The sequence below is a fragment of the Medicago sativa genome, chromosome 2 (genome assembly GCF_051527215.1).
Source record: "Medicago sativa cultivar Bolivia chromosome 2, Bolivia_mono, whole genome shotgun sequence".
Lineage (NCBI taxonomy): Eukaryota > Viridiplantae > Streptophyta > Magnoliopsida > Fabales > Fabaceae > Medicago > Medicago sativa.
In genome coordinates this window covers 67257108-67401286 of record NC_140750.1, presented here as the reverse complement: position 1 = coordinate 67401286, position 144179 = coordinate 67257108, and the positions used below count along the sequence as shown (strand labels likewise).

Below are 144179 nucleotides of genomic sequence, written 5' to 3'. Positions count from 1 at the left end.
GATCCAAAACCAAATTCTAAGACGACATGATTAAAGTCCATCCAAAGCTCATTGAGTCACCTGTTATCAAATTACCACTATCAGCCCACTTATCACGTTTTAGATACTCTGTCTTTAATGTGATGTAATAAAAATCTAATATTAGATGAGATAATGTTTGAAATTAACTTTATAAGTGTGACATTTCTCATCTTACAAGCTTATTGAGAAATGTTTGAACTAAATCTCAACCCGAAATTCTAATAACTAGTAATAAGTTTTTTATAAAATAATAACTAGTAATAAGTACTTGGGAGGAGGAGTTGGTGGGGAGTGTGTTGAACTTCTAACCACAGTTGTATTGCAGGTCGTTGTGGCGGGTCGGTGGATTTGGAAGCTCAATTCTTCCAACCATTACACTATGAGCAATGCATATCACAAATTGACAGAGGCGGCTAGTCAGGAATGTTATGATAATGATATAATTGCTAATAGCCATATTTTGTGGTTAAAAGCATTTTCTTTAAAGATAAATTTGTTTGCTTGGCGGTTGATTCTTAATAGAATTCCAACGAGAGATAATTTAGTTCGAGGAGGGTGCTCTCTCCTAATGATCAAATTTGTACGGGAGGTTGTGGATTCAACGAGGACAGGGATCATCTTTCTTTACATGTGATTTTTACGGTAAAATTTGGATGGCGGTTTCTTGTTGGTTAGACTTTTCAACGGGGCTCAAGGAAATTTATCAGACCATCTTCTTCAGTTTACGGGTCTAGGTGGATTTTCAAAAAAAAAAAAAATCGAAAGGCATTTAACATAATATGACTCTTAGGAGTGTGGGTAATTTTGAAAGAAAGAAGTAGGCGCATAGTTCAGCAAAAGGAGAAAGATATTCGATCTTTAGACGAAAAGGTTAAGTTGCATGCTTTATGGTGGTTTAAATCGACATATGCTATGTTTAATTTCGACTACAATTATTGGAAGTTTCATCTTGTGCTAAAGACCTTTTAGTTTAGTTATATAATTCATTTTATCGTGTTAAAAAAAGTAACTAGTAATAAGTAAACTAAGACAAGTCCTTAAAAAATAAAAGTAACAAAAAAGTTAAAAAAAAAACAAAAGATATGACCACACTCTTACAGGTATAGCAGAGAAAAAAGAACTCCTGCAACCTGCATGCCATACTGTAAAACTAACAAATAAATGAATAAAAAAAGAAGTTATTTTAGTCACCAAGAAAAATGGTGTACGTTTTTTTTTTTTCTTTCTTTTTTGTACAAAATGGTGTACGCTTTTATTTGATGAAATTGATCTTCAAAATAATACAACTCACATGAAAATCGTTAGTAAAATGTGTTGAAGTGCAATAGATATTTATAATCAGCGGTTCTCTCTGCGTGCAATTATTCTCGTTTAATAGATGTTTGTTTGAGAATGAATTTTGAAGTGTGGTTGGAGGGATCAAATTAATTAAGCTGGAAAAATGTGGTCCCCTGATGGCCTTACAGTCATACTTTATGATATTTAAATGTGCACTTGATCTTGATTCTTGACCAAGAACCATAAAGGAGGCCTTTGTTACTTTTGTTTGTTTTCTGTATAGATATTTTATTTGATTTTTTATGATTTTTTTTTTTTTTAAAGATTGATTTTTTTATGTTGAATCGGATAGATTGTTATATGGCATGGCAAAGCGCTCTTTGTCAAAATGTTTAACACTTTTATTTGATTTTGATATCCTGGGTTATTTGTTGAGAAGAAAGAACTGAATGTAAATGTATATTTCTTTTATAAAAAAAAAAATTATGATGAAGGGAAGGTGCTTCAATTTAAGATATAGAAAACCTTAGAAATATTAATTCAGAAAGATGTTTTTTCACATTTAATTATCATTTTACAGTATTAATAAAATATTAATTATTTTTTCTATTGTGACTTGACCTATTTTAAAAAAAAAATTTAACAAGTCAAAATGGAATATATTAAATCACCAAGAGTGGTTCATCTCACACAAGTAAAAGAGAACCACTCAACAAAAATACAATGTTAATTGTCTAATGCCATAAAAAAAAACACTACGAAAGAATAACAAAAAGAAAGCTACGTCATAACATCCATACAATGTAAAAGGTGCTGCCCCCGGTCGTTATAACTGAAAGCGAAAGTGAGCATATTGGCATTTAGCCATAAAAAAGACAAACACTTGACATTGTCTCTGTCAAATGATCCAAATCCAAAGCTTTATGCTAAAAAATCATGTTGTTCCTTTTCATCCAAATAACCCATACACAAGCATGTCAGATTACTTTTAAAAAAAAAATGTGTAAATCGCGGTAACCTCAACATAAGACCAAACTGCCATATGACCTGTTTTAAATTTATTGTTTTCTTAATAAAAAAGGATTTTAAATTTATTGTTAATTTCCCTGCTTTCTTTTCCATTGTCTACAGTTCACCTGCCAAAAATACTTAATAAATAAAAGTAAATAAATTGATGTTTCCTTTGCTTTCTTTTCCACTGTGTTGAAGTGTGTGTGAAGGCAACTCGACATGTAGAAACATTGACAGACACATGGCCTAAAGTTTTGATTGTAATCCCTGGTATTTATTTGGATTAAATATTCATCCACAAATACATCACTCCCTCCAGCCATAATAATAAACTTTTTGGATGTGATTGATATACTAAAAATTGAGAGGAGGAGAAGGAGGAGAGGTACTTCCTAGTAAAATTGTTGTTTTTGTTTTAGTTGAGAAATAAATGGGGGATTAACAGAGCAACAAAGTTTCTAATATGGGTATGATTAGTCCTTGAAATCAGGGGTGGCCCTGAGGGCGGGAGCCCAAGGCACCATTTTTATAGGGGCACCAAAATCTCATGGAGTGGTCTAAATCTGTGACTGCATCTTGGAGTGGTATCACTTCTCATGGTGTCATTATCTTTGACGAGGTCATAAATCTCAATGTTGATCATGACTTGGAGATTTTGAGGAAGTATGCTTGGAAGTGAAATAATGCTCTCAAGCATAGGGTTTACATTGACAAGGAAGAGAGAGCAACAACTATTAATTATTTGAATAAATGTTATATTGCTAAAAAAAAAAAAAAAAACCTTTTACGTAGGTGGTGACTAAGTCTAAGAAAATATCTATGCAAAAGGGAGTCTACATAATAACCGCTATAGGGGTAGGTTACCAAACTATTTGTAGAACGTCTACTTTGTTTTGCTTAATTTTGTACTCATTTTACTTTTCATTTTGTCTTGTTTTGTTTTGGTGGAACGCAATAACCACTTGAGCTCAATCAATTGATTAAGGATAGATGTAGTATAATATAAGATATTATATCAAAAAATAAATATATAAGAGATCAAATTGCACCTGAAATATCAATTATACTCATTTGATAACATTCAACTAGATAAATATTTTTCAAAATGAATCGTTGGATTGGAAGTTACTATCATATTCATCGGTTGATTTTGAATCAGATTTATCTAACAAAATGTTAATGAATGTGTCGAAATTGCTAAATTGAACGCCATGATTTAAGTTCAAATATGAGATCCTCCAGGGACGGAACCCTTCATGGGAAAAAAAATTAAAAATTACAATTATAAGTCCATTTTGAGATATTTTAAACAATTTTGCGACGTGTTTTGTTTTCGGCACATCCAAATCCCCGTAAAGTGGTGTAACGCCCACCCAGAAAAAGAAAAAAAATAAAATATTTTGACGCTTCCACATGTGGCATGTGTGATTTTTGTTATGCATATGCTTGTCTGGTTAGCGAAGGTTTACAGACCTTCTAATTTGTGGGGGTTTCAAACCTCCCTGACAATGTCTGTCAGCTGAAAATTGTTCCAATTAACATTTGTACTATAGAAAAAGTTTCACAATTTAGTGGCTCACTCAAGCCTTTTTTTTTTTGGCTCCGCCACATAGATCTTCCACTTGTGTATGTGAGTTTTTCAATGGTAATTGGCACTCTATCTATCTAAACAGACTAATTGACAGGTTATAATTACAAATATGTTAACATGGGTAAAATTCACAAACTGTTGTTATAACTCGCTAATTTACACTCCCATAGGTAAAAGTCCGATAGTAAAAGGTTGCGTAGATGTTTGATATGTTGGAATGTAAACCCGAATCCACAATGCATTTTTTCTCCGCACATAGTGCGTGTATTTTATCGATATAGTCTTTAACAGTTCCATTAATATATATTCTACGGCTATATTATCCATAAACAGATCGAAGCAATTAGTGTACGGTAGGTGAAAGCCCATTTTTAATTAAATAGGATAGGATATGATGTATAATTGTATGGGGTATCTCTTAAACTTGGTTAAAATGCAACTCTATAAGTATAACATTTTGTTTAGGCGAATCGAAGTCATGGAAATTATATTGTTATGTAAACTAGAGTTAACAATTTGAGTATTAATTTTCAAAACGTATCCCAAAATAAAGAAAACGATATGCATAGAGAGAAGTTGGTTGATTTTGGAGGATAATAGGTATGGGGAAAGCGAGAACAGAAGACCTAACACACCTAAATGACCTAATATGACATGAATAAAGGTAATTGATGAGTCCAAGCAAGATGGAAAATATGGGATGAAAGCAATATGAAGCACACGTCTGAACTTTATGAAAACGACTTTTAATTACTCTCTTTGATGAACGACATATCTATTTTATTTTATTTTTTAATAAAAGAAGAATATATCAATTGATGCTGGTTATTCCCCTATAACAGAAAATTGAAGCTGCTTATTTGTACTTCCTTTATTATTACTGCTACCGGAGAGACAGACAGAGTGTCATTTTATCCGTATTTTTATGTTGTTTTTTGTCGGGTTTGTATGAAAAATGTTAGAATTTTGCTCTCCGCCCAGCACTTTTCACTCGCGCCCTGCAGCCATTCCGAAAATACTCCTGCGCTAGTTAACTAGCGCAAGTGTAAAAAAAAGGGACTTAAATTTTACACTTGCGTGACTTAAGTCACACTGCGTGAGTTAACTCACGCAGAAATTAACACTTACGTGAGTTAACTCACATAGGTATTTAGCATATTCACATAGTAACCATCATCTTCTTCATCTTGTTTTATTTGTTTTTCTTCATCTTCTTCCCTCATATCTTCTTTATCTTCTTCCCTCATATCTATTTAGCAAATATCCACACAAAAGAGAAAGAAAGCAATCAACAAATATTTATCTCAAAAAAGAAAGTCAGTAGAGTATTAGAATTGAATCGTCACAAAAAAAGGAGTTGAAATGTTTATTTACTAAATAGTTCTGAAATGTTAAGCATGGGCTTTTACATAGTTACTTTTGGATACCAGAAAGAAAAAGTAAATTCATACATTTTCCTTAAAGATACGTATGTGAGCATGTGGAAATTTTATTTTATTTTTCCAATTTAGAAGTACCTGGAGGCACCTCATGTTTCAGCCCTCCATTCATTGATTGAGCAGTTGGTTCATGAAGAAGATAAAGAAGATATGAGGGAAGAAGATGAAGAAAAATAAATAAAACAAGATGAAGAAGATGATGGTTACTGAATATGAAAAACAATACCTACGTGAGTTAACTTCTGCGTGAGTTAATTTCTGCGTGAGTTAACTCACGTAAGTGTTAATTTCTGCGTGAGTTAACTCACGCAGCGTGACTTAAGTCACGCAAGTGTAAAATTTAAGTCCCTTTTTTTTACACTTGCGCTAGTTAACTAGCGTAGGGGTATTTTTGGAATGGCTGCAGGGCGCGAGTGAAAAGTGCTGGGCGGAGAGCAAAATTCAAAATGTTAGGGACGATCTCATTTCAACACTCTCTCTAAAATTTACTCTTTCATTGGATGAGATTAATGTATGTTCTCACACCACTTTAAGTGAGATCAATTCCAAAGTGTCGAACACACATTTAGCTAATAAGAAAGTGATTTTAGAGAAAACATTGAAAAGTGATTGTTGCTAGCACTACTTCTATTTTTTTTTTTTTTTGTGGTGGCCGGAGTTCAAACTCCGGACCTTGTATATTTTATACACCTCCTACTTCTATATATATATATATATATATATATATATATTTAATTAAAGTAATTCATTTTGTGTTTTCTTAATTTGAAAGAATATATTAGATTTTTTTTGTAGGAGGTGTATATGGTAATACGTTTTATATAATGGGGGTGTGTATAACAAATGTACTAAAGTGGCCTAAATGTCAACAGTACCAAGGAAATTTTACCCTATACACTTACAAATGCTCTTTCACCCCTACAAATCATTGAAAATTCCAATTTTACCCTTATCATTTAACCTTTTACACATTAATTTCTCACCCCCCCACTTTCAACATTTTCCAATTCAATGAGTTTACCCCCACATTTTATAAACATTCTGACTTGTATATTTGTTTCTTTCGGAAATCATTGTTATAAAACATTTCCAAATTCAAGCAAATTTTTGGAACACTCACGTTTACGTTACCGGAGTCTATACTAGAAGCCTAAACAAATCCTTTCCCGATAGCAGCCATGGCTTGATTATAAAATGATAAAATCATGGGGATACATGGCAAAGCGTAAAACTAGTTTCTCCCTGTACAAATCCCTATAGGAATAATAATTTTCAGGGAGTCGTAATTGTTATCGTTTTATAAAACAATTACTGTTGTTGTCCTCGTGAGCTTAGCTCAGTTGGTTGGGACAACGCATAAAGTATGCAAGGTCTGCGGTTCAAACCCTGGCCACTACCAAAAAAACAATTACTGCTATTAATCAACCCTGGCTCAGGATTTGATTAAAAACCAACACCGTAAAACTATTTTCGGATTTCTAAGTAACCACGGCAAACGCAAAAACCTCAATCAATGATTCAGAGAACAAATAAAACCACCGGAAACTTGCAATTCACAATAATTCGTAATAATCCGGTTGCAAGAGTTGATTCTGGAGACAATGATTGGGCTAACAATTCTGTTGCAAGAGTTATTCCGGTAAAAGAAAATAACATATGAAGGCAAAGAAGGGTACAAAACGTTTCCCATAGAGAGTGGGGTGAACAAGTGAAAAAGTAACCGGGTTTTATTTTATAGGGTAAATTAGGTAGTTTGAGTGAAATGTTGGGGTCAAGGTATAAATGTAGGGGTGTGGAGTAAAAAACTTCCCAGTACCAAAGCTTAAACCGAGCAGCCCTTAAACTGTTTTGTTCTTTTTTCATCACAAAGGTGAAAGGCCCATACAAATGCAAAATGGGGTGGTGTGGGGTTTGTATAGCAACACAGAGCTTCAACAAACCATTTCCCTCTTTCTTCTATCTTTTATTACTTCTATTTTCTTTACTTTAGTGTTTAGTGTTAATTAGAAGTTAGAACCAACTTGATAACTCTTATTGGTGCACATCAACGTTATTCGATATTTTCTATCCCGGCCTTGAAATGATATGGGTTTAATTTAAGACCAACAACAACAAGTGCGTTTATTCAATTTTGTTATGAATTAATATTGATTCATCGATTCGAAGTCAATGTTAAACAATTCTTCTTCTTTTTAGTTAAAAAATGTCATTCGGGATACATTTTAAATTTTTTGAACTGATTTAAAAAATGATTCATCTAATCTAAAAAATATCTAAGAACACATAACTATCGTTAGAGAGACGAACGACAATTAGTTGTCGCTCGACCAGGTATTGTAAAAATGAGAAAAGCAAGAAGAGTCGTTTTCAAACAAGAGGAGTGTTATTTGAACAACCATTCGGGGTGACAACTTATGTGACAACCAAAATTTACAAAGAAAAAGTAGTATTTGCACGAAAACCAAAGTAATAGAGAGATAAATTACAAAATAATGTGAGTATGAGAGATAAAGTTATCACAAAAATTGTTAAAAAATGGATGTTCAAATTCATTTCTCTTCAAACAAATACATAGAAGTCGAAAACGAATATCTGCGGAAAACGACACAAGGTGATTTGTATAATCTTTGGGGGGGCCATATACAAAACCATGGAAAGCTTAATTCAGCGCACATGGTTAAAAGATTCACATTATCGACGAATGGATTCACAAAGTACAATATTATTTTGATTTTGTGACGGTGGATCATATGATATTGATGGTTATGCATGTCATTCATTATTTAAAAACAACACAAATTAATTGCGTGTGTTTATTTAATTATTTTTGTAGGTGGATAATCATTTAATTTATTTTACAGAAAGAAAGTGAGAACAAATATATTTATTTCAAAATTATAAAATTGAACAGATAATTTTGAGAACATTGATCCCAAAAGCTCCTCTGAAAGTGGATTAACTATTTTGTTTACAATCGTTTTAATATAAGAGTAGATATTTAACTTTTTTTAGTTTGAAACTTCTCATTTAATATGGTATAAAGAGGCTCCTCTGAAAGTAAGTCTTTTTGTGTGACGACTTCTTCGTAATCGTATTTCAACGAACGACAATCTATTCAGAAGGGGTCGATTTCAGCAAACAATCAACTTTGTGTGAGTGGGTGTGACAACCTAGAGAATTCGGATCATATTTTTCTTCACTGCAATTTTTAGCGTCAAATTTGGAATGTTTTTATAATTGGTTAGCCTTCATCATGGTCAACTCGTATCATATTTCGGATCATATTATTCAGTTTGTTGCCTTCGGAGGTTATTAAAAAAAAAAACTTGAGATACTTTTCATCTGATTTAGTTTTCTACTGTTTGGATTATCCGGAGAGAACAAAACACTCGAATCTTTCATCAAAAGGAAGACTTTATTCACCACCTTCTTGACAATATTAAGATTTTATCTTATAGGTGGCTGAAGACAAATCATGTCCATTTTACTTTTAACTATAATATGTGGTGGCTTATTACTCTTATGATTTTGAGATGTTTTGTTTTGTTTTTTCTCACCATTTTTCTTGGTGATCTTCTCCTTTTCCTAGTGACATTCCTGGACTAAAGCCTTAAATTAAGAAAAGAAAAATTCTAAAAAGCTCTGAAGGCATTTTTAAAGAAGACAAAAAAAAATGAAATTTTATATTAAAAATGATACTTTTTAAACTTTTATAGAAATTTACTACACAACTTTTAATGGAGTATCCCTCAAAAAAAAAAAAAAACTTTTAATGGAGTAGTACTGTATTTGATTTCCAAAGAAGTAGTATTTTATCAAAACTCATATATTTTGAGTCATCACTCAATTTCCTAAACCCTAGTTTCCTCACATTTGCTTGGATCACCTATCTCAATTTTTTTTCTCTTTTCTTTTTATTTAAATAAGTGACTTTCATATATATTAGTTTTTCTTTAATGATTTCTTCGTCTTAGTGCAACTTTGTTTTGTTTGTTGTCATTGTCCGACGTTGTTTTGCATTCCCTTCTTCTTACGGTATTTGTTCGATTCAGATTGTCAAATCAATTTCAATGTGATGCATATCCAATCAATAACTTTGATGTTATAAATGTTACAAATTTAAAGAAATGACTATTCCATATACTTGAATATAGTATTATTTTTAAATTTAGGTACCTCGTTAATAACATTGATATTGTGGGTTTAATCAAATTTAAGTTAAAATGACCTTAAAGCATATGTACCGTACCGTACCGACTCAACAGAATCTTGAGTGAGATAAATTGAAAGGCTGCGGAAAACCAAACGTGTCTTGTGCCATACTATTACTAGGCACGTTGATTAAGGATTCACATTATCAACAAAAAACGATCCTTTCTTGTTCTTTTATCTTACACATTCTCTTTGTTTCAAATCTTTATTTTCAATAATACTCCCTCCGTCTCTACATGTAAACATCATTTTATTAGAGGAAAAGATTAATTACATATAAGGACGGAGGGAGTAGATCAATATTGTATGAAGAGAATATCTCGATCATTGATAAAAAGAATTTGAAAAAGTTTTGCACTACACCTCTAGTCCAGCTCAGCTTCAATCTTTAATTTCTCCTAGCTCATCATTAGGTTAATTTTTTTTTTTTTTCGAGGGAGGTTAATTTATTCTGTGTACGCATTAGCAATAGCAAGTCGATTAAGACCATAAAGTTTTGAGTATACACGTTAACTAGTGTCTATGGAGCATTAATTAAAGACTTTAAATGATGACTTTTTTATCGAAGTTTATGTAATCTAGTATATAAAAAATTGAAAACTTTGACATGTTTAAATAATATCTACTAGTATTTAATTTAAAATGTTTAAAGAGTATTTTGGGGCATTCATTAGCAAAACCGTACTTTTATTTTAAAGATTATAAAATTAAGGGTCTTACTAACCATTGCCCTCAAGGTAATGGTTAAAGAAACCAAAAATAATAGTTTTACATTAAAAACTACAATTTTTAAACTTTTAAAAAGTTGAATCCATCATTTTTTACCACTTTCCAACACAATATTTATATTATTGTTTTTTTTAACCAATGCCCTAAGGGCAATATTTAGCATTTCCCTAAAAGTTAAATACTGTATAGGATGATATTCTCAAACTTTTTTAGCTGCCGTACAATAGATCCTCTAATGATAACTTCTAAATAAAGTTATGATCTTTTCACTGTTTAACTGGATAAGGACAGAAATGGGTGCCTCTTTTTAATCTAGCTAGTTTCAATGTATACCACAAAAATGGTTTCAAGCTAATCTAGTTTTTATTTTTATCTTCCTGGAAAATCATTGTCAAATCAAATATTCTTGTCATGGTCTCGTTTCAGCTTTCAATTGGATGGATTCGATTGGATAATGATGAAAGGATTGACTATTTTGTTTATACACTTATTAAAAAATGACTTATCTTTGCAAATTAGAAAGAATATTATTGGGAATCAGATGTTGAAGCATATTGATAATTGTAATTATGCAGGGACTAATGACAATTAAATTAGTCATTGAGATGACATCAATTTCATAGACAAATCAATTTTTGATGGCGTGGTGTTGATATGAGATCAATGTAGACAATCTTATATCTATCTGATTTGTCACATTAGAAACTCTTGCAACAAATGTTCATGTGATGCTAAATAAAGATTATTAAAAATTGTTAGCTACTAGTATTTTATTGCAATTTAAAAATTATTATTACGAACAATTAGTGGCCAAAGTGTCCTCCCGTTTTGCGCTATCAATACCTCTCTTGTTATATGGAATGACTTTCTCATTGACAGTTAGTTCATTTTGTCATAGAATCACCACCTTGAAAAATTGATGTCTGGCCCAATATGGCTTGTACAATGCAGTATAAATTAGGCATTGAATTATCACAAAATAATGATAAATAAAATAGAGCATGAGAAACTTATGGAATTTGGTTGGACGCGGCTCTATCAAAATCTTCTCAAATCAAATAAGAGAAAATCTGCAACACAATACATTATTATGTATCCCAAGGTGTGACATTGTCACTATCCTTAATGATTTATCCACCTTATAAGCAGAGACAGATGTATGTAGGTCTATGTGTGGGCTTGTGCCTACACTAAATTTTTATAAACTATTTTTTTTAGTAGTATAATGTATCAATAATTGACATTTTGACCACATGACCCACACTTATCTAAAATTATTTCTCATTTGCCCCACACATATCATCATATATCTCAAATTCTTCCTTGATAGTATGAATATTATCAAGAATCGGATGCGAAATCGAATGAGAGATGATCGGTTAAATGATTGTTTAGTTATTTATATAGAGAAATATATTTTTATTGATTTTCAAAATAAGAAAACCATTCAAAGTTTCCATAATATGAAAAATTGTAGAGGACAATTATTAATTAATGCTACAAAAAATTTTATATGGTGCCCCCACTATTAGAAAATCCTGGATCTGTCACTGCTCATAAGCGCGCATATTCTCCAAGGATACAACATATTCTTCTTTGATATGAATCATAACATAAATGACATAATAGCTTGAATTTGATAAACATGTGAGATGTAACCAGAAAACATAAACTCAATTCTATAAAGGCGAAGAAAATGAATGTTTTGTGGAAGGAGGAATGATTGAAATAAGAAGATCCAATTTACAATATTTTTACATTATGCACGAAATTAGTTGCAGATCCCTTGCAAGCAGTGGCGGATCTTGAAATTTTTGGTTGGGGTTGCCAAATACTTGTGAAATATATATCAAACAGTTTCAAAAACTTTGCAAAGTTTTCAACAGGTGCAGTGGTTCATCTATTCGAATACAACATAGGGTATGATGGTTCAAGTCCTGCTGAGAACATCTTTATTGGTAGGGAGGATCGATCACGCGTCCACAGTTAGAAAAGCATGTTGTCTTTCCACCACGCCAAGAACACATTATGTGTAAAAACATGCTTAATATAGTACTTATAGGAATATTGGGGGGGGGTGCAGTGGCATCTGTGAGTCTCTGAAGAGATCCGCCACTGCTTGCAAGATATTGTCGAGGTCGACTGTCAATGTTATGAACAACTTTTTTGGTTGTTCATAAGTGAGAGAGAAATTAAGCTATGAGACTTAAAACTATAACTAACTACATTAATTTCATTCATTTTATTTAATAATGACTACAATGACCGTTCCAATATTTATATCATTTACATTCTAACAACTTAACCAATAATTCACCATAATGGATTTCTCTAAATCCTTATAGAATATCATGACTCATCACTTAATATAAATTGAACTACTATATTAATTCTAATGGATCTACCTTAATTCATTACAGTCAACTCAGTTGAAAGTCTTCATTGAATGGTATCAAATTTTAAGATTGTGATGCCTAGGCATAATAAGAAGGGCATATAGTTACAGGTTCAACAATAATCTGGAGTTGTTGATGTCGAGGTAGTTAAAATGGAGTTTAGAATTTACATCAACTAGTTATAGACACGTGTAATGTACGGGTCAACATTAGATTATCTTTTATTTTTGAAAGGACATTAGAATTTAATAAATTTAAGGAAATGGTTTTTGCATATACATCATCACATTGACATCTTGTTTGAAAAAGAAATAGAAATTCTGATTTGATAAATATGATAGGTTGGTGATGCGATGAAAAGAAAGAGATAAAAAAAATGAAGTATAAATTTATAGCATAAAAATATATACATAACTATGATGTCTTGGGTGCGATTTTTTTTGACGTAAAATATATACATAACTATGATGTCTTGGGTTCGATTTTTTTTTTGACGTTAAAAATAATTTCACTAACGAAAGTCTAAAAATAATTTCACTAACGAAAGTCTGGCAATAAATCAAATGCCAAGACTGTAGAAATACAAGGCGGAGTTTCTTCAACCGAACATATTTACTGTAACAAAATCGGTATTTTTGGCTAATACATAACTATGATGTCTTGGGTTCGATTTTTTTTTTTGACGTTAAAAATAATTTCACTAACGAAAGTCTAAAAATAATTTCACTAACGAAAGTCTGGCAATAAATCAAATGCCAAGACTGTAGAAATACAAGGCGGAGTTTCTTCAACCGAACATATTTACTGTAACAAAATCGGTATTTTTGGCTAAGTAAAATGTTAGTCCGAATATATTTCACTAACGAAACTAACGAAAGTCTGGCAATAAATCAAATGCCAAGACTGTAGAAATACAAGGCGGAGTTTCTTCAACCGAACATATTTACTGTAACAAAATCGGTATTTTTGGCTAAGTAAAATGTTAGTCCGAATATTTTTTTTTGGTAGTGGCCGGGTTTGAACCCCGCACCTTGCATATTTTATGCATTGTCCCAACCAACTGAGCTAAGCTCACGAATATGCAATTCTTTAATATATATATATATATATATATATATATATATATATATATATATTTTACAAGTAGTTTTTTTTACAAGATATTTTACAAGTAGTTAATCTTTGATATTTTGTAGATAACGAATCAGATACATAAAAAAGTTTTCATTACCAGCGTGTAAGCATCAATTATTTTCTTGAATACAAAATATCTCATGTGAACCCTCCATAAACATGATTCATGCTTGCCTCTAATTTAATTAACTATCGTTATCATAAAATCATACTAAGCATGTGTTAGTACGACCAGGATAATTTCCTTTGACCGTATATTGGACTTGAGACAATGACATGCATGTAGTACTTCTTTTTGTTGACAAAACTATAGACATGTACTAGGGCTGGGCAAATACGGGTCAACCCGAATTTACCCGACGAACCCAACCCTAATTTACACATTCGGTTCGGGTTAAAACGGGTTACGGGTTCTACGGGTAAATTTTACGGGTTAATATGGGTATATTCGGTTCGGTTCGGTTTGATGTTTTAGGCCCGTCGGAACCCGACCAAACCGAATTATTATTATTATTATTATTATTATTATTATTATTATTATTATTATTATTATCCATATTATTAGTTTTTTCTAGTTTTTTTTGACAGATTCTAGCATTTTTCCAACTTGTTTCTTATTAAGCCCAAAACAAAATAGGCTGTTTTTTTACCCGGCCCAAACCAATCTCTCACAGCCCAAAATACTACTTAATACTACTAACATCTCTCACATAATGTTGCTTACTTATCTAGATTGTGTATCAAATCAAAGCACATGATATATGTGATTATAATTCTCCAATGGTTAAATGCTATTCACGACATAGACATGATACTTTAGGCTTGAGGGACAAAAACAATTGATAATAACGGGAAGGTGGGTGAAGAAATACAAGAAAATTGAAGAAAACGAACTTTCTGCCATCCAAACCTGCTGCAATGGTAGGTCTGTTTCTTTCTATCTCTCTTTGTATTCCAGCTGTTCCTTCTTCTCCTTCTTCACCCAACCTAGCAAATCTTTATATCATCATTGTTCATCACTAAACAACCACACCAGCCTATATAATAGTACTGATTTTGCGTTTTGTACTTGTGAGTTGGCTAGATCTATGCTTTTTTTTTTGTTGCTAATGCTAGATCCATGTCTTCTATTAACAGGCAAATCTGTTCACTTGACTCATGGATTTTTGTCTTCTTGATTCCATATCTTCCAATTCTTTGTCATTCTTAAAACTGAGTTTTTTCATTACTTTGTTGAACAATCATGTAACGATTTAGACAAAAAAAATGAGAAGAAAATAAAAAAATTGATCTGCACCAGATGAAAAAAAAAAAAGAAAGTAATGCTTAACCCGTAAAACCGAACCGATTAACCCGGACCCGAATGAACCGAACCCGGGAAACCCGAATTAAAAAATACTCTCAATTAGGGTCTATACATATAACCCGTCGGTTTGGTCGGTTTGGGGGTTTGGACCCGAACCCGAACCGAACCGAACCGATGCCCAGCCCTAACATGTACTAATATAATAAATCAAACGAGATTGTATGTTTTTATTTTATAAAATAAAATAAAAAAAGAATCTAAAGAGAGAATTTAACAGGTGGGTAATATAAGTTACGTGGGGTACCCATAGAGTTTTGAGATTAATGTGGTCTGTCTAGGACCATGAAAACCGTTGGAGACAGCGTGTCATTGGTTGCCACGTAAGGTCAAATGAGTCAAATAGGTGTTTCATGGACATACACGTGTGTTACTAGAAGGAAAGATTAGTGTCATAGCTGTCGACTGTCGTCGTTGCATTTGTTCTCACGCGATTGTTTCGACAGTAAGTTTAAGTTATACTCGGACTGATTATACTTACAGCATGTGAAAAACTCATTTTAACTCACATATAAAGTATAATATTTGTTCTCACGCGCTTTTTCTTTTCCTTTCTTTCAATCTTAATAAGTGAGTTTTCATATATAAGTTTTTTCCTTGTGTTGTTCGTCGTCTTATGCGGTGTTGTTTGATTTAACGTCTTGTTGTACTGTTCGTTTGGTTTTTATTGAAAGATCAACCTTAGTCAATTACTAATTCAATCAATGATTCGAGCGTCAACATTGTAGATTCGGAAGCATGGTAATTTGATGATTTAGATTTTATCATATTATTTGTACGCATTTTGCCGTTGTATGCTATTATCTTGGATGTTATGAGTTTGTTCACAGATGTCTTTCACGTTTTTAGTGATGTTGATCATGTTATTGTGTCTTTTTTTTTTGAATTGGCAAATATTATTCAACGTCGAGAGGGTGAGAAAAACACCAACAACTCGCAGAAAGAACCAGAGAACACAAAAACCGCCAAAGGCGACAAGCCTAACACCAAAAATCATGAGGCCAGAATATACACTAGGCTAAGCCAAAAGAATACCCTTGCCTCACAACCTATTACAACAATAAGGAAGGAAAAACCAAAAAACCAGCAGCTGCCCAGCCACACAGAGGCGTGACAGCAGACACCTACAAACCCAAAAACCCCCCAACCGTGAGGTCCAAACACCAGAGGCACACCCAAGAAGCTGATGCATTCTATCACTAATATATTTTGCTTATTATATACTCCCTCTAGTCACTATTATAAGCAAAAGTTCACATTTTAGATTCATTCAATAAATGATGTATGTGGTCTATATGTAGACCACATACATCATTTATTGAATGAACCTAAAAAGACACTTTTGCTTATAATAGTGACCGGAGGAAGTATATATTTAAAATAGTGATATATATATATCGTGGTAATTTATTTTTGTCAATATTAGCAAATGCAAATATTGCAATAAAGTCAACCATACAATTTATATCTTAGAGAAACAACAATATCATCTTATATTTGAAAATGTTAGCACTACCTCAAAGAAATGGATAATACTCTTTATTAAGGACTATGATTTTACACATGAAAAAAATTGCGATTTTATAAGGAGACTCTTTCAACAACTCAATATGAAGAGAATATCTCGAAGAAATGCTAATTTGGAGAAGAGTATGAAGATTGATCACATCTTTCTACATAGTCACTGTCAAATAAAGATTTTGGGTAACTAGTATAACAATTATCTGACTTTCTTTGTCTCATATATAATTGTACTTATGAAGGGGAGAAAAAAAAAATATGTTATGCACTCTTTTTCTCTTAACTATGGTTTTATCCCATTGAGTTTTTCCGGTAAGATTTTTAACAAGGCAGATTATGACACAAAATAATATTGTACTCTTTTTCATTCACAATATTTTTTTCCCACCAAATTTTTCTCTAGTAAGGTATTAATGGAGCATATCCTCAATGGACTTCAAAGGGGAGTATTATGAATATTATAAGTGGATGTCCATATAACAATTTGGTATTAGGCCATACTACTAGCTCATGCATTCTATTATGCTTGTTTCTCAAGTCATTAATACTTGTTTCCCAAGTCATTGTATTTCTCTATAAATAGAGCTGACATGTAATCTAATCGTAGATCACAAGATAGTAATATAATACTTCTCTCTCTTCTCTCTCTTCCTTTTCTATTCTTGTTCTTGTTTCTTTAGTTTCATAGCATACATATATACACATATAAGTTTCCAATGGTGGCGTCATTCATTGAAACAATTATTATTACACTCTCTCAAAGTAAAGGTAGTGGACCTTTTCTCTTCTAAGGGGAATTGTAGAGAATTTTCTCAAAATCTCAAGGTTGAAGAAAACTGAAGGACGATTCATGACATTGAAAGGTTCTTGGTGAAGAATGCTCATGGAATGCTTGAATTTTTGAAGACCTTGGTGATCCAATTTCAAGAAGAGCTTGAAGTTTGAGTATCTTGGAGTTTTGAAAAGGATTCAGGGCTTTAGAGCTAGTAGAATTTAGTATCTCAAGGAATTCTTGTATAAACTCTATAAATTCACATCAACTTAGTGGAAGACAACAAATATTCAGTGAATTCATTCACTTAGAGTGGATGTGCTACATAACAAGGACGATTGGGTAAACCACTATAAATAAATATATAAAAACTTATTTACTTACATAAGTTTAAAATAAGAGTAATGAAATTTTGACATCCATTTGATGACAACTTTGTTGACAACCTTGTTTTTCTCATTTCTTATTGGTCAAAAACAATGGAGAGAGAAAAAGGAAGAGAGAGGATAACAACATCATGTGAGTATGAGAGAGAAAGTTGTCCAAAAGTTGTCAAAAAGTGGTTGTCAAAATATCATTTCTCCACTTAGGATAATACTTAGGTGACATTGTGGTTGGTGACATTGGTGACATTGGCCAACCACAATGTCACAAGTGTACAAAGAAACAATAGAATATTGTAAAAGAGAAAGAAGAGAGACACTTATGACATTGTGGTTGGCCAATGTTACAATGTCACCAACTACAATGTCACCCAAGTGCTGCCCCAAGAGGTAATGGGTAAAGAGAAAAATAATCTTAAAGATTTACTTATTGGAGTTTTTTTTAGGGAAAAAAAATATAAATTATGATTGAGAGTTGAATCTAGCAAAAATGAATAGTCTTTCACATCATAATGAACTATAAATTATGATTGAGAGAGTCATAGGTATTTAATATTCCACATGTCTCAAACAATCTCATATAGAAAATCTATTAGGAAAAGAAAAATAACAAAAACATGACAAAAGTTGAGGAAATTCATATTAAAGTTTACTACAGTGCAACCCAATGATCTTGAAAAAAAAAAAGAAAGAATTAATTTTGTAAATTTTGTTTAATATTTTGTATTTATTTATCACTACTATCTTTTAGTCATGTCATGGTCAACACTTATGTTAGATATCCTCTCCAAAAAAATATCGTGTTAGATAGTTTTTTCAAAATAAAAAATATCGTGTTAGGTGTATTTTTATTGAGTATTGAATTTGTGATGTTGAAATAATAAGATTAATGATCATGTGTATTTTTATTGAGGGTTGAATTCGTGATGTTGAAATAAGATTGATCATTAATTATGTCAAAAAAAAAAAAGATTGATCATTAATGAATTAAAACGTCACGGATGAGTCATGCTTCCTAAAGTTCAATCCCAGCTGTGGGTGTGAAGTGTGAACTCATCAGTCATCACTTTCCACCCTCTTCACGAGTCAATTGTTAGACTTAGACCTAGTCTTTACTCATTCTAAAACAGCTTTATTCTGAGTTACAATGAACTTATTACGTACTTACTTCCATCATTATTATAAACAAAAATCAATTTTTTAGATTCATTTATTAAATGATATATTTAGTCTATATTATTGACCAAATACATTATTTAATAAATGAACCTAAAATTTTGATTTTTGCTTATAATAGTAATTGGAGGGAGTATTACAAAAGTAATTTAATTTAATTTTATCTTTTCTTATCAAAATAATTTATGCAAGCTTATCCATCCATAATGCTATAAACTATAAATAAATTTTCGAATAATGCTCTCCACCCAGCAACTTTTACTCGCACCCTGCAGCCATGCCGAAAATGCACATGCGCTAGTTAACTTGCGCAAGTGTAAGTTACTGCGCAAGTTAAGTCACGTCGCGCAAGTTAAGTGGCGCAAGGATACTTTTTCAAATTATTTTTATTAACTTATTCAAAATTATTTTGTTTATATTAACTTTATTCAAATTATGTTTTTTTCTTAACTTTATTCAAAATTATTTTATTAACTTTATTTTGAAATTATTTTGTTTACATTAATCTAAATTATTTTCTTAATTTTATTCTAAATTATTAATTCGATATTATTCTTTAAATTAATACAAATATAAATAAAGGTAAATACAATACAAATATAAATAAAGTTAAATACAACAAATATAAAACAAAGGAACAAAATTGAGGCATAAATAATCTCTCATTTTATTAATAATTCATAAATTACATTACAATAATTCATATGATAAAAAGTAATCTACTTATTCACTAAATCTACTTATTTTCTCCTTGGGGTAAAAAGTAATCAATCTTCGTGGGGTAAAATAGTGAGCAGCCTTCTTGGAAAAATACATCATCAACCCTTGGGCTAAATTTAAAACTGTTTTTTTTACCACACGAAGTTCTTTTTACCCACGGTAAAAAGTTTCTGCGGTTAAAAAAACAGGTTTAAAATTATCCCAAGGGTCGATCATTTCCCCAAGTCGGCTACTCACTACTTTACCCCGACGAAAATTGATCACCTTTTACCCCAAAGAGAATATTGAAAAGAAAAAAAAAGAAAGAAGAGAAATAGAGGGAGAGAGTGATGAGGGGGAGAAAGTAGTATGGTGTGAGGAATTAGGGAAGTATGGAGGGGTATTTATAGGTGGGAATGGTAGTATAGGTGGTAAATACCATTAATGTGGTCAAAAAACGTGTAAAATTTGGTAGAAAACGTGTGGATTGAATGTTGAAACATTGACCACAGACCAAGAAAACGTTTGTTCTTCAGTTCTGACCACCGGCCAACGTGCGTGAGTTAACTCGCGCATAGGCCAGTGGTGCGTGACTTAAGTCACGCATTGCTTACAACTTGCGTGACTTAAGTCGCGCATGGCTTACAACGTGCGTTAGTTAAGTCACGCTGCGTGACTTAACTAACGCAAGGGTATATTTGGAAGCAGTGCAGGGTGCGAGTAAAAGTTGCTGGGTGGAGAGCAAAAATCTAAAATTTCTATTCAAGCATACCCTTATGGCCTTATTCTGATTTGGGGCAGGCCAACTATTTTTGTCTAGCCTCTAATGAATGGATATAAAGGGGGTGTTGGTAATGCATACATATTTTAACGATCAGGTTAATTTGTGGTCAAAAAATGGGGAACCAATTACATTTTTAATGTTATATTTTATGGTAGTGTGTAGGGCGTAACATTTTATATATTTGCACATGATAATTTATTAGTAGTTTCTTTTAATAACTTAAAATTTAGACACCTTCTGATGGCTAGCTAGCTGTTTGTTTTAGATTGTTTCAACCACAAATTGAAGTTTTTTACAGTCCTAACCAATTTTTGTTTATAAAATAAGCATATTGCTCCTTATTATTCCATCCCATAATAATTAATCCTAAAGCCTTGGCTGCAATTGGTTACTAATGTACATTTGTACCTAACTTATCCAAATCCAGAACACCATATTTTTCGCTTTTTTCTAATGTTTAATTATTACTCCAAACATGACCACATCTTTTGACGGTCATCCCAATTTAATATTATCATTTCACACTTTAGAATTTAGATGCTCCAATTGACACATATCTGGCCAATGAGAAATAATGTTTGGACAAATATTCATGAGATAATTTTTTAGACTAACATTTCCCCTTTCCTTTAGGCCAACAAAAATAGAAAAAGAGAAAGAGTAAAAATACAACATTTGTGAGAGTGAAAAAAGTTGTTTAAATATAATTGTAATTTCTTACATTCAATTGATAAATACTATAATTCATTGTGTCCAGAGATGTGTGTTTAATTTTCGGTGTCAATGCCATCTCTGAACTTTGAGGTATCTATCCTGATTTCAATGAATCTCGAAGGCTTCAGCTAACTATAAGAATTTAAAGTCTGCTCTTCTCAAAGTTTTATGTTCAAATCTTCACGATATCAATTTTTATGATTTAGTCCATGCATAATTTTGTTTTGGGTTTAAGTAAAACTACTCTGATAAACAATAAGATTGATCCATCGAATTAGTCGATAGTTAGGTTAAAATTTCTCATTGCAAGTCTCTAGTGGTTGACGACGTGAATAATTAGTCCACACTCAGAAAAGAGCGAGTGATTTCACAGCCCGCGTTGAGGAAAAGCCACGAATGTTCACGGTTCACCATCCAAACGTGTGGTCGGCTCCGTTAACCCATTTCAACAAAATATCTTACCCACGTCACGTTTTCCGTTACCGTTATCTTAGTCGGTCTATATATACACTCTCACACAACACAACATCATTGAAAAAATTCAATGTTATAAAAACACCAAAACTCAACCTAACTTTCTTCCCAAAACAGAAACAAAAATAACATTATTATAACCTTAGTTTCAACAAACTTACTCAATTTATTCGCCGCTCAATTTTGTTTTTTCATTTTCCTAAGGTAACATCATTTTCCTTTTCTTAACATTTTCTTAACATATATGTCCATGTTTATGTTTTCTCATATTGTTTTGTTTTTTTTATCATTTTAATTAGCTTAATAAATACTTTTTTTTTAATAAACTAAGTTTTTTAATTTTTTAGTTTTGATGATTTGGTGTGTATGTTGATTGATTGGTAGGTTTGGAATGAAATGATTTCTGGATTTGTTTTTATAAAAAAAAAAAAAAAGATTTCTGGGGTTGGAAGAAATTTTCAGCTTTCAAAGATTACGTTTCAATATGAAACATTGAAATTCACCTACCAACTTGTTGGTCAAAAGAACCGACAGAGAATGTTAAGTGTGAACTTGTGTCATTGAAGTGTTCAAACCTTTGAGTTTTTTAGTTAATGTTTTATGGATGTGATTTGGAACTACTATGATTTAAGTTCTATTGATATTTTAAGGCTATAAAGTTTTTGTATTGTTTGCAAAAGTTGTTGCTACTAATTTGAGATGATTTTTACTTGTTTTCCATTGAGAACAAATGGTTGGAACCTATTTGGATCGACTTATTTGAGTTTATCTGCCGGATAAATACTGGTGAGATTGTTTGGAAAAGCTTTTGTGAACAACATTTGATATGTCCATAAGTTGTTTTCAACTTATTTGCATGAGATCTTCAGGATAGCTGAAAACAACTTATGATTTATGTGAAAACAACTATTTTTATATAACTAGCTTATTGATAAGTGCTTATGTTATACGTACCTAAAATTCTCTTTTCAGGCTTAAGAACAGAGTTGAATTTAATTTTTAAAATTATCATCTTGAAATTTCTTGTGTTTACCTAGTTTCTTTATATTTATGCATATCTACTAGTTGCAGTTGGACCAGAAGATATCTAATGTGAATTTTTCATTTTACTTTTATGAAAATACTTTATTCATATTCATGTATGTCTTTATTATCATTTCAGGTTTATATGCTTTTGTTGAAATTATTGGGATAAATTTTCCTGAGGCTGATGCTTGATTTCTGATTCGCTAGGTCGATTATTACAACCTCCTCTGGCATAAGATATCTTATTCATCATCGTAGTATGGACTCGCAGCAACTTTATAGTTACAGTATGAGTAATGCAGGATTACCTTACATGTCATCTTTTCCATCACTGCCAAATGGTTTGCTTGGATCCTTGAAAGTTGGCTTTGGAAACTCACCCGATTCACCGTTTTCCTCTCATTTTGATTCTGATACTCTTTCTGCATTTAGCGATAGCCACGAGCAACACAACTCAGGAGAAATTCTCTCTGGTATAAGCCCCTCTTATAACTCATCACTTGAAACCAACCATTATACGCAAAGATCATTCTCTTCGATCAACAGTCTCAAAGACAGTTTGCAACTATATTCTGCTAGAAATTCTTTTCTACCAAGTAACCAGAAAATCCGACACGCCTTGTTGGAACTAGAAACTGCTCTGATGGCCCCCGATGATAACGAAGTTACCACATCTAATTCTTCATTGGGTGAGAGCATCAAGGAAACAGCATCCGGCCCAAGATATAGATCATGGAGCAATGAGCACCAAGGGTCACAATATATTCAAAGTCAACCGTCGCATGTTACCAGCAGTAGCAGGCAATCAAATGAAGCTGTGCATGTAGAGAAACGGCGGAAGTTGGAAGAGGATTCATCGCTACAAGGGTTTCCATCGGGCGATTTGAAGCAATTACTGATTGCATGTGCCAAAGCCATGGCTGAAAACAACACAGAAGATTTTGACCGATTGATAGAAACGGCTAGAAATGCTGTGTCTATCAATGGGGAACCAATCCAGAGGCTAGGTGCTTATATGGTAGAAGGTCTTGTTGCAAGGACGGAAGCGTCAGGGAATAGTATCTATCACGCCCTTAAGTGCAGAGAGCCTGAAGGCGAAGAATTACTCACTTACATGCAACTGCTTTTTGAAATTTGTCCCTACTTAAAATTTGGTTACATGGCTGCCAATGGAGCCATTGCCGAAGCATGCAGGAATGAGGATCACATACACATCATAGACTTTCAGATTGCTCAAGGAACTCAATGGATGACACTTCTTCAAGCTCTTGCCGCAAGACCTGGTGGGGCACCCCACGTGCGGATCACAGGAATCGACGATCCAGTCTCTAAATATGCCCGTGGCAAGGGACTAGAAGTAGTTGGAGAGCGATTGGCCTTGATGTCTAAGAAATTCGGCATCCCGGTTGAGTTTCATGGGATTCCTGTTTTTGGTCCAGACGTGACAAGAGACATGCTTGATATCAGACACGGAGAAGCTTTGGCGGTGAATTTCCCACTGCAACTCCATCACACAGCCGATGAGAGTGTTGATGTGAATAATCCAAGGGATGGACTTTTGAGATTGGTGAAGTCTCTTTCTCCTAAAGTGGTCACCCTTGTGGAACAAGAATCAAACACAAACACAACACCTTTCTTCAACAGGTTCATAGAAACTTTAGATTACTACTTGGCAATCTTCGAGTCCATCGATGTCACCCTCTCAAGAAATAGCAAGGAGAGGATTAATGTGGAGCAGCATTGTTTGGCTCGGGATATCGTCAATGTCATTGCATGCGAAGGTACGGAAAGGGTCGAGCGACACGAACTACTTGGTAAGTGGAAGTCTAGGTTGACAATGGCTGGATTTCGTCAATGTCCTTTGAGTTCTTATGTGAATTCTGTTATAAGAAGCCTTCTGAGATGCTATTCAGAGCACTATACACTAGTTGAGAAAGATGGGGCAATGCTCTTAGGGTGGAAGAACAGAAATTTGATATCTGCTTCAGCTTGGCATTGATGAAACATATATAGATAAGAAATAGTATATAGTAATTGTAGAAATAACATGATGATGAAAGCAACAAGGTTTGTGTTGATTTCCAATGCTATGTCTTTCATCATCTTTGTTTTGTAGGTTTATGTTCTTTAAATTTGTCCATAAAGAGTATGTTGTAGTAGTTATGTAGTATACTGATTCTTTTATAATATGTTTTGGTTAATTAATGTTCACTTTTGTTTTGTAGATGTTGATATATGAAAAATGCTACTTTTCTTCCATTCTATTCTAGTGTAAATTACGTGAATCATAAATTTTTGAACTGACTAGCATATATCAACTGATAAGATTCCTTCCATAATCTAGTAAAAAATTTTGATTACTTAAAAATATATGATAGTTTATTCATCTAGATTTTTTGACCAAGGAATTGTTATGTACGGTTACCGTGTCTGTTTGATCATAAGATTTCGTTGTTTGATTCTTCTGACTATATTTGTGCGTTTTGTCACCTAGTAATTGCTCACATCACCTTAAATCATCCAAAATACTTCCAACAACAATTAATTACTTCTTTAAAAAAAAAAACAACAATTAATTACTGTTTACATCACTTTTTAAATTGGTTTATTCACGTTTTAAATTGGTTAAATTGATTTAAAAAGTAATGAACAATAGTTATCTACCATTCAATAGAAAACGACAATTAACTACCGTTTGATAGGTGTATGTAAGCAATTGCTAGTTGCCTAAAGAACGATCTTCAAAACCAATTGAAAATTATGACCCAATAGGGGTTTACACACAAAAAATCCCCATATGAGAATTACAACCCGCTCGGTTGAGCAATTTGAAGGGTCTGTTAAGCAACCATCCTTTCCTATTTCACACAATTGATACAAAGTCTGCTAGGATCATTTCAGATTATGCTGTTACGCCTATGAGCTATGTTGTATTTTGGATTTTCGAGCCCTTCATCAAAGTTGTCTTAGCAGCCAGAAACATACCTACCTGATTCCTCAAGATGATACCTAAACTCCAACATACGTCATTTGAAAGGTGAGTATACATGTTGAACTTCAGGTGATCGATTGGAGGCGAGACTTATCTATGATATACTACCTCCGTTCCTTTTTAATTGTCACTTTTTGACATTTCACACAAACCAATACAATCAATAAATATTACTACTTTTGATACAATACTTCATACTTTTACTACAATAACCTTATTCATTTAATATCTCATTTTATATATTTCTCTCCACAATAAATAACCAAGGGTAATATTGGTAAAACAACATTTAATGTTGCATTGAACTTTGAAAGTGACAGTTAAATTGAAACAAAAATTTTATTCAAAAGTGACATTTAAAAAGGAACAGAGGGAGTACTAATTTACTTCGATAATTTGAGTTTTTAATGTTCGGTTATTACGTTGGATTAATTGTTTAATTAATCATTTATAGATTGAGAATAATGAAATTATCAAAAGTAAATTAGCATAAATGATTATTTATGTAATCTTCAATATGAAAGGATTTTTCTCTTAAAAGAAAAATATGAAAGGATTTTCACTAATAATTAATGAATATGCGTTGGATTTTGTTTTTGAATGATGAAAAATCATTTCAATGATGGTAGAGAGTTGTTGTCGACGATTACAAACGGCAGTGCCTATAACCGTCAAGCAATACATATTGAAGATTGTGACGAAGTTGTTGTGATTCTCATTGAATCTGATGAGAATCTTCAATATTTTGACACTGTTTTGACAAGAATTATATTTTGACTGATAATTTCATTTTATGTATTCAATAACCAGATAGTCTTATACCCGTTGTGTGTAGGCAAACATTATTCAGCTCAAATCAAGCATCATAACTCTTACTATGTATCATGCTTATGTATGTTATAAAAGACATCATATGTGCTTATTTAATGAGTGAACTTTCGAGATGGTAGAAACATGTAAGGCTTTGTTTGCGAGTTTGGAGGGGAAGGGAGGGGAAGGCTTGGGAAAAAAGGAATGAGCAAGTGGAAGTAATAGAGGAAAATGGGAGGGGAGGGTTTTGGGGGGTTAATATGAATTCTTCAAATTTAATCTATGTTGTTATATTATTTTTAAAATTTAAAATATAGTAATCATATGTAATAATTTATCATTCTCTAAAAAACTACTCTTTTAAATTTTTTGAAAGATTTCTCCATTTTCCCTCATATTTTCCACCCCTCAAAGCCTTCCCTTCCACTCCCCTCCAAACTCGCAAACAAAGCCTAAGAGTATTGTGACTAATATCAGAAAGTTCATTATGACTACTATCACAAGATTCATTATGACTAATATCAAGATGAGTTGCATCCCACAAAAGGAATAAAAAAGATGCACATCAATGAGGTGATATATCTGATCCAACCTTGTGGTCTGATGGTTATATATTTTCAAAAATATTATGTCTAAACTTAGTATGAATTTGCATATAATTATGTAAAAATAAAATTACATGTAATCATTTTAGATGTTGCATCAAATAGTTGAATGGAAAGATGTGGTTTGAGAGAAGATATGTTGCAGTTGAATTATTTTTTTCCTTCAAAATATATGCAAATAGCCGCTATGACGTGGCATGATTCAGATACCCCCTGTAATATGATACTAACATTCAGAGCACGTGGCGCTTCCAGATGGGTAGTGAACAGTGAAGGTGAGAAAATCGGGTGTGGTTATGGTGCATAAGGAGATCCTTATGCACCGTGCATAATTGCTTTCTACACCCAACATAATTGCTTTCTACATCCCAAGTGAAAAGAATTATTTGGGGTCAAGCCCACTATAAAATCTATTTATTTGTGGGCCTAATAAAGCCTCATATTATAATTTTTTTAAAACCGCTTTCTACACCCAACTTATTAGGATCACTTTTTTAAAACCGCTTATTCAAAACAGCTTATTTATGCAAAACAGCTTATTTGTTCAAAACAGCATATTCAAAACAGCTTATTTATACAAAACAGCTTATTCCGATATCATTTTAAAAAACAACTTATTCAAAACAACTTATTTATGCAAAACAATATATTTATGCAAAACAACTTATTCAAAACAGCTTACTTATGCAAAACAGGTTATTCGAAACAACTTATTTATACAAAATAGCTTATTTGTGCAAAACAACTTATTCAAAACAACTTATTTATACAAAACAGCTTATTTGTGCAAAACAGCTTATTCAAAACAGCTTATTTATACAAAACAACTTATTCCGATTTCATTTTAAAAAACAACTTATCCCAAACAACTTATTTATGCAAAACAACATATTTATGCAAAAAAAACTTATTCAAAACAGCTTATTTATGCAAAACAGCTTATTCGAAACAACTTATTTATACAAAATAGCTTATTTGTGCAAAACAGCTTATTCAAAACAATTTATTTATACAAAACAGCTTATTTGTGCAAAACAACTTATTCAAAACAGCTTATTTATACAAAACAGCTTATTCCGATTTCATTTTAAAAAACAACTTATTCAAAACAACTTATTTATGCAAACCAACATATTTATGCAAAACAACTTATTCAAAACAGTTTATTTATGCAAAACAGCTTATTCGAAACAACTTATTTATACAAAATAGCTTATTTGTGCAAAACAGCTTATTCAAAACAACTTATTTATACAAAACAGCTTATTTGTGCAAAACAGCTTATTCAAAACAGCTTATTTATACAAAACAGCTTATTCCGATTTCATTTTAAAAAACAACTTATTCAAAACAACTTATTTATGCAAAACAACATATTTATGCAAAACAACTTATTCAAAACAATTTATTTATGCATAACAGCTTATTCAAAACAACTTATTTATACAAAATAGCTTATTTGTGCAAAACAGCTTATTCAAAACAACTTATTTATACAAAACAGCTTATTTGTACAAAACAGCTTATTCAAAACAGCTTATTTATACAAAACAGCTTATTCGAAACAACTTATTTATACAAAATAGCTTATTTGTGCAAAACATCTTATTCAAAACAACTTATTTATACAAAACAACTTATTTGTGCAAAACAACTATTTTGCACAAAATAAGCTGTTTTGAATAAGCTTTTTATGAGTTAGAGAGAGAAATGAGTATGGATTATGAGTTTCTTTACTGGAACGTTGTTTAACACTGAAATTATTACTGAAACCATAATTATGGTTTAATGGTTTTGATAATCATGTATGTGAAACCAAGATAATTGTGTAATGGTTTTTAATGAAATTATTATTGTTAGATGGTTTTGAATAATGATTAAGATGTTATACACTGAAATTATTACTGAAACCATAATTATGGTTTAATGGTTTTGATAGTCTTCTATGAGAAACCAAAATAATTGTCTAATGGTTTTGTTATGGCTATGGTTTCTGTGAGTTGGTTTCAAAACCATTTTGCTGTGGAAATGGTTTCTGTGAGTTGTACTCCAAAACCATTTTGCAGTGAAAATGGTTTCTGTGGTCTCCAAAACCATTTTACTGTCGAAATGGTTTCTGTGAGTTGTACTCCAAAACCATTAGATGTACTTAATGGTTTTGAATTTTCTTTTTCATCAATTCACAGCAAGAAACCTTCGCCGGAAAAGACAGAGGAGACGAATCCATCGCAAACACAAAGTCCATTTTCGAAAATCACTCTCCCTAATCATATTCTCCTCATTAAGACCAACCTTTTTCCTCAAATAAACATGTTGAGATTTAAGTCTCTTATACGCTCCATTCAAACGATTCCTCTTCAATTTCTCATCCTTAACCTCACACTTCAACAATTCAACTTCTTCAACCAATTTCCTACACAAACCCTCATTCTCATCACACAAATTGAGATTTCCACTATAAACCATACTTAATATAAAACAATAAGTTAGGTATTTGAAAGGGAATATTTCCATCTTGTAAAGAAAATTCAACAAATCAGTCATCAAACATTCTAAAATTGACAAAGACTATTGAGAGAAAGAGACACAGGGAGAAAGACACAAAGATATGAAAGTTTCTGCAAATTAATTAAAAACCTAGAAATGAAAATCATGTTCCTGAGACAATCACAGCGAATTCTAACTGTACAGAAACAAATTGGTACCCAGAAAGGGGAACCCAAGAACATGTCTAAAACAATGTTGAGATATGAAAATTTCTGCAAATTAATTAAAAACCTAGAAATGAAAAACATGTCTAAAACAATGTTGAGAAATTAACAAGCTCACAACACTGTGATTCGTCCAGGGTCAAACAACAACGAATTGGATATTGCCATAACCACAGATCAAAATCACGTGAAGAAAAAACAAGAGGAAACCGAATCTAGTGCTTCTTCTAGGAGCAAAACCGAAGTGAAGTTTACTGAGTTTATGTGTTTCTGTGACGGAGAAGGTGTTGAAACTACTAGAAACGGTGTCGTCGACAAAGGAAGGGAGGTCGGAGATATGCGAAGCGCCGTCGTGTGTGGCAGCGATAGTGAACAAGAAGTTGTTACGACGGAGCACGCGGTTACAATACTGTGGAGTGTGTGTTATAAGGAAGCACAAGATTATAACACCTGTCCTTGATCTAATGGTTCTGATTTGCTTATGCACCATGCATAAGGAAATCCTTATGCATAATAACTTTTGCCGAGAAAAACATAGGAGGGTTGAATTGGGTCGGTCTCTTTTCGTGGTTTGGTATATTTTCTTAAGGTAAATTGTAACACCCCGTTTTCCCAACTTAAAAATTTTCATAAATAAAATCAGAGTTTTTCATCATAAAACGAAATGTCACATTTCTTAAAAATCATAAATGGAATAAATAATAATTTATCCTTCAAAACGTTCAACAACATAATATTTAAAACTTCGCAGCGGAATAGTTTGACAACTTAAATAATCTTTGGCACAAGGGCCTCAATATAAAATCTCATAAAACTTAGTTCAACATCAATTCTTGAAAGATTCATAAAGTAATACGCAAGGAACAGAAAGTAAAGACATAATCCCATCCCGTTACGTATCAGAGCACCTAAGACTCACACACTTGTGAGAAGTCCACTTACGACCGCAACTAATCTTGGTTACCTGCAAGTTACCCATACGAAGAGCAACATTTTCAAGCAAAGGGGTGAGATTTCACCAAACAACAATATTAAGCATATAATTCATCAATCACATTTAACAACTTAAACTTCATCAACTAGTATCATTAATTTTCCTACATTAGTCATAAACTTCATCTTATATTATCATAATAAATAATCATAAACATCATATATCATCTTAATCATAACATCATATATCACCTTAATCATAACATCATCACATATCATCATTAGTAAACATGTAGCATCTTATCATAAATCACATAGCATCATATCATAAATCACATATCATCTTATCATAAACAACTTCATAATCAATCTTCATAAGCAACTTCATAATCAATCATCATAAACATCATAATCATTCATCATCTTAAGCATCATAATCATTCATAAAGCACTTCATTAATAGCTCATCAACTTGACATCTTAACATCTTAAGAACTCGACAACTTGACATCTTAACATCTTAACAACTCGATAACTTTGAAGTGGAAGAAATAGTCACAAGAAAGGGGGGGTTTGAATTGTGACCCTTTTTAATTTTAATTCTGAAAGAAAATAGTTACTCAAGAAAATTCTTGGTAAGGGTTAAGCAGGTAATAATATAATTTAAATAAATAATTAAGTAATAAATAAACAGGACCAGAGAACTCTGGATTATATAACTGAAATGAATAAAGTAATACAAGGACCAGAAGATTCTGGAATGAGTAAATGAAATAAATAAAGCAGTAAAGTGACCAGAGTACTCTGGATATATAACTGAAATAAATAAAGCAATAAAGTGACCAGAGAACTCTGGATATATAACTGAAATAAATAAAGCGATAAAGTGACCAGAGAACTTTGGATATATAACTGAAATAAATAAAGCGATAAAGTGATCAGAGAACTCTGGATATATGACTGGAATAAATAAAACAATAGAAGGACCAGAGAACTCTAGAAAGTTAGTTAGAAGTGATAGTGTGTGTGTATATATGGTGTAAAAATAAAAGAGAAAGAGAGAGAGAAAGAAGAATAACACAGGAGAGTTATCCTGGTTCACCAAACCCGGCTACTTCCAGTCCCCACACTTCGTGTGAGATTATCCACTATAGTATACAGTTGGTAGAAACTTCTATAAGGTCTTGATCACACCAAATCAGTCCAGTACACCTGTATTATCAACCTCAGCAGGCTTCTACAATTCTTGATAACACAAGAAAGGTTGGAACTTTCCTATCTCAAACTATTAAGCCCAATAGACTTGAGATCTAGGTTATCACTTTGTAGGATGATTTTTTGGATCTAATGTCTCAAACAAGAATAAGAAAGATGTTGTTTGGATCTAGCGTCTCAAACAAAAATATGTAGGATGTTGTTTGGATCTTTGTGTCTCAAACAAACTATCCTTTTACAAATACAAACTCAAAAAGATGTTCTCAATGAATGAGATAGAGATGATAAATATAGTGAAAGATTATGGAGTTTGCTTTGTGTTTGTTTAAAGAGATTGATGAAGAGATTGATTTCTTTAGCTTTGAGAGAGAGAGAGATATCAAAGCTTTTATCAAAACTCTTGCTTTTAACCTTCATAGCCTTCCTCTATTTATAGGAATGAGAGACTTGCTGCCCACTGCATAAAAGAGCTGTTGGGACACGTTTTTCTATGTAGAATGTGCTTCCTTTAGTTGCTTGGAGAGAAAGCATGAAATTTTGCACTTGCAGAACGTTCTCCAGAACGTTCTCTGCATGCAGATAGACTTGAGAAATTTTTGACACGCTTTTGCTAGCTGTAATGAGTTGTAAAAGTGCAACCAGCTGTTCTCTTGATTGTAGAAGCTTGGAGGCCACTTATGATGATGTCATCTTGATGTCATTGCATGATGTCATAAGATGATGTCTTTGATGATGTCATATGGTAGTAACTTTGGAGACATATTCCTTAATGGGCTTTGCTTCAAATGGATCAAAAATCATTAAGGCCCAAGACAAATTCTTGTATTGGATTTATGTCATGCTTTCCATTTTGATGACTTGTCTTTTGATGAAAATTATTTATTTGCTTTGTGAACAGTGACCAGAACGTTCTCCAGAACATTCTCACTGAAACATTCTCACAAAACACATTAGTGAATAACAAAATAATAATTGTAATATTTTTGTTATCTTTTAAAACATCAAATGAGGATGTTTTCTTCACTTTGTATGACAAGAATGATATTTGTAGGAACATGAGAAACCTTTCTCAAAGTCAAAATTCCTTTGATTGATTTATATTCTTCAAATCATATCTTGAATAGTGATGTAAGATTCTTGGATCATCATAAGTCTTTTATGATATCCAAGCGTATGATCATGAATTTTCTTCTTTGATATCAATATCATTAATGAATGACTTGATAAATAATTTATTTATGAATTGGTTTCTCTTCAAAGTTGATTCCAATCATTTTGATGAAATGATGAGAATAATTTCAAGTGTAATATGAATCCTCATCATGAGAACATTCTTTCATCAGAGTTGTTAATGTTCTCTTCTATATGAGATGACAATACATTCTCAGTTAATTAACCTTGAATTAGTTTGTTGATGAAGTGATTTATCTCAATGTTTCTTCTCCATTGAGTATCTTTGAGATGTTTTAGTTTTAGGCATGCATGTAATCATGAAGGTACATTCAATCATTCTCTTGAATGAAACTTTTGTGTCTTTTCCTTAAACTCTTTTAGAAGCTATTTGAAGATCATTCCTTTCAAATAGTAACCCTTTATTCCTCGAATCTTTAAGGCTTTGTTGAAAACAATGTGGTGATGAGGATGAGTCAATTGATCATAAAATTCATCTTCTTGTTCAATCTTCAATCAACACTCATTTGATTCAAACAATATTCTTTTTATATCTTCTTTGAGATTGTGATACTACTGTTTTGGTATTCTTTCAATGAGTATATACATGCACTTGTAAGAGACTTCTTTCTTGTCAACTTCTGTGAAAAGACTCAAGTGCAAACATCAGTAGATCACCATTCATAAAACTTAGTGTTTATTCCATAAGGTTTGTTATCATTAAAACATTCATCAAAAAGATTTTTGTTTCAACAAACTTGACATCTTAACATCTTAACAACTTCGACTCGACTATGCAACTTCAACTTCTCAAATCATCTTGACAAATGCAAATGCATGTGGTACCATTCTAGGGCATAAGCCCTCATCGTCGTTGAGCATAAATATATTCATAGGGCATAAGCCCTCATCATCGTGGTTGAGCAAAAGCTCCAGGGCATGAGTCCTCATCTTTAAATGAGTATGCATGGACTCAACATCTTACGTCTTAGAAACTTCATGAACATCTATGACATCTTAACAACTTGACGACTTCATAACGACTCGACGACTTAACAACTTCATATCATCTTAACGTCCTAACATCTTAACATCTTAGCATCTTAAAACATCATATATAATTCACATTAATACTCATATAACAATATCACATTGATAATATTAACAACAACATGACAACACACAATTAATTCATCATATATCATCGTATTCAAGTATCAACAATTCATCATGCATCTTTGTAAGAACATAAATAATCATGCACACCATATTTTCATGTCAAACCCAGGCTACTGGAAAGATATCAAAATTATCAACAACTTTCATGTTTACAACAAAGATCAATTCAAAACAGAAACATATGAACAAAATGCAAAAACATGAAACAGAGAATGCTGTCACCGTACAATTTTGCTAAGACCTCCTTGGAGTATTTTCATCATAACTCAAAAACTAAAAATCATATTCACCACTGGAAAGCTAACAAAATTATCTAAAACTTTCATTTTTACGCCTAAGACCAATTCTGTACCGATCAATACCAATTTTCATTTTAAATTCGGAAAAGTTGTGCTGAAAGTCCGTAAAAATTCACTGTGACCTACGTGCAGTAATTTGACCATAACTCAAGTTCTTTAAATCCTTTTGAAGTCAAACCAACGACATTAGAAAACTAACATCCATAACTACAACTTTCGTGTTTACATCTAAAGCCAATTCAAAACTGAAATGTGTGAAAAAGATGCAAAAATATTAAACAGAGAATGCTGTCAGAGATAGCTCTCGGGAAAACTCCAATTTTCATCCCAAAATCCCAATTTTGAATCCCCTAAGCCCAAATTTGGCCCCAAAGTTTGTTTAAACGTTTCTAAACATGAAAAGACTCCCAAATCCATATAAAACTTGAACTAAAACACTCTTTCAACAAAAATCACCATTTGACCCATTTTTCATGAAAACCTTCAAGAACAACATAAATTCACTTCAAGTTCTATGATTATGATTACCCATTACATCAATCATTAATAAAAACTGTCATACCCCAAATTTTGACCAGTAGATCCTACATTCATACACCGACACGTGTCATTTGACCCTGATCAGTATTTGACTTTTCAGTAAAAAATTTCGACAGAGAGGTATTTTAAAATACCTCATTTTTAGTTTCGAGTCGGGCCCTCTTCTCTCAAATTTTCATTTTTTATTTAAATTTTAGTTTCCATCTTTTATTAACTTTAAAGTTTTTTTTAATCTTTATTTTAATCTCATTTTTGTTTTTTATTTTAGTCCTTCTATATTTTTATTTTTTAATTTTTTTATGTCCAAAACAAATCCAAAAGTGACATAAAGCATGACATCATGGCATGACATTATCATATTACTTCATGAAAAGCAAATTGCACAATTGCAGCTTGCACTCACGCGTGAAGCTTCTCCATATGCTAGCTGGATTTTTTTCGGCATGTGCTAAAATCAATTGCTTACTCTCTACACAATATTTTGGAGCGCAAATCATTTTGAAACAAAAGCAAGGCAGCTGTTCTTTGAAGTGGGCAGCAAGCATATCACCTCTATAAATAGAGGAAAGCCATGAAGCATCGAAGGGGAGAAAGGAACACAACAAAAGCAATTATCTCTCAAATACAAATATCATTCACTTACAAAATCCTTTCAAACCAAACAAACACATAAACCCTCACAAAATAATCGATCCAAACACCCACAACAAAAGGTAGTTTTAGATCTAGGGTTTATAGTTTTTGTATATAAATATAAAAAAAAAAAAAAAAAAAGAGAAGTGAGTAGGAGAAGGGCAAGATTCGAAACAAAAAAAATATAAAAAAAATAGGTTTCCGGCGGCGGCGCCGCCACCTAAGGTGGCCGGCCACCGCGCCGAAAACCCATCCGACCACCATCTCCCATCGGAGAAGAAGAGAGAAGTGAGAGCTTCTCTCACTAGAAATAGAGAAGAAAGAGAAAGAAAATGGGAAATGAGGGTCTTTGAAGCAAAAACAGAATTTATACTAATCCCTTAGGCCCATTTTCGCAATTCTCACCCAAGCCCAGTGCTCTTTTCTGCTCTTTTTCCAGTTCTCTACAGTTTTGCTATTTTAATCCCCCATTGCTGTTATTGCACCCCCTCCCTGCATCGCATTTTATTTTATTCGTGCATTTCAATTCCGTTTATCGTTTTATTTTCTTCCAATGCATTTTTAATATGGTTAATCTCTTTTATTTTCCTCTCATGCATTTTTATTTTTGCATTACATTTTATTGTCTACTATGATCATATGCATATTTTTTTCATTAAATACACACCTCAATCCAGAGTGCTCGGGTGCATTTTAGTTTTCATGCATTTTTATTTTATTTTCGCATTACATTCTATTATCTACTATTATCATATGCATATTTAAATTTTGTCATTAAATACACACCTCAATCCAGAGTGCTCTGATCCCAAATCAACTGTTAATATTATATTATTCTCCAGAGCACTCTGGTCCTTGTTAATTAAATCAATCCAGAGTGCTCTGGTCCTAAATCAACTGTTAATGTTATATTTCTGCTTATTAATCATTCTCCAGAGTATTCTGGTTCGTGCTAAAATAACCTCATATTTCAGCTTAATATCATTTTTCTCATTCTGCTTATATAATTTTCATATCATTATTCAAAATAACAAAAACATTCAAATGATCAAAAATCACAAAAAATATTTTCATAAACAAACCTTGATCCTAAATCAAGTGATCGTGCATTTTTATTTTCTTTCTTAATCAAATCATCAATCAATTTAATTCTAATTTGAGTCATCTTTCTTTCAATATAAAAAAAATACAATCAAATTCCAATTTGCCATTTGGCTTTTCATTTTAAAACCTTTTTTCAAAACTCATAAAAAACACAAAACAAATCAAACGTCAATTTCTATCCCGAACTACGAGGTTTTGATCCCTCACGGGTACGTAGGCAAAGGACATGCGTCCTTCCAAATCAATAAAAAATGTAGATAAATTAGGTCTCTATTTTCTTTCATCATTGCAAATTTCATTTTTTAAAGCAAGCAAGTTTATAGCACAAAAGTTAAATAAAATCAAGAGGTTCTCGTAGAGTACTACGAATATTTAGGGTGCTTAACACCTTCCCTAAATATAACCAACCCCCGAACCCTTAATCCCTAAAAATGTGGTATTTGAACCTTTTTCCACTTTCTCTTGAAAAGAATTAAATGTTCAGTCGTGAAATCAAAAGTGGGTCGAACGCCAAACAAATGGCATTTCGACCAGTCCGAAAAATGACGCGACAGAAATGGCGACTTCACTGGGGATGAAAAGTAAGAGGGTTGAGCCTAACTTGCCTTTATTTAAAATTTTTGCTATAAACTTGGTAAAAAAAAATTATTATAAAAGATGGAAATTACGTGTATATTTGTTCTCCTTTTTTCTTTATCATTTCTTAACGTGAGTGGTGAGATAAGTCCTACACCCGGGCTTGAGTGAAATATAAGATAGGACGGGGTACACTCATAGTGCCATACCAGGAGCAGTCATGTGCTATGTGTGCATGTGATATGACCCCACTCAATGGAGGTCTTTCAAAGTAATATTATGTCACCATGAGCATTCGTGATTGACATTATTATTTTTGAATGACTGTCGAAGTTGAGAACCTTAGAGTTACCCTTAACCCATCTTGGCCTTTTTAGGACGTAGTGCGGTGGCTGAACCAAGAGCATTCTTGACTTTAGTTGTCACGCGATACTACACTCAAACTAGACTTCCTTATGGATGACATTGGACTAGGAGCATTCCTATACACCGATACATTCATAAGGGTAGTTGTAATTTGGGAACTTGGTAGAACCTGTGATACAAGTGCAAATTAAACCATAGTCCTTACCAAATGGCGTTGTTATCCTTGGCTCCAACATATGGACTTAAATCTCACCTTGTTTTCACTGTTTGTATAGCATAATCATGCATACATGCATACATTCATAAAAAAAAAATTCCATCAAAACATCAAAGGACTTAGATAAGTCGTCTTGTAAACATCAGAGGTATAGACCTTGTAAAGGAGGAACACCAAGAAATACAAACTAAAAAAAATTCTTAACTAAGCTTTTGCTTTTGTTAAGAACTTCCTTGGTTTCTTACCTTTTGAAAATAGAACAGATTGCAATATCTTTACAAATTTTCAAAGGAAATCATGTTCATTTGCGGTGTTTAAAATTCACCTTGACAAATCCTTCAATAAACAATTTTTTTTACATATTCTGCATAAGCATTTCATACATCATGTGCATTTTATAAATTCAAAGTCTCACACAATTTTCTTTTCTATAGAAGGTCAACTCATTTCAAACAAAGTGGCCCGACATACTCAGAAAAGACCTACTCGCATTCATCGCACTCGAGCTTACATCAGAAGAAAGATGTCATCCACAAAACAAGAAAATGTTGAGCTTAGAGGGGAAGTTGATCGTCTAAAGCTTGAGTTGGAAAAGCTGTCAATCATGATGGACGTTATAATGACTGAAAGGGAACAAGCAGTAGCCTCCGAGCCAATTCCTAACGGGGTCATTTCCGCTACGGCTGAGGGTATTTCACAGCCAATCGCTACTGCTGCGGCATCTACTGGAATTTTGCAATCTCTTGAGGTGGGATGCTCATCAGGTAACATGTACAATGAGGGTTTCCATCCTCCGGGTCCTGAAAGATTTACTTTTAACCCTCTGTATGACATGCCAAAAGGTTATCCATGGGGTATGCCACGTATGCCTAACGAAGGTCTTCGTCCCGGGGCTAATGAAATCCCATTTCCTTACGGTCAACAGTTTCCCCATGCCACTATAACACAAGCAGGACCTGCTATCCATGCAACTCAGCAAGAGGAAGGACAAATTTATCATTCGGGTAGTGTACTGGGTAATGATCGAATGGGCAACATGGAAGAGAAATTGGAAGCAGTACAGAAAGAGTTGAGGAACGTTCGTGGTAAAGAGGTGTTTAATCAGAATGTGCATGACCTCTGTTTGGTCTCAGACGTGGTAATACCACATAAGTTCAAGACACCGACTTTCGAGAAGTACACGGGAGAAACTTGCCCGCAAATGCACTTAACCATGTACGTAAGGAAGATGACGACTCACAAGAAAAACGAGCCCCTGCTTATCCATTGTTTCCAGGACAGTCTGGCTGGTCCTGCACATACTTGGTACATGAATTTGAAGAGTGTTACTTCTTTTGAGGAACTGGCAGACGCTTTCCTCCAGCAGTACAAATACAACTCATTTATGGCACCTAATAGGAAGGAGCTGCAATCAATGACACAGGGCCATAAAGAGTCCTTCAAAGAATATGTTCAACGCTTTATCCAAAAGTCTGCTCAAATCCGCCCATCTCTGGATGAAAAGGAAATATCTGATTTATTCTATGAAACTCTGAGCCCTTTTTACTCAGAGAAGATGCTTGCATCTGCTTCGCAAAAGTTTACTGACATGGTAGACATGGGGGTGCGCATTGAAGATTGGGCCCAGAAGGGACATATGGCTAAAGAAAGTGGCCCATCGAGTGGTTTATCAGGTGACTCATCAGGTGGTTTATCCAGTGGTAATAGGAAATTTGGAAATGGATATCCGAGGAAGAATGCTCAAGATGTAGGCATGGTGGCTTATGGAGGATATTAGCCTGTGTATTCAATCTATCCCTATATTGCCAACATCGCACCACAAAGACCACCAAGGCCTCAGGGACCTCCACAATATTATCCACCATTGTACCAACCGAATCATCAACCACGTAACCCTCAACAATTCCACCAGCAACCATATTACTATCCACCACCTCAACAACAGCATCGTCCTCAAGCTCAACAACAACCTCGCCCTCCTAGAAACCAATTCCTTCCTATACCTATGTTGTATAAGGATTTGTTGCCCTCCCTACTTACAAGAAATCTAGTACAAACCAGGCCTCCACCTCGCATGCAAAATCCTTTACCTGCATGGTATCGTGCCGACCGCAACTGCAAATTCCATCAAGGGGCACCAGGACACGACATTGAACATTGTTTGGCTCTTAAGGATGAGGTCCAGAAACTAATTCAGAGCAAGGATTTATCATTCACGGACCCGGATCCAAATGTGCAAGTCAATCCGCTACCAAATCATAATATCTAGTGTTTGTGACACATGGAATGTCCAGCCGCAGTCGGATCATCATCGATACTTCCTTCCGCTACTCAATTGTTCAAGAAATATGTTTACTTGTTTTATGTTTTTTTTCAAGAAAAAAAATCCTTTCGTCCTGCCCGAACTTAAGTGAACTTGTGTAGGGCTTTCTGCTTCATGTATTTTTCATCATTAATAAAAAGGCGCTTTGATTCCGACTTTGCTTTTGTTTTATGCTTTTTCTGGAAAAATGGTAATACAAGAAAAAAAAAACCAAAAAAAAATATTTTCCTTTAAGTCACTTCTGCATATCAGTATAATCGTATATATCAATAATCAAATCATGCATTAATAAACCCGTTGAACACTTTAACCCGGTACTCTCTCTCGACTTTGAGTTCTTTGTATTCGAGGCTGAAGAGAAGGATGATGAAGGAGTTTCCAATAAGATATACTGCCTGCTGGGGCATCTTGGCCATCGAAGCTGCAAATATCAAGAAAGATTGTCCTGAAGAGGACTTTCATGCACAAGAACTGGCACGAGATGCTACAATTTGCCTTGCATGGGTATTGTACTTCAGTACACACGTCAATAGGGGCAATCCCCCTCCATCCCTCAGTATACAACGTAAAGGAAATGTTTCTCATGGAGATCAAAGTCCCGTCAACGGAAGTTCCAATAAAAGATTTAAAAGTGTTACCGCCGTATGTCTTGGACAGTTATATCAAAAGGATAAAGCAAGTATGCGACAAAGAAGGTTTGTCCCCGCGAATGTCAAGAAAGTGGCTTCGTGCTCAAAATATATTACTCGATTCCAGGGGCAAATGGATGCCAATTCACAATGGATGGTAGCAAGTGAATACCGATGCAGTCAAGAAATACTCTGTTAAAATGAAAAAGCTTGATAAGTCGCAAACCTGAAAGGGCGACTTAATAAAAAAAGAGTGTCTCGATGGACTGTAAACCTGAAAGGGCGGTCTATGCAAAAGTTAGAGACATGAACAAAAATAAATATCCTGATAGGTTGAAACCCGCAAGGGCGATCTATGCAAAAGTTAAGGATCATAACAAAGTAACTGCATCAGGTCGGACATGACTCACTTGGGGCATTTCAACTGTCAAAAGGATCTCCAATATGAAGCATCTGCAAATCAATGACTCGGAACAGGGGAATTCAAAGTTATTAGGGAGAACAGTGATTATTGTGTTCAATGTACCTTCCCCATATAATTACCATTTTCCAAACCTTTTAATCCGTGGAGCCACGCCTTTGGCAGGTCACCACTCTTTTTACGTTAATTTGAGCATGTGCCCATTTATTTGAAATTCTCATTTATTCTGTTTGCAAAATTTTCTTCCATTTTTGATGTTAATACTTAAAGCAAAAAAAAATTAAAAATTATTATTTTCAAAATTTTTCATGCCTTTTGAAATGCATAAACAACAGTTACATTTTCTTTTAACTCATGAGCAGTAGAAACATACATCAACATTCGTCTCAAGGGCAGTTAAACTCTGCAAGTTAAGCATGACCAAAAGTTGTGGGATGTCCTCGGTCAAAAAAAAAAAAAAGAGCTCGCTAAGTCGAAAGCCCGAAAGGACGGCTTAGGCAAAAAATGAGCGTCCCGGTGGATTGAAAACCTGAAAAGGCGATCCCCGCAAAAGTTAGGGATTTTAAGAAGAAAAAAAAAAGAGAAAAAAAAAACAAGGACAGGGGCATCACATTTCGAGTGGGCCAAACGAAAGAATGCACTTTATACTGGTTGGATTAATGGCGACTTCAGCTAGTGATTTGTTTGAAGGGCTGTACCCCGACAGTGGTTGATTCATCCCCAAGTGATGTTATTCCCCAATAAAGAGTGTCGATTGCTTGTAACGTGATGTCAGGCCGCTTTCTTAGGACCTGCCCAATCTTGTCTCAACAGTCTTACCATTATACTGTCATACGAGTCTCATACGCATACATTCATTCATGCATACATAGCACGCATGCAAATATCATTCATACTTAGTTGCATTATTTGTCTATGTCTTACTACAATGCATAAAAAAAACGTCATCCCCAAAGTGTCTAATTCATAAATGTCACCAATCAGTTTGTATTCAAGTGGCAGGTCCCATCCCGTCAAATAATCACTTTACCAATGCTCTATTTGCTGTATTTTCGTCTTTTACCACGGGCTGTTGGTAATAGACAAGCTTTATTTTCTGTATTTCCGTCTTTTTACCATGGGCAGCTTGTAATAGACAAGCTTTATTCTCTGTATTTCCGTCTTTTTACCACGGGCAGCTGGTAATAGACAAGCTTTGTTTTCCGTATTTTCGTCTTTTACCACGGGCAGCTGGTAATAGACAAGCTTTATCTTCTGTATTTTCGTCTTTATCGCGGGCAGTTGGTAACAGACAACTTTATTCCTCCCCAGTGATACCTATCAGTTCGTTCCTCAATCAGTTTATTTTCGTTGTCATACATTCATAATTGCATCGCATGCATTCATATCATTATATTCATAAGCATTGCATTCTCAGCATTTCAACTGGTTAAAATTGGTGTACTTAGTATTTAAGTCTCTTCGACCCGTTGATTTAAAAACTTCATATTTTTAAATCCCGTGACGAAGAAACTTAAATAGGGGCATCTGTCATACCCCAAATTTTGACCAGTAGATCCTACATTCATACACCGACACGTGTCTTTTGACCCTGATCAGTATTTGACTTTTCAGTAAAAAATTTCGACAAAGAGGTATTTTAAAATACCTCATTTTTAGTTCCGAGTCGGGCCCTCTTCTCTCAAATTTTCATTTTTTATTTAAATTTTAGTTTCCATCTTTTATTAACTTTAAAGTTTTTTTTAATCTTTATTTGAATCTCATTTTTGTTTTTTATTTTAGTCCTTCTATATTTTTATTTTTTAATTTTTTTATGTCCAAAACAAATCCAAAAGTGACATAAAGCATGACATCATGGCATGACATTATCATATTACTTCATGAAAAGCAAATTGCACAATTGCAGCTTGCACTCACGCGTGAAGCTTCTCCATATGCTAGCTGGATTTTTTTGGCATGTGCTAAAATCAATTGCTTACTCTCTACACAATATTTTGGAGCGCAAATCATTTTGAAACAAAAGCAAGGCAGCAGTTCTTTGAAGTGGGCAGTAAGCATATCACCTCTATAAATAGAGGAAAGCCATGAAGCATCGAAGGGGAGAAAGGAACACAACAAAAGCAATTATCTCTCAAATACAATTATCATTCACTTACAAAATCCTTTCAAACCAAACAAACACATAAACCCTCACAAAATAATCGATCCAAACTCCCACAACAAAAGGTAGTTTTAGATCTAGGGTTTATAGTTTTTGTATATAAATATAAAAAAAATAAAAAAAAAGAGAAGTGAGTAGGAGAAGGGCAAGATTCGAAACAAAAAAAATTTAAAAAATAGGTTTTCGGCGGCGGCGCCACCACCTAAGGTGGCCGGCCACCGCGCCGGAAACCCATCCAACCACCATCTCCCATCGGAGAAGAAGAGAGAAGTGAGAGCCTCTCTCACTAGAAATAGAGAAGAAAGAGAAAGAAAATGGGAAATGAGGGTCTTTGAAGCAAAAACAGAATTTATACTAATCCCTTATGCCCATTTTCGCAATTCTCACCCAAGTCCAGTGCTCTTTTCTGCTCTTTTTCCAGTTCTCTACAGTTTTGCTATTTTAAACCCCCAGTGCTGTTATTGCACCCCCTCCCTGCATCGCATTTTATTTTATTCGTGCATTTCAATTCCGTTTATCGTTTTATTTTCTTCCAGTGCATTTTTAATTTGGTTAATCTCTTTTATTTTCCTCTCATGCATTTTTATTTTTGCATTACATTTTATTGTCTACTATGATCATATGCATATTTTTTTTCATTAAATACACACCTCAATCCAGAGTGTTCGGGTCCATTTTAGTTTTCATGCATTTTTATTTTATTTTCGCATTACATTCTATTATCTACTATTATCATATGCATATTTAAATTTTGTCATTAAATACACACCTCAATCCAGAGTGCTCTGGTCCCAAATCAACTGTTAATATTATATTATTCTCCAGAACAATCCGGTCCTTGTTAATTAAATCAATCCAGAGTGCTCTGGTCCTAAATCAACTGTTATTGTTATATTTCTGCTTATCAATCATTCTCCAGAGTATTCTGGTCCGTGCTAAAATAACCTCATATTTCAGCTTAATATCATTTTTCTCATTCTGCTTATATAATTTTCATATCATTATTCAAAATAACAAAAACATTCAAATGATCAAAAATCACAAAAAATATTTTCATAAACAAACCTTGATCTAAATCAAGTGATCGTGCATTTTTATTTTCTTTCTTAATCAAATCATCAATCAATTTAATTCTAATTTGAGTCATCTTTCTTTCAATATAAAAAAAATACAATCAAATTCCAATTTGCCATTTGGCTTTTCATTTTAAAACCTTTTTTCAAAACTCATAAAAAACACAAAACAAATCAAACGTCAATTTCTACCCCGAACTACGAGGTTTTGATCCCTCACGGGTACGTAGGCAAAGGACATGCGTCCTTCCAAATCAATAAAAAATGTAAATAAATTAGGTCTCTATTTTCTTTCATCATTGCAAATTTCATTTTTTTAAAGCAAGCAAGTTTATAGCACAAAAGTTAAATAAAATCAAGAGGTTCTCGTAGAGTACTACGAATATTTAGGGTGCTTAACACCTTCCCTAAATATAACCAACCCCCGAACCCTTAATCCCTAAAAATGTGGTATTTGAACCTTTTTCCACTTTCTCTTGAAAAGAATTAAATGTTCAGTCGTGAAATCAAAAGTGGGTCGAACGCCAAACAAATGGCATTTCGACCGGTCCGAAAAATGACGCGACAAAAACATATCATAACAATAACAACAACAAGCAACCATGAATTCATCAACAACAACATTATATTTCATCAATTTTGAGTGAAACCTAATTTCTCTAATCATCAAAATCAAACAACAACAACCATTAATTCTCAATTATTCACTTAAACCCTAATTCTCGATCTCTCAAAAACTCTTCCTACAACTCGTTAAATCTAATCGTTAGAATCATACACATAATAAGATTGAATGTTAGTCTCACCCTTACCTTAGAATTATCGATGCAACCTCTTCTCTCTTCTCTTTGTCTTCTCTTCTTTTCTCTTCTCTTCTCTTCTCTCTAAACCTTGTTTTCTCCAAAAACTGATCGTACGTTCTATGTCTTTCTAAATCTAACTTCTATTACACCTCAAAATTACTCTTTTCCTCATAATCTTATTTATTTCTAAATTAAATATGTATCTCTCCCACTTAATAATATTAATACACCAAATAACACATAATAACATATTTCATCAAAATATATATGTATATAATATTTTAACACCAAATAACAAATATACCTCTTCACTGAATAATAAATATATTTCTACACCAGATGACATATATATATATATATATATATTTTTTTTTGACAAGAAGAAACTTATTGCATTTCATTCATGATAATAGTAGAGATACAAGATGGAATCCTAATATGAATATGGAAACTAGCATGGCGCAAAGCCACTCTAGCAAAGCTATGAGCGACTTCGTTGGCTTGCCTCCGAATGAACCTAACATCAGAGGTTACTAAATCAGAAGCTAACAGACGTCTACAATCATTAATTACTGCACTAAAATTAGAGACGCCACTTTTACTACCATAAATACTGTCTACCACGGTTTTGGAGTCAAGCTCAAAATCCACAATACCCAGCTGCAGATCGCGAACCCAGTACATTGCTGATAATAAACCCAAAGCCTCACCCAAATTCACATCAAGGAGCGGAGTCATCCATTCAGTCTTGGCTAACACAAAGCGACCTTCATCATCTCGTATGCAAACACCAATACCGACCCGATTCCGGGTTTGAGAGAAGGACGCATCAACATTACAAGTAAACCTGCCGGGACTTGGTTTGATCCACTTCAAATCAGTTGGAGTATTAGGACTCTGAGGAGTAGGATGTCGAATATTCTGAGCATTCCTCCAACTAGTAAGAAGAGAACTTGCACGAGCACAGATAGCTTCAGTTGTTTCAGTAATGTTGTTCCATACCTTATTGTTTCGATGCTTCCAAATACTCCAGAGGGTCACACTGAAAATTTGCTTTTGTTGCTGATCCAGGTGTTGTAGGATAGCAAACAGATTGGTTGGAAAACTGACATTAATATCAAAAACAGCCATCAAAGGGCTCCAAAGGCCAATACGTTGCCAACAAAGCATACTCTTACTACACATAAAGAACAAATGAGTACTATCCTCGCTAAAATCATCACACACTGCACACCTATCAGTACACTGAACTCCTTTGGATTGCAAACGGATTCTCGTGGGCAAGCAATTACGGCAAGCTCGCCAAAGGAAATTCTTGACTTTCGGGGGTAATTTTAAACTCCAAATACAATTCCAGTTACCCGGCACACGGTGTTGAATAACTGCCACATCATGATTCAGAATATCCTTATAAGCACTTTTAACTGAATAACTACCATCCCTCTCGAACTTCCAAACAGGGACATCATGAGTTACCGAAGGAAGCAGCAGAGTGTTAAAAATATTTCTAGCAGTATCATTGTCAAAAAAAGTATTAATGAGCTCCATATTCCACTGTTTCTGGGATGTAGTCAACAAGTTAGAAACTGTGATAGATGGCCACTCCAAGTGATGATGAGTTGATGGTAAAATTCGTGCACCATTACTGATCCAAGGGTGATCCCAAACTGGTATGTGTTCGCCTGTACCTATACTCCACTGAAAACCACGCCGAATCACATCTTTAGCACTCCAGATACTACGCCAAACATAACTAGGATTATGGCCTATACTAGCTCCAAAATAATCACTTTGAGGAAAATATTTAGCTTTGAGTAAACGAGTGATTAGAGACTCTGGAGAAGAAACCAACTTCCAAGCCTGCTTACCAACCATAGCCATATTAAATGCCTTAAGGCCCTTAACTCCCATACCTCCAAACACCTTTGGAACTGAAAGACGCTCCCAAGATAGCCAGTGCAATCCTCGAGAGTTTGCTGAATTATGACCCCACCAGAAGGAATTTAACATTTTCTCTATCTCATTTATGAGGGTTCCCGGAAGAAGGAAAATACTCATCACATAGGAAGGAATAGATTGCAAAACAGACTTAATGAGAACCTCCCTACCAGCCTGCGAGAGACATCTACTACTCCAGGAGTTTATTTTATTCCAGATACGATCCTTAATAAACTTAAAAGTTGCATTCTTGCTGCGGCCAATCATAGATGGGAGTCCAAGATATTTACCTGTACCCAACACTTGACGCACACCTAGAGTAGTAGCAATGAGATTCTTTAAATCATCTGAAGTATTGCGACTACAAAATAATTCTGACTTCTGGAGATTAATGGCTTGCCCCGAAGCTTCTTCATAAGTAGTCAAAATATTTTTCATGCAAACAGCCTCACTTTCACAAGCTCTAAAGAAAAGAAAGCAATCATCTGCAAAGAGAAGATGAGAGATAACTGGTGCATTTGTGCATATCGAAGTACCTCTAATATTATTGCAACGTTCAGCTTCACGGATGAGGGAGGACAGTCCTTCAGCACAAATGATGAATAAATAAGGTGAGAGGGGATCCCCCTGTCGGAGGCCGCGTCCTGGCACAATAGGACCCACTGATGCTCCATTAACCAAGACCGAGTAATCAACCGTCTCAACACAGAGCATAATCCAACTAACCCACTGAGATGAAAACCCATATGAAGCATGATTTCTCGTAGGTAATCCCAATCTAACCTATCATATGCTTTACTGATGTCCAACTTAAGTGCAACATCTCCACTCTTTCCTTTTGCCTTTGCCTTCATATAATGAACAATTTCAATAGCCACCATTGCATTGTCTAAGATAGATCGACCAGGTACAAAAGCTGACTGATTAATAGAGATACATTTATCGAGCACCTGTTTGAGCCTGTTAGCAAGCACCTTGGCTACTATTTTATACACAACATTACAGAGAGCAATAGGCCGCCAATCCTTCATTGAAGTCTGAGAATCAACTTTAGGAATAAGAGTGATATTAGTAGAATTGACATGTGGTGGGAAAGCGCCACTTGCTAGCCAATGACACCCTGCCTGATAGACTTCATACCCACAAGTGTCCCAAAAATGTTGATAGAAACCTGGGTTGAAGCCATCTGGTCCTGGACATTTATCTGCTTGCATGGAGAAAGCTGCTTGTTTGAACTCCTCTAAAGTGAAATTCGCAGTCAACATATCATTATCATCTTCGGTGATTGAAGTTGGAACCAAATTAATGACACTTGCACGCGAACTTGGTGATTTTTGAAAAATATGCATGAAATAATCACATGCAATATGCTTCAGACCATCTTCTGAGCGACATTCAAAACCATACTCATCTTCAAGATGCTCAATTCTATTCAACTTTCTTCTGGTGCTTGCTGCCGCATGGAAAAACTTCGTATTAAGGTCCCCCTCACGATACCAAAATGTCTTAGCACGTTGTTTCCAAAAAATATCATCTTTGATCAACAATTTATCCAACCTATGTCTTAACATATTAAAGTAACTCACATTGGAGGCATCCACATGGGAACAGATAGCTTCAAGCTTACGTTGAGTCTTGCGAATCTCTTGTCTGATGTTTTGGTTAGTATTCATGCTCCATTTAGATAGATCTATAGCACATTGATTGAGTTTATTCACAAGAGGACGATCACCGTAACCTTGCCATCTTTGAGAAACAAAAGGCCCAAACTCGGGTTCAACAAGCCATGCATTCTCAAAACGAAATCGACGTTGACCGGAAGTAGACGCAGGCTGCGGAGCACAATCTAACAAAAGGGGGTAGTGATCAGAGGATGTGGTAGTAAGACACTCAAGCTTCGCATTCTGAAATTTATCAAACTAACTATCATTTGCCATAGCTCTATCCAACTTCTCCTCCACAGCGCGAGCAGTTCCAAGACTTTTGAACCAAGTGAAAGCATAACCATCCATATGAATATCAGCAAGTCCTGCATCCAAAACCGCTTGCCGGAATCCTTGAATAAGCCACGGTTGACGTTCAGACCTTCCTTTCTTTTCATCGGCTGATAGAATATCATTAAAATCACCAATGATACACCAAGGAAGTTGAGAAATATTGGATAATTGCCGAAGTAAGTTCCAAGACTCTCTTCTCCCCCCTCCTTCTGGCATACCATAAAATCCAGTTAACCTCCATCTTCCCCTCAAAGAGTCATTTACCTCCATATCAATATGATTTTGGGAGAAATTCGTGATATTACAATTAAAGTTCTTATTCCATAAACATGCCAAACCACCTCCTCTACCAATACGATCAACAGAAAAACAGTAATCAAAAGCCAGCATATATTTCAAATCTTCAATTTTATTAGACGTTGTCATTGTTTCAAACAGGATTATTGCATCCGGTTTATAGGTCCGGACTAGGTACTTTAAATTAGGAACTGTGCTCGGGCTACCTAAACCCCGACAGTTCCACCATATAAGACTCATTTACCCTGGCAGGCCTGGTGTCCAGGTCCCGCCATTACATTATTAATCCCACCTAATCCCATGTCCCTCATAACAACATCCTTGTGAGCTGTATCTTGACCACCATCAGAATGATTAGAGCCTTTCATCTCAACACCTTCCTTAGTCTTCTCAACAGTGTCTTTGAGTTCTTCCATGCGAAGCCTTTTGAGCTGCTTAGGTCCTTTGGAAGCAAACTTAACTGTACCATCATCACTAACTTTCGGAGTAGGTATCCCACTTAGGCCAACCTTCAGCATGTGCGCCAATGATACCGTTAATTGTGATATAGGAGGCTGGGCAGCGGCATTAGAAGCAAAATCGAATGGAGCACTCTCAATTGAGATAGGATTCTTGAGCCTAGCTTCTTGAACCAATCGGGCAATGCGTTCCTCATCACTTTCAGCTGCACAAATACTTTGTGGATCATGATTTTTTGCAAGCTGCAGAACTGGAGCAGTGTTACGAGGTGTTGGAACCACTTGAGGCACACTTTCTTCAAATAAACACCTTGCTGGATCAAAAGACACCCAAGTACCATTCACAAGTTTGAAAAACAGCAGCACTTTTGTAACCAAATCCCTCCCAATCTTCACCCGACCAATCTTAGCATGAATGCACCTCAGGACCCATACCATCATGCACCGCACCATTGTTCTCACCACCACTTTTCCTACTATCATGAAGCCATTGATTGTCAACCCCTCCGTTACTGCTGCCCTTGAATTCAGCACGAAGAATAGGTCCCTAACGCTTGCCTTCTTCAACAAAATCATCCTCATAACGATCTGGACAGTAGCTATCATTATGACCCAATCTGCCGCAAACATAACAAAAGTTACCGAGTTTTTCATAGCGAAAAAACACAGTAACAGCATCAACACCCTCTCTTTCGAATGCCCAACTCGCCATAAGAGGTTCTCCGACCTTCAGAGCAACACGGAGACGCATGTACCTCCTCCAAGAACCAAAGTTATTCTCTGCATCATACTTAACAAGACCACCAACGTGACTGCCGAGAAGAATACCCATTGATTCCGTCATGAAACCAAAGGGAAGGTTGTGAGCTTGAACCCACATCTCAATTGTGTCCAAAGGAGTAGTTGTTGGGTCGTCACCGAAGGAGACTTTCTGCATCACTAGAGGGAAGTTATCGAAAAGCCAAGGACCAGTACGAATCACACGTTCCATGTCCTTATGATGAAAGAACTGAGACATGAAGCGATTGTTGTCAATTCTTGATATTTCAACCTTTCGTTCAGGTTTCCAAACTTGAGCCATGCGATCACGAAATGAGTTAAAGTGAACTGGTTTGGAAATCAGCAGCCTGCCCACCAAACAGTAGTCCATCAAATCAGAGTTGGAATTTGCTGGAGCAGACCGGTTGGCAGCAGTGTTGTCAGCAGAGCAATTGGATGTCATTGTGAGGTAATCGCAATTGGTATGAAGGCAAAAGAAGAAAAAACGTTGATAATTGCAATGCGATTGAGTGTGGAGAATTCCTTGGTACTGAGTGATATTTATAGAATCATGAAACATAGATACTAGAACCTTCTGTTGAACCAAAAAGCCCATATCCAGCAATAGAAACCAAATAAATCTTGCTTTACGAAACATAATTTGAAACTGAATATCCAATATAATTTGGGACCAAATAAATATATTTTTGCAATCAATTTCCATGTATAAACCGCCACAAGCCAAGATATGAGAAGAAAATATAAGCATGCATCCTCCAATCATGAGCTGACAGTAAAGTAATGACTTTTCTAACCAAGTATATCCTCTCAAAAATATACACCAAATATAATTGAATCCAATAAACATATTTAGGGTAGAAATAAATTTATTATGGGAAACAATAACCTGAAGGTTGCTTCCAGAAACATGTAGAGATATATTTTTGGATTCAATATTAAAAAACTTGTAGCAATCTGCCAGAAAGAGTCCTATGCAAGGAACTGAAGTGTAACATGCCAAAAATACCCTACCATGCATCACGGTTCTAGATTGCGCCTTCTGATGCAAAGCAGTCACCATACCACATGAGGCCGTAATCAACTGATGATTAAGAGTGCAAAGCATGCTCCTGAAACCTGAAGAAAGAATAGCCATATCCTTAAGTGCAAGAGTACTGCGAGGGCTCACGAAGAGCCTCCTTCTTCCCCAAACTGCCATCCCTCCTTGCTCATCGTGTTCTTTTATAAGATCTACACTCCTACCGGCTGGTATAGCGTCACAGATGTGAAAAGAACGGAAAGGAACAAACCAAACTGAGAACATGACACCACCAATCATTCGAAACAATCACTAACACATCCCGCACCAGATATAGTAAAAAACAAAGACACAACAATCAGTTTGAAGCACAAACGATTGAAAAACAAAGCTCTCACAAGGGTATAATAGAGATGGAAGTTGAGAAACTAATAGGAAGATGGTGGAAACCCTAGGAGAGAAACATAGCGATTAATTTTTCTTTGAGTCCAGATGACATATATATTTCCACACAAAATAACAAATATATCTCTACACTAAATAACATATATATTTCTACACAAAATAACAAATATATTTCTATACCAAATAACATATATATTTCTACACAAAATAACAAATATATCTCTACATCAAATAACAAATATTATTTCTACACAAAATAACATCACAACTTAATATTTATTTTATTTTCGAATCTTATTTTATTAAACAATAAAATAAGTCACAACGTCTCATAAATTTCTCTAAAATCATATAAATCACATAAATCTTATAAATCACACTAATCATATAAATATATTCTAAAACTCATTAAAATAATTAAATAATCGAAACAGGCATTACATAAATCAACAATTGAAAGTAAAGAGATAAGAGAGAAAAGATAACACAGATATTTATCGTGGTTCATCCCACAACCTGGGATTATGTCCAGTCCCCTTGAACTTCCAAAGTGTTTTTCTACTACAATCAAATCCTGATTACAACAACACTAAGATCCCTATCCTTAAATTTTCTTGCCTTAACCTACAGAATTTCCTAATCTCAATCCAGATATTTACAACAATAAGTTGATTACAAAAAATTGTGTTTACACAAACTTTAGGAGTGGTAAATACTATAAACAAGTATGTATATACAGTAGTATATGAACATGTTGGACTTGTATATGTATATGCGTGATTATGTTCAGGTGTAGTATACATTAATAACCTTCTTCTAACAAATCTTGTCCTTTATACAGAAATGAAGTTTGATGATCATTGTTGAAGAGAAACCTTGTCTTTGAAGCCTAATTAAATGCTGATATTCCCAAATGATTATAGGCAGCGTATCAACCATTCATTTCCATAAATAATGCTCTTAATGAATTTACTCTTTTGCAGAAGTCAGAACAAAGTTTTTTTTCTTAGCAAAGAGTTGTTGCATGCATCATTAACAAATTTTTGAGCCAATGCTAGTACGGAGGATCTCAGCACTCCTTCGAATGTAAGAGGTCTAGTGAAAAAGGAATTATTCTCGGAATCACTTTTGAGGTTGACACACAGGAATACATGTTTTTCTCGGGATCTTTTCTCTAGCACAATGAAGTGTTTCCTCAAAGACCTTACTCTGATGCCAACCGAAGGCGAGAAAAACGCATGAAATGAGGGGTTTGAATTGCGTCGATCTCTTTTTGCGGTTTAAACTATTTTCTTAAGGTAAATTAACACCCAAATGTGAATAGATAAGGGAGAAAAGATAACACATATATTTATCCTGGTTCACCCGAGAACCCGCGATTAGGTCCAATTCTCTTGCACTTTCAAGAGATTAAATTTTCCAATTTAATCAAATCTGATTACAACAACACTAAGACACATTGCCTTAGATTTCCTGACCTCAGTGCCTGATTAAATGTTGAGATATCCTGAATGATTGTAGTTAGTGTAACAATCATTCATTTTCCATCAATGATGCTCTTAATGAATTTTACTTCTTTGCATGAGTAAGAACAAAGTTTCCTTTCTTAGCAAAGATCCGTTGCATGCATCATTAACGAAATCTTGAGTCATGTTGGTATAGAAGATCTTAATTTAGAGGCTTGAACCACAATGCTGACTTCCATAGAGTTGACCTTAATCTTGATACAGAGCCTCGTCTGTATCTATGACATAACTTCATCAAGGTCCAGAGTGTTGACCGGTAGTCCAGAGCATTGACCGAAGTCTAGAGCTTTGACTTGGTCTGGAGGCAGAATTTCTCTTATACTTAGAATTTCCTGCACACTTTAACACACATTAGAGTATCTTAAATGTTCTCATATATGCATTGTATATTCTGTTATCATCAAAACTTTAAGAGCTTTGTTCTTTTAACCAATTTTTGTCTAACAAACAAATATGTCATGTTCACAAACCGAGAAAATTAATAGAGGGACTAACTTTGGCGAAGACAGTGGTACCCATCTAGTTTATTTACGTATGTATCCTTCACCCAATTATTAAATGCCGTGTCATATTTTCAAATTAGTTTATTTTAAAATAAATACAAATGTTAAACACATTTCGTCTAGCTACAAGGTACCGGTACCCAACCAAACTTCAAGGTACCTAAAAATTTAGCACTAACTTGCCATACAAATCCGAGGGAGCATTTGCATGAAGTTATAACTTTAGGGGGTATTTAGCTATTCACTCATTTATCGACATGTAAAAGCACTTTACATTAACAATGTATAAATTTAGGGTCATACGAACAAGTGTCTAACAATATTGTTTATCCCTAAAAAAAACAATATTGCTTACAAAATCTATAAATAAAATATTGATTAAGAAACATAAGTAAAGCAACCTAGTGATTAATTGTGCTGAGTGGTTAGTGAGATTCATCAAAGACCGAATTCGTTCGGGAGAATCGGAGTTTGATTCTCGGATGAAACAAATCTTGATACTTACATTCCAACCGAACCCTGAATTACTAAGGCTTATTTTTCGTAGGAACCCGAGTATCAATACGAAAAAGTCAAATAAAAGTAAAAATAATAAATGCACAACTTTTCTATGCAAAAGTTAGTACTTTTGATTACTTAAACAATACTATAAAGACATTTGTTATCATTTTTCATAAAATAAATCTATAAAATTTATCATTCAAATCTTTCGCCTTTTCAATTTTTTCTTTTGAAATGCTGACTTGTGCTCTAAGAGCACAAGTTAACAAAGCTAAAGATAAAAATATTTTCTTAAAAATTGTTTATTCAAATTTTTCAAAGTTTAAATATTTATCTTTTCTACTTTTTAATTATTTTTTTTAACTCTTTAACTTGTACCTTAGGTTTTTTTTAATAAAAATTATTCTCCCTCCGGTCCTATTTACAAGAGAAAGTTGGGTCAACAAAAGTTGATGTATCTGGTTAAAAATTCAGTCCAGATACATCAACTTTTATTGACCCAACTTTCTCTTCTAAATAGGACCGGAGGGAGTACCCTTAAATCACAAGTTAGTATGATCTTTATTCTTTTATGGGTCATGTTAACTTGTGCCCTTAGGGCACAAGATAAGAAACCTAAAAGTAGAAATATTCCCTCAAATTTTGTGCATTCTATTTATTATAAATTCAAAAATTAAATTGAATGCACACATTCCAACAAAAAGTTACTATATTTGGTTCCTTATCTTGTGCCTTAAGGGCACAAGTTAACATTTCCCTTCTTTTATATACTGTTGAATATTTTAAAACACGCCATATAATGAAAGGAAATGCGTAAACTACTTGGTTTCTCTAAGTGGCAGACAATAAGCATTATAGTAGCAATTGTTTAAAATCTGAGTAAGTGGGTGCGGTTCAATAATTTAAAAAAATTATTGAATGTTTCTTTTTTAAATTTAAATGTGTCAAAGAATTATGCATTGAGTAAAATCATCGAGGGCTCACACTAAAGCATGGGCGTAACATTATGCATTGGGAGTAATTATTTTTATTTTGTTTACAAAACCGACATTATTCATTCAAGTTGTTTGGGTACATCCAATACAACCACACATTCAACAATACTACAAACAAAAAGATGAATATGCAAATAAATTCACCACATTTAAGTTTTTTAAGACTCGGTATCCGATCCAAGAACCGATTAATTCAACGAGGATCAATCCAACACCCACTTGTGGGACCCATTTAAAGCCAAAATATAGTTCTGTATGGACTTAGCCATCGAAATTGATATAATTGAAAATCGAACCTGAGACCTTGAAAAGAACATACTCCAAGATCACAATCCAACCACTAAACCAACCCCAAATGAGTTTCATCACCTTCAAGTTAATAACATACGAAACTAAAATGCTTAAAAATAATATGATAATAGCTAAGTGACAAAATGTTATTTTTTGAATAATAATAATTTTTTTGACAAGATTTTTTTTACTAATAATGTTATTTACAAAATGGGCAGAATGAAAAAAGTTATCCTTCAAAATTTCCTAAAAAAACAAAGTTCTCCTTCAAAATCTATTCAAAGTTCTCCATAAAAAAGCTCTCAAAGTTGGATAGTTTGATTGAATTAAGAGAAAACGATTTTACAAGTACAATGCCATAAAATGCACATTTGTAACCAATTTAGTGGGATTGATTTGGTATGGTGCAGTCTAATTGAATCAAATTACACTTTAGTTGAACCAATTTAATTGTGGTTGATTTAACCGGTTTTATATTTTTAAATTTTTTATTGACATTTGTAATATTTTTTACTTATCTATATGTCATCCGTTTTAACTATAGATTGAATCGATGGAACTAATTAAACCATAATTTAGAGGTTTCACTTATTCAATTGAAACATTGCTATTTATCCTTCACTTCAAAACGGTATGCCTTGCATAATCACTTTCATCTCAATGTCATGCTTTGCAAAAATATTTTGACCACATCAACAACCTTACATGGTCAAAAAGTTGGATGAAAAAATAATCTAAATTTCCAACTATATGTACAAGTTCTGTTTTCCTAATCAAATACAAACTCCTACAATTCCACGTTTGAAAATTGAAATTCTTTTGAATTGTTACCTACACCTCCAAAAACAACATCCTTAAAAAATTTCACACGTGCCATTGCTGCTCCACACACAATTTCATCACCAATCCTGGCACGTGCTTTACACCCTATGGCCTATGTATGCATCTTATTTATAGTCCAAACCTACCATATATTGATCCTCCCTACCATCAACTTATTTCCCTACATACAACAAAGCCCTTGAAAATTCTTTTCCTTTAGTTTTATATCTAGATATCTCATCAAACCAATAAAGCCATCCTCATTTTGATAAAAGGAATCTCAAACCATGTTTGTTGTAGCTCCCACACATGCAGTACCTGACATCACACGACCCATTGTGAATTTTCGTCCTAGCATCTGGGGGGATCTTTTTCTTCAATATGATTCACAATCATCGGTACTATATTTATATATGCAATTTACGTACATATGTTTTTATGGGTGTTGTTTAGGGATGTTTGCAGTGCAATTTAGTTCGATTTTGAAGCGCAAAGTCATTTGAACCGTAAAACATGAAGTTTAGTTTGATTATGTTGACTTTTAAAATGAAAATCGAATCAAACCAATTCGTTTGGGTTGGTTTGGTTGTTGCGATTTTCTTTCTTTGCGACAATACAATTTTTTGTTTCCAATATTAAAATCAAGTTAAAAGTTAAAAACAACTTAATTTTAACAATGTTTCAAATTTGTTCTAATATTACAATTTTATTTTCCACCAACAATGTTACGATCAACATAGAACAAATTAAAAACATGGACCGAAAAACGGTTTTCTTCGATAAGAAATGCAAATTACTATGATTTTATCATTTTTTAAAAGGTCTCATTGAGTTTCTATAATTCAAGATATATCTAACATAAACATATATTGAAAAGTGCAAGTAGAATTAAGTCAAAGTACGTAAATACAATTTAAAAGCATAGAAGAAATTTGACAAGAGAAAAAACGTCTTAGTAGAAAAAAAGAGAAAACATGTCATTCTATAAAAATTTTCATTGAATTTCTATGAGTTGGGTGACATAAGTGGAATTAGTGTTTCTCTTATGTTGTGGTTTAGTTTGGTTGTTAAAATAAAAACCACAAACCGAACCACACTGTTGAGTTAAAAACTGATCCGAATACATATCTGAATCAAATGAAGTTTTTTGAGGTTTTCGGTTTGAATTAGTTCGGTTTGAAGTTTTCCCATTGAGTTGGTTCGGTTTGAATACCCCTAAGACTGTTGTTATACTATTGTAGTATTTTTCATGAAATATTATATTACTATAAAAAGAAATTATGACAAATTTAATCAAAGAAATAATGTTATAAAAGTTTAATTTTGAAATTATGAATAAGTGATCATATGTAGTTTTGATACACGGTACAATTTTTTGTTTATTTTTTATTGATAAAATTTTCATAGTGGTTCGAGGAGATAGTCAGATAGCAACTAATTAAGATAACTGTGCCAATTTTTTTTAATCAATAATTGTGTCAATTATTCACTAGAAGTTAAGCTGTTTTGGTTTATGTTGGTTTGATTTTTGGATGCATTCAATTTTTTCCTTTTTCTTTTTGTTTTTCTTTTCTCATTCGTTTTGCTCTTTGTAATGGGATAGAGTACCTTATGTTTTTAAGTTTCACTAGAAGTACCATCAAGATTAAAGAGTCAGCAGCAGCTTGTATAGTTTTACGTGCTTAGTTAGAAGTATGATTAAAGAAAATGTGTATAACAAATTATAAAAAGAATTTCCATTATGATTTGGTTAGTGTAAGAACTTTGATGTTTGACTTAATTATATTCTAGGTCAAATTTAAGTTTCGCTTTGTTTTTTAGGTTATTTTCGTTTCATTTTGGTCCTTTATGTTAAAAACGTTAAACAATTTGCACGTTTAAGTTTTTTTGTTTCATTTTGGTCACGTAACTTATAAATATTAAATAATTTTTTTTTGAGGGAAATAAATATTAAATATTTTAATCTTTTAAGCTATAAATTTTAATATTTTCTTCTTAAATATTAAGATTATGCCTCGTTGAAACTCATTATAGTACACTAGCAAAAAACGGGCACTCCGTGCCCGTCGTGCTAACGTTTGGAAATTATGAACGGTATTTTTTATTATGAAATTTTGGTTTTGATTAAAAGTAAAAATATGAATATTTGTTGTTTTTTTTAATGACACGAACAACACTCTTTATTATAGAAAAAGTTGTTTAAGAGTATAATTAGAATAATGAAAAAGTAAGTATAAATATACTCATCTAGTTTGTTATACTTTTTAAATGGTAAAGGAATATATATATATATATATATATATATATATATATATATATATATATATCGTGTTTGTTACATTTGTTTTAATATTTAAATCTATTCTTATCTATTTCTTACTTGTGTTACTTGTATTTAAAATTAAGGGTATTTTTGGAAAGAAAATTCCAACCCAAAAGTGTGCTGAAAGTGATAGTTTCCTTTATATATAGTATAGATTTAGTAAAATTACTAGAATATAAAGCCTTTTTATGAAGCGAATGTTAGATGATATTTTATTAATTTTAGTAGAATATGAGACTTTTTATCAAGAAAATTTGTATCAATAGTAGGAGATTAGCCATTTTATCAGGTAATCTTTTCATAATTTTTTTAGGCCTAAAGCAATGTCTTGGTAGCCTTACGCTTGAGCCATTTTATCATATAATTTTTTTCATATTTTTTTGAGGCTCAAAACGGTTGTTTTGGTGGCCTTACCCTTGGGCCAGCCTTTAGCTAATTAATGAAGATTTATTTGTGAAATTAATATTTTACATTCAGTTATTTATTTGTGAAAAAAAAGAAGTAAAAAGTAAAGGTCCAATTCACTAAATTTCCTTATAAATGTGGAATTGTCATAGAGAAAGACGACCCCCTCTAATTTCCATAAATATTTCAAACCTAAATTTTTTAGTACATATGATGAAGCTAATCAGTTATCCACATAACCAAGCTTTTATCTAAATAGTTATATAGAAATCTAAATGCTCTTGTACCAAAAAAAGAAAAGAAATCTAAATGCTCACTAAACATTTCATTCCTTGTGACAAATTGCAGGAAATCGATGACAATATGAAGAAACAAGTACAAATGCAAAAAGAGGAAGTTAGGAAGATTTTACAATCTTCAAGCAATATTATCTCACAGCAACTAAACTTCATTGATTCATTGCAACGTTTGGGAATATCTTATCATTTTGAACATGAAATTGATGAAGCATTAGAACAAATCAAGAATACTTTTACCAACAATAAGGAAATAACTACGAAAGAAGGTTCCCTTCACTTCCTTGCATTAGCATTTCGTTTGCTTCGGCAAAAAGGACATCGCATTTCATCGGGTATGTAGAATTTTACTTACCATATTTACTTTTACAACAAAATTTACTAGCCATTATTCATGTTACAAACATAGAATCTTAATAATCGCAAAGCAATCTCATAATTTTGACAGATATATTTAAAAAATTCAAGAGCAATATAGGGAGCTTCGATGAAAAGGTTTCCGAAGATGTTCAAGGAATGTGGAGCTTGTATGAAGCAGCGCATTTAAAGATTCATGGAGAAGATATATTAGACGAAGCACTTGATTTCACACATGCTCACCTTAGTTCCAAGACTTCCATTCAATTGAGTACTTTTCTTGATGCACAAGTAAGACAATGCTTAAAGAACCCTCTACACAAGGGAGTTCCTAGGTTGGAGACAAGGTGTTACATATCTTCCTATGAAGAAGATCCTTCCCATAGTAAACTTCTTCTAAACTTTGCCAAATTAGATTTCAACATGCTACAGAAAATGCATCAAAAAGAACTTGCCAGTATCACCAAGTAAGTATTGCAAAATGTACTCATTTTTTGAATATAAGGAAAATCACAATTCACAATCAACCATTTTGTGACCGCAAATTAAAATCTTGATCTATGACTCGTTACATTCTTATTAAACAACGGTTGATCAACTTTTAATCGATATGATATCAGTTGTATTTATATCACAGGTGGTGGAAAAAGTCAGACTTTGCAAGAAAGGTCCCTTATGCAAGGGATAGAGTGGTTGAAGCTTACTTTTGGCCATTGGCTATGTCTTATGAGCCTAAATATGCCATTTCAAGAAAGATAGGGGGAAAATTGGTAGCATGTATTTCTCTTTTAGATGATACTTATGATGCCTTTGGCACAGTTGAAGAACTTGAACTCTTCACCCAAGCAATCCAGAGGTTTATTTGAATCCAAAGAGATTGACAAACTTATTTTATATTATCTTTCCACAATTATCTATTCTTGACATTGACCTAATCTTATGATTTTTTTTTCTTTCTACATTTTTTTGCCCTAATTTTCCTTTTGTTTGAGTTTCAGGTGGGATTTTAGTCTCATTCAACCCCTTCCAGATTGCATGAAAGTGGTATTTAATACAATAGTAGAACTATGGGATGAAATTGAGATGATATTATTAGAGACTGGAAAATCAAATTTGGTGCTACAATATATTAAACAAGCTGTAGGTTTCCAATTCCTATAAATATTTCAAAACTGATCAATGATGATTTTAGTCATTCAGTACTTAATTATCATCAATATTTTGATTAATTTACAGTTCTATAAATTGGCACAATCCTACTTGGTGGAAACTAAATGGGGCAATGAAGGAATTATACCAACATATGATGAATATAAAGCTAATGGACTTATATCTTCTACAATCCCACTTTCAATAATATCTTTTATAGGGCTTGGAGAATTTTCAAACAAAGAGTTGCTTGATTGGCTTTCCGGCGACCCAACAATCGTTAATGCTGCATCGGCTATTGGCAGACTCGCGGATGATGTATCCTCGCATAAAGTATCTACGCAGTTTTTTTTCTTAATTTGCATTTTTGTGTTTATTATGGCATGAGCTATCTTTGGTTTAATTTCATTAACATTGAAAATTAAATATATGAGCTATCTAACATAGCTTTTGTATATGCTTTATTCATTATAAATGTACAGTTTGAGCAGCAAAGGGTGCATGTTGCTTCAGCAGTTGAATGTTGCATGAAGCAATACAACATGTCACAAGAAGAGGCCTATAAGCACATTAACAAGGACATTGAAGATTTTTGGATGGGTATAAATGAAGAGTGCCTCAAGTTAGATTACATCCCCAAGCCTGTGCTTGAATGTATTCTTAATGTGGTGCGAATAACCGAGTTCACCTACGAAAACTATGAGGATAAATACACAAATGGGGAATTGTTGAAAGATTATGTTGTTGCACTGCTCATAGATCCAATAAGCATGGAACAACACGAGTAGCAGAAGGAAAATAAGCAATAATATTGGTTAAGTAGCTATCTTACAGAGTTTATATTATACATCTCAGTCTTAACTTAAATGTGACTCATTTTAATTTTACATTTATAGCTTATCAAAACTCTATATAAACATAGCTTGTAATATAAGTTAGCTTTTCATTTTGCATGTATGTGAAAATAAAGAATTAATGAAGCTGGTGTGATTTTCTTTTGGATAGAAGTAGGTCTGATTTTACTTTGCATTCATGTTGATAATTCATAATTTTCTTAGAACAATTGATAGGAAGTGACTAATCAGAAACTGGGAAATTCAAGGGAAGAATGCAGTCAGAACTTGAAATGACAAATTTGAAAATTATCATAAACTTCATTGGCATAGAATATGCATACACCAATGGGTGTTGTCTTGCGCCTAACTACATTTCTTAAAAGAACAAATGAACAAAAGGGAAACTCAAATGAGCCTAGTAATTGAAATTCATGAAATAGACACATACACCAAATAGACCAAGTAGGGAAAGCTAATAAATTTAGTGTTAAAAATAAGGGTTAAATGTGTTTTAGGTCTTCTAAATATATCAACTTTCATTTTCAGTCATTCTAAAAAATTTCTTTAAACTTGTCCTCTATAGTTTCTGTCTTCAGTTTTTATTCCTATTTTTTATTTTACAAAAGTTTACGTTGCATGTTTCATGTTTGCCGTGACTTATTTTGATGATATTTCATTGTTTATTATCCTTAAAATATCATTGGTTTAAATTTATTAATTTAATCTTCAATCCTTTTTTTTTTTTTTTGATAAACAATTTAATCTATCTCATGGACTTTTGGTAAGTGCACTAAAACTGCGTGAGAGTAATATAATAATTCATCTGCTCATGGATTGTCTTAATTTCTACTAGGCAACATTGTTATCAATAAGGATGAAATATAAAGATGGAGATGCCCAGGACATATAATTTGGTTTAACAATCATAGACAGAATTGTCAAAATATAAATAACTTGATAAATATTTCTAGAGGAAGATGATGAGGTCTTTTGAATCCTCTATCTCTTGTTGTTCGGTAAATAAAACCTATTCTCTTAGTTTCACGATAAATAAAGAACATGGTTTTAATCAATCTCTTAACTCAGAACTCTCTTCTCTGGTTACAACCCCCTAATCTCTTAGGAGAGTTCTTAACCGTTGAAGGTTTTATAACCGTTAATTTGCATGAACAAATGAAAATTCGGATATCTCCTAACTTCCCTTAATATCACAATGGAGATACGATTTTTCCGCATGTGCTTTGTGATTGTAATCACGCTACTCATGTATGATTTTTTTTTTTTTTGAGGGAATGTATGAATTCATTTTGTACCCTCTTATTTCATTATTGATTTCTTTTCTTTGCGTTGTAGGGGTTGGTTTTTCAGCAATATCAACATAAAAGGGGATGGGAAAACAACATCCATGAGCTGGTATCCATGGAAAGGGAGAAACAACACAATATTCACTACAAGAAATCATCCATTTAGCTAGGAATTATACCTAGGAATCCAGCTTCCTAGCTATGGACAATGCATACCGAGGAAAATTTCCTAGGTAAGCATATTTGACCGTTTGACCATGCCTAGCGAGGAAATGGAGGTGGTTACCGAGGAAATATTTCCTAGGTAAGCATATTTGACCGTTTGACCTCTTAAGATGATGCTTAGCTAGGAAATTTAGGTGGTTACCGAGGAAATATTTCCTAGGTAAACACATGGTACAGAATGCAGCAGGCTTTGCAGGAAAAGGTAACGTGACCACAGTGAAAAAAGCCTGGCATATTGAATTGCTTAGCAGGTGAACGTTGAGCAACCCATATTTGGGTTATTTAATTGGGGTTTTGTGTGTGTATATATACATGTCTTTCAACACTTCTCTATTATCTTTCAAAAAAAAAAACACTTCTCTATTATATTTTTCATTCCATATTTTTAACACTTCTCACTTCAATTTTATTTTCTATCTATACCATTCAACAATTGCTCTTGCATATTTATTTTCATATAAGGTAACTATTTTTTTAACTGATTTCAATTTTTATATTTATAAATAAAATGTTAATGAAATATATGTTACATTATTTTTTGCAGTTAATATTTGGTTTCATTTCCTATTACAAGTTGTTGTTCTTGCTGTTGGCTGCTACTTTTCCGATCTGCATTGGCATCAAATTATATTATTTGAGGTTAGTTTTTCTTATTTATTTAAAATTATTAGTATTAGTAAAAAAATGTTGTGATTGGCATTAAAACTGTTTGTTAATAACTATTAAAAGATGATAGTAAAATTGTTTTTTTAAGGAAGTAAAATTGTTGTCTTAGTTATTGATAAAAATATTAGTTTTTTTTAGCAAAGATAAAAATATTAGTTAGTTAAAATAATGTTAGGTTAGTAATTATTTTAGTTATTTTTGCCGGTGCTTTTTTTCTTCTAGTATTTTTTATTTATTGTTAGAACAATTAGTCCCTATAAAAATAATTAATATTTTAAGTTTAGTCCCTCTAAAATTTTAATGATAATTTTAGTCCTCCAAAAATTTATAATTTCTAAGAATAATCCTTATTTTAAAAACTTTTTACAAAAATAGGGACTATTCTTGAAAACTACAATATTTTGGAGGACTAAAATTATCATTAAAATTTTATAGGGACTAAACTTGAAAACTCATTTATAACCTTGTTGTTGTTGTTTTTTTTTTTTTTTTTTTTTATTATTATTATTATTATTATTATTATTATTATTATTAAAAGGTAGGTTAGTAACAATGTTAATTAGAAAGAAAAAAAAAAGAGATAAGTTAATTAGATTGTGACAACGAAAAAATAGAATAGTATAAAAAATAATAGTCTAAATATGTTATTTTAACGATATTGTTATTAGAATAAATAATATTCTAAGGAATTAGGTTGTTAATTAAAAAGAAATATGTTCTTATAGAAAATATAAATTAATTTGAATTAATGTCAATGATGCAGAAGATGGATCAATATATTCTTCATCGAAGTTGGATGTACGATAGAAAAAGACCGGGGAAAAGGACACTTAAAGCTCAATTTAAGGAAGGAATTCGTGAATTTGTTGCTTTCGCCATGTCACAAGATATTTTTAGAAGCGAGGGAGGGATTAGATGTCCGTGTCTTAAATGTACGTGTAGGTTGATTCAGAGCCCAGAAGATGTCATAAAACATTTAGAGGATGTTGGTTTTATGGAGGATTATTATGTGTGGAGACATCATGGTGAACAAGAGCCGGATGAGTTTGATGTTAATATGCAGGCTTCAAGCAGTGGGGCGCATACATGGTGTGAAAACTTTGGTCTGATGGAAGATATGGTCGGTGATGCTCTCGGGGTGAATCTGTCTTACAATGAGGGCATTGAAGAGGAAATAATCCCGAACGAGAAGGCGTTGAAGTTTTACTCAATGATGAAAAAAGTAAACGAACCGTTGTTTGAAGGGTCGTCTGAGTCGAAGTTATCCATGTGTGTGAGGCTAGTAACTGGGAAGTCAAATTGGAATGTACCTGAAGATTGTGCAGAGTACTTCACGAAAATGATGAGGGATTCGACTCCTTTACCAGAAAATTTACCATTAAGTTATTATGAAGCAAAGAGATTAGTGATGAAGTTGGGATTGGAAGAAAAAAAGATTGATTGTTGTGTTAATGGGTGCATGTTGTTTTACGACAATGAATTTGGTAAGAATGATGGCGCGTTGGAGGAATGTAAATTTTGCAGTTCACCAAGGTATGAAGTGAGCGGGGATGATGTTGATCGTAAGAAGAAACGAGTCGCAGTCAAGTCAATGTTTTACCTGCCAATAATACCAAGACTGAAGAGATTGTTTGCATCAATGCGCACGGCTGGTCATATGACGTGGCATTATTACAATAAAAATAATTCAGAGGTGATGCGACATCCTTGTGATGGAGTGGCATGGCAGCACTTTGATGCTGTACATCCCGATTTTGCAAAAGATCCACGTAATGTGAGACTTGGATTATGCTATGATGGATTTACCGCGTATAACACAGCGTGGGCTAAGCCTTATTCTTGCTGGCCAATAATTGTTACCCCATATAATCTTCCTCCTGAGATGTGCATGACAAAACCTTACATGTTCTTGAGTTGTATTGTACCAGGACCATCGAACCCAACTGACGGTATTGATGTGTTTTTACAACCCTTAGTTGATGATCTGAGAAGGTTGTGGGTTGGTGAATTGACGTACGATATTGCAAAGAAGGAGAATTTCACATTGAGGGCAGCTTTAATGTGGAATATTAACGACTTTCTTGCATATGGCATGTTGTCTGGATGGTCGACTCATGGTAGATTAGCTTGTCCTCATTGTATGAAAGATACAAAGGCATTTTACTTGAAAAACGGAGGAAAGAATTCGTGGGTTGACTGTCATCGTTGCTTTACACCAGAGGATCATGAATTTCGGAGGAAGAGGAATCAGTTCAGGAAAGACACAGTAGAAAAAGATGGTCCACCTCCTAAGATAACATCAGAGGAAATATTCCGTAGAGTCAGCACTCTATGGAGATTTCCAGATGTTGGCCAAAGAGTCAGATACGAAGGATATGGTGAAGACCACAATTGGACCAAAAGAAGTATTTTTTGGGATCTCCCTTACTGGAAAGACAATTTACTAAGACATAATCTTGATGTTATGCACATTGAAAAGAATTTTTGTGACAATATAGTTCACACAGTGATGAATGTCTCTGGTAAAACAAAAGATAATGAGAAGGCTAGAATGGATTTGCCAGAGTATTGTAAGAGACCAGATATGGAGTTAAAACTTCTTCCAAATGGAAAATATCTGAAACCCAAGGCTGTTTATAGTTTAACTAGTGCTGAAGCTAAATCTGTTTGTCAGTGGTTAAAAGAATTGAGGATGCCAGATGGATATTCTTCTAACTTGTCAAGGTGTGCCGACGTAAACACTGGAAGATTGCGCAGGATGAAAAGTCATGATTCTCATGTTCTCATGGAACGCTTACTTCCAATTGCGTTTTCTTCATTGCCTAACCATGTTATAAATCCGTTGACTGAAATTAGTCAGTTTTTCAGAGACTTGTGTGCTTCAACATTGAGGAAGGATGAACTTATTAAAATGGATCGTAATATTCCTATCATTCTCTGTAAATTGGAGAAAGTTTTTCCCCCAGGTTTCTTTGATTCTATGGAACATCTTGTGGTTCATCTCGCGTACGAAGCTTGGCTCGGCGGACCTGTTCAATACAGGTGGATGTATCCATTTGAAAGGTTTATGGGTGATTCGAAGCGAACGGTGAACAACAAAACAAGGGTTGAAGGATCAATAATTGCAGCTTATTCTGCTCGGGAAGCCTTGAATTTTTGTTCTCATTACTTCAATCACTTGATGTTGAGACCAATAAGTGTTAGAAACGAAGCCATTGCCGAAAGTGAATGGAGTCCATCAACCTTATCAGTCTTTCGTCTTCTCGGTCGTCCTTCTGGGTCAGGGAAAGAGTACTGGATGAACGATGCAGAGTTGCGGTCGGCCGAAGTTCATGTGTTGATTAATTGTCATGAAGTTGGACCATACCTTCACATCTTTCAAGTATTAAATGTTGGGGAGATATACACTAGTTTTCCAAGATGGTTTAAAGATCAAGTGTTAAATGTTGAGCCCAATATGCATATATTACATTTGAGAGGATTAGCTGATGGTCCACATAGACGTGTAAAAAAATGGCACACTTACTTTGTCAATGGATATAAATTTCATACCGAATCATGGACGGTAGGCAAAAAAACAATTAACAGTGGTGTTTACGTTAAAGGAGTCAGTGAGGGAGGTGAAGATGACTTCTATGGTGTGATTAAACACATTTTTGAATTGACTTACGCATATGTTGAACAAGACAACAAAGTTGTGTTATTTTATTGTGAGTGGTTTGACCCGAGGAATGGGACAAAAATTGATCCAAAGTACAAAACTGTTGACATAAGAATGGATAGAAGATATAACGCATTTGACCCGTTCATCTTGGCAAGCAAAGTTACTCAAGTGTATTATGTACCATATCCTTCTCATCACCGGCGTAAACAGGGATGGTGTGCTGCTATCAAGACAAAACCAAGGGGTCAAATTGAAACAGATGACATAATTCCAAATATTGAAGTAGCTTACCAAGACAATGAAATGTCACATGTTCCAGAGGTGATTGAAGTCGACCCGGTTACAAATTTGATCGACAGAGAAGCTGATGGTCAGGAAATTGACTCTGACATGTTGTTTAATGACACTGAAGAGTCAAGCAACTCTGAAGACAATTTGGAAGAAGCAAATAACCCTGAAGACTATTTAATGTAATGTCTATTTTATCATTTTAAGTGTTTAATGTTTAATGAAACTTTTTTTTATCATTTTAAGTGTTTTAATGATACATATTATAACTATTTTATCATTTAATGAAACTATTTGTAATTAATAATAAAAATCAAAAAAGAAAATAAGAAAACTATTTGCAATTTTTTAGTGTAAAAAAAAAAGGAAAAAGAAAAATTGAAAACAAAGAGTTTAAGCCGGGAACACCCATGCCCAAAATTTCATTCACGCTTTTCATTCCCGCTTTCTCATTTTCCCCCAAACCCACTCGTTCACCAACCCTAACCCACTCGTTCACCAACCTTGCCTAAACACTCTCCATTCTTCACCTCTCAAACGGAACTCAACTCACTCAAACGGAACTCAACTCTCACAATCGGAGCTCAATCTCGGAATCTTCTCACTAACTCACTCAATCGGAACTCAAACGGTGCTCAAAAGGTGGTCTCTCAATCTTCTCACTCAATCTGCTAATTTGTGATTTAGAATTTTAGGGTTTTTGGTTTCTGGTTTCTCACTAGTAGTGATTTGGTTGTGATTTAAAATTTTAGGGTTTTTGGTTTCTGGTTTCTCACTAGTAGTGATTTGGCTGCTGGTTTTTCCTGTGTGAGGCTGGTTGTGCAGGTCCGCTTGTGGGTTGTCTGTTAGGGTATGTTGTGGGGTTTTGATGCCTGCTGGGCGTGAATCAAATTGGTGAGGCAGGGGGCATACATTTATTGCGGCATATGCAAAGTAGTGCTTATTTTTTGCGGCATATGCAAAGTCATTCACTTGAGGTAGTTGCTTAACTCTAAACATGACATAGTTCTTTTTGAATTTTACGTTTACTTGTTTAATGTGGCTACTAAATTTAACTAGTTTATACTTATAATTCATTTATTATTTGTTTTTGTTGTGAATACTTGTGTATTGGAGATTTCTAACTTAAACTAGTTCATACTTTATAATAATTCACTCATCAATTAATTAATTCATGAAAGGTTTATATCATTTGATAGTTATGGATAAATGTGATAATATCTTTCTAATTGAAGTAATAATCTCAATTGTAAGTGAACAAGTATGTTACACTAGTTTTTACTAGTTTTTACATTTTGGTTCTGGTTTCTCACTAGTAGTGATTTGGCTGCTGGTTTTTCCTGTGTGAGGCTGGTTGTGCAGGTCCGCTTGTGGGTTGTCTGTTAGGGTATGTTGTGGGGTTTTGATGCCTGCTGGGCGTGAATCAAATTGGTGAGGCAGGGGCATACATTTATTGCGGCATATGCAAAGTAGTGCTTAAAGTTGTGCGGCATATGCAAAGTCATTCACTTGAGGTAGTTGCTTAACTCTAAACATCACATAGTTCTTTTTGAATTTTGCATTTACTTGTTTAATGTGTTTCAGAATCTTACACTTGAATTTTTGTGTATAATATAATGAATGTGTTTCAGAATCTTACAGTCGTGTTTAGTTAAATGCCAAGTTGTGATGTGTATAATATCATGTGCCCCCAATAATTAAAATGAATAACAAAAATGTTGTTGGAAGTTTAACATAGATCTTTTATATGTCAGCTAGACAAATTGACAATCATACAGAATGTATTAGCTAGCTAATCATTCACATGTTCAACCGGCCTCTCTAAGTATGCATATTATTACTAGTTATTGGAAGTAGTATTAAAGAAGACAATCACTAATTAGGATAATCTTCAATCAATCATAGTTTTTTTTTTTTTTTTACTTTTCTCTTCATTTCCAAAATTAGAATAAAGCAAATCTGGAATACTCAGCCCATCTAAGGATACTCGACCACTCTCTCTTTCTCAAATTATTAATATTTTCGGTCATTTTAATATAGTTCATTTTGAATGGAGTAACAAAATTATGAGTTATTTTACAAAATCATCATTTATTAATGACATAGGAAATACTAATTTAGTCCAATGGAGAAATAATAAGCATAAGAATTGGATTGAAGTGATGAGAGCAGGGACGAAGATGATGATGATATAGATTAACTTGTTATTGAATTGAAGTGATTATTAAGTTTATTTTCTTTAATATTTATTTTCTTTGATTCTCCCTGATTCTCTTAATTTGTAGTATACTGTATGTTTTTGTATTAAATTACAAACAACAATAGGGTGATAGGGTGCAATGATGTTACATTAGAAGTGAGATATAAATTGTAGTAGTCTTTCATTGGAATTTATGTAAGATACTTCCAGTATCATGACTTGAACGAATAATAGTACAAAATATAGCTTGTAACAAAATGGCTTTTATAAAACAAGTGTGTATTTGCTAAGAGTCTAGTTTCAATGCTTGTAGTCTGAGCTTGTTAGTGCCAATAATGAATATCGTCCAGAGTTCCAATTTAATGAATATGGCTACTTTGGTTATGGTGTTAAACTTCTTCTTATGCCTCAAATGACACTTTATTTGTTAAGATTATGTATTTCAATGTTGATATTTTATAATTGATGATTGCAGAAATTGAATTGAGTAATTGAGCAATTGAAGGTTGCAGAGCTATGTCTAGGAAAGAAGATAGGGGCAAGAAGGTTGCACAGCCTAGTAAAAAAAAATCAAAGTATACAATTACAGAGGAAGTGGAGCCAATTTGGGCAAGAAGGTGACAGAGCCTTGTTATTCGTGAGCCTATTAATGATGGTCGACCTCCACATAGATCTCCTTCACCGACATGTCCACCTCCACACACGGCTCATTCCACGGCATGTCCACCTACCCATCGTGATACTACCCCGTCTCCTAGTATACCTGGAGTTTCTTTCACTGAAGGTACTACGTCTGGTGTTAATCCTCCACTCTATACACACTCACCAAGACATACTACCGCTCCAATCTCTGCAAGGTCTCTTGCTCCATCTCCTAACATACATGGAGTTACCATGTCAGGTGTTAATCCTCCACTCTATACACACTCACCAAGATATACTACAACTCCAATATATGCAAGGTCTCCTGCTCCATCTCCTAACACACATGGAGTTACCATGTCAGGTGTTAATCCTCCACTATATACTCACTCACTAAGACATACTACCACCTCCATATCTGCAAGGCCTCCTACTCCATCTCCTAGTATAAATGGAGTTTCATTCCCTGGAGGCTCTATGTCTAGTGTTACTCCTCCACTACATACACACTCACCAGAATATAATAACACTCCTTTCTCTGCAAGACCTCCTACATTATCATCAGATCCTGTACAAGATGTCCGTTTTTTAGAATTGCTTGGTATTAATGGAGGATTTATGCCAGTACCCGATGTGCAGCAGCAACAACAACAACATCAACAAGAACAAGAGCAACAACAACACTGTGAGCAAGAACATCAAAGCCAGCGACAAGAAAGGGAAGCAGCACGACAAAGACGAGAGAGACGTCGCTACTTTGAAGTGGCACCAACGTACAAGAAGAAATATTTACTCAAAATTGAAGGTGACTCGTAAGTATTAACAAATTAATCAGCTACTTTGATTTCATACTTATTTATTTTTTTTAAAAGTCATATATTAATTATCAATTTAAATGTTCAGGTTGGAGCCATCGAAAATCTCTGCAACATACATAAGGGAGGCAATCCAAGCAGTGTATAAAAAGCCGTGGCCCGTGTATAAGGATCTTAAGAAAGAAGTTGGGGATACAGTTTTTAAAGAGTTTAAGGTAAAAAGAAATAAATAAATATTTTATTTTCTATGGGGTTGATTTAAAAAAAGTAATTTTTAATAAATAAATCTAATCATTATATTTATTTTATATATGGTTCATTTATTTTTTTGCAGAGACACTGTGTGTGGGATCCTCAATACGAATCTGATGTCGAGCGCCTTTTTCATCGTTTAGCAAGTACGCGTCTGTCAGATATGCTATATGATGAACGGAAGAATCTTGCTGAAGACCGTTCTTATCGCCCTCATTGGATCGGCGAAAAAGATTGGCGTGACTTGTTGTCCTATTGGGCTACAAATGACAGATTTAAAAGGCGCTCCATGGCTAATAAAAGGAATAGAGCAAGTTCTAGACATGCTTGCCACACACAAGGTTCTGTTAGTGGTGCAACCCACGTGAGACATATGGTAAAAATATATGAACTTTGTACATGTTTTTATACGTATATATTTAATTAGTCAGGTTATGTAATTAATTAACTTTTTGTGATAAATTAGGCAAAAGATCTTGGAAGAGATCCCTATGTAGATGAGCTTCATCGAGAAAACCATATTATACATGGTACGGATGTCTACGTCGATGATCGCTCCTATGACACACAGGTGAATTTCTACTTTGATGTTATATGCAATACATTAAATTTTACACTGGTACTGCCACAAACATCTTAAATCCAAGTTACCTATATATGTCGCTGTTAGTGTCTCCGTCACCATTCTTCAACACCCCTTTCCTTCTCTAGGTTTCATCTGGGTTGTGTTCAATGTTTTGGTTTTTTGTGAATTATGGGTTAATATTTCATATGGGTTAAAGAAGGTTGTTATTGTTGATGATAATCCGGTTTCGTTTTCGAATCAACCTAAGAATGCAATTTTGATTAAGTCTTTTTTTCATGAAATTTGTTTGGTGAATGATGAATTTCATTGAACAATGAATTGTTCAATTGTTTAGTGATGAAAGATAGAAAGAAAAAACAAACAGAATTGATTATTCTCAAATGTTCTGTTAATTGATTGTATGCAAGTGTTCACATCTGAACAATGAATTTGTATGATGTGGATTAGTGTTGGTTATTATTTTGTTTAGCCTCAATTGTTCTGATAATTGATTGTATGTTTTCCTAGTTAAAGTTAATCAGATCAGATTTTGCATATATAGCAGAAATTGTTTACAATGTTGCATATTTTCTGCTATAGCTTTTTCTGCGTGTATCAGTAGAGTTTACCAATGCAATTTAGTTTTTTTTCTTAACAAAACAGTGCACCATTTTCAAACAACTGTTCAGTTTGGCTAGAAATGTTTCATTATGGTTCGGTTCAGTTCAAACACAGTTTTGAGTCTGAACTCTGAACTGAACTTTGCCCATCCCTAGTCGTTACTGTCATGGATATCGTTGCTGTCATTAACGTCGACTGTCACTAATATGGTGTTATTTTCTGATTTGGAATTATAGTACTGTTGTGTAGTGTGGCTGTTTTGGTTTGGACAATTATGTTGTTTTGGTTTTACATTCAAGAGTTATTAAGCAATTTCCATTTATTATTTATGTATACAGGCAGCTTTTCGGGAGGAGGTACGACTATTCTTGGAAAGGTCAGAAGAATATTCGACCTATGAAGAATTGCCTGATGCGATCAAGCTGGAACTTTGGAAGAAGGTATCAGGACCCGGGACAATGCATAAGTGGTATGGTCTTGGTCGGTACGCCCCCCTCATGGAGCATGGATCTCTATTCACCGAGCCTTCATTTGGAGAAGGGTCCACAAGTAACCATGAAATGTTGCCTCCTCATGTGATTGCCCAGATAGAACGATTGACACAGGAGTTACAGGCTCGCAAGCTAATGGAGCAAGAGTTGCGGGACAGGATGGAACGGGACGCTGAGCAATATAGAGCATTTCAAGAAAGCGTTGATCGACGGTTTGCGGAATTGATTGCAAGCACATCAAGGAGACCAGGTGTTGTAGAAAATGGTTCAGATGATTCTGACAATCCCAACATTGACGAGGATGAAAGTGATGATTGAATATTGACTACTTTATTTAAATATGATGCTTTGGATATTTTTAGGCTGGTATTTTGGACTATGTGAATGCTGCAATTTTTGGGTCAGTTTTTGTCTTTGTTCTATAAAGCTTTTTTCAGTTGATATTGCAGCATATTTGTTCTTCTGTTTTGGCTGTTGCTGATACTGTAGCGACAGATTTTAGGTTCTGTTCTGGCTGGTTCTGATGCTGCATTTTGGTGTTCTTGCTATTGCATCATATTTGGGTTTAGGTTCTGTTTTGGCTGGTACTGATGCTGCATTTAGGTGTTGTTGCTATTGCATAGTTGGGTTTTGTTTTTTGGGTTTAGGTGTGCCGCTTATATACGGTCCCTTTTGTACTTTTTGTTGCTTTTTCCGCGAGTTGCGGGTGTGTCTTACACCTTCTCGTCGATGAATATATTTGCCCTTTATTTGGGTATTGGAAATGTAAAATCTTATTTAAAATTATTATTTAATTAACATAATTTTAGTGATAAATTTGTATTTTCTTGTATTTTTTTTTTATTTTTTAGTAGTTTTCCGAGGAATATTTCCTAGGAAACAAATAATTAAATATCCTGAAATTTTCAATTTTTTTGGCTCAATTAAAAAAAAAATTGGCGCAATTTTTAAAATTTTAAATTTTTTGGCGCAATATTTTGAATTTCAAAATATTTTAAATTGAATTTCGAATTTATTTTTAATTGTTTTAGAATATTTGAAATTGAATTTTTAATTTTGTTTTTTATTTTTAATTATCACATCAAACTGAACTGTGTCAGGGGCTGCAGTTTTAGCAGGAATGTTTCCTAGGAAATTTTCCTAGGCGTGTCCTAGCTAACGGTTTTCCTCGGTGGGTCCTCAGAAATTTCGTAGGAACAACTACAAATATACCTAGGAAGTGTTTCCTCGGAAAGTTCCTAGGAAAGCCTGCATACCTAGGAATTTTGCTTCTATTCCTAGGAAATATTTCCTAGCTAACTTGAATGTTTCTTGTAGTGATTTGAAGCGAATTTTAAGAGACCAATTAACCCAATTTTAGTACTCATTCAAAGTATACTAAATACTAATTACATTGGATGGTAACGGCGCAAGAGGGACGAGTAAAGTTCAACAGTGATGGTGCATACAAACGGCGCAAGAGGGACTGGTAAAGTTCAACAGTGATGGTGCATACAAATATATGGGTGTAATCGCTACTTGTGGTGGGCTTCTATACGATTCATACGAAAGATGGATCAAAGGCTATATTAAGAAGATTGGTCCTTATGATGACCTCCATGCTGAAATGTGGGGTTTATACATAGGTTTAGACATGTTATGAGTTATGACAGAAGAATATTTCTCTTCTCATTATTCATATACATTTGGTCTAGACATGGCGACTCAAAGATCCTTGTAGACATGCTCCCTGGTAACTTTAAGTTCAATGTTCATACTCCAATTTTGGTTCATGAATCGAAAGTTGCTTAGTTCAAGATTTCTAGTGCAAATAAACCATACCTAATGTAAGGGAAATAGAAGTGTTGATTGACTTACAAATTTTAGCATATATGTGGATCATATAAAGTCTATTGTGTTGAAGACTCCTCCTAGTGAGCTTTAAAAACTCATTTATGATATATTTATGAGGCTTGCAACATATAAAAATGTGTGTTTATTTTCTTAGTTTCTTTTTTCTTGAGCAATGTCCTTTTGTTTACGAAAAATAAATGGATTGAAATCCATAAATTGATCAAAAGAAGGGATCAATAGCAGTATCAGATCTAGGAATTTTGATCAGTAGGAGCAATATCATTACTATATATTTTTATGTAAAAAATATCAATGTATACATTTTAAAAAAATATATAATTATCGTTACTATTGTCATTTTGTCTATATATTTATCAGAAAAACAAAATTGTAGGCTACATAAATTATTTCATTTATTTATCAGAAAAACAAAATTGTAGGCTACATAAATTATTTCATTTATTAAAAAATGGAGTGCTATTTCCTGAAAAGAAAAATGAATTGCTAATATATTTCCTCAATATGATCAAATAAACATTTAACAATTTATTTCTTCCTTCGAAAAACAATTTATTTCTGACAGATTTGATTATTCACATATATAACATTTTTTGTAGGGACAATCCATATTTATTTCTTTAGTTGAAACACGAATAAAAGACTCGACAAAAAAAAAACAACATGAATAAAGTATGGTTAAATATGTCTTTGGTCCCCATAAATATTGTAACTTTTCGTTGTAATCCTTCTAAATTTTTTTTTTTTTTACAATATTCTACACATTTCTGTACAATTTCATTAAAAAAATACAAAAAGTAACTTAAAAATATGGACCTCTGAAGCACGAATACTTCAAAATTGATGATGCAACCGTATCTGATACGTATCTATACTGATACCTGCTCGATACGCCCCGATACGTATCGAAGGAGTATCCAATAATTAAATTTTATTTTAAAAAATAATAATTGCCCGATACGTTTTAGATATGCCTGAGATACATGAGGGATACTACAGTGGGAACTGATATGTGCAGGATACATGATTTTTCTATTATTTTGTTTTTCGTTTTTTCTTATAATAAAAAATGAAACATGATTTTTCTAGTTTAGTTTTTTTCTTTAAAAAGAAATAGTAAGAAAAATGAAAAGACATTATAATATATACATTAGGTAATGATGTTCTTTTTGGGATATAATATCGCGTAATGATGTTATCTTTGAAAAATATTTAATTTATTAAGTAATTATGTTATCTTTGAAATATATGTAATTTTTTTGAGAGATGAAATATATGTAATTGATTAAGTAATTATGTTACCTTTTTCTGATTTATGTAATTGAATAATTGTTGTCACTTTCTTTATTATCAATATTACTTATCCCATCAAAAGAATTATCAATATTACTTATATTTATATATTTTGCATTTAGTTATTTAATTTAAAATTTAATTTTTTTCTTAAAGTATCTCATCCGCATCGTATCTTAAATTTTGAAATTTTTCCGTATTGTCGTATCGGTGCCGCATCGTATATGTGTTGTATCAGGTATCTGGGCTTCATAGATAGGGACCAAAAGTAGTGATTAATTTTTTTATAGAAACTAAAAGTTAATGAATTTTTTTAGAAGGATTGAAACAAAAATTGGTATATTTAGGGCCGTTGGCCCTCTTTTCAATAAAAAAAAAAATTGGTATATTTTATAGTTAAACCCTGAAAAGTATTCAAAACTTAACAAATTGAATAAGTTAGTGCCTAGTGGGGGCGGCTGCACTAATTTCACTAACCTAAGTCCGTGCCTGATCAATAATTCGATAATTAATCTCTACTCACATGGCAAGGCATATTTTCACGTTTCATATGCTAAATTGATACCCAACACCTTATGCTTAACACCTTGTGCATTATAGTACTATTTATACTCCTAACCAAAGATCATTCTCACCATAAAATTAAAACTAGTCTTTGGCTATTACCATCACCAACTAACAGGTCATAAAATGGAGTATTCTCAGTCCAAGTCTCTTGCAGCTTGCGCACCAGTTGATTCCACTCAACATGCAGTCTCTGACTTCAAGCGACCAACTGCAAATTTTCTTCCTTGCATCTGGGGAAATCGTTTCCTAAAATATGATTCTGAATCAATGGTACTATATATATTTTATTTTGCAAGCAATATTTTACGTACATTTATATACATACGCGTTAGTATGGATAGTAAATACGTTAGAAAATTTCTTTTTACACGTGGAGAATACGTTTTTGTTCCCAACAATAGTTAATTACCATTCCACATACACGACTTAAAAAAAAAAATACCATTTCACATATACAAGAAGAAAAAACTTCAATAGTAATCAACTACGTTGAAGTTTTTTTTTTAAGTTGTAAATGTGAAACGGTAGTTAACCACCGTCAGAAAGATTGAACGGTAGTTAACTACCGTTAGGGGTAAAAACGTATTTTCTATGTGTTTTTTTTAAAACTTTATGTGTTAAAAGAAATTTTCAATATGTTAAAGACTTCATTTCATGAAGAGAGCCCGACCTAAAAGTTCATTCTTATTATAATCCTCGTGACTTAAGTATTGCATTGAACATTTTTATCTACTCAATGTGTGATTCATAAAAAAGTAAATCAATTATAGGATACGGTTATCGTAAACTACTTCCTCCGATCGTATATATAAGAGAAAGTTTGATCAACAAAAGTTGATGTATTTGATTCAAAATTTAAATTAGATAACTCAACTTTCATTGGCCCAACTTTCTTTTACACATAGAACGTTCATTGATTTTCAACCTTTAAAATGCAATCAATATAGCTGATCCATCTAAATCTGACAATCGAAACATAAACTGAATGAAAAACTTTATTAATTGATTCCAACAAATAAGAATGGTTCATCATAGAATCCTAATCAAAGAGGTTTAGTTGCACATGGAAACTGAACCTACCTATGTCTTCATAGATTTATATTTAGAACTTTAAATGCAATGTAAATATTTCAGTCCATGTTACTTATTGACTGCAGGAAATCGATGAGAATATGATGCAACAAGTACATATGCAAAAAGAGGAAGTGAAGAAATTTTTTCCTTCTTCAAGGAATGACATGGCAAAAATACTAAACCTCATTGACTCATTGCAACGTTTGGGAATATCTTATCAATTTGAACATGAAATTGACGAAGCGTTAGAACAAATTCACAACAATTTTACCGACAATAAGGAAATGACCTTAGAAGAAGGTGACCTTCACTTTCTTGCGTTAGTATTTCGTTTGCTTAGGCAAAAAGGACATCACATTTCTTCAAGTATGCTGACATTTTTATGCCATATATATATATATATATATATGGCATAAACATATATTCTTAAAAGAGAAAGAATCAAATTACATCGCTTAAAAGTTACACAAATGTTACACCGCTCAATATCGTTTTAGTCGATGCATATTTTTAAAATTTGACCGTTGGATTGTAAGTTTATATCACATAGATCATTCACGTAAATTTTTATGAAAATCTAAAATCGTTTCATATGTTATTGAGATACATCAAGATTAACGGTTTATGTACTTTTATATAACACCGTTAAACTTGTCGTATCTCAATAACATATCAAATGATTTTAGATTTTCGTTAAAATTTACGTAAATGATCTATGTGATATAAACTTACAATCCAACGGTCAAATTTGAAAAATATGCATCGAGTAAAACGATATTAAGCGGTGTAACATTGGTGTAACTTTTAACCGATGTAATTTGATTTCTCCTCTTCTTAAAAATAGCAATAATTTTCATAAGACTAATATTGAAATTGTTGGTGAATTTTGACAGATACATTTGAAAAATTCAAAAACCATAAAGGAAACTTCAATGAAAAGATTTCCAAAGATATACAGGGAATGTGGAGCTTGTACGAAGCTACACATTTAAGGATTCATGGTGAAGATATACTAGATGAAGCACTTGATTTCACATACTCTAAACTAAATACCTTGGAAACCAATCAAGTGAGTCCTTTTCTTGCTACACAAGTACGTCACTGCTTAAAGACACCTCTTCACAAGAGAGTTCCTAGGGTTGAGATAAGGTGTTACATTTCTTCCTATGGTGAAGAATCTTCCCATAGTAAAGTTCTTCTAAACTTTGCAAAATTAGACTACAACATGGTACAAAAAATGCATCAAAAAGAAATCGGCAATATCACCAAGTAAGAATAACTTGTACCGTTAGGGCAACTTTTATTTGGGTTGCAATATCTTGATAAATTCTTTTTTTTGAAAACTCGGTATCCGATCCAAGAATCAACTAATCCGAAGGGACCAATCCCACCGCCCACTTGCGGGATCTTGATAAATTCTTATGATATGAATTGTATTTATATTATTACAGATGGTGGAAAAAATCAGACTTTGGAACAAAAGTCCCTTATGCAAGGGATAGAGTGGTCGAGGCTTACTTTTGGCCATTAGGCATGTCCTATTTGCCTAAAGATAGCATTGCCAGAAGGATGGTGGGGAAATTGATATCAATTATTTCTCTTGTAGATGATACTTATGATGCCTACGGCACAGTTGAAGAACTCGAACTATTCACACAGGCAATTCAGAGGTTGATTTGAGTCCTATATATTGACAAGTTTTATACTATAATAGATGTATACTTTTGGACCATTTATCATTATCCATATATCTTTTGTCTCAATTTCAGGTGGGATGTCAGTCTCACTCAATCCCTTCCAGAGTGCATGCAAGTTGTATTTAATACAATTGTAGAATTCTATGATGAAATGGAGAGGACAATTGTAGAGATTGGAAAATCAAGTTTGGTGTTTTTTTTTTTTTTTGGTAATACCAGATAAAGGGCTAAAAAGGAAAAAAGAAAGAACAGGAAAGAACCAAGCTACAGGAAAGCTAGTCAGAAACTAGCGACGGGCAAACTGAACCCGAAGAGCATCATCCTGCAGGCAAGGCAAAACTCCATCTGGAGGGACTAAAAACTCATGCCATGCTTCATTGCTATTAGCGCCCATCTTTGCCAAGAAATCTGCTGTGGCATTTGCCTCCCTCCAAGTATGTATCAGTTGGAGATTCCAATCACGGGCCATCAGTTCCTTGATATTATTAATAATAGGCGCAAAAAGGTGCCAAGAATTCACCTCTGTGCTAATCAATTGAAGTGCCAACGTTGAGTCCGAGTAGCATACAAGATGCCTATGCCCCTGATCCCATGCAACCCGCAAACCATGATAAATAGCCAACAGCTCCGCCTGAAGAATGGATGAAAGACCAATGTTCCCTCCAAATCCAAAGATCCAAGACCCATCATGTCTCCGTAGGACTCCACCAAAGCCAGAAACGCCTGGATTACCCAAGCTACTACCATCAACATTAAGCACCGTAGCTGTGCTGTCCACCGGATGCCAAGCAATCCATTGCCCGTTATCATTTGCAGGACCAACAACAGTAAAAATCTTGTGAATGAGGGATGCAAGCTTATACACCTCCGTCTTCAGCTGATAAATGGTTAGGTGTTTGTCCTCCATACACAGTAAGTTACGTGCTCTCCATATCCACCAGCAAGCTGACAAGAACACACATTGTCCTTCACTTTCGCTCCCCCTTCTCAACCAAGATGAAATAGACTGATCCAGAAAGAAATTAATATTATCAAAGCCAAGGGACAACCATAACTGCTTAGCAAAAGCACAATCCCGGAGACAATGAAGAATACTCTCAGGTTCCATTGGACACCGCGGGCAGGAGGCAGATTGCAGCATTCCTCTGTTTTGAAGCATAGTTCTCGTGGGAAGAGATTGGTGGCAAGCAGTCCAAATGAGGAACTTCAGCTTCTCTGGTGCAGCAACACGCCAAATCCACTTCCAAGACCCGGCTATATCCGGCATTGCAGCCAAATTGGCATGTCTAGTAAGCCATTGATACCCTGTTTTTGCGTTATAAAGTCCATCCATATTACCCTTCCAGGTGAAACTATCAGGTATATCAGCATTCAAATTTAAAAGACGAGACTCAATGCTTTCTACAACATGACTCGGCATGCTAGTGTATAACCTCTCGAGCTGCCAACGCCCCCCTTGAAAAACATCTGTCACCTTCAAATGTAAGTCATGGATATCCACATATAAGACCGTGTCACACAGCTTGCCAAAATTTGTCCATGGAGTAAACCAAAAGGAAGAAGATCCATCACCTAGTCGAAAATCAAAGCCATCACGAAGATCCGATCTGGCTTTCATAATTGAGTTCCACACCGGTGAGCCCTGAACTTTCGGCATATCAAGGAAGAATTTGTCCCCAACGTATTTATGGCGCACCAATTGAACCCACAGTTTATTTGTTTGGCTATGAACGTCCCAAACCAACTTACCCAACATTGCCGTATTCGCTTCTCTTGCCTTTCGAATGCCCAAACCACCATTCTTCTTAGGTTGTGTAACTTTATCCCATCCCACCAAGTGTATCCCCTTTTCTGAGTTGCCTTTCCCCAAGTTTGGTGTTGCCATATATTAAACAAGATGTAGGCTTCCAAATTCTTATATTTCATAACTTATCAATTATTTTTCAAATATTTTTTATTTTTCAAATATTTTTGGAACAACAAATGTTACCATCTTAATTATGGAGTAGTATTTATTGGTGGTAAGAATCGAACCTGAACCAACCTAATCACCCCAGCATCAAAACCTACTTTATATTCCCTATCTTTCGGTTTTCAATTAATTTATTGATCAATGTTTTTATTTATTTTCAGTTTTATAAATTGGCACAAGCCTATTTGGTTGAAGCAAAATGGTGCAAAGCAGGATATATTCCAACATATGATGAATATAAGGTTAATGGATTAGTAAGCTCTGCACTCCCAAATATAATACTAACTTTTCTTGTGTTTGGAGAACTTTCAAACGAAGAGTTGGTTGATTGGATTCTAAACTACCCAACAATCATCAATGTTGTGTCAATTTTTGCCAGACTCACGGACGACATATCCACAAATAAGGTACTACAGTAGTACCTTTTTTTTGTTAAGTTGAACTTTCGTGTTTAATTTAATAATAATTTATCATAATTAATTCATTGCTGAATATACTTTTAATTACAAATATATAAGGGGTTTCACTTTTAATCCATATTTGTATTCGTGTTTCATAGAGATCAAAAAATCTATCAACATAACAATGAGAAAAATATCTAACCATTCAAACACTTTATACCAAACCCTAATCGTCAATCGCACGCACAAAATAAATGAACCATTGTTTCTTGAAGGCAAAAACAAAGAATACAGACATCAACAACACCATCTAGCAAGGAATTCCATTGAAGGAGATTACTCCGAGTTGGTAATCTAACAAAAAGCAATATCTTTGGAAGTGCAAAACTATCCCGAATATCCGAGAGAATCACCAAAAATAGGTTTAAATTTTGATCAATTAAACCGAAAAAAGAAAAGGTTATTACATGGTTTAACCTATATTTTACATGGTTTAACCTATATATTTTAAATATGTAACCGAAAAAGAAAAGGATGAATTAAACAGATTAACCTATATTTTCAGTTGTAACATACATATACAAATATTTTATGAAATCAACTTATGTTTTACTTGCCGCAATACAAAACTTACGGATTAACCTATATTTTCAATCTGTGAGCAGGGCTCGATTTTAGCCTGGTATTTTTTTTTTTTTTTGTGGTGGCCGGGGTTTGAACCCTGGACCTTGCATATAATATGCATTGTCCATACCAATTGAGCTAAGCTCATGAAGACGAATTTTGGTTTAACTCAGAACTTTTTTTATTAATTCATTTATCCTTTGCTTAAAAAACAAAATTTATTTTGGGATATTCTTCATTTATCAACACGAAATTTATAACGGGACATAAAAGTTTCTAACAAAGTTTTGAATGCTTTATATACAGTTTGAGCAAGAAAGAGTGCATGTTGCCTCTGCGGTTGATTGTTGCATGAAGCAATATGACATATCACAAGAAGAGGCTAATAAACTCATTCTCAAGAAGATTGAAGATTTATGGAGAGTTATGAATGAAGAGTGCCTAAAATTACACCACATTCCAAGGCCAGTGCTTGAATGTATTCTTAATGTTGTGCGAGTAATTGACTTCACATACGAAGACTTTGAGGATAAATACACAAATCCGGATCTGCTCAAAGATTACATTGTTGCACTGCTTGTAGATCCTATAAGCATCGAGCAATGCGAGTAGAAGAAGCAAGATCAGTTATAATAAGTGGCTATTTTTACAGTTTAATCCATCTCTGTTTCTTAATCGTGGATCATTTTACAGTTTGAAATCTAAATTACCTTCGTACTATTGCATTTGGTTTAATTGTTAATGGTTTTATTATTGTATTTTTTTTTTTTTGAGGGAAGTTTTATTATTGTATTGATAACTCAAAGTATGTAATGCCACAGTTTGAAATCTAAATTACCTTCGTACTATTTCATTTGTCAGTACATATATATTTCCAGATACATTTTTAAATTATTGACGACTTGTTTCGTCAACAATACGAAGATAACCATTGTGGAGCTGAACATTTTTAACAAGGGAAGTGATATTGACACTCTCTTTCTAACACTTTCTAATATCCACTCTCTTATTGGGTGAAATTCATATGGGTACCACACTTTGAAAATGGATCCCACGTAAAGCGATGAGAGTGAGTGTTAGAGAAAGTGCTAAAAAGGGAGTGTTCTTAGCATTTCTCTTTTAAACATTACTAGCAGAAGTCTTTAATGTTTCGGATGAGTTCTTTTGTTGTTATTTAGTGTGCTAACTTTGCCAATACCTACCAATGACAATCTCTGATATCATATTTTTAGAGTACTTTTAAATAAGTTTTTATCTATTTTTACTAGTTTAATATTTAACTTGAAATCATTTTAAGTAAATTATCGTTTTTTATTTACTGAGACAAATAGTGTATTGTTTACTAGTATATGGTGGGAAAAGTGAGAATTGAATGAAAATAAAGAAAGAGAATGCCACAACGTAGCAGGTTTGAAAAGAAGAAACAAGTGGGCTTGGTGATAGCATGGGTCATTAGACTAAAAAAAAAGAGAAAATGTGGCTAGAGCAAAAGAAGAGAAAAGAAACGTAACATGTTGCCAGGAGTTCAATTGGAAAAGCAACTAGGTCACAAGGAGTATAAAAAGAAAATAACAACACGCGCATAATGTTTTTTTTCTTAATCGAGGAGGCATCACGAGATAAAAGAAAGCAGAGCGAGAGTTGCAAGAGGTATTATAGGAGAATTAATATGAAATAATAAAGAATTAATGAGGAGCAAAAGTCACACCACAACAAATCAAAGCATGGAACTGTTACAGCTCAAAAGTCAATGAGACAACAAAACAAATCATGTAATTATAGTAATTGTATTTTATGTATTTATGTAGTATTATATACTTGGGAGCTTCTACGGTGCAGTCAGGAAACTGACTTTTTTGAAAAAGTTAATTTTGATTTTAATGTTTGATTCATTTTTAAATTGTTGATTACTTATTAATGATCAATAGTAATTCATCTAGTAATGCTTGCAACATCTTGGACTTACATGTACTATTTTACCGCTGGAATATGTAACATGCAAACAGAGTTGATGATATTATTGATAGTCTTAAGTGCTACACTTTGTGGGGGTGTTACGCTTATAACAAGATAGGATAAAATTAGATTAAGTGTAGTCTTGTTAATCTGATGAATTGATGATACTATGAGGACTGAACTTTTGATGTCATTGTATAAACAGTGGGGTGTTACTCATTACATTTTTGATGTCATTCTTATGACTTCACCAAAAAAGTCATTTTTATGAGTTCACCATAGAATTTTCCTATATACTTCCCTGATTGTAGTATAGTGCATGAATGCACTCGGTTCACTCTCTATCTATTAATAGAGATTATTCTCACAATTGTAATACATTCAAAATAATATAAACCACTGTTCTTATATGGTATCAAGTTCTGTTGCTTAACAGCATCTCGATCCAAAATTCATCCACCACCATGTCTGCTCATTCACTATCCATTGGTGAAACAAACACCAAAACTGTCCTCATACTGAATGTTCAGTCCACCATAAAACTGAACAGCACAAACTTTCCCTCGTGGATGGTGCAATTCAATGCTCTATTGATCGGCTATGATCTCTTTGGTTTTGTTGACGGAACAAAACCAGAACCTGCTGAAAAACATGCAGATTACAACTATTGGAGGAGACAAGATAAGCTCATTCTCCATGCTATTTTGTCCTCTGTTGAGGCCTCAATCATTACCATGCTAGGTAATGTCAAAAATTCAAAGGATGCCTGGGATATCCTTAACAAAATGTTTGCAAGCAAAACAAGAGCTCGCATCATGCATCTTAAAGAGCGGTTAACTCGAACCTTTAAAGGTTCCAAATCTATCTCTGAATACCTCCAATCCATCAAAGCAATTTCTGATGAACTTGCAATCATCAACAAGCCTATTGATGATGATGATCTCATGATTCATGCTCTCAATGGCCTTGGGTCCGAGTTCAAAGAGATCGCTGCAGCCCTTAGAACTCGCGAGAATGCCATCGCATTTGATGAACTACATGATATTCTGGTTGATCATGAAACTTTCCTACAAAGGGACCAAGAACCAACAATCATTCCAACTGCTCAAGTGGCTTACAGAGGCAAGCCAACATATCACAAGAAAGGTTCATTTCACAATCATATCAGTCCCTCTATCAACAACAGATCAGATTCTCAAGGCCAATAAAAGCGGGTTATGTGTCAGTTTTGTGACAAATCTGGACATACTGCTAAAGAGTGCTACAAGATTCATGGATACCCTTCTAAAAATGGTGTCAGATCAGCCGCCCACTCAGCCAGGTACACACCCCATGCTGATGAAACTGATTGGATACTTGACTCAGGAGCCACTCATCATCTCACCAACAATCTTGATGATCTGCACATCACCAATCCATATCACGGCTCAGACAAGATCACCATAGGAGATGGTAATACTCTTCCCATATCTCATGTTGGTAAGGCCAATTTATCTATTCAAAAGCACACTTTACACCTTCCCAAAGTCCTTCATGTCCCTCATATTTCTTGCAAATTATTATCTGTCTCCAACTTATGCAAGACTAACCCAATTTCTATTGAATTCTTTCATGATTATTACTTGGTAAAGGACTTGAAGACAAAGGCTCCTCTTCTAAAAGGATTGCATAAGGATGGGCTCTACTATCTCCCAAAATCTACCGCCAACCATAAAGCATTCCTTACAACAAAACATCAACCATGGCACCACATCCTAGGACACCCGAGTGATCGCATCATGAGACATTTATCTTCTTTGCATAAAATAAAACACGGTATCAACAATCCATGCATCTCTTGTAGTACCTCAAAAAGTCATAAATTGCCCTTTACTTCTTCTAGTATAGAGAGCACTAGGCCTCTTGAGAATATTTATTCGGATGTATGGGAACCTGCTCCCATTAGGTCGTTAGATGGCTACTTGTACTATCTAATCTTTGTTGATCATTATTCAAAATACACATGGTTATATCCCATGAAAAATAAGTCTGATGTCTCATTACTTTTCCTCAATTCAAAGAACTTGTTGAAAAATATTTTAACTTACCAATTGTTGCTCTATATTCTGACAATGGTTGAGAGTACATTAAACTAATTTTTTTTTGTCATCAAATGGCATCTCTCATTACACAACTCCACCTCACACACCCGAATTAAACTCCACTGCAGAGAGAAAACATAGACATATAGCTGAAACCGCTAGAGCACTCCTACACCATGCCAATTTACCATCTCAATTTTGGTCATTTGCATTCACCATGGCAACATATCTGATAAACCGGTCACCCACTCCTAACCTTAAAATGCAATCACCATACTTCACTCTACATCAACATCAACATAACATCCATCACCTACACTCCTTTGGATGCCTTTGTTTCCCATGGCTAAAACCTTACACAAACCATAAACTCCAACCCAAATCTATACCATGTATATTCATTGGTTACTCACCCTTACAATATGCATACCGTTGCCTAGATCCTAAAACCAACAAAATTTATACTTCACGTTATGTTGTATTCCATGACAACCATTTTCCTTATCCAACCATCAACCAAAATGCACCTGCTGCCAATCTCCCCATCAACACTAGTTTGATACCCCCTCACACAATACTATCTCTCAACCCAACCATTACTCAACCACAAGCACCAAACTCACCCATGGCCACAACACCACCCACATCTGAAGCAATCCTTCAAGAGGCTCCATTGTCTCCAAGCACTTCATCAGGTAATGAATCTTCTCCCTCACTTTCCCCTACACATAATTCTATTGCTTTCACTAACCCACCTGCAGATTCAAACACCACAAATCACATCATTACTAGATCTCAGAACAATATTTTCAAACCAAAAAAAATCTTCTATGCATCAAACCATCCTCTTCCTGAAAATCTAGAACCATATAATGTTAGACAAGCAATGCAACATCCTCATTGGAGACAAGCCATATCAGAAGAGTTCAATGCTCTAATTAGGAATGGCACATGGTCCCTTGTCCCACCACCAAAGAATAAGAACATTGTTGATTGCAAGTGGTTGTTTCGAATTAAACGTAATCCAGATGGCACCATAGATCGCTACAAAGCAAGGTTGGTGGCCAAAGGCTTTACACAATGTCCCGGGGTGGACTTCAAAGAAACCTTTGCCCCTGTTGTCCGACCTCAAACCATAAAATTAATTCTTACAATTGCTTTGACAAAAGGGTGGAAAATGCATCAAATCGATGTCAATAATGCATTTCTCCAAGGGTCACTTAATGAAGAAGTTTACATGGCACAACCTCCAGGCCTCAAAGACTCTCACCAACCAACTTATGTTTGCAAACTGCACAAAGCTATATATGGCCTAAGGCAAGCACCTAGAGCTTGGCATGATGCACTCAAAACCTTCATTACCTCTCATGGCTTCACTACAAGCCAAAGTGATCCTTCACTCTTCATATATGCCTCAGGTACTACTCTTGGATACTTTTTGGTTTATGTTGATGATCTTCTCTTAACGGGAAATGATGCATCATTTCTTCATCACTTTATTCAATCTCTCTCCGACCGGTTTTCTCTCAAACATATGGGAACACCACACTACTTTCTCGGAGTAGAGCTTATTCCTTCAAAAACAGGTTTATTCCTATCTCAACATAAATTAATTAGAGATATCCTTGAAAGGTATGATATGGATGCAGCAAAACCTACATATACACCTTTGTCCACAACTTCAACGCTCACACTAAATGATGGCACAGCTGCTGCAGACTCTACTCTTTATAGACAGATTATTGGTGCACTACAGTACCTCAATCTCACAAGGCCTGACCTTTCCTTTGCCATCAACAAACTGTCATAATTCATGCATAAGCCTACCAGTCTCCATTTTCAACATCTCAAAAGGCTACTTAGATATCTCAAGGCCACAATTAACTTTGGAATTTTGCTTAAGAAAACTACTGCACTCACCCTTCATGCATACACAGATGCTGATTGGGGTGGCAATACTGATGATCATACTTCCACATCTGCATATCTAATATATCTTGGAGGTAATCCCATTTCTTGGCTCTCAAGGAAACAACGCACCGTTGCTAGGTCCTCCACCGAGGTTGAATATCGAGCAGTAGCCACAACAACAGCTGAAATTATGTGGATAACAAATCTCTTGTCTGAGCTGCATATACCACTATCAAAGCCACCATTGCTCTTATGTGATAATGTAGGTGCCACTTATCTATGCTCCAATCCAGTTCTCCACTCCAAAATGAAACCCATATCCTTGGACTATCACTTTGTGCGTGAACAAGTACGTGATGGAAAGCTACAAGTCTCTCATGTTTCTACCAAAGATCAACTTGCTGACCTTCTCACCAAGCCCTTACCTCGAGCTAAATTTGAAGAATTAAGGTCCAAGATGAAAGTCACAGATGGTAACTTCATCTTAAGGGGGCATATAGGAGAATTAATATGAAATAATAAAGAATTAATGAGGAGCAAAAGTCACACCACAGCAAATCAAAGCATGGAACTGTTACAGCTCAAAAGTCAATGAGACAACAAAACAAATCATGTAATTATAGTAATTGTATTATATGTATTTATGTAGTATTATATACTTCCCTGATTGTAGTGTAGTGCATGAATGCACTCAGTTCACTCTCTATCTATTAATAGAGATTATTCTCACAATTGTAATACATTCAAAATAATATAAACCACTGTTCTTATAGGTATTGCGTACGAAAAAGCAATTTAGGAGCAACACCGGCAACGAAAGAACTCTCGGGTTTATTTTCTTGTTGTTATTTATTTCTATGAATATAAGTAACTAATTTCTATTGATCAGGTCTTTTAGATGATTCTAATTTGAGTTGTTTGAACCATGCGATTGTATAAACTCTTTTTAATGAAATTACAATTATATAGTCTTATTGATAATTATTTATTCTTAATGCTTTTGGTATATTGATCCTATATAAAATGATTTCAAAGATCAATTGACTATTGACACTAGCTATGAATTGGATCCAATATGTCTGATTAATCTTATGGGTCAATCTTGTTGGAACAAAATTGGTTTGCACAATTCCTCTAAGGTTTTGATGATAACAAAGTATTAAAGAACAATTGGATGTGTTAAAATTTGTTCAAGTGTGCAGGATCATAGAATGTATCCATCAAAGTATTGGACATGTATAAGAACATCAGAAGCTTAAAAGACTATGGTAAAAGATCTAAAGAAATGTCAACCAAAATTCGACATCTTGGATCAGAAGAAAAGGACGCCTCTCAGAAGCTGAAGATTAACCTCATCAGACTCTGTGAAGATCATTAGACTCAGAAGGCCTCGCCAAACTTAGGAGACCCCAACAGACTTGGAAGACCCCCAGACTTCAAAAGATCCTGAGGGACCCAGACTCCACGTCATATTTGTCGTCTTCTATAGTTGTCTCTATAAAGAATCTGAGTACAGTTTTGTCTTCTTTTGACCACATGTAGAAACATACAAAGAACTTTAAGGATAGAGAGAATGAACAAATACTTCCACTTTCAACAAATGATTTTCAAATGACTATCCAACGAAATTATCCATATTAAGAAAAGGTTCAACATCCTTGATTTGAAGCTTCTCAACGACTCTTAATATGCTGGCACTCTTATCCAACGTCTCTCAAATCCCTTCCTATAAAAGGAGCTAAAGACCTGAAGAAGATTAACAAGACTCTACTATTTTACTGTGTCATTACTTTGTCAAAATCAAATAGCGCAAAAACACTTAGAAATTTCTTAGAAAACTTTGATCTTAGAAATCCTAAATTTTAAAGAGTTTGTTCATATTGTTCAGTTTACACCACCAATTGTTTATCCGGTGTGAGAACAAATTTGTTTATTTTGTAAACAAAAGAAGTCTATTGCTTGTGAAGCTTGAGCAACATAAGTCTCATGGAATTATCCTTCAGCTTTAGAAGTCTCTTGCAAGCGTGCTTCAGTAATAGAAGTCTCTTGGAGTTGTCTTTGAGCATTGGAAGTTTCTTGCAGTTGTGCTTGAACAATATAAGTATCTTGATAGTGACCTTGACCATTGGAAGTCCTTTGGAGTTGTCCTTGAGCATTATAAGTTTTTTAAAAGTGTCCTTGGTGGAAGTCTCTTGGAGGAGTCCTTGAGCAATTGTAATAAGTAGTGATTATAGTAAAATCCCTTGGAAGTGCAAGGAGACTAGACTACTCCTGTGTTGTGGGAGAAACTGGTATAAATTGCTTTGTGTTTGGTCTTTCTCTCTCCCTCTCTTTTATTTATGTGTTCTATTATATTCAACTGCACTCAGAATCTGTGTTAGAATCTGAACCCATCGGAATCTGATTAGTGTTAACACTTTGAAAAAGAACGAGAAAAAGCCAACACAATTCAACCCCATCTTCTAATGTTTTTTCCACCTTCAAAACCAGGGATGGATTACTGTTAGGTTATGACATAGAAATTAACGCTCATACAAATCCTTCAACGATTATGGAATCACCCAAGGGATTAACATGTTGAAATTTGATAAGAGAGTTATGAGTCTAGGAATTGATCATAGTTATAGTTGTTAATGGTCGAAAGTCATTGCTCGGCAGTTACGGTTGTGGGAACCGTAACCGTTGAGCGTTACAATGCCGCAATCATGGGGCCATTATGATTTTGTGTTTTGAATTGATGTCTCGTGTTACTACGAGCTCCTCCCTCACGAAGAGGGGGGGTGTGAAGTGAGTAATTGACCCAATATTAGGTTAGGTTTGCTTATTGGGCATGAGCAATTCTAAATGGGAGAAGAGCAATTCTCTTGATATTTATTTATTAGTTAGGTTAGGATCCAAATTGTAGATTCGCCCTAGGCCACCAAAATCTCAAAAACGGCCATGATTCTTTTCAAAACTTTAACTCCATCCATTTTAAAATGAATGTCGTTTAAGGTTTTTACACACATATTAAGAAATCTGTTAATTAAAAGAAAGAGTTTTACCAAATTATCATAATCAACCATTTGTTTGTTTTTCATTAAAAAAAAAATTTGTTGTAGCGGATGACCAGAAAATGATTAACCTGCAAAATAACAAACCGTGAAATAAACATGAGGCGTGACTATGTCGCTCGATTAAGGAATTATCCGCAGGACTATCCCCCAGAATACAACAGGTTTTTCTCGGCGGTAACCGTACCAATGCTATCAAGACACGAGAAACACGCTATCAGTAACTTAGACACTTAGTACTTTAAAGAATTGGAAGAAGAAAAGAAGAACCAAATTTTTCTTAAGGTAATAAGGTTCTAATTCAGAAAGAATGTTATTAAGAGCTATTTTAATGCAAAAGACGTAAAAGATATTTTATAGCCTCCACATTTCACTTGATTTTCACAATATAATTAATTAATTAATTAAGATATTTTATAGTCGGTCCTTGCTCGGATACCGAGTTTGAAAAAAAAAAATTAACGGAAGTAACCCACAGTCACCAAAAATTAAGGAAAATTGAATTACTCATTTAGATACCAAGTCAAACACACTAAAAAAAAAGATACCAAGTCAAACTTAGGTAGTACGACACATTGAACATAATTAAAATCTAATATCACCTAAAAAATAGGTAGACAATTTCAAAAGGAAGTTCTACAACTCCTGTAACATGACAACGTGAAATCATGCATATCATGCATAAGTCAACAACATTTATTTTTAAATAAATTTAAACAAACTAAAATAAAATAATAACCAAATTACTTTTGAAATATTCAAAATATACAACAAAAATAATACTTTGAAAGTAATGTATATATTATTATTGAAGGGTACAATTGAAAATAAAAAAGTTATTATTACATTGAAAACTGAAAGCGACATTCATTTTAAAACAATTTTCTTTGTTAAAACGACACTCATTTCAAAATGAGGGAGTAATTTATTTTTCTCTTGGTTTCTCATTGAGTGAGAGATTCAAAAATTTTAATTCATTTTTATGGATATTTAGGACCATCTCTAAGATTACGTATCATTTGGGATTTCCTTGGTTGATTAAGTGAAATATTTATTTTAAAAGTTTTTATTTATTTTTTACACAAACTAAGTTAATATTATCAAGCAAATTCAGAATACAATATACGGGAATATGAAAGTTACTGCAACACGTATAAGGAGTAGATGTCAACATTCAAACTTGAGCACTACCAACGTTTTTAGTTGAACGTAGTTTTTTATATTTTATTATACTCCATATTTAATCATTTTAAGTGCTTTTAGAGTAAATAAATATATTACACTTCTTTTAAGTATTTATATAAAAATTATATGTTAATAACAGCCCACGTTTTGTCAGATTGAAACTCATCCATATATACTTCCAGCGCGAGTCTCCAATGTAACAGCCCACATTCCACTTGGAGGTGCTGAAGCAAACAAAGAATGGTTTGGTACAGAGACATTGTCAAGTTACGTACCTGGGCACGATTTTCATATTGTGAGAAGACAAATTCTAACTTGTCTAACTTGTGTCTTCAAGGTACATGTTAAAGAATTTATTAGAAAAATATATTTATGTATCAAAAGTCGTGCAGTGAATTTCATAAAAATTAAAATATTATATTTTTTAATGTAAAGTTGCTCTTTTTGGATTTCTTAACATGTGTCATTAGAAGACAAATTAGCATGACCTTGTGAAAATTGCATTTTTTACGTCATCATCATAAGCATATCATAAACTTCATCATCTTCATGATGAAAACGTGTTGTTTGTGGGTTTTGGTATAGTTCTCCCTTTTGTATATATTTTTCCCTTTTTTTCTAATAATATTTTGAGATTGGTGATATAGGATGGAGGTTCTTCGGATGTCGTTGCTTTCTCTAGATGTCTGTCATTTCGCTTGACTTATCAAAATAAAAAAATAAATATATAAGTGATAAAGTACATTTAAACATCTATGAATTATATTTAGAAATATGTTGTAAGATTTTTTTTTTAATTTTTAACACCATCGAATATATTATGTTTGTGCATGTGATCGAATAATCATTCAATAATTTACCTCTCACATTATTATCAATTTAATTCTTCACAAATAGAATTATTCAATACTTTTTTGTAGACTAAAAAATAGAATTATTCAATACTTTTTTGTAGACAATGTTTGTTATTTTTATAATATATGCAAGGTCAAAGGTTCAAACCCCGACCATCACCAAAAGAAAAAAAGAAGTTGGATGCAATACGTTTCAAAAAGTCAATTTTATTCATAATTGATTGTATAGACTAGTAATTTCTTTTATAATTGTTGGATATTTGTGTATTGACTTCATTATTGCTAAAATAAATATTCATGTATGATGTTGGATATGATGTTCCAACATCTTGGCACGGTTCAGTGTGTTTTGTTTTTGTGCCTTGGTTTACGCGCACTTTATCTTTTTAAGGAATCCAAGCCTTATTTCTTGTTGGCCAAGTAGCGTGCTTTTTGTCTAGAATCAACTGTGCTTTTATTTCCTAAAGGAGTAACAATATTTTAGGAAACTTTGGATGTGTATGGTTTGTTCCTAAAGATGTTCCGACATTTTAGGAGTTCGTTTATTTGTTACTGATTCTTGTTAAGTGGATCAGTAGGATCTACATTATTTTAAAGCCCAACAAGACTATTTAGCCCGTATTGCTTCAGTATATACACAAGACTGCAAGACCTAATTATTCATTCAGCCGTCATTGAAGAAATAACTTTTTAGGGTTTTGAGTCTTTGTTATTTGCGAGTCTTTCTTGTATCACCTTGATACATGTTAAGCACTGTGTATTATTGAGTTGTAAGTTGTGTACTACTCCTAAACTTTGAAGCACATAGGTACTTTATGTTTGAAGGTAAATTCATCTTATTGAGTTGTAATCTGATAATCACAGGGGTTGTGATTGATTGAGTGGAAGTGAGATGAGATCTCAGATCTAGGAATTCCTAGGTTGAAGTCAATACGGGTAGGTCCTAGGTCCAGAGTTGTAAACTTAGAGTTTGCTGAGAACTTAGATAAGGACTACACTAGTGGATTTCTTTCCTAGCTTGGTAGCCCCCTGAGTAGGTTTGTTGTCACCGAACTGGGTTAACAATCCTCCTGTACATTTTTCTTTCTTGTCTTTTACTTTTTCGTATTTCTGTTTGTTTTCATTAACACGATGTTCTAAACATTACACTCAACATTCGTAATTTGTGTCTGGTGTTGGAACATCGCATAGAACATCTGAAAGCTAGTGTGCCGGAATTTCAATAATGTAACCAAATAAGTTATTTGCAAGAAATTCATTATCCACTTAATTTGTTTATGATTATTGTTTTGACAATTTTTATTCTTAAAAAAGTTTTCTTTATATTTATTGTTGAGACCGAAAGTGTAAAAGTAATACTACAAATAACTTTATCAATTATGTATTAATTTTTTGGGAAAAGCTAACTTTTGCCCTTAAGGCACAAGTTAATGAATCAAATATAGTAATTTTTTGTTGGAATGTTTGCATTGAATTTAATTTTTGAATTTGTAATAAATATAATGCACAAAATTTGAGGGAATGTTTCTACTTTTGAGTTTCTTAACATGTACCATAAGGGTACAAGTTATCATCACCCTAATTTGTTTAGTTTCTTATTTTTGCTTACTTTCCTCAAATAATTTTATTTAGAGTAGCTAAATATACCACATCCACTTGAAGGGCTGCGCCCCTTGCCTAGGTACTATTTATATTCCCAACCTAAAATTACTTTCTCATCAACTTATTACAAAACACTCTCTTTTGCTCTTACCATCATCAGCTAAATTATCATAGAATGGAATCTCTTGCAGCTCCCGCACCAGTTGATATCAAGCGACCAATTGTAGATTTTAGTCCTAGCATTTGGGGGGATGTATTCCTTCAATATGACTCTCAACCAACGGTACTATTACTTTCACATGCAATGTTTTACGTACATATATATGCGTTAGTTTATACTATCTTATAGCATTTTAACGAGATATATATTATACTGTATTGGCCTTTGATGTTATAATCTAGTTCGATTCCTATCTAATTATGGGATCACAAACTGCAATCTTTAAACTACAAAAAAAAAAAACTAGAATCTTTCTTGGAGATCTTATTCAAGATGATACTTCATATGCTTTTTGTGGTGCTCTCAGTTGAGTCGACATCTGTTTGTTACTTGTCAGTCTATTCTATCCATGGTGGAGTTTTTAGCATAGTAACGGGGCTCGGGGTGGGAGGAGGGTCAGGTTCAGGGACATGATTGTTTTTCTACGACTTTTCTGTTTCCGTATTGGTGTGGGGCTTAGATGATTGTTAAAACATGTGTGTCAAAATCTTGAATGACACTTATTACGTGAGAGAGCAACTTTCTTTTGTTTTATACTTTATTTTCATAGTGTAGTTAATGTGTTTAATTTGTGTGCGAATTTTACTAAATTGTTGTTATTTGTATGTGTATTTTATTTTATTTTTTATATTTTAATGCAAGTTAATAGTATTAATTAGGATATCTTTAAAAAAATGCACATAATAATTTGTATAGAGATTTAGATTTAGGGACTAGATTTTTTTTTTTTTAAAAAAAACTTATAATTAGGGACGGATGGGGAAGTAATTGTTTTATTAATTGTAGTTGACTAGTTGTATCCTTCTATGACCTTTACTTGGCTGGAGGATTGCTTTTATTTTTGCGTATCTCTCCTCCTAGTGCTTCTATGACCTTTACTTGGCTAGAGGATTGCTTTTATTTTTGCGTATCTCTCCTCTTAGTGCTCTCTCTCTCTCTCTCTCTCTCTCTCTCTCTCTCTCTCTCTCTCTCTCTCTCTCTCTCTCTCTCTCTCTCTCTCTCTCTCTCTCTCTCTCTCTCTCTCTCTCTCTCTCTCTCTCTCTCTTAGCTCAGTTGATAGGGACATACATTATTATATACAGGGGTCGGGGTTCGAACCCCATACACCCCACTTATTCACTTTGAAAAAGGTGAATTCTAGCCACTAGCCTACTTGAAAGAAAAAAAAAAAGAATTATAGATACATACATATAGATCTTAGCCATTCAAAAATAAAAGGCCAGCCATTCATTATGTAAGTCACAAAAACTAGGAAGGATTTTTTATACGCAAAACCATTAATGCGAGTATAGTTTCGTTCACCATTAATGTTGAAAATAAATTGAGTTGAGTCGAATTTATTTCAGTTTTATTTGGCTCAAAACTCGACTCGAGTTTGTCACCAATATTTTGTTCAGCTCATACTCAACTCGATTCTAGTTCTTGAGTAATTTGATTTAACTCGTTGGTTCGAATCAAATGAACCAATAGACAAAAAGAAAACTATTTTTTTTAAGAAAAACACTATAAATCGACAAATGAGAGTATGTGGAGTGTTAACGTTTGCTATATAATTTAAATTAAAAATCCATTTTAAATGTGGGAATTAGTGTAAACCTTCGGAGAAAAAAAAATACGACCAATATTTTCTTTTAAATTAGTGTAATTGATATAGCAATGAAAAACAATATTTATATATATCAAGTTGTCTCATGTATCAAACGAGTCGAAATACACATAACTCAAGTCCAACTCGTTTATTGAACGAGCTTATGTTTCAACTCAAGTTCGACTCATTTGATCTACAAACCAAGCTCAACGAATTATTTACCGAATCAAATCTCGAATTATTTTCGAATTGGTTCGGTTCATTGTCAGCCGTATTCACCACTGCAGCTCCATCACATACCACCATCGATAGCTACCGTGGACGGTCATCATACTTTTATAAAAAAAAATTAATAAAATTACCGATTTAAAATTATTTTAAAAAATTATATTATTTCAAAGACAGATCTTTTTTGGGATGAATTAACCAAAAGAAGAAAAAAAAAGCAAAAACATGTTTTCAAAATATTTTAAAAATTAGTTAAAAATATCCTTGAATTTTTTTATAAACTTTAATAGATGGATAGAATGAATATCCATATATTGAAAATATAAAATGGATGGATTGGATGAGATTTTTTAAAAGAATTTTCAATGAATTGTTAATGAATTAAGAAATTGTTTTAATTCATTCATTACCATCCAAATTCTTCCAATCCATTAATTTTCCCACCATTTCACAATTCCACTTTACCGGATACCATTTCAATAGGAGTGATCAAAATCGAAACAACCCAATAGAAAACCTGTAAACGAAACCAACCCAAATCGAAAATTGCAAAAACCGCATTTGGACCATGTTTTGACTGAACCATATGGTTCGGTTCACTCTGCAGTTTTTATTTTACCAATCGAGGCAAAACGAACCAAGTCACAACATAACATTAATTAAAATTTTGTCACTCAACCTAGCACTCATAGAAATTCGATGTAAATTTTATAGAATGACTTTTTTTTTATTAAGACATTTTTTTTCTTGTTAAGTTTCTTCTATGTTTTTTATATCAAAGATGTATTTATGTGCTTTAAGTTAATTCTGCTTGATTATTTGCATGTGTGTGTTAGATATATCCTGAATCTTAGAACTCAATGAAAACTTTTAGAGAATGGTAAAATCTTAATGTCTTTTGTATTTCTTATCGAAGAGGGTTGCTTTTTGGTCCATGTTGACAGAAAATGAAATTGTATAGTTACACCAAGCAACCCAAATTGTATTGGTTTGGTTTGGTTTGATTTTGTTTTTTATTATACTAAAAGTTAATTGGACCAAACCAAACCGTATGGTTTTTTATCTTACGATTCAGATGACTTTTAGCCTATAGAACTCACGTGTATATCACCTAATAAAAGAGTATATGTTGAAAAGAGAGTTTGCTAGCAATCCTAAAAATGAAAGAGAATATTGACTAGTTCAGGATAGTGCATTTTTAAAATAATGAAACTTAACTTTTGACATTTTTATTGTTTTCAGAACATGTTTACAATTCACTTCAAGTGTCTCTTATCTATTTGTTTATAAAATAAAAGGTTAAAATATTTTTGGTCCCTGCAAAATGGAGACCTTCTTAAATTTAATCCTTACTTAACTTTAATAGTTTTTATAGTCCTTCAAAAAAAATTTATGCACTCAATTTCAATCCTTGCTAAAACAAATTTATTTAATTATCATTAAACTCTTTGGTTTTTGAATGATATTTTTACACACATCTTTAGAACATAATAAATAAAAAGTTATTCCGCAAAAAAAAGCAATTGCAATATTTATTTTTTAGGTCTAGATTTTGGTTACATTTATTTTGATCGGTTGACATTTAACAAATCATATTTAATTATCTTACGAACATGTGTGTATAAGGGACAGAAGTTTGTATAAGGGATAATTCAAGCACTTTTATTTTAACAAAAATTACATTTTTTAATATATAAAAATGTTAAGACGACTTATAATAAAGAGTAAAGATATTTGAACAACCATTTCATACAACTTTTGGTGACAACTTTTTTTTCTCTCTTTTCATTGGTTAAAAACAATGGAGAGAGAAAAAGGAAGAGAGAGAATAAGAGGATAATGTGAGTATGAGAGAGAAAATTATCAAAAAGTTGTCACAAAGTGGTTGTACAAATATCATTTCTCTATAATAAAATACATAGACCAATTAATAAGTATTTTCAATAAATGAACTTTTATAATGTTACGAACATGTGTGAATAAGGGACAGAAGTCTGTATAAGGGACAATTCAAGCATTTTGTTTTAACAAAAACTATATTTTTTAAATATATATAGGGTTTAGGACATAGACCAATTATTAAAAAGTATGATACATGAGTATAAAATACGTGGAGCAAATTAATGAGTACGATTTACGTGTTCTATTTTAGATTTCGTTTTTTACTTTGTTTCTGTGAAAGGAAAAATATTGTAAGTTGTGGTCGCTCGTAGGATGCCCTTAAAAATGAATTAAATCATTTTAGACTTCGTTTTTTATTTTTATGAAAGGAAAAATATTGTAAGTTGTGGTCGCTCGTAGGATGTCCTTAAAAATGAATTAAATCATCTTTTTTTTTTTGTTCGGGGTTCGAACTCCAAAGCTTACATTAATTATATATTAATGCATTGTCTCTAGTAATTGAGTTAAGCTTATGAGGACGAATTAAATCATATGATATCGATAATCAATGACCCGTTTGATTTATATTTATAGATTGGGTCTGTTTGATGGTCAGGATAGGGAGACAGGATATGATACATTAATCATATCCGCTAAGATCTCATGTTTGATGCACCAAAGGGATATGATAAAATAAATCATTTTCCTATCATATCCTGACTTTCCTTTGTAATTTCTATCCTGACTATAGGCTGGGTTAGAAATTATCCTGATGGGCTTAGAAGATCATTCATTATATATTATCTTGATATTCTTCCATTTTTTTTTAAAAAATATTGTCATTTTTAAAATAAATGATAGCATGTATTTTCTATTATAATTAATAACATGTCATTATTACAATATTTAATTAATTATGAGGCAATTTTTTTCATTTAATTATAATGATATCCTGTTTGTTATCATGTACGCATCAAACAGATGATAAGATTAATAGTTATCATGTCATTATCATATCCTATCTCTATCCAACTTTATATCATATTCTGCCACTATCCTATCCTGGTCATCAAACGGAATGCTATATAAATATTCCATTCCTTGTGACCAATATTACCTGCAGGAAATCGACGAAAATATGAAGAAACAAGTGCAAATGCAAAAAGAGGAAGTGAGGAAGATTTTTCAATCTTCAAGCAATGATATTTCACAAAAGTTAAACTTCATTGACTCATTGCAACGTTTGGGAATATCTTATCATTTTGAACGTGAAATTGATGAAGCATTAGAACAAATCTACAAGAATTTAACTAAAAATAAGGAAATAATAACCACAAAAGAAGGTTCCCTTCACTTCCTTGCCTTAGCATTTCGTTTGCTTAGGCAAAAAGGATATCACATTTCATCAGATGGTAAGTAGAATTTTTTACGCATATTTATAGGGGTGTAAGTGGTTCGGATAAAACCAACAAAATCGAAAGTCCAAACCGAACCAAACCGAAAAAATATCCAACCTTGTTTGGTTCGGTTTGAAACCAATCCGAACCAATCAAAACCGATCTAGTTTGGTTTGATTCATGGTTTTTCATTTTGAGATTCGTGAAACCGATGAACCAATCCGATGATAACCGCACTCCTTATTTTACTAATATTATTCTACCTCACACAAACTTATGGTTAGGCCCAAAATTAAATTTCATGATGTTTTAATTTCAGTTTGCCTGTATTTGTTATTTTGACTATGTTTTAATTTTAGGATGTTCTTTTTGGAATGTTTGTGTTTGTTGATGAATGATGCATGTATGGATCATGAATGATTGAAATATTTGAGTTTGATGAAGTTGTTTTTAAAGAATGATGGATGAATGAATCTTGGATCATATGTATGAAATATTGAGAAATGTTAGTTATAAAAAAATTGTTTGAAAAATAGAAAACATGAAAAAACAAAATATGAAATACAATTATACAAAGATCTATGGAATATTTTTGTGAGAATATGAATTTTTTTTAATTGTATTTTTAAATAAACCGATCAACCGAACCAATCCAAACCGAACCAAACCGATTAGTTTGGTTTGGTTTCTTTTTTGAAAAACAGTAAAAACCGAACCAATCCAAACCGATGAAGGTTTCATCGGTTCGGACATTTTTTTGACTGAAAACCAATATAAACCAAACCGTTACACCCCTGCATATTTAACTTCATAGCCATTAATAATAATATTACAATAAAATCTCACAAGGTTAATGTTAATAATGTGGGTGAGTTTTTTTGACAGAGATATTTGAAAAATTCAAAAACAATAAAGGAAGCTTGAATGAAAATCTTTCCAAAGATGTACGAGGAATGTGGAGTTTGTACGAAGCTGCACAATTAAGGATTCATGGTGAAGATATATTAGATGAAGCACTTGATTTCACATACTCTCACCTTAATTCCCTTATCACCAATGAATTGAGTCCTTTTCTTGCTAAACAACTATGCCAATGCTTAAAGACACCTCTTCACAAGGGAGTTCCTAGGTTAGAGACAAGGTGTTATATTTCTTCCTATGGTGAAGAACCTTCACATAGTGAAGTTCTTCTAAAGTTTGCAAAACTAGATTTCAACACGTTGCAGAAAATGCATCAAAAAGAAATCGGCAGCATCACCAAGTAAGTATAAAAAGGATTTGAGAATAGTCTATATATACATTTGAATTCTGATAACATTTGAATTTTGATACAAAGTGTCATTATGAACATTTGACATTGTCAACATAACCATTAATATATACGACTTTAGAAATAGTTATAATTACTCAAATAGCTTCAATGATTTGATCGGTCATATGAACCAATTTGTGAAATTTGAAAAAAATTGTATATGAAAAAATTTGGGGACCAATTTGTGAAATTTGAAAAAATATATATGAACCAATTTGTCAAACAGTTTAACCACTTAAATTTTAAATAATTGTATACTGACCCCCTAAATCTTCAAAGACTATTACTTTTCTCACCCTACTGTCTTCTCACGCGCCCTGCAAAAATTCCAAAAATACCCCTGTTAGTGCTTTCTAGATTTTAAAATCTGGACAAAATCGATATAAAAAGGGTCTGCTCTTTTCTTCAATATGACGCCTTTTCTCTTCCAATTTCTTCCCCATCTTCTTCCTCAAATCAAATACCCATTCTCTAACAAAGGCTTTGTAAGATCTTGCAAACTGTTGCTATTCTTTAGTGTTGCTATACGAGAGGAACTTACTGGTGGTACTAAAGAATCTGATGGTTTACTAGTTGGTGCTTGAGTAGATTCAACACTCTTAGGTTTTTGTTGTTTGTTAGCTGGACCATAACTTGAAGTGCTTGCACTAGCTTCCGACCTAGCTTTTGCTCCACTAGAAGATTGATTATTGGTATTAATCGAAGTGGAAGTCTCATTCCTATTTTCTTGGTTAATCCATATGAAGGAATTTGTTGATTTCAATTTTCAATGGATGGATTCGGATTACATAATCCGGATGTTTTTACACATTCCGGATTATATAATCCGAAATATGTAAATCACCCAGTTGAAAGTCAATAAATAGGGTGAAAAATGATGTTTTCGGATTACATAATCCGGAATGCGTTAAAACAATTCGGATTTTATAATCCGGAATGTGATTATATGGAGGATTTCTCTAGTATGACCAATATTTTTTTTTTCAGAAACAAGCTTTGTATTGCATAAAGAATTGTTGGGATAAATAAATCCTTGGAACCTGGTGTTGGAGTACTTATTTCTCTACATAACAATGCTCAAAGTATGAAGCTGACATATCCAGAACTCTTGTGATGAATGAGAAAAGTAAAGTTTCAATACTCACTTCAAAGCATTAGAATCATGAGTCATGAATTTTAAAGATTTCAAATTCCAAATTAACTTGCCTCATCAAGAGCTTAAAAAATATCAATGCTTGGTTGGTGAATTGTGCACACAACAGTTCTCCCTTGTCTACTGTGTTTCTCACAGTTCGCATCACAATAGCATCAAGGCCTGATGTTGGTTCATCATGAAGATGATTGAAGGGTTAGCAACCAATTCCACAACAATAGAAAGCTTAAAATAAAAAAATTCTGGAAAAACACCATTCCGGATTATAAAATCCAGAAAGCTCCGAGGGTAATTTTGGAAAAAAATAGGGCGCGCGAGGAAAGATATAGGGTGGGAAAAGTAATAGTCTTCTTCAAAATGTGCAAATTAGTCTGTAAATTCAAATTTGACCCAAAACTTGTAAAATTTATAAAAGTAGACCCATAATATTAGCACTGAAAGTTTATACTACCCTATCCAAACTAAGATACTTAGATATGAAGAAAATTCAATTGAACCACTTGAATTGTCTAAAATTCTAAATTCTAAAAAAAAAATTCATTTCATCATCCAAACACATTCATAAGAAATTTTACTTTATAAATTAAACATTTCTCTGCTTTATTTCTTTACTCTAAACAAGCTAAATCCATCTAATATATTAAATTACTATTGAATTAATGGAAGATCAACTTATAATATATAGGCAAAATAATACTTATGGTCTCTTAAATAGTTTTAGATAACAATTTGGTCTTTTATCTTTTTTCAATTTTATTTTTTCCCTTTTAGTTTATTTGTAATGAATTTTTAAGTTTCTATAATCTATGGGTTTCTTTTCTTATGATCTTTCAATCTTCAAATCTATAGTCTTTTATCTATGTTTGCATACAAATATTTGATTTGAAGTTTGAAAATTCATATACAAATGACACAGCTAGAAAGATGGTGGTGGAAAAACTCAGAATTATTATATGAAATTAAGTTAATAGACTATAAACGTAATATTTCTCAATATATATGATATTAATTAGTTGTATTTATACTGTAGGTGGTGGAAAAACTCAGAATTTGCAACAAACGTCCCATACGCAAGGGATAGAGTGGCTGAGCCTTACTTTTGGCCATTGGCTATGTCTTATGAGCCTAAATATAGCACAGCTAGAAAGATGGTGGGAAAATTAGTAGCATGTGTTTCTCTTTTAGATGATACTTATGATGCCTATGGCACGGTTGAAGAGCTTGAACTTTTCACAGAGGCAATGAAAAGGTTGATTCGAGTCCAAAAAGATATTGACTAATTTTATTCTATTTTTTTACAATATGACAATTAATGACCAGATGACGACGTTCAATCATTAACATGAGCATGAGTTAACTTTGCAAATGTTTTTTTTTTTTTTTAAGGTTACTTTGAAATGGTTAAACATGTATTTTCTTTAGAAAAAGATAAACCACTCAAGTGTTGGGTGACTTAGATTTTTTACCTAAACATAATATGGTCATAATTTGGGACTAACCTATTACTCTCCTCTCTCAAATTATAAATCGCTTTAAAGAAAACATTTATTCTAAATTATAAATCATTTTATTTTTTTTGAATGACCTTATAAGTCATTTTATAATACCAATAAAACATTAATGATTTTTTTCTTCGTATTATATCCTTACTATTTAATACTCTCTTCTTTCAGTTCTTTGAATTTCTCTTCCTTGTACCATTAATATAATGAAGTATAAGTTTATAAAGTTACTTATAATTTCCTTTTCTAATACAACATTGATTTTATTTCTTAATTAGTATGAAATTATCAAAATGATTTTTAATTTGAGATGGAGGGAATACCACTTTTGAACTTAATTAGAATCTTTTTTTTTTTTTTTTTTTTGACAAAAACTTAATTAGAATCATGTTTTTTATTATCTATGCATTTGGGTCATTTATAATTCTCTTGTGATCTGAATTTCAGGTGGGATATTAATGTCATTCAATCCCTTCCAGAGAGTATGAAAGGGGTGTTTAATGCAATTGTTGAATTGTGTGATGAAATTGAGACAACAATTGTGGAGAATGGAACATCAAGTTTGGTGTTTATACAATATGTCAAACAAAATGTAGGCTTACAAATTCATATATTATTTCAAAATTACCAATTGTGCTTAATTTTGCTCTTTCAGTAAATTAGTTGATCAATATTTTTATTAATTTACAGTTTTACAAATTGGCACGATCCTACTTTGTTGAATCAAAATGGTGCAGTGAAGGATATATTCCAACATATGATGAATACAAGGCTAATGGATCTATATCTTCTTCATACCCACTTCAAATAATATCTTTTATAGGGCTTGGAGAATTTTCAAACGATGAGATTCTCGATTGGATTTTCAACTATCCAACGATCATCGATGCTATATCGGCTCATGGCAGACTCGCTGATGACATATCCTCACATAAGGTACTGCATATTGTGTATCTGCATATGAAAGTACATCGAAAGTATCTAACAAAACTGAAGTATACATATTTTGTATCTGCTTTATTTATAGTTTGAGCAAGAAAGAGTGCATGTTGCTTCTGCGGTGGAATGTTGCATGAAGCAATATGACATGTCAGGAGAAGAGGCTTATAACTTCATTCGCAAGGAAATCGAGAATTATTGGATGGTTATGAATGAAGAGTGCCTCAAGTTAGACAACATCCCAAGACCGGTGCTTGAATTTATTATGAATGTGGCGCGAGTGACTGAGTTTGCATACGAAAACTTTGAGGATAAATACACAAAACCAGAACTGTTGAAAGATTACATTGCTGCACTACTTATAGATCCTATAAGCATTGAGCAGAGTGAGTAGAAGAAGCAAGATCAGTTATAATAAGTGGCTATTTTACATTTTAATCCATCTGCTTTTCCTTGATCGTGAATCGTTTTTTATTGTTGTATTGATAATTCAAACTATAATGCCACAATTTGAAATATAAATTACCTTTGTACTATTAGGTAATTCAATCTGTAATGCCACAGTTTAAACTTGACTTAGGTTTGTTTAGATGTTGGGGATGTTTACACATCTATTTCTTTTGCAATCTGGTTTTGTTCCCCGCGTTGGATCCACTGGTTTGTGCTAGCATTTTGGTGTGTATTGTCACTATGCATATGGTATCACCAGCTGGATTCATGTTGTGCTAGCTGATTTCGTGGTTATTGGGTCAGGTACCTGTCCCCAACATTTTGTGCTTGTTTTTATTTAATATATTTTCCTTTGCTTAAAAATATCAAAGAATGTACATTTTTGGCGACTTGCTTAGTCAATAATGCGAAGATAACCATTTCGGAGCGGATGGGAGTAGGCTAGGCCGAGCTAGGCTTTGCAAGGTCTAAGCCTGGCCTACCATATTTTCTTAAAGCCTAAGTGTGGCCTGCGGCCTGTCATAGGCCTACTTTTTAGGCCTGAGCCTGGACTTCTGAGAGCCTGATACGGCTTGTTAGCCTGTTTAAAAGCCTATATCTTATGAACATCTTTAAATAAGCAATGTGATCTAAGTTTAAATGGATTAGCGAACTAATAGTTCAATTAAATTAAACTCTCTTTACATGATCAACACGAGATTGTAAGGAATTCGACTATATATTGTATCATATTTCTATTCTAGTTTATAATAATACATTTATATATGCAAAAAAATAATGTATACTAATAAAGCTTAAATTATTGAAAAAGTTTACAAATTTATATTTTAATTAAAAGTACAAAATATAATATAATAATAAATAATATTATTCATATTACTTAAATAGGCCGGCCTAATAGGCTTAAGAGGCTTTTTGAGAGACCTGTGGTCTGGCCTTTTAAGCTAAATAGGCTTAAAAAAAAACCTAGGCCTTCTCTATTTAAGAAAAAAGTCTGGTCTGGTCTGGCCTGTCGTAGGCTAAGCCGTAGACCCTTGTAGGCCGGCCTGACCTATTCCCATCCCAAGCGGAACATTTTAAACATTACTAGCAGAAAAAGAGTGGTGCTATATAGACACCCTTTACACACGGCTTGCACGACAATGAATAACACACCATTTGCTTTGCTAAAACAAAAATCATTTAAAGTCAAAATGCCAAAAATAAGTGAGGTGAATACAACGCCAAATATTTAACAGCAACGACCTAAGTATTTGTATTTTTCCTAGTACAAATGCCAAAGCATTGTTGTAATAATAAGAGAAATCTGATCAGACAAGACAAAATACACACTCATACTTGATTTGGAGATACACCACACAAGATATAGGAAGCCGTAATTTATAACTCTGCTTCTAGAAAAAAAGCATCATTAAAATTGGAACGATATCATTAGTTAAATGGATCATTTTGCTAGAAAAATTAACTAAGAAAGACTGATCAAATGGGATTATCAGTTATATGTGGTGGGTCTTTGATTGTAGATGTCATCTTTATTTTTTTTTTTTTTTGGTCAAATGTCATTTTATATTTTATCTATAGATTATACCAATATTTTTAAAAGAGTAATCTTTTATCAATAACTATAAACGGTACAAAAAATCAGAGAGTTAGAGAGAGGCGCGGCTCTAGGATTAAGGACAATTCGACAGGAGGATCGAGGACGGGATAAGATTAAAGTTCAATAGAGGATTGATTGAAGATTCAAACAAAAATACGAACTTCATGATTAATGGAGTCTATCACATTACCACAAGGTTTTTTTTTTTTTTTGAAGGAGCATTACCACAAGGTTAGCAACAAGTATTTAAATTTCAATTAAGAATATGAGGTACATGGTTGAAAAATCATGAAAGAATAACTTGTATCACAAGCTATACAAGACTATGCTTGAGCGGGCGCGTGCCATGATCATCACTACTTGCTATTGGTGAGAAAGAGAATATGGAATATAATGTGGTTGAAAGCATGAACTATTTTCTCTAACCCTGTCCTGTTTGAGCAAAAATAGTAAGTTAGTCAAAGCCGGAATTGGAATAAAATAAGGATTTGAGCACTCTCTCTAAAAGGTATGTCATTTTTAAATTTTTGAAAATTCTAATTTTTGGCTATTTCATTACTTGAGAAAAAGCAACACTTTAAATTTGTGGTTGTGATGACGTCTCATCATATGATAATTTTAGATATGTTTTCGAGTCTTTATCATGTCATTTGATCACTTTCTAGGGATTTTAGAGTGAGTTACTCATGGTTCGAGAAATCTTTTATAATGTTTTGATTTGAGTCGGTGTAATTCACTTTCTACCCTAACCAAATAACTCTGATTTGAGTCTTTTATTATACAAATCATATAATTCGGCAAAGCAAGACATCACATGAAAGTTATGGAAGCTAGAGCATCGAGAACAACGAAGATTTGAAGAGAAAACAAGTTGGGAAAATTGTGTCCCAAATTCATATATAGGAAGAAAAATGCATGAAGAATGAAGAAAACAAGCAAAAAAGCCTCTGGTCATACACCCCACGTGTGGAACTCGCATGAAGCAGCTGAGAGGATCATGCTCGGAAAGGCCTCTGCACCCCACACATGCATCAATGCAACAAATACCTATTTAAAGCATATTTTAATCTAGAATTACTCGTTCATAAACATGGTTAATGGGAAAAGGAATGCAACCTGAGCATAAAAAAGAGTATTTTTCAACCCTTTTCCACTTGTTTCTGTGATGTTACTTTTTATTTTCACTTTAGTGATGTATTTAGTTACTAATATAGTAATAGAATTAATAGCAACTAAACACTTTAGATTAGAGTTCAGAGATGACCTTTATTATTTGTTGGATTTTTCTACAAGTGCACAATAATTTACTTTAACGATACTATTTGAATTATGCTTATTTATATATATCGCTCTTATTGTTTTTCAGTTCCTTTCTTCTTGAATCAATCCTAGGTTAGAAATCCTTGATTAAGTTTGCCTTTCTAACCAAAATCGTTGTATATAATCTACTAGAGACGTTCGTCGAGAGATTAAGAATCCCTCATGCATGGCTAGGTTTAACGTTCACAAATACTCGTGAGAATATAAGTCCCTACTAGCAATAGAGGAGAAATCTTTCACAAAGGGGGATATGGGAACTATAACTAAAATTGGTACTTTGATAAACGTCGTGAGTATAAAACTTAAATAGTATTTGGTTTAGGAACATGTGCTAATCCAACAAAGACATGGAGATGATTCGAAGAATCTTAATTGTCGTCCAAACTTTCTTTTAAGCCTTTCAAATTTATCGGCAAACAATCAATCTTACAAACTTTCCCCAATTTACTGTTTTTATTTATCAGTTTAGTTCATTAACAAGTCGAATACAACAATCTATATAGAGATTATAATTTACTACTTTATTATTTGGAAAATGTTGGCTGAAAATATTACATAAACTAAAATTTATGTTTTTTTTTTGTTGTAAAAACTAAAAACAAAATTGTGAATATTTAAAAAAAAATATTTTACTTAATTAACCTAACTTTAAAACGACTCAGATTGTGACATAATTGAAAATTCCAATTCTTAGCCATGTATTTTCTGATAATAGCTATCTCATTCTCATAGTGGTTAGGGGAAACATCGGCATGTTGCACAAGATGAATAGTATGCATGCAATCGGTATAACAAATAATGTCTCTCAGACCTTCCTCCTAATAACAAATTTGAATCCCATGCATTAATGTCAAGATTTCAACATGAAAAATATTAGCCAATATTACCATGAAAACCATGCATGAATTGTCCAACAGAGTCTCTAATTAAGCAATCCAATTGTGTCATCTGTGAGTTGGTTTGAGCACTACCATCCACATTAAAAATATATAAGCCATAATGATCTCTATTCCAAGAAATAAATTGAGGTTGAATACCAGTAATCTCCATATGCATACCGTTGAAAGCTTGAGTAACATCACGAGTCATAACATTGATCTTTGACAAAGAAGCCATCAAAGGTGTGTTTATATCATCAAAAATCTTTTCATTTCCAGCACACCAAATACTCCACATGGTAATAGTTATCATAATATCAAGCTTGCCAACACTGTCATGGGACCACATGGATATCTAGTTATCCTCCCTACGTAAACCCAAGCTAGCACCCATAATCAAGAGCAAGAGATTACTACTCTTTTTTATGGCAAAGATAGCTGAAAGATGATTGGACAAAAAATATCATTTATGTTAATAAAAGATTGTTTAACATATAGATTTAGATCAAAATATGTAATTTAACATTGAGCAATGCTATACATCAAGAAATATTTTATCAAGAAATATTCAAGAATGACATGGCAGAATAATCACCCTTAGATTTTTATCAAGAAATTGTTCCGAAATTAATGTTAGCCAATAAAAACTCAGCCTGGCCGGAAATCATGGGGTGATGGGTGTTATGTATTTTTTTTCCTAAAATCTAAGGGTGATTATTCTGCCATGTCATTCTTGAATCTTTCTTGATAAAATCATTCTTGATATCTAGCATTTTCCTTTAACATTTGAAGGGATTGTGTATGTTTTTAAACATGAGAGGAGAGGTTTGTAATATGATTGTCTTTAAAAAGATGAGAGAATCTCATTAATCATTGAGCGTTCTCTAGTTCCAGCTCCCATCTCTTCTCATCATTAATTATACATTTCATGAGAGTAAATGCAAGCCTTGACCTTTTTTTAATGCAAGCCTTTATAAGTCATAACATTACCCTGATGTAGGCTTCAAAAGGACCATTTTGCAAGCCTTGTTTTGAATGTTAAACATGTAATGTAGGCTTCAAAAGGACCATGCAGAGTCATGCACAGCTACCTCTTGTAAATAAATGGACCCACAAACATCTGTTTTTGTCTGGTTTATTTAATTTGGACCAAATCGGATGTCCTTTGTTGTAGCCTTATCAGCATCTCAATAGAGTTTCTGGAAAAAAAATAAACACTTAATAGAGAGAATAGTGAGGGGGGTAAACACTTAAACTTAATAAAGTGAGGGGGGTAAACTATTTTTTTTATCTCTATCTTCTATCTTTATATGTTGTTTGATTTGTGTATAAACTACGGTAAATCAATCTTATCTTTTTTTTTTTGTTATATCAATCTTATCATCTATCATATACTTTAAAAACTCATTCAAATGAATACAATTATTAATAAAACTTATTTTAAATTCCTTAATAAAATTATTTTAAAAAAGCTCAATTCTTATTTATTCATCAATAAAAAGTGGATATAGTCTTTATAAAAAAATGAATAGTTATTCATACTGTGTTGACACAAATCAAAATTATTTACTTGTCTTCCACTCACTACTAGAAATCTTGCATTTTGCTAGGGAACAATGCCAGGAGCTTCAACTCCTGGCAAATTTGCCAGGGGTAATGCCAGAGAAACCCCCTGGCAAATTGCAATTTCAGAGCGGACCAAAAGCCAGGAGCAGGCCCCTGGCTAATTGCAGCAACCCCTGGCAAATTTTAGGCGGGAAAATTTGGTTCAAATTGGGGGACAAGTTTGCAGTGTTGCAGCGCCTAAAGTCAAGGGAATCTCAAAAATTTTTACTAAATTATGAAAAGCTGACATGCCAGGGGCTTAACCCCTGGCAAAATGCACAATCTCGTGGCAAAATGCTGACAACTTTTTGGTAGCTCTGTGGCCTACGTAGGTAGCATGGAGACCGAGCCTTGCCAGGGGTAGCTCCTGGCATGGCTCCTGGCAAATTGTAGATCTACAATTTTGTAAATAACTTCACCGTTTCATTCATTTTTTACACTTAGAAAAAATGCCAACATTTCAACCTTATAACACTTAGAAAAAAAATTGTTCTTTTCCATCTTCATTAAACTTATTTCATTAGGTATAACTCTTTTGACTTGTTATAATTTCATGTTTATATTTTTTGATTGCTTATTTACTTATTTTTTTTCACTTATTTAAATTGCAACAGTGTCCAAGTTTATTGCCTCCTGTTGTTCCCTTGCCAACCTTGTTGCTGTTTGGATCTGTTCTACCATCAAGTTTCAACAAGTTAGTAGTTTTTCTACTTATAAATACTATTGATATGGATGATGTTATAATTTTTGCATGTTCAAGTTTTTTTTGTCAACTATATTTCAATTTTTTTGTAATAAAATTTTTAAAGAAAAAATTTCTAAGGAAAAAGATGTTAAAATTAGGAAAAAAAATTGTGTAATTTTTTTATGATGATGATGTTGGATATTATTTATTGGTTATCTAATGTAAAAAAAAAACAAATTTTTAATGTTTATTTTGGAATATTTATGCTACTGTTAAGAAATATATATATTCTTACATGATGTGTCAAATTATTTTTGCAATATCTATATTTGTGCTGATTTTCTTTTGAAGAAATTAATGTTGTTGAATATATGATTTATTTTCGCTGATGTCTATATATATAGATTAGTAGGAATAATTTTGTTTTTGAAGATGAAATAATTTTTAACTACAAACTACTTCTTAAGTAAAGAAATTTGTTTATTAAAATCATTTCCGCTTTAAAAAAATTACCGCGTCAAGAAATTTAGCGCAATTTAGATTAGTTAGTAAAAATAATAATTTAGTTAGTAATATGATTTGCGCATAAAGAAATTTAGTGCAATTTATGTTAGTTAGTACAAAAACAACATTAAGTAATATTTTAATATGTGAACTTTATAGTTTAAGAACTAATCTTTAAATATGTGAATGTTATAGTTGAACGTGACAAAGATGGAGTATTATCAGTATTATCGTAGTTGGATGTATGACAGAACGTTTCCAGGAAGAAGAGGATTAAAACCCCATTTTGTCGAAGGAGTTCACGGATTTATTTCATGGGCATGGGGACAACAAGTTTGTCAAAATGAGGGAGGGATAAGATGTCCTTGTCTTAAATGTGTGTGTAGATATATAAAGACTGACCCCAATGAAGTGAAGAAACACTTGGAAAAAGTTGGATTTATGCCTGATTATTGGGTTTGGATTTATAATGGTGAACAATTTCAAAATTTTGGGGCGGGAGTCAATGCGCAAGCTTCAAGTAGTGGAATAAATGTGGATGACAATGAGCAATTCAACATGATGAATGATATGGTCGCTGATGCTTTAGGTGTGGAATTGTCTTACAATGATGATGTTGAAGATGAACAAGGTGAAGAACCCCCAAATGAGCAAGCCCAGAGATTTTACCAGTTGTTGAATGAATGTAATGTCCCACTGTTTGAAGGGTGCACGCAATCAAAGTTATCAATGTGTGTGAGACTTTTAGCTCATAAGGCAAATTATGGTGTTGCTGATAAAGGTGTGGATGAAATTACGGAGATGTTGTTGGATGTGACTCCTTTTAAAGATAATTTGCCAGCAACTTATTATGACGCTGAGAGGTTGGTGATGAAATTGGGATTAAAAGTTGATAAGATTGATTGTTGCATAAACGGTTGCATGTTGTTTTATGACAATGAATTTGGGAAAAATGACGGAGCATTGGTGGAATGCAAATTTTGTCAGAGTCCACGATATCGTCTAACCAGGAGTGGGAGGATTTCGAATAAGACAATGTTTTACTTACCAATAATACCAAGATTACAAAGATTGTTTGCATCGATGAAAACTGCTAGACATATAACGTGGCATCATTCAAACAAAATTCCTGGAGTCATGCGACATCCATCTGATGGTGAAGCTTGGAAACACTTTGATGAAGTATATCCTGATTTTGCAGCAGATCCGCGTAATGTAAGACTTGGATTGTGCTCTGATGGTTTCACTCCATATATCCAGGCATCATCAAAACCCTATTCTTGCTGACCGATCATTGTAACCCCCTACAATCTCCCTCCTGAAATGTGCATGACAAAGCCATACATGTATTTGGCGTGTGTTGTTCCAGGGCCAGATAACCCTAAAGCATGCATAGATGTGTTTCTAGAACCTTTAATTGATGATTTGAGGAGGTTGTGGATTGGAGAATTGACATATGATATTTCAACCAAACAAAATTTTCTAATGAGAGCATCTTTGATGTGGACAATTAATGATTTTCCAGCGTATGGCATGTTGTCTGGTTGGAGCACCCATGGGAAAATGGCTTGTCCACATTGTATGGAAAATAGGAAGGCGTTTACTTTGGAAAATGGAGGGAAGAGTTCGTGGTTTGATCATCGTTGTTTCTTGCCTAATAATCACCCGTTTAGAAGAAGTAAGAATGGCTTCCTGAAGGATACCAGAGTAGTAGCTGGCCCGCCCCCTAAAATCACATCAGAAGAGGTGTGCACAAGAGTTAGTGATTATCCTAAAGTCACTGATTTTGGCACAACTGTCCCAATACCAGGATACGGAGTTGACCACCACTGGACAAAAAAGAGTATATTTTGGGACCTCCCGTATTGGAAAGATAACTTGCTCAGACATAATCTTGATGTAATGCACATTGAGAAGAATTTTTTTGACAACATATTTAACACAGTGATGGATGTTAAATGGAAGACAAAAGATAATGAGAAAGCCAGAAAAGACTTAGAAGTGTATTGTAAAAGAAAGGACTTGGAGTTAAAACCTCAGCCGAATGGAAAGTTGTTGAAACCCAAGGCAATATACACTTTAACATCCGAAGAAGCTAAGGCAGTTTGTCAATGGTTGAAAGATTTGAGAATGCCTGACGGATATTGTTCTAACTTGGGCAGGTGTGCCGATGTTAAAACTGGAAGGGTAAATGGAATGAAAAGTCATGATAATCATGTTTTCATGGAGCACTTACTCCCAAGTGCATTTAGTTCACTGCCCTCCCATGTGTTAAATCCACTCACTGAGATCAGTCAATTTTTTAAAAACATTTGTGCTTCAACTTTGAAAGTCGATGAACTTGAGAAATTAGACAAGTTAATTCCAATCATACTCTGTCAGCTTGAGCAATTTTTCCCCCCAGGTTTTTTTGACTCTATGGAACATCTTCCGGTGCATCTGGCATACGAGGCTAAGCTTGGCGGGCCTGTTCAATATAGGTGGATGTACCCTTTTGAAAGATTCATGGGAGATTCAAAACGATCTATTCAAAATAGGGCTAAAATTGAAGGATCGATTTGTGCTGTTTACGTTCATAAGGAAACCTCATACTTTCTCGGTCATTACTTCATCGACCGTGTGCTTGTTCCAACCACTACACGAAATGAAGTTTATGTTGACAGTGAAAGAGACCCGTTGACCTTATCAGTTTTCAATCTACCTGGTCGCCACTCTGGCAAGGCGAGGGAACATTGGATGGTAGATCCGAAAGAGTGCCGATCAGCTCATGTTCATGTCTTAATTAATTGCGCGGAGGTTAAACCATACCTTGAGTGAGTATAAAACAAAACTATTACACATTTATCCCATTACATTGTTTATTAGGTTAAAACAAGTCTAACTTTGTTTTTAATTTTGGTATAGGGAATTTAATACCTTTTGTGAAGAATTTGGTGATGATTCGCCTGGTTACATACATGAATATTTTCCTGGTTGGTTTAAACAAAAAGTATTTGATGCCGAACCAACGGATCAAATCCTTCGTTTAAGAGGTTTAGCTCAAGGTCCTTTACAATGTGCCACTGAATATCATACATACTTCGTAAATGGATATAAATTTCATACCCAATCATGGAGTGAGGGGAAGAAGACATATAACAGTGGTGTATATGTAAAAGGAGTTACGGAAGGAGGTGCAGATGACTTCTATGGCGTGATCAAACACATTTACGAGTTATTTTACAATCAGGATAAAGTGGTGTTATTTTATTGTGACTGGTTTGATCCCTCGCCTAGGTGGACAAAAATGAACAAAATAAGCCACAATGTTGACATTCGAGTGGACAAAAAGTATAATGTGTATGATCCGTTTATCATGGCACATAATGTTAGGCAAGTGTACTATGTTCCTTATCCCCCAACGCAACCACGCAAACGAGGGTGGTCAGTTGCAATCAAAACAAAACCAAGGGGTCGCATTGAGACTGAAGAACCAACTGATGAAGTTGAGCAAATTGATGAAATTTCAAATGTTAATGAGATAATTGAAGTTGAGCCAGTTACAGGTTGGCGAGATGCACAAGTTGAAGGGGATCATGTTGATCCTGCTGTTTTGTCAACTCCTAATGAAGATGAAAATGATGAGGATAATGTTGGTTTGGAAGAGCCTAATATTGAAGGGGATCTGGATGAAGGAGATCAAGTCAATGAAAGTGTTTTTGGATTATAATTAATGTATTGTTGTATTATTACATTGATGTGTTGTTGACTTAGTTTTATATTGTTCTAATTGTAATGATATTATTTTCAATATGAATGAATATGTCGTTGTTTAATTCCTAGTAGTTAATAGCGGCGCAACGATACATAGCGGTTTAGAACCGCTATGTATCGTTAATGAAAATACAAGATTGTCCTTGGTTTAAAAAAAAACAAGGGTATTTTTGACATTTTATTTATCAAACTCTAGAAAGCTTCAGCCTTCTCTTCCTTCCTTCATTGTTACAACGCATCTCATCTCACTCTCTCAAGAACGGCGCCTCTCATCGTCTCCATCTCTCAAAGAAAAGCAGCTTCCTTCCTTAACCGTAAACCACCGCTGCCGTTCCTCACCGCCACCGTTCATCAGGTTTGTAACTTCTTGATCTCGTGTTTTCTCTCTTCTATAAATCTTTCTCTATTTTCGAAATCTCTTCTGTAAATCTCTGAAATCTTCTTCTGTAACTTCTTGAACCCTTTCATCTTTGGATTTTTGTTCAATTGACCTCGTGTTCTGCTCTAATGCTTTACTGTGATGCTTATTTTGTTCATGATTTCTCAATTTCATTATTTTTTTCATAGAATTGATAGTGCTCTATAACAATGTTGTTAAATACACTTGTTTTCTGTTTAGTCCTGATATGACAAAGGACTGTTGTGAATAATAATAATAGATATACAACACTTTTTATTTGGATCCAAGGGAGTGTCTTAAGAGATAAGGGCGTGTGGTGTGTGGGTTAGTGGTTCTTTTCTTTCTTCATTGCTTGTGCTTCCTGTGATTTGGTGTGTGTCCAGGTTCCTTTCTTTTGCTGCTAGGCGCTGTTTTGCTGTGATGACAGCAATGTTGTTGTTTGTTCTGTGTAGTATAGGGACTGAGCTGAAAATAACTTTTAGGGCCAACATTTTAGTTCTTTTGGTCTTTTATGTGACATATTTTTCAATTTTGGTTCAATACTTAAGCTATGTTAGAATTACTATGGTTTAATTGTGTTATGATGATCTATTGTTTTGATATGATGTTTTTGTAATTTGTTATTGATAAATATCTAGGAATGCCTCTGAAAAATAATGGAAAGAGCAAGGGCAACAAAAGGAAGCGGTATAATACTCATGTTGTGGACGCAGCAACAGAAGCTAGATTAAACCCCATGCCTGTCATTTCTACTGCAACTTCTAGCCAGGGATCATCTGGGTCCTCCCAGACTAGTGTAGCTGCTCCTGCTATGGGTTCTTCTCCTCCCACTTTCATGTGCCCTCCAGTACATCCAGGATATTATGGCACCATACCTCCTTTTGGGACCACCTTCACTCCGAGCTATCATTTCCCACCATATTCAGTCCCACCACAAAACCTTACCTTTCCCCAACAACAACAAATCCCTCCACAACCTAATCCACCACAACCCCAACAACAACAAAACCCACCACAACCCCAACAAGAAAATGTGGTCGAAGAGGATGGTGCAAACCAAATGAATGGCGGTGGAGAGCTGGTTCCTGTTGATGATGTTTTCCCGGATTATCCGAAAGATTCTCTTGGTCGATACATCTTAAAGCCTAGTGGAAACTCGTAAGTATTATCATATTATCAATTTCAAATATTTTATGTATATTTTAAGTTATAGTAATGTATTTCGTTTAATCATTTGTCAATATGTTTTCAGTCTAATTGACCAAATGATGAATGTTTTAAATCAGTGAGACCTCAAACACTGATTTGAGTTCTATGAATATTTTATTTGAATAGGAAGATTTGATGCCTTATATAAGCATTAATGTTGCCTCCTTTGTTTTTTCTTCAACTTTCGATATCTTTTATTTGTTTTGTTATTTTTTTCATCAATGTAGCTTGTGATTGAAACTATATATATGGTTCTGAAATCCAAGTTTTTCTTGCATTTGTTGAAAATTTTGAACTAGGACAGTCTGAGGCTAATTAAATTCATTTTCAACAACATAGTATTTTGTTTTTATATTTAAGTGTGTGTGATTTCTGTATCTGTATTCATTTTCAACAGTATAGTATCTGTTTGGTTCAAATTTGATCAAGTGATTGTTTAGGGTATATTTGTATTTCTTGCGTTCTAAGAAAGTTATTGATTATATTCATTCATCTTCATCATAGCAGAAGCCTTACGGTCCTAGCCAAGTTAGTGGAGAATTTTTCATTAAATTCATTTTTATTCCCAACAATTGACTAAATCTTTTCTAGATGTTCCTTCCTAAGTATGTGTTGCTATTTTCTTCTCTTGCTATTTTCATTAAATTGTGTGTTGCCTTGTTATTTTTAATTATGAATTTTAATTGTTTCAGCTTTTTGCCTTGCAAACCGGCTGCCGAAGCTATCAGATCCATCATTCATAACTGCTATCATCACTTTTGGAAGACATATGGTGATGTAGATGATAATGAGAAAGACCGCTGGTTTAGGCTCTTTGAGGTTACTTCAAATCTATATCATCATTTTTATTTTATTTCATATGCACAATTGTTATAGTATCCTAATTTTGTTTAATATGTTATAATGCAGTGTAAGTGTTCTTGGGAAGCTGGGTATCAAGATATAATGCGGCGTAATTTTCATATTAGAGCTGCTGCCCGTTTTTCAGATTTACTTAGAAGAGCCCGTATTCGTTTTGCGGAGACAAAAAAGCGGCCACATTGGATTGGCCCGCCTATCTTTGATGAATTGGTTAAGTACTGGTCGACTCAAGAGTTCAAGGAAAAATCAGAGAAAGCAAAGAAGAACCGGGCGTCGGAAAATGGAGGATGCATTCACACTGGTGGTTGCTTGAGCAACGGAGAGCATGCTGAGCGTTTGGTAAAAATTATTAAATTTTATTTTTTTTTCAATATCATATTTAAATTTGATTGCTTTAAGTCACTACTACTAAATTTATGCATTTGACCATAAAATTTAATGTTTAATTAATTCATAATTTTATTTGTTGTGACAAATAGGCTTGGAGGTTACGTCGGGATCCGTATATTAACGAGCTTCACGACGAAACACACAAAAATAGTTCCGGCCAATACTGTGATGAGCGTGCTAAGAGAGTGCAGATAACATTGACTGTTTAAAAAGAAACTTATCCTGCAAGTCTAGACCCTTAATTAACTTGTTTATCCAAATAGAGCTTTTATGTCTGCAAAAATCAGTATGCTGTTGTTCCATATAGTTGTGCCCTGTGGATGTGTTGGTTTGTGAATATGCGAAAATAGCTATTGATATGTGAATGTGAGTTAACTAACTTGGTATGGAGTTGTTTTTCTGCTGATGAAAAGAGAAATGTTAAAAGTTCTTGTGACTGTGAAGTCCCAATGCATGTAGTAATAAATTGAGTACTGCTAGTCTGCTGCACTTTGGATGAATTTATTTGGTCTTATTTCTCCATCTTATACTACTTTGGCTGTCTCATTTTCTGATTTCAAACCATGTTAGCACTGAAAATTGTGATGCAAAAGTCATGTTCCTTTGGGTGTTAAACTGAAATTGAGATTGCCATTTCTGTCACGACTAGCCTAATTGTATTGAATTAATTACCATAGCTGGCAGAGAATTCTGATTACGTAGAATTTATTTGTTTACTGCATCAGTACACTCTTTAGGCAGATAAACTACATATGCTCATGCAATATAAATAGGTGTGAATGATGCATACACATTGAATACTCCAGCTGTGTCCTTAAATATTTTGTTATTATTTGAACAGGAGGAGTATGACCGGCAGCTTGCCGAGGCAATTTCTCACGGGTCTACTATTGATCACTCTTTGACCTTCAGAACTTGGAAAAAAGTTGCTGGAGACAAGAAGAAGGGAAAGCTATACGGTCTTGGTAACTTAGCTGCTAACTACCGGAAGGGTAGTGTTGCATCAACCTTAAGACTAACCCTCAATCATGGTGAAGGATCTTCCCAGCAGCCTGAGCTGACGCCAGAGATGCGGGAGCTTATTCACAGAATGACACAAGAGCAATTAACGCAACAGATGGCGAGTCAAGCGTCCGTTATACAAGATTTGCTTAACCGTCAAAGATCATACGAGGAGCAGCTGGCTCAGTTTAGGCAAGCACAGGCTCAGCATCCCTCCCACACTAGTGCGCCGCTTTTAAGTCCCAATGTCGACCCTTATCCCGTAGATGAGGAGGATGATGTGGATGATGATGAGGATTGAAGTTTTATGGCTTTATCTATTTAATTTCTAGGTCTGTAATATTTGGGGAAGTTTCTTATACTTCCCGGCACAATTTCTGCTGTTTTGATACTTTTGGTGTGTAGTATTTGGCACAATTTTAATTTCAATGCTGCTAGACAATATTATATATTTTATGTGTGCTATTACTTTAATTGCCAATAATTTTTATTATTAAAACAATTTATAAAAAAAGCAATTTAAAAATGTTTATTTTAAATATTTTAATAATTAAATTGAATTAATTTTCGAATAAAAAATTTAAATTCTTTTTAAAAATTATTTTAATTAATAAATTTTAAAATTTTGATTTTTATAACATAAAAAACGTTCTTTTTTATATAATTCGTACACAATTTGCCAGGGGTTAACCCCTGGCAAAGCTCCTGACATGTTTCTGAAAAGGACTGACGTGACACTGACACAGGCTGCATTGACCAGAATGCGTCAGAAAAGCATGTGTTCTTTTGGACACATTTTGCCAGGGGTTATGCCAGGGCATTTGCCAGGAGGGAATTTGCCAGGAGCTAAAGCCCTGGCATGTTCATTTGCGATGGGTGTATTTGCTAGTGATTCTGCTCCTGGCAAAGCTCCTGGCAAACGTCCATTTGCCAGGGCTTTTTGCATTTTGACAGGGTTTCTGCCCCTGGCAAACTGCAACATTTCTTGTAGTGACTATTTTATAACATAAATAGTAAAATATAAAATAATAATTTTGATTGATGTCAAATAAATAACTCTACTCATTTTTTTGTTGATGGATAATATATCTAACACTTTAAAAAAAAAATATGTGATTGTTTGCATGCACAAGTTTATTATTTTGTACTCCATCCAGTCTTCAATATGTATGAAAAATGGTCCATATATTTAGTCCATCATATAATGAAATTTAAAATCATAAAAATAATTTAAAATCTAAAAATATAAATTATATCTAAAATATAATATGTAATTTTTTTAGAAGTTGTATGTAATATTATTTTTTTAAAAAAAAGCAGTTAAACTTTATTTATTTAATTTTAGATGGATGAGGTGAAATCACTATTAATAATGGTTGTGCTATTAGTCATTTTTATAATGCTCATATGAGATTTGAATCATATCCCCCGAGATTACTATTAATAAAAGGATCATCCTAACTTGTGCTCTTAGGGTACATGTTAAGAATTCTATTAATAACAAATATTTATTATGAAAAATTAATTTCTAACTTCTTCTGAAATAAATAGACACAATTTCCAATGCATAATTTCTACTCCCTCCGTCCCATATTATAAGAAAAAAAATAATTTCACACTTATTAAGAAAACTAAAATATAGTAGTTTGTAACATAGTTTCTTGTGTTATCCTTGAAATAAGTTTTATAGAAAGATGTAAAAACAATTTTCATTGGTTGTTGATTATAGAGAAAATGAAAGGGAAAGCAAATTGAATACAATTTGCATTTAACTTTCCTTTGGAAAAGATGATTTTTCGAAATAACATAATTAAATATGATAAAAGTTGGTTTTTTTTTCTTATAATTTGGGACAAAGAAAATGAGTTTTTTTTTTTTGCTTATAATTTGGGACAGAGGGAGTATTTTGGATATCCTTAACATGTGCCCTAAGGGCATAAGTTAGCATTTCCCTTACTAAAATAATAAAATTCTATTCATTATTATTTAGTTAAAATAAGAGATGTACATGCATCAAAGTTGTTGAGTGAAGTTTATTCATTATTATTCATTTGATTTGATTCAAAAACATTTTCAATGCAGTTAGTTGAGTGAAGTTTTCCACTAAAATATTTAAAATATAAGAAACATGTTAAAAAAATGTCCTTAAAACACTTGTTAAAGAAATTAAAATAGAAATATTCCTTTAGGAAATGATGAAAAAGAGTATATTTAATTTTTTTTTGAACGTTTAAACTTTAAACGTTGTTAGAGCATCCACAATGGGAGAGTCTTAAACATTTAAGACCTGGTACCTAATAGGTACTCCCATTGTGGAAAAAACAATTAAGGGTCTTAAAAGATGGAAGGTCTAAATTAAGACCTCATTCTTAAATGGGCCCACATCACCTTTTTATTAAAATAATAATTTTCATGGTCAATTTAATAGTATAAAATAGATAGTGTATTAAATAAATAATATTGGTGGGACCCAATTAGACCTTTTGTTAGAGGGTCTCCATTGGAGTGGTTGAGTGCCTATTATGTACTGTTATTAAAAAATTATTAAAAAGTGATGTGTCAATGTGGGATCCATTTAAGACCTCAAACATGAGAGTCTCCATGTGTGGATGCTCTTATTTTCGGGATGTGATTCACAGCAGTCAAAATAATAATACAGTCATGCAGTCAAATTAATTACAGCCATTCGATCAAAGCAATGCTTCAGATTCACTCACACTTAAAATCCACAACACAGCAAATCCAAATGTGTGAATCTTCTCCCTTTCTCCTCCAAGTCTCCAACCCAGCAAGCAGCTATGGTAAAAATTAAAATGCCTCACGTGAAATTGATAAATTGGAATGGAGCCTTCCACAACGGGAGGTGGAGGAGAAAAGGAACAATTTTGTAATTAAACAAAGATGTGGTCCTGTTATTCAAATTCTGTCACACCATTTATTACTCCCACCGCCTTCCGTGAACTCATACAGTTTTCCTCTTAATTAGTTTTTTTTTTCTTTCTTCATATTTCCAAATTGTTTAACTCTTCTATTATAGAATCCTATTGTTCAATTTTAATCATGGAGCAACCAATCAACAATCTACCGAAACATGATTCCACTGGCGAAGACAAATCAACGATTTCGGATTGCGAGAGTGTCGCCGGCAGCCACGATTCCAGAAGACAACAGAGGGTACGGATATCAACCTAACCGAAGCAGATTCGTTTGTGGTGAAAGGGATATCAACCCAACATAGCTGCTTGCTGGGTTGGAGACTTGGAGGAGAAAGGGAGAAGATTCACACATTTGGATTTGCTGTGTTGTGGATTTTAAGTGTGAGTGAATCTGAAGCATTGCTTTGATCGAATGGCTGTAATTAATTTGACTGCATGACTGTATTATTATTTTGACTGCTGTGAATCACATTCCCTTATTTTCAATGTAAAATACAACTTGTGTTCGTACATCATCTAACGTGGTTGAGCATGTTTTCAATGCAAATTACAACTTGTCCTACTACTTTAGGTGACCAACTAGCAATATGTACCTATCCAAATCGATGATTATCCTGATTATTCGTATTGTTCACCATTGGTTGCTCTCAAGGGTAAGCCACTGCAAAAGTACTAGGCTAAAAATTTACAGGTGTAAAAAATACATGTTCCATAGGATTTAACTGAACTAGTGAAGGTCTCGTCGTTGCGATGATCAATTGAAATTGCATGGAAGATCCTGCCAAACCTTGGCACCCTTGAGCTCCTTGAACGGTGGAGGTGACAAAGTTGTCACCAAATTGTTATGTTTTGCCTCCAACTCTCTAACTTGCTAAACCTTATTGTGTAACATGAGTGTAACAATGTTAGTTGGTCGTTGAGAGATCTGATTGCAACTTTCATGTAGGACGTGGTCATTACTGATGGTTTTTTTTTGGGGGGTGGGGGCAGGGGGCGGGGCTGTACCTCAGTTTGTCCAGGTTTGTAGCTGTCACCTTTATGAACAAGATTGTCCAGGTTTGTCCGTGTATGATATATGATAATGAGTTAAACATTTAAAAATAAAAAATTATTTTTGTACATCCAATACTCATTCAACCGTAAAAGAGAGATAAAAATAGAGTGATGTGATAAGTAACTAAGTAAGTAAAGTGACAAGAGGATAGAGATAGAGTGAAAATGAGGTGATGAATGATTGTATGAAAATTAAAGGAGTCCAAATATAAGAGTTATTTAAAAATAGAAACACATTTTTATTGGTGTGTCATTGAAAAAATATAAAAATTTATATTTGACTTGCTATGTTGTTTGCGTCAATAAAAAAGATAAAGAGACTTTTTTACAAAATAAATGAAAAGATAAACACTCAAGTTTTCGTCTCAACGCTAATTATTATAAGAATTGAAGGCAAGGTTACATCGTTTTCAAGAACTCATCAAATTTTCAAAACATTTTAAAAAATCAAATATAATAATTTTTCACAATAAAAAAATTAATTTGAGAATATTTAATTATATTTAGACATCCATAACTCCATGGCATTCATTAATTCGACAATTTAATTCTTCTGTAATTATTATCTCTATCTATCTGGAGTATCTACTACCTCCGTTTTAAAATATAAGCAAAATTTACTTTTTAGGTTCATTCATCTAATGATGTATGTGGTTCATAATATGGACCACATACATCATTAAATAAATGAATCTAAAAAGTCAATTTTGCTTATATTTTGACACGGACGGAGTATCTATCTATTGTATTATTGTTATGTTCCTCTCTTTAGTGTCTAATGAGGGTCCATTTTGGTGAATAATTGCAGACTTGTGACAAGTCCTCTTTGGTTTCCAAAATTCTTGGAGTCTATATAAGCTTGAACTGACGCTCTCAATCTACCCACCTTTCAAGCACAGAATATTACCGATGGCGGCCACATTGTCCTCATTTTCCGATGATCTCCACTCACCGTCCAAAAAGGCGGGAACGGAAAATATCTGCATCGATGAGATGCTTGAGAAGTACTGTGGAGAATTTGGAAGGTGGCAGTTGAAACACTTCATTCTCACATGTCTTGCTTGGGCTTTGGAAGCTTTTCACACTATGGTTATGATTTTTGCTGATAGGCAGCCTGATTGGAAATGTGTTTCGGGTACGGAGTGTGCCGCCGGTGGAAGTGTCTGCGGCATGGCACCGGAGTCGTGGGAGTGGTTCGGAGGGAAAGATGCTTCTACGGTGACTGAGTGGAGTTTGATATGTGGTAACAAGTTTAAAGTTGGACTTGTTCAAGCTGTTTTCTTTACTGGTTGTATGATTGGTTCGTTCACTCTTTTCTCTTCGCTTCTACAATTTGATCATATTTAATCATATCAACTAGTTCAAACTACTTCTAACTATATGTCAATGTGAATTAATCATAATTGATACTCCAATAACTATAATTAATACCGTTTAAAGGTATGTATTTTGATAAGTCGGCATTGCTGGTTTTTTTTAAGAATAACATGCCTAAAAACATTTCTTCCATCTCACTTTATGTGTTCTACTTCAAAAAAAAAAAAAAAAAATTGTCTCAAATGATTTGTCCTTTTTATAATAGAAATACACTAACATATCCTTATTTATTATATTTCAATCATCTATGATTAGGCATGTCAACAAAATCCATACATATCTTTCCAAAAAAAAAAAATCATACCTGTTTCCCTCAACAAAAAAAAAAATTCATATTCGTGGGTATCCGCCCGAACCAAATCAAAATTGACGGGTTTTCCCCACGTTGACAAGGTTTGAGTATGTGTTTGGGTTTTTTCTGATCTTAAAACACGGGTACGGGAAGGGTAATGGGGATAGAAGCACACACCCCGAACCCATACACAAACTTGTCCCGAATGTAATAATTTAATTTATTATTAATTTGTATAAATAGAAACTCAAACTCTAAATCATTTCAATCATACAATCAAAGTCTCAGTTTGTCAGATGACACTCACTTCTCTGAGTTCTCTATCTTCTTCGTCCATATCTCACAATCTCAATCTCTCTCTTCTTCATATAGCCATCAATCGGCATCATCTCTATGATAGATAATGCATTACAACATTGCGTCGGCGGCTGACAAATACTTATTTTTTATTAAAAAAAATTATCCGTTGCGAGTATGGAGATGGGACGGGGATACCTGAACCTATCGGGGACGGGGATGAGATTCAATTTTTCATCCCTGTTGGATATGAGTAGGGTAACAAGTAAATATTTGGGAGTAGGATATGGGGACGGGGAAGGTAAAACTCATCCCCACCCCTCCCCATTGCCATCCCTATCTATGATTACTCCACTAACTATAATTAATAATGATGTTTTAGTAAATGATACATTTTGCCATTAAAATCAACATTATTAATCATTTCCTTAATAATCGTGTAAAACTCAAATGTGACACTTAATGTGAGACGGAGGGAGTAGTAAACTCTAAAAGTTAGTAATAAAAAGAAAATATAATATAGTTATTTATGACAACTTATATCTTTGTAGGTTTAACTTAGTTGGTAGATATTGCATTATGTATTTAGAGTTAAAGTTCAGATTCAGATTCATCTCACTTTATGTGTTTATGATAAGTCGGAATGCATTGAATTGGGAGAAAATCTTGACTTGTTTGGTTGGTTGGATGAAAATTCTTCTCTTTATTGGTCCTCAAATCTCATTTTGTTTTGTTCCTGGATTATCATTTATCATCTTATTTTTAGGTCATTTTTTACGTGATCTAATCATTTTTTTATGAAGCCAAACTAACATACCAGAAATTGATATCAGAGAGAATCAAATCTAGATTAAGATTTTAGGGGGAGCACACTCAAGGATCTTAAATGAACACCATCAAACCAACTCAAATGGTTTATGTGATCAAATTAATAATGACATGTCACCGCTTATTAGACATTTTTTGATGACTTGAATGTTCACTGTGACCATATAAGCTCTTCCACGTCATTAATGAATATGTCACATCAGTGAAATGACCCTAAAATGAGATGCGATGGGAAAAAAAATTATAACAAGGTGAAATTTGAGATAAAAATTGATTTTTAAAATGTGTGTTCCAAAACTCCTTTTTTTTTTTTTTTTTGCAAGAGTAATGCTATTGGAACACAAATAACTGAAACTATACAACACATGTGTACAATTTACTGTATTTATACTTACAGTGAACGATATATTTTTTTAAACTTGTTTTTTATTATAGAGGATGATTTTTTGTCACTAAAATTGAGTTGTGTCATTAACCGATTTTACTAATTTATTTATAAAAAACATGTATGTTCTAACCTTTGTTTCTAAGATAAATCTCTTTATCACTTTGACAACTTCATTAACCACAAAAATGCAAGACATTAACAACTCATTTTATCAAAAATTGCATTGTTTTCAACTGTGTTTCGATAACATTATTGTTTTTGAAAATAGAGAGATTAGAAATATATTTAAGCCGATATTTTTAAGGAAAAATTTTCTTAGACACCCGAATGCTATTGTATACCTTGAGATGGATTAGAGATAGAAGAAAAAGAAGAGAGAGGAAAGTGATGATATATTACGGAGAGAGTTAGGGACAACGAGGTGTTTTCAATGAGTGTTGATTTTTGTAACGGTGTTCATTAATAACCACTCTATTTAAATTATGTATGAGAAGTTTTGAAGGAAATTATGTATGAGAAGTTATGAACCAATATCAATCTAAACGGACATTTGTTTAAAAAAGAGGTGTCGCACCTTTTTTTTTTGACAGAAGAGGTGTCGCACCTTATTTAGCAAAGCCATTGTTTTTTTCTTTTGGTTATTAAGGCCATATATTATTGTTCCATGAAAGCCTCATTTATGTTTCTCTCATGATTTTAACTGATAAACATAACAAATATTCCGTATATAGCAAAACACTTCATATATTACATTATATACACACACACACATTATATGAAGAAGAAAAAAACATAATTATACACTTGTTATTAAAAAAGTTATTACTAGCTTTTCCATTTGCTGAATAATCATATGGCATAACAGATTTTGATTTTGTAATTTCAGGAGCTGGAGTGTTTGGTCACCTTTCAGACTCTTCTCTAGGAAGAAAAGGTTCCCTCAAAGTGGTTTGTTCCCTAAATGCCATATTTGGCTGTTTAACAGCATTCTCCCCTAACTATTGGACCTATGTCTTCCTCCGCCTCCTCACCGGTTTTAGCAGTGGTGGTGTTGGCCTTTGTGCCTTCGTCCTCGCCACCGAACCTATTGGCCATTCAAAACGTGGCATGGCAGGAATGTCCACTTTCTACTTCTTCTCTGGAGGCATTGCAATTCTCTCTGGTATCGCCTACATCTTCCAAACATGGCGTGCACTCTAAATCGTCGCCTCCATCCCCTCCCTCCTCTACATAATTCTTGTCCTTCCCTTTGTCTCTGAGTCCCCAAGATGGTACCTCGTTCAAGGAAGAATAAACGAAGCAACTTCACTCATGTCCACCATTGCTTCTTTCAATGGGAAACACCTTCCAGACGGAGTTGTCCTCTCACTCGATGAAGAAGTATCAAATTCAAACAAATCAACAAGTGATCTTGAATACAACCTAATTAGCTACGTGGAAAATAAGGATGCACAAGTTGGATCCATTGTAGATGTGATTCGTTGCTCAATTACACGTATTAGGTTATTTCTAGCGATAACTATTAACTTCTTAACCTCAGTGGTGTACTTTGGTATTAGCTTAAACGTTACAAACCTTGAAACCAATCTCTACATGAGTGTGCTTCTCAATGCGGTCGCAGAGATGCCAGCGTTCGCGGTAACAGCGGTGTTGTTGGATAGGTTTGGGAGGAAGCCATTGACAATAGGGACAATGTGGTTTAGTGGATTCTTTTGCTTGATGGGGAGTTTGATGAGTAATGTAGGGGTGTGGAAAGTAATTAAAATGGTTTGTGGAGTTTTGGGGATATTTGGAATGGCCGGGACTTATAATTTGTTGTATATTTACACGACGGAGTTATTTCCTACGGTTGTGAGGAATGCGACGCTAGGGAGTACGATGCAGGCGGCAAGAATGGGGGCAATATCGGCGCCTTTTGTGGTCGTTTTGGGTGGTTGGTTGCCGTTCGGGGTATTTGCGGCGTGCGGATTAATAGGTGGAGTGTTTGCGTTTTATCTGCCGGAGACACTAAATATGCCTCTTTATGATACATTTAAGGGTTTGATGGCTGGACTTGCATGATGCTACTGCTATTTGTTAGCTGAAATATTAAATTGCAAGTTATTGGATTGAATAGACACATAAATGCATGTTGTAATTTTGTTGTGTCTGCTGGTATCAATCAATGTATTCCCTTTCACGTTTTGTTGTTTTTGTTTGAAAGAACGTTTTGTTGTTTTTGTTTGGTCAAATATCTGTACGGTTGGAAAAAAATTCAAGGAATTTAATCCATTCCAATTTGATTTGGATTATTAGGCTTTTTTTTTAAGAAGGTTTTTTTTTTTAAGAAGCTAAAATGAAATTTATTCAAAACGTAAAGAATCCTATCTAGCACAAGGAATGCTAGGCTAGGATACTTAAAAGCAACATATAAAGGAAAAGTGTGCCGTATATACACGGAACACCCAAACAAACACCCATACATTTAAGGGATTGATGGCTGGACTTGCATGATGCTACTGCTATTTGCTAGCTGAATATTAATTTGCAAATTATTGGATTGAATAGACACATAAATGCATGTTGTAGTTTTGTTGTGTCGGCTGGTATCAATGTATTCCCTTTCACGTTTTGTTGTTTTTGTTTGAAAGAACGTTTTGTTTTTATTTGGTCAAATATCTGTACGGTTGGAAAAAAAACTCCAAGGAGTTTAATCCATTCCAATTTGAAAAGAAAAAAACATCAATTTGTTTAAACTAGATTCTATATTCATACAAACATATTGATTCCCCTTTATAAGATATATTAACCAATATATGTCACGCCAAGTATTGATTAAAAAATAATAGGGCAAATTATAACAACCTCTCTTAAGTTCTAGCTAAATAAGACTAACCTCCCCTCTATTTTGCAAAGCATCAGATACCTCCCCTCCAGTTACATTCAGTCAATCACCGTTAGAATACACAAAACATGTTGGTCATGAAACCTCTGTACTTATTCTCTCTCTCAAAACACCGCCAAAAAGAAACCTTACGTCTTTCTTCTTCTTCATGGTCACTCAACGCCTTCCTAGCTAACTCATCTTTACCTTCACTCGTTTTCGCCGTTTCCGATCGTCTCCCCTTACCACTCATCATTGTTCTTGCCCAAGTGCATTCCAGCTATCATTATCTTCGTCATTCTTGCCGTTTTTTTAGCATCGTTCTCTCGGTTGTGTTGTTACTGTTTGCCTTTCACATGAATTTCATTGGTTTATACTAGTTGCTGACACTTTGCTGTTATTATTTCTAAAATGACAATTGGTTGATTTTGTTGTCATGTGAATTTGAAGAAATATTTTGGGTGCCAAATTGAGTACTTCATAAGGCAAATTATGTATGTATGTTGTAACGGTGAAAAAATATGCTTGGAAAGAAGATTAATGTATATCATATGGCAAATAATTGATGCAGATAAACCACCACCAATCATCATCCCCAATTATTAATCAATCATTACAATGAATTACACGTATCTTGATTCTTTATTATACCCATCTTGCAAATTTTCGAACGGAAAGAACCATAAATCTTAGGAATTGTATCGAGAAATGGAGGAAGAGACCAGTTTGGTGGGAACAAAAGATGAGTGTGAATGTTTTTCTATTCAGCAAAAAAAAAAAAAAAAGTTAACGGTGAACTAAACTCTGTTTATGGAGGAGGGATGTATTTATCTATTTGATGAGAATTTAGGGGAGGTTAATGTATATTTTAAAACTAGAGGGGGTGTCGGTACAATTTTAATAGAACTTAGGGGAGGTGAATGTAATTTTCCCAAAATAATAACTAGTTACAAAATGTTTTAGTTACAAAATAATTAGACATTCAAGCTTAGTACCACACAATGTATTAATTACAAAATAATCCAATAGTAAAATACAAGTATTATAATAAATAGACATTCAACGGTTATGGAAATGATAGTGATCTAGATGAAATGGAAACCAAAAACAGAAGTGTTAGGATTGGATACCACTTAACTTCGGTTCTCCTTGAAAAAAAAAATGGATGAGTCATCAAAATAAATTATAACATATAAACAGTCTAGGGTGTTCGCGGATTGGATTGGTTTGGTTTTGGGAGGAAAACCATCCAATCCAATCTTTTCGGTTTTGTTATTTGTTCATTCAATTGGTTTGGTTTTAAAATCAAATCCAATCCAATCCGATCCAAAAATTTTCGGTTTGGATTTGAATGGTTTTCGATTTTCATTGATGTATATTTTATTGGCTAAAGTGCAACTTTGGCCCCTATCTTTCAAAAAGTTGCGATTTTGGCCCCCTAAGTATGAAAACTACAATTTTGGTCCCCCATGTTTAGGGAAATATGCTCTTTTAACCCCCTAACTTAAGGGAAATATGTCTATTGACCCCTTATCTTTTCAAAATGTTGCGATTATGGCCCCTTATCTTTTCAAAATGGCCCCTTTTTTTGGACACGTGTCGCCTTCTCAGCAGTTTTCAAAGTTAGGGGGCCAAAATTGTAGTTTTCAAAGTTAGGGGGCCAAAATCGCAACTTTTTAAAAGATAAGGGGCCAAAGTTGCACTTTAGCCTATTTTATTTTCTTTTTTTTTTGGTAGTGACTAAATTTTTTTTTTGGTAGTGATTTTCTTTTAAGAAAATATATTATTTTATGACATTTCTTAAAATGGTAAGGTTGCGAAAAAGATGAATAAGTAGAAAATAAAAGTAACATAAAGCAAATAAAATAGTAGGTTAAAGAAAATAGTTAGAGAATCGTAAGTTAATAATATTTCTCAAAAAAAACGAAAAAAAAAATACAACATTATTAAAGAACAAGTCTAGAAAATAGTTACATACTTGTAAATTAAGGAAACATTTATAAAAAAAATTCATATAGTGATATATATATATATATATATATATATATATATATATAGATTAATTAGAATAGACTGACAGTGTAAAACAACTTTACACTATCAACCAATTAAAATCACTCAATTAGACACATCATCTTAAGTGTTAAAAAAAGAAAAATCAAATAAAATATTTTCCAATAAATATCATATCTCACGTTTCTTAATTAAGGCATTTGATTTAGAAGTTTTCAATATTCATTTAGAGGCTTTTGCATAATGAAGAGGCTAACAATCAAAATGGTGTGGCATTGAGCAGAATTTTTTGAACATAGACCATCCCAATAATGCTTCTATTTTAGTACCAGTGCAATATGTGACTATTTCGCCCTATAGTAAACATACTTTTCGCAACTTATATACCGCATACAAACTTCATAATCTCCTATCCATACTATTTCCATCCAAGACATGGTAATGTACAAGTTTCTAAGATTCCTTTGTGAAAATTCAATTGTTTTTCTCCTTCTCAACCCTTTTGTTTTAAAATTGAAAACATGTTTGTAAATGTGAACATGTTGTAGCCTTAATCTACAATTCACTTCATATCACTATTATGATTATCACTTATGAATTATGATTTGGCAACACATATAGTCTCAATTCATATTTAATTTGATGGAAGAAGATATTGAAATTTGACTATTTCAGGAAGAGTTTACTACATTTCCTTGGCAATGATAATTTGAGCTCCAAAACCTTCCAACTAACATTACATAACCTATAAGTAGATTCTGCTACAAAATTTTGATTATCGTTCAAAATCTAAAGTATGAAACAAAGTCATAGTGAAAATTGCTAAACAGAATGGGGAAAAAAATCAGTGTATATATGCCCAATCTGCATCCGAACTATGTCTTCCTCCAAATCATGAAGAAAGAAACAAATTTAAAAAAGAAGTTATTGGTTTTAGAGAGAGTGAAAAAGGAAGAATATTGATGATTGGGATGAGAAAGAAAGGCACCAAAGATTAAATCTGGGATATGGCAATTATTGGAAATGATTTTATTTGATTCTTCCTTATTTTAACAATTAAGATGATGTGTTTAATTTGGTGAATTTAATTGGTTGATAGTGTAAAGTTGTTTTACACTTTCAGTCTATTCTAATTAATCTCATATATATATATATATATATATATATATATATATATATATATATATATATATATATATATATATGAGATAAGATCTGTTGACAACAGGTGTAAGTCAAAAGACTTACACCAAATCTCAACCATTAAATTTATTTGATCTTATGGTTTAAAGAATATCAACAAAAGAAACAATAGGAATACATCACACTGGATCACAAAATTAAATTGACCGTAAGATCTTCTTCTTCTTCCCCGGTTAACCTTCCCCATCACACCAATCTGTCATGACAAGAAAACAATTAAGCTCTAAAACATTGGATCCTTTGCATACTACATATTTTCACGGCAAAATCAAGAACTCTTAGAAAAAAATGCATTGATTGTTACCCTTTTCTTAGAATAAGTATTTATAGAGCGATTGGCCCAATTTTATTTCAATTAAAAAATTGAACGGTGGTTAAATCTTTCATTGGGAGTTTTTATTGTCACTTTGCACTTGTGAAGGGAACAATTGGAATTGTGAAAATCAATACTTTCTTAGAAAAGGAAAACGTTGAAACAAACCAGAGAATTAGGTCACATGAGTTTCAAGTGTGGAATCATATGTAGCTTAATTAGTAGAAAGATATTCAATCAAAGAACATGATGTTTATAGCTGTGAATCGATGATTGGGCAAGAATAAACTGATACAGTGATTCAAGCTAGTTATGCAATGGTAGTGTTTATGTTTAACATGATGGAAGTCTTTTTGGTGTTCCAGTGTGATGTGTTCTTATTGTTTCCTTTATTGAGATGTTTTTAACCGTATGATCAAATGAATTTAATGGTTAAGATTTGGTGTAAGTCTTTTGACTTACACCTGGTGTCAACGAATCTTGGCAAATATATATATATATATATATATATATATATATATATATATATATATATATATATATATATATATATATATAGAGGACATATAATATGAGAATGACTATTTTATATGAGAATGCTGAGAATGATTATCCACCATTAGATCAAAAATAAATGGTTGAGATTAAAAAGTCACATATATGCCTTCTCTTATTCTATCAATTTTCATTAACCCCATTCACGGCTTCTTCCTTCTTTGGATAATTCTCATAAACTCATCAGCCATCACCTTCACGTCTATTTGTGTATTGGATTGAAATTGATTTCATGTTTTCAATTGTCTCAATTTCATTAGGTTAAATCCTATTTCATGAATTGGGGATTCTTACTATTTTGCAGATCTCAATTGAATTAGTAATTTAATAAAAAAAATGGAATCTATGTTGTGAACAGAAGCTTTTGATGGAAATAATTAATTAGGATTCTCAAGTAAATCAATCAACAACCCTTGTTTTTTCATTGTAAGCAAATCTTGATGGATGTAGAAACTCTTTATATTGATGATGGAAAATGAAATATGTCGTGTTTTTTTTCTTTTATGAAGAACTGTTCTTTCTAATTGGATGGTATTGCTATCGAATCATGAAGATGAAGAGATGGTGGATTGGAGAAGATGAAAGAATAAGTTTATGAAAATTGATAGAATAGGGACATGTACATGTGTTTCAAAATGAAGCTTTTTAATCACAACCATTTATTTTTAATCAAATGATTATTAATCATTCTCATTGTTCTCATATAAAATAGTTATTCTCATAGTATATGTCCTCTATATATATATATATATATATATATATATATATATATATATATATATATATATATATATATATATATATATATGTTTCAAAATGAAGCTTTTTAATCACAACCATTTATTTTTAATCAAATGATTATTAATCATTCTCATTGTTCTCATATAAAATAGTTATTCTCATAGTATATGTCCTCTATATATATATATATATACATATATACATACACACAAGTATAAATTTTTCGGTTTTGATTGGATTGGATCGGTTTATACTAAGGGAACCAAAAACCAATCCAATCCATTTAAAATTGCGGGTTTGGTTCGGTTTTTGGTTTTTCGGTTCGGTTACTGCGGTTTGCTTTGGATTGGATTGGACACGAACACCCCTAATAAACACATACTATATGTTGTAATAAGTATTAAGCACAAAAAGAGTGGATAATCTACTCGTGTTAGCACAATATTACCAAATTGTCAAAGACGGACATGGATGTTCTAACCTTGTTTTGAATTTTCGTTTGTAATTTACACGTAAAATTTCTATAAAATATCGTTGATAATCTACATGCGTTAGCGCAATAAAAAAAGTGGAAAGATGGATACGTAAATGCCTGTCTTTCCGCTAGTTTTGTGAAGAAGATTTCCTTCATTGACTTGGCTGAGTTTTGATGATAACAAACTCACATCACAAAAGAAGAAAAATTATGGAGGAACAAGATGAAAATTAAGAATGACGATTAAAACACATCTTGGTTATACTCTTTGTATGGCATTTGTCTTTCGATTTATCATTCTTAAGTTATGAACAACTTAGAATGCTCAGAAAATAATTACAAACATTTTTCTAAGTCCCATATGAAGCAACTGAAAATAAATCATACATTCCCAATGATTTTCATTTAAATATGATTTTGCATTAAAATGTTTTTGCATGAAAAACCATAATTCATTATGGAAATTTTACAATATATTTTTGGCATAAAAATAATGTTTAGCATATGCATTGAAAATTATAAAATCGCACTTAATCTTTTTTTGTGACCGTTGGCTTTTATAAAGAAAATATTTGGCCTAATAAATCAAAGTGTGGAATTGGCTATTTCTCAAATAATGCCCAACGGCTAGTTTTTATATCGTTGCAATTGAATGACCCTGATTCAGAAAAGGATTACAAATATATATGCCTAATTGATCATTGTGCCAACGGCTTTCTCTAATTAAACTGTCTTTCCATAATGAGCATTGCTATTTATCTAGAGACTTTTTATCAAGAATTTATCAAGAAAATGTCTCAACCAATTAAATTTGTTATTTGGCGGAAATCAAGGGAGGTAATGGTGTGTAATTAAGGAAAGGTGTTAGCAAATACACTGTCTTGAAATTTTCTTGATAAATTTTATCACTGTATCTATCATTTCCCTTCCATAATTTGGCCAAACGGCTAATATTTGGATTCAAGTGCACATAACGGCAAGCTTTTTCAAAACTGCATTTCATACTCATTTTTATGAATAGGTGCCATTTCAAATATGTTTCTATTCATTGGTAAAACTTTTTGAAAAATAGTATTGCTTCATAAACATCTTTTTAGCCTCTATAAATTCAATTGAGAATCAAAGCAATTTACACACAACAACTTTCATTATCTCAATTGACATTTTCAATATCACTTGCTTTTAAACTTTCATTCATATTGTTTGGAAAACTTTGCATACACTTTAACATTTATTAAAAAGTTTTCTGAGCACTAAGTCCATTTGTTAGAGTGATATTGATAAAGATATACAGTAATACATTTGTTATTTTTCAATTACTTTGTTGTAAAGTTTCTTGCCATTGTTGGTGAGAATTATTGTTAAAGATAGTGGGGTGCTATCTTGTGATTGCTGTAAAAGGTTCTTTGATTCGGGAAGATTCAAAGTCCACCAAAAGTGTTTGGTGTTTGTGTTGTAATCAAGAGAGAGGGTTTCTTTCTTGTGTTTATGTTAGAAAGATTGTTAGGGGGTCTTGGGGTGAGATTGCTTGTAACAAAGATTCTAACATAGTGAATTCCTTCGCGGGGTGTGAAGGGAGTGGACTGACCCTAAGGTTTAGAGGGGAACCACTATAAACTCTCTTGTGTCTTCTCTTCTTCCCTTACTCTTATATTTTTCCGCATTCATACCTTCATCATTATTTACCGGAAAAATAATCAACAACGCGAAACTCTTAAAAATTGACCAATATTCCTAGAAACCTAATTCACCCCCCCCCTCTTAGGTTACAATCTGAACTTACAAGTTTTATATAAAATTTTAATGTATATTAAAATTATAAGTAATAGATATTTGTGACTTTCAAATGTAACAAACTCAAAAAATCATATTTATCTTTTTCATCTACAACAATAATATAATAAAAATTCTTATTTTTTTGAATAACACCAACAATATAACATTATTAGACGAATTTTTTTAAGGGTATAATTGGAATAAAAAAAAGTCAGCCCAAAACCCCCTATTTTCTATAATAATGATTGTGTTGGTGTCATTAAAAAGATAAAAATTTAGATTATATTTTTTTGTTATATTGTTGTGTCGTTGAAATAGATAAATAAGATTAGTTTTGTTTATTATAATTTGAAAGCAACAATCATTTATATTTATACTTTTAATCAAAATTAAAATTTCATAAAAAAAAATACCATCATAATTTTCAAATTTAACACAATAAAAAGAGCGGAAGTACAGACAATCACGTGTCCGTCTTTTCGCTGCTAAACCATAATGTATAAAAGGTCGTTTCTTTAACTTTACAAAGAATACCAACAAGTACACTTCTCAAACTTAATCAATCATTACATAGGAAGCTGGGTATATTTAGATAGAGAATGATACTCTTTGAACAAGTTTCGAGTTTTCATAGAGCTCTCTTGTATGTTCCATAAATACCACCAGAGAATGATATTTAAGGAGTTGGCGAATCCACCAGAGATAAAAGACCACCCTTTCCTCCGTTCACTAACAGACAGAACCATCCTTCATGGGAATCATTCATGCAAATTTCAACACCCAACAAAACCCAAAATAAATCAAACTGAAAACCTCTGTTTTCGGGTTTCAGGAGACAGCAAAGAACGATCGGTCTGCAGTTTGGGTTCACATGAGTAAATGGAGAAATCACGTTGGCGCTACAGCTCAGAAAAATCACCTTCATGAGTGGCAGAAATTGTAGAGGATGTTGGCTGAATTTGAAGAAGTTTCGTAGAGTTTGCATAAGATTGATCAGTTGAAAGACCATGTAGAGCTAATCACAATCATATATCCATAATTAGACATAGATGTGTTTGGCTCTGACACCTCTCAACTTCGAAATTGGTGGTGACGAGGTATTTTGAATCGGTTGACTATTGATGCCAACTCGGCTGACAACCTAATCAGCTGTCGGTTAACGATTGAGCATGGCTACCAAGTCCAAATAAGCTAGCTCAGAGGCTGTTATAGGTCTTACAGGAAGTATTCGACTACTAGTTACATCACAATCAACTGACGTTGGAATCAGCCGAGCCATTGACTGACGACTGAACATGGCTACAAGTTCTAATGGACTTGGATATTGTTACTAGGTCTTATTACGGTCGTGGTAATGTTTAATGAGAGTCCAAGAGGATGCAACATAGATTTGACTAAGTCTTAAGGCTATAGAACAACTTTCCTACATATGAGAGTTCAATTAAATTTCTTATTGACCGGAAATCAAGGGAGGCAATAGGGTGTAACTAAGTAAAGATGTCGAGCGATTATACTATCGAGAATTTTTCATGAGATTTGTTTTCGATGTATTTATCAATTTCCCTTTTATTAATTTGGGTTAGGGATAACAATGGGTATCCAATGGGCAGAGTACTATAGTGTCCCTCCTCATACCTGCGTTTGTAAAAATGCTCATATCCGAGTCCATACCCTCGTGGGCTACAACTTTAGTGTCTTTCCTCATGCTCTATGAGCAACTAAGTGCACATACCCGCACACATTACCTACACTTTAACTATGAAAAGACAATAAAAAACATCGCAGTTGAAATAAAACCATGATAAAAAAAAAAATTAAATCAACTCATAAAATAATATGAATTGTAGCATTTAGCCTAATAAAAAAACATCCAAAATATCTCTAAAAAATTGTACACCAGCAGGATGGAGCGGTTAATGTATTAAGCAATTTTTCGGTATAAGTTTATGCTTATATAGATAAATTAATTAATTAATTGTACATCAAAAATAAATAAATTATTTATCAAATTATATAAATAAGTATGTACGGGTTGCGGGGCTGGGCAGTATAGTGCTCTTACCCGAGATCATACCCATTTAAATTTGCGAATAATTTCTCGAACCCAAACTCGTGCCCATGAAAACGGCATTTTACCCTATCCATTGCGGGTATATACGATGCCTGGGTTCATTTATCATTCCTAATTTGGGATCTCATGTTCCTTCTCTCACGTAAAATAAAAAAAAAAAAAAAAAAAAAAAAAAGAGTAAAGAAGTCATGGTTGCAACTTGAAATGAATATTACTATCTAAGTAGAAATTCTATTCTCTTTATCTGAGTCAACAATGTTTGAAGTTTGAACAGATGATCAACAACAGATTTGGACTCCAGTCAAAAAAATACAGCAGATTAGTCATTTGTGCGCCGGACAGTGCTATACATCGCGAGATTTCTTCCCGCGAATGAATCACGGATATGCAATTGCTTTGAGAACAAAAAAATAAAAAAAAAGAGACCCCACTTACAGTTACCATAAAGGCAGTTGCCGAAATAAAAGGAGGTGTTATTTGCCTATCTTGAATTGCTTTGTGGCTGGCTGTATAAAGCATTATCCTTGTGCGCCAATGTCATCATCACTCTTAGCAGTCACACGTGACTTAACATTTCACACGAGATACCTACTTATACTTCTACCACTCACCACTAATATTAAAGATTATCCTTCAAATTCAACTAATATAGACCAATTTATACCCTTTGTTGCTAGTCATGTTAAGTTTTGTTTTTAATTTAGTTGTCTATAATAAGGTTTAAATTGTTTAGTCACGAGAGGATCCCTAAAATAAGGATCATTATATTGAGATCTTAAAACATTAGTTATTTTTCACTATACTCTAATTGTGATCCGCGCTCTAATGACACTTTAAAAGGGTTTATACCTCGAAGAAAAAAAAGTAGATATCAACATGCCATGAAATATTAAATATCTCAGTGAGCTTCCCAAGTGGAATAAAACATGATATTGTCATTGAACATGATTTTCAATTAGGAAAACATAAATAAGAATTTAAAATACAATTTATTACATTTCATCCGTTAATTATTTACATCCATTATAGTATCATGCATTCACTGCTCTTGAAATTATACTGTCTTGATCACTGAACGTGGAAAAACTCCGACCACGTAAATTAACTAACTTGTGAACTTAAGGGGTCGTGACATTAAAACGGTCATTAACAAATCACCTTTCTCTTAGAAATCTTTTGGTAAGGCAGAGATATATTAACTCATGTAGATAGTGTCTTGTTTACCCCTTCTTACACATGTCATGTTGTAGATGGAAAATCCATCTAGCTAAGGTGATCCCCAATACACTTACACATATCAATTATCTGAACAATTATATAACCAAATGAATAACTTAAATCAGTCTCACCTTATCAATGCATTAATATTAATGAACAAACAAAGGAGTTCAACTTAAAATATCATTCACTTTAACACAATTCACGAAGATTACTATCCATTTATTTAGCATAGCATATAACTTCACCAATTAAAACATTATTGCATGCTTAGTCTCAAATAGGGGTGGGAATAGGTTAGGTCGAGCTACACTTTGTAAGGCCTAAGTCTGGCCTGCCATATTTTTTTAAAGCCTAAGCCTGACCTGCGGCCTGTCATAGGCCTACTTTTTAGGCCTGAGCATGACCTTCTGAAAGCCTAATACAGCCTACTAGCCTGTTTAAAAGCCCATATCTTATGAACATCTTTAAATAAGCAATGTGATCTAAGTTTAAATGGACTAGCGAACTAATAGTTCAATTATATTAAACTCTCTTTTGATAATCAACACAAGGTTTTACGGAATTCGACTATATATTGTATCATATTTCTATTCTAGTTTATAATAATACATTCATATATGCAAAAAATTAATGTATGCTAATAAAACTTAAATTATTGAAAAAGTTTACAAATTTATATTTTAATTCAAAGTACAAAATATAATATAATAATAAATAATATTATTCATATTACTTAAATAGGTCGGCCTAATATGCTTAAGAAGCTTTTTGAGAGGTTTGTGGCCTGACCTTTTAAGCTAAATAGGCTTAAAAAATGCCTAGGCCTTCTCTATTTAAGAAAAAAGCCTGGTCTGGCCTGGCCTGGCGTAGGCCCCTGTAGGCCGGCCTGTCCTATTCCCATCCCTAGTCTCAAAGTCTTGATATCGATCGTAAATAGATTGAGTTATACCATTAACCTAATTAGAATAACATGTCCATACATCCTATCCTATCTTTATCTTTAATCTTAATACTTCAAAGCCTAATTTTACTTAATTATTAAGTAGTTAATTCTATTTTTTATCAAGACACGATTCCAATTTAGTCTCTGAATCGATTTTTATCATAGAATCTATGACGTGTATAATTATCTTAACCATGTGGCATTAACGATGTCAATTAAGTAACAGCGTGGATTTTTAAAAAAAAAATAAAGTAGAGGACAAGTTAGTCTCATTTAAAAAAAAGCATCATAAAACAAAAAACTTCGCGTTTTAACGATAAGAAAATGAATTGTCGTGTTTAACCTTAAGATAAAATGAATGAATTGTTTCTTACTTCACGATATGAGAATGAATGGTCGAGTTTAAGACATCCTTATGTTTTGACATCATGCATCTCGTTTCATGCTTCTCGTTTTCTTCGACACTTTTTCATTTTCGACAAGTGTCAGCGACCACAACTGTTTCAAATGGAGAAGATGACCGACAAAGATAAAATTACCAATTTAGTCTTAAAATTCAACAAATTAACTGCATTTTATATTTTTTTTGTCATGAATAAATCAAAAAATAATGAGTGATTTTGCGTTTTGTTTTGATTTTTACCGGGATCAAATTGTCGCAATTTTTTTTAGTTGGGACTTAAATGTCCTTTATTTTGAAACATAACATGTGGTGGTCCGTAAGACAACTGAACTACCATATGTGCCCAGTCATGAGTCAAAAATGGGAAGAAAAGAAGATGGTTGGAGAAAAATATTGACAGAAGGACTAAATTGTCTCATTTAATTTTGTAAAGGATCAAATAGGATATTTTTATTTGTTGAGGAGTGATTTGACCCATACATAATTTGTCAAGAGAAGTGATACAATGACATCCAAAATATGACAACCTACGAACAACTTATACCATTTTTGTGGGCCATGTACACTCTTTGTTTCTATAGCCCACATTCCAAGACACATGAAAAGTTGGAAAAATGGAATCTACCGTATATACATACGGTGTGATGACAACTTTGGTTGTCAATATAACATAACTGATTTGTCAAGAACCAAAATGGGTCTTCACTCGTTTTTTTAACCTTTGAAAAGTAGTTAAAAGTAACCAAATGTTGAGGGAAAAAAAAATGATCGGTAGAAGTTTAGAATTTAAACTTCATCTACAAATAAGGAGGCATGTGATTTTAAAATTCCTAATAGGGTTAATTATGTTTTTGGTCCCTACAAAATTGTGAACTTGTAAGTTTAGTCCTTACTTAATTTTAATAGCATTTTTAATCCCTACAAAAAAAAATTTACTTATAATTTTAGTCCCTGCTAAAATAAATTTTGTTTAATTATCCTTAAACTCTTAAATTTTTTAACGATTCTTTTTATACAAGTTTAGAACACTATGAAAGGTTCATTTACTAAAATCTATAATTTTTTAACATGGAATAAATTAAATATGAATTTTTTAAAACGACAAAAGTGTAAGATATAAGTAACAAAAATAAGGACGTAGAAATCAAATTTTTGCGATATTTTTTTCGGAGGACCTTTTAATAACGTTCTTAACACGCCTGTAAAAAATTGTTGAAAAACTTAAGAGTTTAAGCATAAATTAAACAAATTTGGATTGAGTAAGGACTAATATTAAGTGCAGAAATTTTTGGTAGGGATTAAAAATGCTATTAAAATTAA

The 144179-nt window shown here is 33.3% G+C and overlaps 14 protein-coding genes, 1 non-coding gene and 1 pseudogene across 21 annotated transcripts; 15 read left to right on the top strand and 1 right to left on the bottom strand.

Annotated features, from left to right (window-relative positions):
• The first annotated feature begins 21753 nt into the window (after nucleotides 1–21753).
• Nucleotides 21754–24982, top strand: LOC146949953 (scarecrow-like protein 21). Of its 2 annotated transcripts, none has more exons than XM_085745946.1 (2): nucleotides 21754–21901; nucleotides 22931–24982. In XM_085745946.1, the coding sequence occupies exon 2, from the start codon at nucleotides 22983–22985 to the stop codon at nucleotides 24720–24722; it is 1740 nt and encodes a 579-aa protein (XP_085602072.1). In that variant the 5' UTR covers nucleotides 21754–21901; nucleotides 22931–22982; the 3' UTR covers nucleotides 24723–24982. The 2 variants fall into 2 exon arrangements, with proteins under 2 accessions (XP_085602072.1, XP_085602071.1); XM_085745945.1 differs by having other exon boundaries at nucleotides 22860–24982.
• Nucleotides 24983–38596: 13614 nt separating this feature from the next.
• LOC146949952 (uncharacterized) lies at nucleotides 38597–39850 on the top strand. The gene has a single exon (XM_085748594.1). The coding sequence runs from the start codon at nucleotides 38597–38599 to the stop codon at nucleotides 39848–39850; it is 1254 nt and encodes a 417-aa protein (XP_085604720.1).
• Nucleotides 39851–57149: 17299 nt separating this feature from the next.
• Nucleotides 57150–62546, top strand: LOC146949951 (putative terpene synthase 2). Its single transcript, XM_085745939.1, has 7 exons — nucleotides 57150–57412; nucleotides 60091–60373; nucleotides 60487–60862; nucleotides 61033–61251; nucleotides 61394–61535; nucleotides 61632–61877; nucleotides 62027–62546. The coding sequence occupies exons 1-7, from the start codon at nucleotides 57302–57304 to the stop codon at nucleotides 62330–62332; spliced, it is 1683 nt and encodes a 560-aa protein (XP_085602065.1). The 5' UTR covers nucleotides 57150–57301; the 3' UTR covers nucleotides 62333–62546.
• A 1698-nt stretch (nucleotides 62547–64244) lies between these two features.
• LOC146949950 (uncharacterized) lies at nucleotides 64245–68861 on the top strand. Of its 2 annotated transcripts, none has more exons than XM_085745934.1 (3): nucleotides 64245–64371; nucleotides 64454–64548; nucleotides 65339–68861. In XM_085745934.1, the coding sequence occupies exon 3, from the start codon at nucleotides 65342–65344 to the stop codon at nucleotides 68711–68713; it is 3372 nt and encodes a 1123-aa protein (XP_085602060.1). In that variant the 5' UTR covers nucleotides 64245–64371; nucleotides 64454–64548; nucleotides 65339–65341; the 3' UTR covers nucleotides 68714–68861. The 2 variants fall into 2 exon arrangements, with proteins under 2 accessions (XP_085602060.1, XP_085602061.1); XM_085745935.1 differs by having other exon boundaries at nucleotides 64259–64371; nucleotides 65342–68855.
• Nucleotides 68862–68879: 18 nt separating this feature from the next.
• Nucleotides 68880–74877, top strand: LOC146949949 (uncharacterized). Of its 3 annotated transcripts, none has more exons than XM_085745940.1 (7): nucleotides 68880–69169; nucleotides 69353–69504; nucleotides 71203–72181; nucleotides 72273–72399; nucleotides 72519–72812; nucleotides 72903–73007; nucleotides 73961–74877. In XM_085745940.1, exons 3-7 carry the CDS (start codon nucleotides 71622–71624, stop codon nucleotides 74429–74431), a joined length of 1557 nt encoding a protein of 518 aa, XP_085602066.1. In that variant the 5' UTR covers nucleotides 68880–69169; nucleotides 69353–69504; nucleotides 71203–71621; the 3' UTR covers nucleotides 74432–74877. The 3 variants fall into 3 exon arrangements, with proteins under 3 accessions (XP_085602066.1, XP_085602067.1, XP_085602068.1); XM_085745941.1 differs by having other exon boundaries at nucleotides 68942–69169; nucleotides 69340–69504; XM_085745942.1 differs by lacking the exon at nucleotides 68880–69169 and adding an exon at nucleotides 69890–70041 and having other exon boundaries at nucleotides 69367–69504.
• Nucleotides 74878–77896: 3019 nt separating this feature from the next.
• On the top strand, nucleotides 77897–84440 carry LOC146949948 (putative terpene synthase 2). Of its 2 annotated transcripts, none has more exons than XM_085745937.1 (8): nucleotides 77897–78094; nucleotides 78982–79198; nucleotides 79792–80167; nucleotides 80350–80568; nucleotides 80668–80790; nucleotides 82476–82494; nucleotides 82729–82974; nucleotides 83899–84440. In XM_085745937.1, exons 1-8 carry the CDS (start codon nucleotides 77948–77950, stop codon nucleotides 84202–84204), a joined length of 1653 nt encoding a protein of 550 aa, XP_085602063.1. In that variant the 5' UTR covers nucleotides 77897–77947; the 3' UTR covers nucleotides 84205–84440. The 2 variants fall into 2 exon arrangements, with proteins under 2 accessions (XP_085602063.1, XP_085602062.1); XM_085745936.1 differs by having other exon boundaries at nucleotides 78982–79264.
• An 11832-nt stretch (nucleotides 84441–96272) lies between these two features.
• On the top strand, nucleotides 96273–107178 carry LOC146949947 ((-)-germacrene D synthase-like). Of its 2 annotated transcripts, XM_085745943.1 has the most exons (7): nucleotides 96273–96517; nucleotides 101275–101563; nucleotides 102434–102809; nucleotides 105044–105262; nucleotides 105963–106107; nucleotides 106206–106451; nucleotides 106543–107080. In XM_085745943.1, the coding sequence occupies exons 1-7, from the start codon at nucleotides 96410–96412 to the stop codon at nucleotides 106846–106848; spliced, it is 1689 nt and encodes a 562-aa protein (XP_085602069.1). In that variant the 5' UTR covers nucleotides 96273–96409; the 3' UTR covers nucleotides 106849–107080. The 2 variants fall into 2 exon arrangements, with proteins under 2 accessions (XP_085602069.1, XP_085602070.1); XM_085745944.1 differs by lacking the exon at nucleotides 105044–105262 and having other exon boundaries at nucleotides 96319–96517; nucleotides 106543–107178.
• Nucleotides 107179–110697: 3519 nt separating this feature from the next.
• On the bottom strand, nucleotides 110698–111051 carry LOC146949946 (uncharacterized). Its single transcript, XM_085748592.1, has one exon. The coding sequence runs from the start codon at nucleotides 111049–111051 to the stop codon at nucleotides 110698–110700; it is 354 nt and encodes a 117-aa protein (XP_085604718.1).
• Nucleotides 111052–113706: 2655 nt separating this feature from the next.
• On the top strand, nucleotides 113707–114783 carry LOC146949945 (uncharacterized). The gene has a single exon (XM_085745932.1). The coding sequence runs from the start codon at nucleotides 113707–113709 to the stop codon at nucleotides 114781–114783; it is 1077 nt and encodes a 358-aa protein (XP_085602058.1).
• A 36-nt stretch (nucleotides 114784–114819) lies between these two features.
• On the top strand, nucleotides 114820–116508 carry LOC146949944 (uncharacterized). Its single transcript, XM_085745931.1, has one exon. The coding sequence runs from the start codon at nucleotides 114820–114822 to the stop codon at nucleotides 116311–116313; it is 1494 nt and encodes a 497-aa protein (XP_085602057.1). The 3' UTR covers nucleotides 116314–116508.
• Nucleotides 116396–117316, top strand: LOC146949943 (uncharacterized; the record flags this gene model as incomplete). The annotated part of the gene is made up of 1 exon (XM_085745933.1): nucleotides 116396–117316. A coding segment is annotated over one exon (810 nt), but the record flags the coding sequence as incomplete, so codon positions are not given.
• An 83-nt stretch (nucleotides 117317–117399) lies between these two features.
• Nucleotides 117400–120318, top strand: LOC146949941 (uncharacterized). The gene is made up of 5 exons (XM_085748591.1): nucleotides 117400–117604; nucleotides 118288–118807; nucleotides 119551–119677; nucleotides 119768–120058; nucleotides 120199–120318. Exons 2-5 carry the CDS (start codon nucleotides 118290–118292, stop codon nucleotides 120316–120318), a joined length of 1056 nt encoding a protein of 351 aa, XP_085604717.1. The 5' UTR covers nucleotides 117400–117604; nucleotides 118288–118289.
• On the top strand, nucleotides 118922–118997 carry LOC146949942 (small nucleolar RNA snoR64a). The gene has a single exon (XR_015029673.1). It is a non-coding gene; the product is annotated as a small nucleolar RNA snoR64a (small nucleolar RNA).
• Nucleotides 120319–120379: 61 nt separating the features above from the next.
• Nucleotides 120380–121562, top strand: LOC146949940 (uncharacterized). The gene is made up of 2 exons (XM_085748590.1): nucleotides 120380–120395; nucleotides 120883–121562. Exons 1-2 carry the CDS (start codon nucleotides 120380–120382, stop codon nucleotides 121410–121412), a joined length of 546 nt encoding a protein of 181 aa, XP_085604716.1. The 3' UTR covers nucleotides 121413–121562.
• Nucleotides 121563–125882: 4320 nt separating this feature from the next.
• LOC146949939 (organic cation/carnitine transporter 4-like) lies at nucleotides 125883–130573 on the top strand. The gene is made up of 2 exons (XM_085745930.1): nucleotides 125883–126400; nucleotides 129169–130573. Exons 1-2 carry the CDS (start codon nucleotides 126010–126012, stop codon nucleotides 129480–129482), a joined length of 705 nt encoding a protein of 234 aa, XP_085602056.1. The 5' UTR covers nucleotides 125883–126009; the 3' UTR covers nucleotides 129483–130573.
• LOC146949938 (organic cation/carnitine transporter 4 pseudogene) lies at nucleotides 129594–130573 on the top strand (annotated as a pseudogene).
• Nucleotides 130574–144179: the final 13606 nt, after the last annotated feature.

Bases quoted from the DNA above. Each gene is read 5' to 3' on its own strand.
- LOC146949952 (XM_085748594.1), top strand. From the start codon at position 38,597: ATGTCATCCACAAAACAAGAAAATGTTGAGCTTAGAGGGGAAGTTGAT.
- LOC146949945 (XM_085745932.1), top strand. From the start codon at position 113,707: ATGGAGTATTATCAGTATTATCGTAGTTGGATGTATGACAGAACGTTT.
- LOC146949953 (XM_085745946.1), top strand. From the start codon at position 22,983: ATGGACTCGCAGCAACTTTATAGTTACAGTATGAGTAATGCAGGATTA.
- LOC146949948 (XM_085745936.1), top strand. From the start codon at position 77,948: ATGGAGTATTCTCAGTCCAAGTCTCTTGCAGCTTGCGCACCAGTTGAT. The intron at 80,168-80,349 runs GTAAGAATAACT...ATATTATTACAG, and splicing joins GAAATCGGCAATATCACCAA to ATGGTGGAAAAAATCAGACT. The intron at 80,569-80,667 runs GTTGATTTGAGT...TCTCAATTTCAG, and splicing joins TTCACACAGGCAATTCAGAG to GTGGGATGTCAGTCTCACTC.
- LOC146949944 (XM_085745931.1), top strand. From the start codon at position 114,820: ATGTGCATGACAAAGCCATACATGTATTTGGCGTGTGTTGTTCCAGGG.
- LOC146949947 (XM_085745943.1), top strand. From the start codon at position 96,410: ATGGAATCTCTTGCAGCTCCCGCACCAGTTGATATCAAGCGACCAATT. The intron at 102,810-105,043 runs GTAAGTATAAAA...TTTATACTGTAG, and splicing joins GAAATCGGCAGCATCACCAA to GTGGTGGAAAAACTCAGAAT. The intron at 106,452-106,542 runs GTACTGCATATT...CTTTATTTATAG, and splicing joins ATGACATATCCTCACATAAG to TTTGAGCAAGAAAGAGTGCA.
- LOC146949951 (XM_085745939.1), top strand. From the start codon at position 57,302: ATGTTTGTTGTAGCTCCCACACATGCAGTACCTGACATCACACGACCC. The intron at 60,863-61,032 runs GTAAGTATTGCA...TTTATATCACAG, and splicing joins GAACTTGCCAGTATCACCAA to GTGGTGGAAAAAGTCAGACT. The intron at 61,536-61,631 runs GTAGGTTTCCAA...ATTAATTTACAG, and splicing joins TACAATATATTAAACAAGCT to TTCTATAAATTGGCACAATC.
- LOC146949941 (XM_085748591.1), top strand. From the start codon at position 118,290: ATGCCTCTGAAAAATAATGGAAAGAGCAAGGGCAACAAAAGGAAGCGG. The intron at 119,678-119,767 runs GTTACTTCAAAT...GTTATAATGCAG, and splicing joins GCTGGTTTAGGCTCTTTGAG to TGTAAGTGTTCTTGGGAAGC. The intron at 120,059-120,198 runs GTAAAAATTATT...TGTGACAAATAG, and splicing joins GAGAGCATGCTGAGCGTTTG to GCTTGGAGGTTACGTCGGGA.
- LOC146949946 (XM_085748592.1), bottom strand. From the start codon at position 111,051: ATGTGGTCCCATGACAGTGTTGGCAAGCTTGATATTATGATAACTATT.
- LOC146949939 (XM_085745930.1), top strand. From the start codon at position 126,010: ATGGCGGCCACATTGTCCTCATTTTCCGATGATCTCCACTCACCGTCC. The intron at 126,401-129,168 runs GTTCGTTCACTC...TTGTAATTTCAG, and splicing joins CTTTACTGGTTGTATGATTG to GAGCTGGAGTGTTTGGTCAC.
- LOC146949950 (XM_085745934.1), top strand. From the start codon at position 65,342: ATGGATCAATATATTCTTCATCGAAGTTGGATGTACGATAGAAAAAGA.
- LOC146949949 (XM_085745940.1), top strand. From the start codon at position 71,622: ATGTCAGGTGTTAATCCTCCACTCTATACACACTCACCAAGATATACT. The intron at 72,182-72,272 runs GTAAGTATTAAC...TTAAATGTTCAG, and splicing joins CTCAAAATTGAAGGTGACTC to GTTGGAGCCATCGAAAATCT. The intron at 72,400-72,518 runs GTAAAAAGAAAT...ATTTTTTTGCAG, and splicing joins CAGTTTTTAAAGAGTTTAAG to AGACACTGTGTGTGGGATCC.